Genomic DNA, 132624 nt, shown 5'->3' on the forward strand with positions numbered 1-132624 from the left:
TTGCATCAATTTGAAATTTCGGGTCCATTTATTACTGCCCTGAAAAGTCTATATTCATGCCCCTCAGCTTCGGTCAAGCTTCCTTATGCCACATCTCAACCCTTTCAAATACACAACGGCACTCGTCAGGGATGCCCTTTGTCCCCCCTTCTCTTTGTCATGTGTATTGAACCATTGGCTGCTGCTATTCGCAATGACCCTAATATACATGGAGTAATGGTACGAGATAAGGAGTTTAAGCTATCTCTATATGCGGATGATGTCCTATTGATCTTGTCCCAACCACATATCACCCTCCCGAATTTGCATTCCTTGTTACTACAATTTGGAAGGTTGTCAGGGTATAAGGTCAATCAGAACAAAACGGAACCTCTGCCTCTTAACATTCCACAGGTGCGGGTCTCCTCCTTACAGGGAAACTACAACTATAAATGGAAAAACATATCCTTGACATACCTTGGGATACAATTAACATCTAAGTATAAGCTTTTGTATCAGCAGAACTATCCTAGTTTATTTACTGAGATAAAAAGGCTCCTGCTCAATTGGACCAAGCTCCCATTGTCTCTGTTTGGAAGAATCTCTGCAGTCAAAATGTCTGTTCTGCCAAAGCTACTTTACCTGTTTGAGACCCTTCCGGTGTGTGTGCCATACAAAGAATTGAGCAACATTCAGTCTAGTATACTTCAATTTGTTTGGGCCCATAAGAGACATAGAATCAAGAAAACAACATTATTTGACAGTAAACTGAGAGGAGGCCTGGGGGTCCCTGATATTACTAAGTACTATTGGGCAGCACACTTACGTCACATCCCTGCATGGTCTAATCGCAGTGCCTTCTCTAGATGGATGGAAATAGAGAAGTTATGGCTTTCCCCAATACACCCTAACTCCTACCTTTGGGGCACCTCATCTAATAAGCCTGACCCAAATACTCTGGGCCCTATAGCCTTCACTAAGAGGATATGGGACTGTTGTGTCAAAAAGTTTCCACTTAAATCTGAACACTCTCCATTGACTTCTTTTCTTTTTAATCCCAGAATGCCAGACGGTATGCAGGGTACAGCGACTAAAACGTGGTTTGACAGGAAACTCTTTTGCTTTGCTGACATAGTAACATAGTAGACGCACACTCCAGAGTCCTTCTCCCATACGCCACCATAGCTGCTAAATTTAATCTCCCAGGCAATTCCCAATATCGGTATTTACAAGTTAGACACCTGATGCACTCCCTTTTTACCTCATTAGGGTATGTGCGCACGTTGCTTTTTACCTGCTTTTTTGCTGCTTTTTCTTCTGCGCTGTTTAATGCCAAAATGGATGTGTTCTTCTATTCAAGCAAAGTCTATGGGAATTTGGGTTTCTTGTTCACACTATGTTGTTCAAAATGCTGCCTTTTTGTGGCAGAACTTTGGTCAAAAACTCAGCTTTGCAGTGCAAAACCCAAATGGCAAAAACAATTGACATGTTGCTTCTTTGAAAAGCTGAGTTTTTGACCAAAGTTCTGCCACAAAAAGGCAGCATTTTGAACAACATAGTGTGAACAAAAAACCCAAATTCCCATAGACTTTGCTTGAATAGAAGAACACATCCATTTTGGCATTAAACAGCGCAGAAGAAAAAGCAGGTAAAAAGCAACGTGCGCACATACCCTTAGAAGTCTCTGTCCCTACACTTTTTGAGAGATTGTGCAGAGCTGGGGCCTCTACTAAAGGCCTCATCTCCGATATATATATATCGTATTTTAATGGCTCCGTGCCCAGAAGACAAGCCAAAGCATACATATATGAGGAAATGGGAAGATTTCCTTGGTGAGTCCATTCCCTTGTGTATGTGGAGGCGGATCTGGGATACGGCCTCTAAGACATCTTCATGCTATGTCTATAAGGAAAATCAGTATAAATTACTTATGTATTGGTATCACACCCCATCACTACTACATAAACTAAACCCAGCTATACCTGACAATTGTTGGAGGTGTGGAGCCACAGGAGGAGACATACCGCACATATTCTGGGTATGCCCCATTATCCAGTGTTTCTGGAGGTTGGTGCAATCTCTTATTTATAAAGTAACTAACCTTCGGATTCCCCTGGATCCTAAATTCTATTTATTAAATATACCACTTGCTCAGCTGGGGAAAAGAGTGAAGCGGTTACTATTACACATGACCACAGCAGCTAGATGTCTAATTGCCCGTAACTGGAGGTTGGCCCATCCACCCTCACTTACAGATCTCCAATCTCGGATCCAAGATGTGAGAAGGATGGAGTATTTATCTGCCCTGTCAAATAACACAGTAGATCTTTTTGAGAGTGTTTGGTCACTTTGGGATACTTATTGGGCCAACAAAGAATAACAGTGAAGTACGGCCTTGATGGAAGCCTGATATGCTCACCCTCCCCAATCCATCCCCCCTCCCTTATGTTTCCCTGTCTAGTATTGTATTGTTCGTCTTGTCATATTCCCTGTTTTCAGTGTATTAGTGGATAATATGGATACTGATTTCTGGTTTACAGTTATTAACAAGCTTGTGAGACATATCCATGCATCCATGTACTTTTTTTTGTATCTGTTCTAAAAACTTAATAAAACATTCAGTTATATAAAAAAAAAAAATTCGCAAACCTACTGTGTTCCCCAAAAATAAGACATATTAAAGCATCACTGAAAACTCCTGCTATAAGACATCCCCTGAAAATACGACATTGCTGCGGTCAATAATGAAGTGTCATGCAGCGGTGAAAGAGTTAGACACTGCAGGACACTTCATTATAGGCAGCGGGCACCCCCAGAAGAGAGAAGACAGAAGACCCCGATCATACTCACCAGAAGCCGACCGGGAGCAGGTGAGCGCATCAAGGTCCTGCAGCAGCGGAACACACACACACACACCAGATCGCATCCACACACACACAACATCCAGTGATATCGCTTGCTTCTCGGCGGCGATATTGTGCGTGCAGTGACCTTCCAGGACCTGCCGGAGGATCACATGGCCGGAAGCATGTGGTATCTCCAGATGTTGTGATTGTGTGAGCACGTATGTGCGATATCGTCAGTGTGTAGGTGTATGCGATCAGATGTGTGAGTGTCAGCAGAGGAGCACGGCATGCAGCACAGCTGCTGGGACCGCCCACCGGAGGGCACAGGGAGAAGTGGGGTGTGTGTGAGTGTATGCGATCAGATGTGTGCGTGTATACTGTGTGTGACCGTAAGCGATCGGATCTGTGAGTGTCGGCAGGAGGCAGAGGAGCACGGTGTGCAGCACAGCTGCTGGGATCGTGGGGTGGGTGTGTGAGATCTGATGTCAGCCAGACGCAGGGGAGCACAGGGAGATCACAGTGAGAGTGAGTGAGTGTGTGTGATCTGATGTCAGCAAGTAGCAGGGGAGGCACGCAGCGTACCTGATGGGAGATCACAGAAGGATCTGGGAGCCATACAGACACCCTGGGCTGGTAAGTATGACGATCCTGGGATTTGGGGGGGGGGGGGTGTAAACTTACCCCCAACCATGTCTCCTCGAGAATAAAGACACCCTGAAAATAAGACTTTTTTTTACCTGAAAAAGAAGGGAATTTTGTTTACTTACCGTAAATTCCTTTTCTTCTAGCTCCAATTGGGAGACCCAGACAATTGGGTGTATAGCTACTGCCTCCGGAGGCCACACAAAGCATTACACTTAAAAGTGTAAACCCCTCCCCTCTGCTATACACCCTCCCGTGCATCACGGGCTCCTCAGTTTTGGTGCAAAAGCAGGAAGGAGGAAACTTATAAATTGGTCTAAGGTAAATTCAATCCGAAGGATGTTCGGAGAACAGAAACCATGACCAAGAACAATTCAATCTGAACAACATGTGTACACAAAAGAACAAACAGCCCGAAGGGAACAGGGGCGGGTGCTGGGTCTCCCAATTGGAGCTAGAAGAAAAGGAATTTACGGTAAGTAAACAAAATTCCCTTCTTCTTTGTCGCTCCATTGGGAGACCCAGACAATTGGGACGTCCAAAAGCAGTCCCTGGGTGGGTAAAAGAATACCTCGGTAAAAGAGCCGTAAAACGGCTCCTTCCTACAGGTGGGCAACCGCCGCCTGAAGGACTCGCCTACCTAAGCTGGCATCTGCCGAGCGTAGGTATGCACTAGATAGTGCTCCGTGAAGCGTGCAGACTCAACCAGGTAGTCGCCTGACACACCTGCTGAGCCGTAGCCTGGTGCAGCAACTCCCAGGACGCACCCACGGCTCTGGGAGAATGGGCCTTCAGCCTTGAAGGAACCGGAAGCCCAGCAGAACGGTAGGCTTCAAGAATTGGTTCCCTGATCCACCGAGCCAAGTTGACTTGGGAGCTTGCGACCCTTTACTCTGGCCAGCGACAAGAACAAGAGCGCATCCGAGCGGCGCAGGAGCGCCGTACATGAAATGTAGAGTCTGAGTGCTCTCACCAGATCTAACAAGTGCAAATCCTTTTCACGTTGGTGAACCGGATGAGAACAAAAGGAAGGTAAGAAGGTATCCTGATTGAGATGAACAGAGGATACCACCTTCGGGAGAAATTCCAGAACCGAGCGCAGAACCAGCTTGTCCTGGTGAAACACCAGGAAGGGGGACTTGCATGACAGCGCTGCTATGTCAGACACTCTGCGGAGTGACGTGACTGCACTAGGAAGACCACCTTCTGCGAAAGGCGTAAAAGAGAATATCCCTCATTGGCTCGAAGGGTGGTTTCAGATCCCAGGGTTCTAGCCGACGCTTGTAAGGAGGGACTATGTGGCAAACCCCCTGCAGGAACGTGCGTACCTGAGGGAGTTTGGCTAGACGCTTTTGAAAAAAAAACACAGAAAGCGCCGAAACTTGTCCCTTAAGGGAACCGAGAGACAACCCCCTTTTCCATTCCGGATTGAAGGAAGGACAGAAAGTGGGCAAGGCGAATGGCCAGAGAGTAAAACTCTGATCAGAGCACCAGGATAAGAAGATCTTCCACGTCCTGTGGTAGATCTTGGCGGACGTTGGCTTCCTGGCCTGTCTCATAGTGGCAATGACCTCTTGAGATAACCCTGAAGACGCTAGGATCCGGGACACAATGGCCACGCAGTCAGGTTGAGGGCCGCCGAAATCAGATGGAAAAAACAGCCCTTGAGACAGCAAGTCTGGCCGGTCTAGTAGTGTCCACGGTTGGCCTACCGTGAGATGCCACAGATCCGGGTACCACGACCTCCTCGGCCAGTCTGGAGCGACGAGGATGGCGCGGCTGTCGGATCTGATCCTGCGTAACACTCTGGGCAGCAGTGCCAGAGGAGGAATACGTGAGGCAGGGAAACTGCGACCAACCCTGCACTAATGCGTCTGCCGCCAGAGCTCTGTGATCTTGAGAACGTGCCATGAATGCCGTGACTTTGTTGTTGTGCCGGGACACCAATAGGTCGACGTCCGGCTTCCCCCAGCGGCAACAAATCTCTTGAAACACGTCCGGTCGAAGAGACCATTCCCCTGCGTCCATGCCCTGGCGACTGAGAAATTCTGCTTCCCAGTTTTCTACGCTCGGGATGTGAACTGCGGAGATGGTGGAGGCTGTGGATTCCACCCACAGCAGAATCCGCCGGACCTGCTGGAAGGCTTGCCGACTGCTTGTGCCGCTTTGGTGGTTGATGTATGCCACCGCCTTGGCGTTGTCCGACTAAATTCGGATCTGCCTGCCTTCCAGCCATGGCTGGAACGCCTTTAGGGCTAGAACACTGCCCTTATCTCCAGAACATTGATCTGGAGGGAAGACTCTGCTGAGTCCATGTACCCTGAGCCCTGTGGCGGAGGAAGACTCCCTGACAGACTCGCGTCCGCCGTGACCACAGGCCAGGATGTGGGCAGGAAGGACTTTTTCCTTTGACAAGAGTGGGAAGAAGCCACCACTGAAGGGAGGCCATGGCTGCCCGAGAAGGAGCAACGTCCTTGTCGAGGGACGTCGATTTGCTGTCCCATTTGCGGAGAAAGTCCATTAAAGTGGGCGCAGATGAATCAGCGCAAACGGAGCTGCCTCTATTGCTGCCACCATCTTCTCTAGGAAGTACATGAGGCGCCTCAAAGGGTGTGACTGGGCTCGAAGGAACGATTGCACCCCTGTCTGTAGTGAACGCTGTTTGTCCAGCGGAAGCTTCACTATCGCTGAGAGAGTATGGAACTCCATGCCGAGATATGTCAGTGATTGGGCCGGTGTCAATTTTGACTTTAGGAAAAATTGATGAACCACCCGAATCTCTGGAGAGTCTCTAGAGCCATGTTCAGGCTGTGCTGGCATGCCACCCGAGAGGGGGCCTTGACCAGCAGATTGCCCGAGAGAGTAGGACCGCTACTACAGTTGTCATGACCTTGGTGAAGGCCCGTATGGCTGTCACCAGGCCGAAAGTTAGTGCCACGAACTGAAGGTGTTCGTTCCCTATGTCGAAGCGCAGGAAGTGCTGATATCCTGATACAATCGGCACGTGGAGATAAGCATCCCTGATGTCGATTGATGCCAGGAAGCCTCCTTGGGTCATCAAAGGCGATGGCAAGCGGAGAGATTCCATCCGGAACCGTCAGGTTCTCTGTCCGTTGAGCAGTGTGAAGTCCAGAACGGGGCGGGGTGATCCGTCCTATCTGGTACCACGAACAAGCTGGAGTAAAAAGCCGCGACTACGTTCTTGAAGGGGAATGAGGATCGCAACTCCTCCTGCCTTCGGAGTGTTCACCGCCTGGAAACGTGCATCGGCTCGCTCGGGGAACGGAGATGCTGTGAAGCAACGAGTCGGAGTACGGGAACTGAGCTCTATCCTGTGACCGTAAGACAGAATGTCTCCTACATCGGTCTTGGACATGTGGGGACCACTCCCCTGACCTGGACCGCCATGCAGAAAAGGTTCTCTGTGCCCGGCGGAGGATGAAAATACCCTCGCCTGAGACGTCAAAGACGCTAATTGCGGAGCCCAGGATGACCGCATTGATCTGAGACAGAGCAGCTGAGATAGCCTGGAGTGCCCACCCCTGCAAAGGCCGGGGCAACGGACGCGCCTATGGCTTCATAGATGGATCTCGTTAGGAGTGCTATCTGTCTGTCCGTGGCATTTTTGAGCGTGGACCCGCCAGCCACTGCTACTACTGATCTAGCCGCCAGTCCAGAGACTGGAGGGCACCTTATGACACTGAGCCGAAACGTTAACAACGTCAGAGAGGAAGGGGCAACGTGTTATAAGGCGTTCAGTAAAACGCTTGTCCGGGAAGGTGTGCTTCTGGACAGTATCTGTGCATTAGCTGGACTGGGACTGCGGTTCGTGCTGGAGTTTACCACGTAATAACTAGAGGCCACCCCTGGAACACGCTTCGTCGCAGACCGATAGAGGCCTGGGGCGATCCCGCAGTGCCCGGGCCTGTGTAAGGGGCCGGTCTGGACTGCAAACTCCTAGTCTCTTAGCCGACCATTTGTCCATAGCCTGAGACATGGATAGTGAAAATGACCCAGAGAGTTTCTCAGCAAAGCTGTAACTCTGTCCCTGCCGCCTGGACAGGGAACGCCGGCGAAGTTTTCATCATGCAAACTCTGTCGCTGTCATCTGTGCAGTGCCCGTAATATAGGCGCACAAGAGGTTAAACTAAGCCAGTGTCTTGGCACCCTTACTCTTTAAGAGCAGACAACAGCCTGTCGTCCGCAGAGTAATCAGTGAGGGTATACAGCCAAAAACAAATAATGCTGCCGAACACACACACACACACACACACACACACACACACACACACACACAGCGCGGCATCAAGGGGGGACAACACCCTAGGAAGACCACCTTTGAAAAACTGGTGCCCCCCAGTGCTCAGTGAGGGGGAAGGAGGATAGCAACGTATGCTCCAGCCCTCCCTACGTTATGATGCAGGGCTCTGTCTGCGGGAATCCGGTGGTCTATAGTGATCAGTGAGGGGGGGCGGAGGACAGCGAGGTGTGCTCCAGCCCTCACTGTCGGCAACATACCGACCATCCCGCCCTTCTCCCTGACTGGCAGGCTCAGGGGCGGGAGTTTAACGCACTAGGCCGCAAAAACCGGGGACTAAAGTAAAAACCGCGGCCGGCAAACAGGCACGGTCGGCGCGGTAGTCCCGGACAAAAAATGCACACCGCAGTCGCAGCTGCGTCTGAGGCCAAGGTGCTTCATGCACCGTGCCAACGGGGACACAGAGTACCTGTAGCTGCAGGGTGTCCCTGACGATACTCCGTCTCCTGTCCGGCAGGGGCTGCGGATGTGGGTTGTAGCCATCAGATTCTCTGCCCCGGGTCTCCCTCAGCTGCAGCCAGAAGTTGCTGAAAAAACATGGCTGACGGCGTTCTCTGAGGAGGAGGGAGGCGTGGGCGTAGTCACAAAAAAGTGCGGGAATCTGGTGCCTCAGCGTGGTTAGTGAGGGGGGCGGAGGACAGCTCAATGTACTACAGCCCTCACTGTCGGCGTCATACCGACCGTCCCGCCCTTTTCCCTGACTGGCAGGTCTGGGGGCGAGAGACTCCCATACTAGGCCGACCTCAGTGCTGACTTCTCGTACAGCGTCCCGCCCTTCCCCTGACTGACAGGCCTGTGGGCGGGAAAAGAGTGAGACTAGGCCGCAAAAGCCGGGGACTAAAGTTATAAGCGCGGCCGGCGTATAAGCCCGGTCGGCACGGTAGTCCCCAGCGCACTAACAGTCCCAGCCGCGCCGCAGTGTAAAAATGGCAGCGGCGGTCAGCGCGGTAGTCCCCATAAACTAACACACCCAGCCACGCTGTAGTGTGTGATGGCACAAGCGCGGTCAGCGCTGCGGTCCCCGGCGCACTAACACACCCAGCAATGCTGGAGTGTTTCTGTGCACGGTCCCCACGGGGACACAGAGTACCTTAAAGTAGCAGGGCCTTGTCCCTGACGATACTCGGCTCCTTATCCAGCAGAGTCCCCAGGAGCTGTGGATGGAGCACGGTCTCAGTGCCTGGAGACAGATTAGGATCCCACTTCACCCAGAGCCCTAAAGGGGATGGGGAAGAAAAACAGCATGTGGGCTCCAGCCTCCGTACCCGCAATGGATACCTCAACCTTAACAACACCGCCGACAAGAGTGGGGTGAGAAGGGAGCATGCTGGGGGCCCTGTTATGGGCCCTCTTTTCTTCCATCCGACATAGTCAGCAGCTGCTGCTGACTAAGCTGTGGAGCTATGCGTGCATGTGTGCCTCCTTCGCACAAAGCTTAAAAACTGAGGAGCCCGTGATGCACGGGAGGGTGTATAGCAGAGGGGAGGGGTTTACACTTTTAAGTGTAATGCTTTGTGTGGCCTCCGGAGGCAGTAGCTATACACCCAATTGTCTGGGTCTCCCAATGGAGCGACAAAGAAAAAGCACTAAGACAGTCTTATTTTCGGGGAAACAGGGTAGTAAGTTGGGTCAAACACTATACATGTAATGCAACTGTTATACAGATTCAGCCATCCACCCAATATTGCTGGAGCTAAACTCTACTCCATGCAGGTATGTGCTTAAAACCCCCCCCAAAAAAACAAAAAAAAAAACAAAACCACAAAACAAATATAAATGTTTTATTTAGAATTAATGCAAGAACTTTTAGATCACAAAAACACAAACCTCCACAGACATAGCGCTAATCTGGAGTGCACATTTATTCAACATCAAACATGCAAAAAATAATTCAGTAAAGATCTGGACTCGAAAAATTAAACATCTCTCCTTCACCTCGAACCCCCCCCCCCCCGCCCTCCTCCACATCCCTTCATCTGCTTCCCCCAGGGTCCAGTAACTACACCACTAGAAAAAAGATGGACAATAATTCACAAATCCTCTTACGCTAAAGAAAAAAAAAAAAAAAAAAAATAGCTCTAAAAAGTTGCAGGACATTGCAGGTTTCTAATCTTCGTCAGAAGAATCTCTTTCAAATGTGTAAGCCATGAAGCACGCGTCTGGTCTCTTAGGGACAAGGGGATGTCCAGGTCTCACAATCTCAAAGCCCAAAAAGCTGAAGGTTCGAAGGAGCACAGCTGAAATGAAAGCAAAGCCACGGTTAAATGTTAAAGTCTAATGCTGTGGGCAGGTTTTCACAATATGGACTGACTGTAGAGCAGCCTATATGCTACTTTGTCTGATCTCACATTACATAGTTGTGGATATGGGTGCAGAAATTCAGATTAAAAGATGGGTGGGAAAGTTTCTACAACCCAAACTGCAGCACGTTAATTCACCCCAACAGACCATATGCCATAACCAGAAATGCACAAAACAGAAAAATGTATTCAACCTTTTTTTTTTTGCACCATTTGAAAAGTGCAACAAATGTTCATAGTTAGGATTTAACCCCTGGAGCATGTCTAACTTTGGAGGGGGCTCAGAATTAAAGGGAACCTGTCAGGTCAAAAAAGCATTAGGAGCCTGTGTGAGCCATTAACCCCTTCCTACCCATCCCTTGTAATATTGTGTAATATTAAAGTAAGAAAGAATAAGTAAAACATTTTATGTAAATGAGCAGTGTCTGTAGCCCCATGGTCGTTTGCATGCTTTCCATGGTATCACGTCCCTGTGGGCGTGATACCATGGATTTACATCAGCGACCTCATGTCTGCTCCTTCAGTCTTGCTTACCATTCTCGCTGCAGTCTCATCCTGGTGTTTGCTGGTCGGCTTCTGACGCGCACTGCGCATGCTCAGAAGACTCCTGCGGTTCCTGCCATGCGCAGCACGCATCAGAAGCCAAGAAACAAACACCAGGATGAGGCAGCGGCGAGAATGGCAAGCATGCACACAAGATTCTGAAGCTGCAGATGTGATGTCGCTCATGTAACGCCATAGTATCACGCCCACAGGGGCGTAATACCATAGAAAGCATGCAAAAGCCCAGAGGGTGATGAGACGCCTATGAGGCTAGAGACCCTGCTCATTTACATAGGGAATATGAAAGTAATAAAATGTATTTTATTACTTTTGTATTACAAGAAAGTCCACTCCATACAGGGCAGATGTCAGCTATATTACATAGCGCCTGTTCGATGCAAATGTCAGCTATCAGCACCCCCAACAATCGCTGCTGATAACCTCTTAAATGCCACTATCCATTACTGACATCAATTTATGCACTACGATCCAGCAGATCCTTTCCTGCAATGTAATCGCAAGGAGCAGATGTGATGCTATGATAGCCAGGGCCTGGCGTGCATTTCATATAATTGCTTTTGTGACATCCAACCTGCAACTGGGCACCATAGAAGACAGCGATTCTAATTGAGATACCGCAATACCATAGTATTGCTGCACAAAGTAAAGATAAGACGATCACAGGTTCAAGTCCTATAAAAGGGGGGGGAAAAAATAAATAAATATATAAACATTTTTGCTTGTGTCACCATTTTTTGAGACCCATAACACTGTATGAGGGTTCATTTTTTTGCATCAGTCACTGGCTTTTTTTTTTTTTTTTTTTTACAGATAGCATTTTGGGGTATATGCAACGTTGAGAAGGCCAAACAAGGAAACTCGAAGCCCCTAAATTCTGGCACTATCCATCGGACTAATTTTATATTTTGACCGATTGGACGTTTATAAACGCAGCAATAGGTGAATTTTTAAAAAATTCCTCTTATTTGAGCAAAAGGGAGGGCGATTTGAACTTATACCATTGGGTGGTAAAAGAATAATTCCATTCTTACCGCTAAATTGTTTTAGCCCCACGCTTGAGTTATTATGGCTAATAGGGAAAAATAGAATTTAAAAAAAAAAAAAAAAAAATTTAGACCCCAGTTTGTTGTGCAATTTCTCTTGAGTGCACCACTACCCTACATGTAAATCAGGAACTACTTTTCAGGAACAGTGGAAAGCTCAGAAGGGAAGGAGTGCCATACTATAAGTGCCCATTTGGCTGGAATGGTGTGTGGGTGCCATGTCACACCGACAGAGCCCCTGAGGTGTCAGAACAGCAGAAGCCTCTCCCCCCCTCCCCATCAGCGAGACCATTTTACAAACTACACCTCAGAAATCAACTAGGGGTGCAGTGATCATATCGACACCACAGGTGGGTCACCGAAATTTATACCATTGGGCAGCAAGGAAAAATTTGAATTTTTTTTTTTTTTTTTTTTAAGTCATAAAAATTGTTTTAGCTACAGATTTTACATTCTGACATGGGAAAATAGATAACAATAGCACCAAAATGTGTCAATTTCTGCTGAGCCTGGCAATACTCCATCTGTGCCTGTACAGCACTGCTTACCCACATGGCAAAACTTGTGATGGAGTTAAGGAGTGTCATTTCACCCTTGGAGCATAGATTTTACTTTAATAGTTTGCATACTCCATATACAAAGTCCCCAATTGCCCGAAGAGGGAAATCCCCCAATTTGGAAGTGACACCAGTCCGTGATTTTACCCACTTTTGACTCCATGGGAGTTTTCCAGAAATAAGCTTCAATAAAGATTACTGAGTGAAAATTGCAAATATGCCATTGTAGGGCACGTACATTATGCCCAGCTTGTGGAGACACCTACCCCGTAATTTACCAGTAACATGGAAGCCCCCTATATCTCCATACAGCGACACAAGTAAAAGGCGTTTTTGGAACGAGTTGAAGCTTTTGAGAAAATTTTTGATCACATTTACCCAGTGCTCTTTGATTTGATTTTGAATGGCTATATTCTGACAGATATAGCCTTTTAATTTTTTGGCTGACGGACCTGTATGGTGGCTTGTGTTTTTGCGAGACGAGATCATCAATTACATTTTAGCTCTATCACATTTTACTATAGTTTTTCCTCCCAGGGGTTTGATTTAAAAAACAAAGAAAACAATTGGCCACTTTTTTTTATGGTGTTCACTGAAAGGGTTAACTAAAGTGATGTATAGATGGGGTCGTCCAAATGAGTTACTTTTTTGCTATTGCATAAATGTGTGTGTGTATAATCTCCAATCGTTCAGGAGGTCAATTAACCTCTGCTGTCATGGCTACTACAGGCCCTAATATTCGCATAGCGGGGGTCCAGATCGGGTGACAGGGCACCTCCTCATACTTCTATATGCCATTGATTGCAGCATTTAGAGGGTGAAACCAGCCAGGGGAGGTGCAGGCACCGGCCGTGACAGCTGGAGTATGGCTATCATTTAAACTGAGCTCTTGGCAGCCATCACATCTCCTGTGGCCGCACGATCGTCAGTACCAGTCCATCCAATGTCAGCAACAATATTAATACCTCCATCAAGCACGACAATACACACCAACATGCACAGCAGTGTCACAGTGCGGACACAGCCCACAATACTGAATTAGAAGCTCGGCTATTCCAAACACTCTGCATCAAGTTTATGGTATTATTTGTATTGTGTTATTCCATAAGGCTGCTTTCACACTAGGTTTTCTTAACATGCGAACGGTTTATTAACGCAAAAACGGATCCAGTGCAAATGCGTTTTCATTTCAATGCATTTGCAATGGACTCGCGTCAACATGCGTTATAGTGAGGATCCAGCGACTTGCAGTTTCTAACTTTTCAAAAACACTACTTGTAGCGTTTTGAGCTGCGTCCAAATACTGCAAATTGCTGGATCCTGACTAAACAGCATGCAAACGCATGTGAACGCTGGCATGCTGATGGACAGGATCCTGCTTGCTCTACTGAGCATGCCCAGAAACCAGCCTCTCTCCCCCCCGCCTGAGAGCTGCAGAGGCTCATAACCAAAGTAAACATCGGGTAACTTGCTTGGATACCCGATGTTTACCTTGGTTACGTGTGCAGGGAGCCCGGCTCCTAGCAGCTGCAGACGCTCATAACCAAGGTAAATATCGGGTATACAAGCAAGTTATACCGATGTTTACGAGCCTCCGCAGCTGTCAGATGCCGGCTCCCAGTCTGTCACGTTCAGTTCCCCTAACTCCCGATCACATGACTCGAATGCCTGCCCATAAACCTCAAGTGACAGGATCCTGCAAAGAAGGGAATTTTGTTTACTTACCGTAAATTCCTTTTCTTCTAGCTCCAATTGGGAGACCCAGACAATTGGGGTGTATAGCTATTGCCTCTGGAGGCCACACAAAGTATTACACTTAAAAGTGTAAGGCCCCTCCCCTTCTGGCTATACACCCCCAGTGGGATCACTGGCTCACCAGTTTTAGTGCCAAAGCAAGAAGGAGGAAAGCCAATAACTGGTTTAAAGACCAATTCAATCCGAGGAAACATCGGAGAACTGAACCATACCACATGAACAACATGTGTACCCGAAAAAACAGAAAAACCCCGAGAAAACAGGGCGGGTGCTGGGTCTCCCAATTGGAGCTAGAAGAAAAGGAATTTACGGTAAGTAAACAAAATTCCCTTCTTCTTTGTCGCTCCATTGGGAGACCCAGACAATTGGGATGTCCAAAAGCAATCCCTGGGTGGGTAAAAGAATACCTCATGATAGGGCCGTCAAACGGCCCTCTCCTACAGGTGGCCAACCGCCGCCTGAATGACTTATCTACCTAGGCTGGCGTCTGCCGAAGCGTAGGTATGCATCTGATAATGCTTGGTAAAAGTAAGTAGACTCGACCAGGTGGGTGCCTGACACACCTGCTGAGCCGTAGCCTGGTGCCGAAATGCCCAGGATGCACCCACGGCTCTGGTAGAATGGGCCTTCGGCCTTGAGAGAACCAGAAGCCCAGTAGAACTGTAGGTTTCAAGAATTGGTTCCTCGAGCCCCCGAGCAAGGGTGGATCTGTAAGCTTGCGACTGTTTACGCCGACCAGCGACAAGGACAAAGAGTGCATCCGGGTGGCGCAGGAGCGCCATGCGGGAAGTAGAACCTGAGTGCTCTCACCAGAACCAACAGATGCAAATCTTTCTGAAATTGATGGACTGGACGAGGACACAAAGAAGGTGAGGTGATATCCTGATTGATATGAAAATGGGATACCACCTTAGGGAGAAATTCCGGAACCGGACGCAGAACTACCCTGTCCTGGTGAAGGACCAGGAAGGGAGTTTGTATGAGAGCGTTGCTAGCTCGGAAACTCTCCTAAGAGACGAGACCGTTACTAGAAGGCCACTTCCCGTGAAAAACGGGAAGGGAGACATCCTTCAAAGGCTCGAAAGGCGGCATCTGGAGAGCAATTAGAACCTTGTTCAGATCTCAGGGCTCTAACGGCCGCTTGTACGGAGTGCTGAGAAGACAAACTCCCCGTAGGAACGTGCGTACCTGAGGAAGTCGTCGTTTCTGAAAAAATACAGATAGCGCTGAGACTTGTCCCTAAAGGGAACTGAGCGACAACCCATTTTCCTACCTAGATTGCAGGAAGGAAGGAAACATAGACGATGCAACCGGCCAGGGAGAAACACCCTGCGCCGAGCACCGAGATAAGAACATCTTCCACGTCCTGTGGTCAATCTTGGCGGACGTTGGTATGCTAGCCTGTCTCATGGTGGCAACCACGTCCTGAGGTAATCCTGACGACACTAGGTTCCAGGACTCAATGCTACACCATCCGGTTGAGGGCCGTAGAATTCAAATGGAAGAATGGCCCTTGAGATAGCCAGTCTGATTGGTCTGGTAGTGCCCCCGGTTAGCCTACCGTGAGGCACCACAGAACCGAGTACCACAACATCCTCGGCCAATTTGTAGCGACGAGGATGGCGCGGCCGCAGTCGGTCTTGATCTAGCGCAGTACTCTGGGTAACAATGCCAGAGGTGGCACCTAAGGTAGCTGGAACTGCGACCAATGCTGAACTAAGGCGTTTGCCGCCAGAGCTCGATGATTGTGAAACCGTGCCATGAAGCTGGCACATTGTTGTTGTGCCGTGACGCCATTAGATCGACGTCCGGCCTCTGTCAGCGGCGCCAGATCTCCTGAAACCCGTCCGGGTGAGGAGACCATACTCTTTCGGCCACACCTCAGCGACTTAGGAAGTCAGCTTCCTAGTTTCCACACTTGGGATGTGAATTGTGGATATGGTGGATGCCGTGTCTTCCACCCACATCAGAACCTGCCGGACTTCCTGGAAGGCTTGCCGGTTGCGCGTTCTTCCTAGGTGGTTGATGTATGCCACCGCTGTGGAGCTGTCCGACTGAAGTCGGATATGCTTGCTTTCCAATCGCTGTTGGAAGGATTGTAGGGCAAGATACACTGCTCTGTGTTCAAGAACATTGATCTGAAGAGTGGACTCTTGCTGAGTCCACGTACCCTGAGCGCTGTAGTGGAGAAAAACTGCTCCCCACCCTGATAGACTCGCGTCTGTCGTAACTATCGCCCAGGACGGGGATAGGAAGGACCTTCTTTTTGACCAAGAGGTGAGAAGAAGCCACCACCGTAGAGATTCCTTGGCCGCCTGAGAAAGAACGACGACTCTGTTGAGGGACGTCGACTCCTCGTCCCATTGGCGGAGAATGTCCCATTGTAGTGGACGCAGTAAAACTGCGCGAAAGGAACTGCCTCCATTGCTACCATCTTACGTAGGAAGTGCATGAGGCGTCTCAATGTGTGCGACTGGTTCTTAAAGAAGAGCTTGCAGCCCGTAGTGAATGCTGTTTGTCTAGCGGCAGCTTCACTATCGCTGAGAGAGTAAGAAACTCTATGCCTAGATATGTTATCGATAGGGTCGGGGTCGGATCTGACTTTAAAAAGTTGATGATCCACCCAAAACTCTAGAGAGTCTCCAGCGCAACGTTCGGGCAGTGTTGGCATGTTTCCTAAGAGAGTGCCTTGACAAGTAGATCGTCTAAATACGGGACCACAGAGTGACCCTGAGAGTGCAGGCTGTGACTACTGCTGCCCTGACCTTGGCGAAGACCAGTTGACTGTCGCTAGCCGGAAGGTAGAGCTACGAACAGAGGGTGTTCGTCTCCTATAACGAAGCGTAGAAACGCTAGTGCTCTGGATCAATCGGCACGTGTGGATAAGCATCCTTGATGCCTAATGATGCTAGGAAATATCCTTGGGACCTTGAGGCGATGACATGGCGGAGGGATTCCATCCGGAACCGCCTGGTGTCCACGAGCTTGCTGAGCATTTTTAGATCCAGAACGGGACGGAACGGCCCGTTGTTATAGGTACCGCAAAGAATTTGGGGTAAAAACCGTGACCTTGTTCCTGAAGAGGAACGGGGGTCATCACTCTTTCTGCCTATAGAGTGCACCCTGTTTGCAGAAGAGCAGCGGCCCGGCCGGGAGGTGGAGAAATTCTGAAGAATCGAGTTGGAGGACGAGAAGTGAGCTCTATCCTGTACCCGTGAGACAGAATGTCTCACACTCAATGGTCATTGACCTATGGCAGCTAAATATCGCCAAGGCGGGAGAGCCTGCTACCGACCGAGGCCGCAAGTCATGAGGAAGCCGCCTTGGAAGCGGGTTTTCAGACTGTCGCTTTTTTGGGCGAGACTGAGCCCGCTAAGAATCTTAGCTCCTCTGATCCTTTTGAGTCCACATTGGACGAGGAAAAATGGGACCTGCCCGAGCCTCGAAAAGGCCGAAAACCCCGACTGCCTCTTGCTCTGTTGGGGTTTGTTGTGTCCGGGCTGAGGAAAGGATGAATCCTTACCCCTGGACTGTTTGATGGTTACATCCAACGCTCACCAAACAGTCGGTCAGCAGAAAAAGGCAACTGGTTAGGCAACCTTTTTTGGAAGCAGAATCTGCCTTCCATTCACTTAACGAGCAGACCAGGCTCTGCTTTAAAAACACGGAGTAGCGGAGGCTACCGCCGCACGGTTCGCAGAGTCCAGGCAACCTGAATCGCGTAAGAAACAAATGCAGACATTTGAGAGGTTAAGGATGCCACCTGCGGCACAGATGTACGTGTAACCGTGTCAATCTGTGTAAGACAAGCTGAAATAGCTTGGAGTGCCCCAAGGGAGAGAATGCCGGAGCCAACGGTGCGCCGACAGCCTCATAGATGGCTTTCGACCAGAGATCCATCTGTCTGTCAGTGGCATCTTTGAGTTTGCAGTTCCATCTCCCACTGCAACTATGGATCTAGCTACAAGCCTGGAGATTGGAGGATGCCGCTCGGGACATTGGGTCCAGTCCTTGACCAAGTCAGGGGACAGGGATAACGTGTATCCTAAGCCGTTTGGAGAAGCGCATATCTGGATAAGCGTGGTGTTCCTGGACTGCCTCTCTGAAGGCAGAGTGGTCCAGAAAAATACGTGAAGCTGACTCCTCCACTGGAGGAGCTGTGAGAAATAACCCACATTCTATAGATGGACGCTATAAGATTATTTACTACGGCGTCACAATCAGGTGTATCCAGATTGAGAGCGGTCTCAGGATCAGAATCCTGAGCCGCTACTTCCGCCTCATTACACAGCGAGTCCTTCTGTTAGGACCCTGATGAAACCGAGGCCGCTCATAGCGAGCCCACTTAGGCTGTCTGGGACTGACGTCCGTGCAGAGCCGTGACTCTGGGATGCGTGTGACATTCCCGGAGCTGTTAGTTATTCACACTGAGGGGGGCCATGGATCAATGATTCAACAGTGCCCATATTGTGAGAGACATGTCCGGACTGCTAGGCTTCTAGTATCATAGCCATAGTCTCAGAAAAACTGTCAGTAAATACTGCAGACACCGTCCTCATCCCCTGGCCATTAGTGCATACAGTGGGAGTCTATGTAACCTGCCGGCCGTATAGCCGTACATGCTGTACCAGCTGTATAGAAAAACATGTGGTTCTGCACCTTTGTTTTACACAGAGAATATGCTGATAACTCCTCCGCATAATCCAGGAGGGTATATACAACGTGCGACCAAACAGTGCAATGTATATAGTACAAGCATATCTATAAGTGCACTTCTGCACTAGTGGGGTTAGCACCACAGGTGCTGCTTAACGCCTGTTACAGCGATTGTGTGACTATCAGAATGCCAGGGTCTTCCACACTTGTCTCTGTATCGTACAGAAACTGACACTAATGGCTGCCGGTGTCCTTGTAGAGAAGGAAGCCGTGGGCGTGCCTGAGAAAGTGCGGGAATCCGGATTCACAGTGCACACAGTGAGAGGGGTGGAGTATGCAAAACATACTCCAGCTCTCAGCTCTGCTCTATGCAGCGTCACGCCCCTACCCTGACTGTCAGGGCTGTGGGCGGTAACGAAGGGAGACTAGGCCCAGAAGCCGGGGACTCGAGTTAACAGCGCGGCCGCCGTAAAAGCGCGGGCCGCGCTGAAGTCCCCAGCGCACCACAAGTGCCAGCCGCGCCGCAGTTCCAGCGGCCGGCGCGACCGATTCATAGAAGTGGCCAGCGTCCCGCCCCTCTCCTGACTGGCAGGTCTGGGGGCGGGAACGAACGGAAGCAGGCCGCAAAAGCCGGGGACTCTAGTTATCAGCGCGGCCGCCGTAAAAGCGCGGGCCGCGCTGAAGTCCCCGGCGCACCACAAGTGCCAGCCGCGCCGCTGCCAGCGGCCGGCGCGACCGATTCCTGGAAGTGGCCAGCGTCCCGCCCCTCTCCTGACTGGCAGGTCTGGGGGCGGGAACGAACGGAAGCAGGCCGCAAAAGCCGGGGACTCTAGTTATCAGCGCGGCCGCCGTAAAAGCGCAGGCCGCGCTGAAGTCCCCGGCGCACTACAAGTGCCAGCCGCGCCGCAGTCCCAGCGGCCGGCGCGACCAATTCCAATAAGTGAGCCTGCTTCAGCAAAGCTGAATGAGGCCATGGCACAGGCGCCGCAGCGCTGATGTCCCCCGGCGCACTACAACACCCAGCATGCTGCGGTGTGAGCGCCAAATGCACGGGGACACAGAGTACCTTGAGGAAGCAGGGCCATGTCCCTGATGTACTCCGCTCCATCCAGCATCTTCTCCAGGGGCTGTAGATGGAGCACGGTCTCAGTGCCTGGAGACCGGTAAATCCCACTTCACCCAGAGCCCTGTAAAAAGGGATGGGGAAGGAATCAGCATGTGGGCTCCTGCCGCCGTACCCGCAATGGGTACCTCAACCTTACAAACACCTCCGACATACAGTGGGGTGAGAAGGGAGCATGCTGGGGACACTATATGTGTCCTCTTTTCTTCCATCCGACATAGTCAGCAGCTGCTGCTGACTAAAAAGTGGAGCTATGCGTGGATGTGTTGCCTCCTTCGCACAAAGCACAAAACTGGTGAGCCAGTGATCCCACTGGGGGTGTATAGCCAGAAGGGGAGGGGCCTTACACTTTTAAGTGTAATACTTTGTGTGGCCTCCAGAGGCAATAGCTATACACCCCAATTGTCTGGGTCTCCCAATGGAGCGACAAAGAAATAACACTTGCGTTTACAAAGAAAAACGCATGCAAACACAGGATCCTCTTTTACAGCAAAAAATAAATGTTCATGACGCATGTCAAGAAAACGTAGTCTGAAAGCAGCCTAAGTTAGTATTTTGCATTAGTATTTATAAACCCAAAATGTGGAGTGCAAGAGACACTTCTGCATTTTAGTTTACAAATACGTAATACTGTGCTGTGAAACGTAGTCCCGGGCTAATTATCCAAGTCATTTCTAAAGATCTCATTTGTGCCAGGCACACAAATAGTTTTAAATAGTTGTGTCAAATAAAGATATTTGTGGGTAAAATGTATAGAAGAGATTTAGAATATATTCTCCCATACGCTTATCAGATTGAAGATTTCATGGCCATATTTGAAGTTAGGATGGCTATATTTTCTGTACATGTGCAGTTTAATGTCCAGTTCATATGGGTCCGATTTGCTGCCAGACGTTTATGATGTTTAATGTCTTGTTTTTATGGTCAGGTAAATTAGCCTTATTAAAGAGTAATCCTAACCAGCTGCAGACATTGGGATTTCCATTAGTACTATTAGCATATGTGAGGCTTGTCAACAATACATCGCCATATGACTGCACTATGCACTGAAAAGGGAAATCAAAACAAATGCATGTTATCAAGAAACCTCACCTCTATCATCTCTGTTCTTGTGGAAACAGATGAAGACATGATCTACTTGGAGTTGCTCTTCTGCAAATTCCAATAGAACAGCAAAGCTACAAAGTGAAGAAAAAAAAAAAAGTCCGTTACATTTTTCTTCATTGCAAATGCCTATTAAATGACTATTTTTTTTTTCATAATAAGTTGTTAATTTCCCCATCACTTCCTCACTACTGCTTTATCCACTGTGTGATGCTTCGTTTGAGAATCCCAGGGAATGTGGGACACTAAAGAGTTGTCGGGGAGGGGGCAGAAGTGACAACTGATGAAAGTTTAGAGCAGGGACTAGCTCAGCCCCTGAAATGTGTCTGGAATGATGCTTCATTTCAAAGAGGTGGCAACCTCACACTGCTCCCTGGTGGCACCTCAATGGAGAACCATCTGAGCAGGTCCAGATGCGCAAAATGAAGACTTTTTTTTTTAGAATAAACACCCCATGCAAAACTACTAATTTTGGAATTTATTTTTTTTGGGCCATGTCACCACACTAGGAAAAAAAATTTCCACGCCTTCCAGTACAACATATGATACGACGGATATGCAATTCAAAAGTACACCTAGTTAAAAAAAATAAAAAAAACTGCAAAAATGGAAAAAGTCACCCACTGACGTAAAGCTGTCCAGAGTCATGCAGCATTGGAGAGTGTACACTTGGGGTCATCAGCAGAGCAACATGCCTCTGGTCTAAACAGTTAACCTTACGCTATGTGCCCACAGGAGCTTGTACCTGCGGATATATCCGCAGGTACAGGATGCAGGTTTACCGCAGCTGCCCGCCAGCATCCGCAGACATTTTTAGCTGCGGTAGTACAGCGGAATTGCTGCGGTAAACCTGTGGACATTCATGCGATTTACCTGCGGACGTCCCGGCCTCTCTCCATAGTGGAGAGCCGGGATTTCCGCAGGAATAATTGACATGCAGTTATGTACGGCTGCGGGACATCCGCAGCGTGGACACAGACACTCCCCATGCCCCATAGGATAACATGGGGAGTGTCTGTACTTGCTGAAACCTGCTGATTTATCTGGACAATCCAGATAAATCCGCAGGTTTGGAAGCAAGCTCTCGTGTGCACAGAGCCTTACAGTTACCCAGAGAGGAGGATGAAGAAGGGTGTACTGTACTTGAAGAAACTGATATATAGATATAGATATAAATAAATATATAAAAGATGCCATGCACATGAAGGGGAGACTTTGCATACCCTCATCTGAACCTGGCTTAGTTTGCCTTTGCAATATCAACAGCTTACTGTAAAGCCGAGTCCTGTGACTGAGCTATTGGACAATAGTCTATTGTTTCAAGGGCTATGTTCACACAATTCGACTGTAGGGTTTCATTGTGCCCCATGACAGAGCCATGTGGCAATTCCACAGGAGATTTACTGCAAACTCTAGGCAAGTACATGGGCAGCACCAAGAAACTCATGTTCCTTACCTCTAACAGCAGAAATACCTGTAAGGACATTGCCAAGCTGCAGCCAGAATGAACCCATACATCTCACTGCACTTCAACTGCTATTGTTTTGATACATGTATCATTTAACTGAATTGCCATATAAAAACTGGAATTCAGAGCCATTTTAAGCCATTTATATAAGTGATCGGTTTTTGGGACCTGAAACAAATAAGACAGACTGCACTGTAGCCCCCCACCCCTTCAAATAGACACTTTTTGGACCATTTCAATTACTTTGGGAGTAACAGGGAGCATAGGCGCAGCTCGTGAGAAATCTTGAAGGCATACACAGGACAAACGTACCTATCTTTGCTCCCATCAGGGAGTGTGCCAGTTGGGATTTCTACATATAGGTTATTATTGTTTAACACTGCTCTCCAGTCCACTTGCTTTCCATCCGATAGCTTAGATTGGACGTTAAGAATTCTAGTCCTGTTACTGGACACAAGATCTTCTGTAATGATCAGCCTATTATCCTAAAGAAAAGCACAAACAAGTGAAATCAGAAGCTACTAGTAGCCATGTGTGACGTTTACTGCTTTATCAGACCAATATTTGAGAAATATGGAATACTTACAGAATAAAATAAATTAGCTGAAAGATTGTGATCCCTCTGACTATTCCCTCGCCCACCTGGGATCTTCAGGGGTGGGTGAGGGACATCAGGAACACCACCGAGGCCCGGGACCCAGGTTACTACAGCAATTGAAAGAAACCCTGGAGCTAAAGAAAAAAAAAAAAAAAAAAAAAAAAAGAACGTTAGAACTGTTACCGCAGAATTTTATAGTCTTACTATTGCTATAAGAATGGACGCCTATTAAAAGGGACTCTTGTCTTGGTAAGGTAGTAAAGTTAAAAAAATAAAAAACAAATTAAAAAGTACATATTGCTTAATACCGGCAACGCCGCAGTTGAAAAGTATCTCAGTTTGAGATGAGAGATTTAATGCTATATAGTTTAAGGGGTTGTCCACTCCTCTGCCTGTACATGCCATGCACCATCAGCCCTGGGGCTCGTGTAAGGTCACATGGGCCCTGCAGCCAATCAGCAGCTGCTTCACTCTCACTTTCTAAGGACAAAACCAATATCTGGAGGAAGTCAGAGCAACATACTTGTCGTTTCGTCCAAAGAAGTGTGAATGAAGCAGCCTCCTATTGGCTGCAGGGCTCATGTGCCATTAAACACAAGAACCCCAGGAAAGCCATTATCGACTTTGCTGGAATGGCATCTGCCCTGGAGGAGGGTACAGGCTATTATCTGAGACGAGTGTCATGCGAGCACTCGCACTAATCCCCATGTGGCCTGAGCCCTATACTAGGTGTCACACCTTTAACCACCTGTTGCTTAGATTAGATGCATGCTGCAGGGGATACAGCACGGGGCCATACCTGCTGCAGGGGATACAGCACGGGGCCATACCTGCTGCAGGGGATACAGCACGGGGCCATACCTGCTGCAGGGGATACAGCACGGGGCCATACCTGCTGCAGGGGATACAGCACGGGGCCATACCTGCTGCAGGGGATACAGCACGGGGCCATACCTGCTGCAGGGGATACAGCACGGGGCCATACCTGCTGCAGGGGATACAGCACGGGGCCATACCTGCTGCAGGGGATACAGCACGGGGCCATACCTGCTGCAGGGGATACAGCACGGGGCCATACCTGCTGCAGGGGATACAGCACGGGGCCATACCTGCTGCAGGGGATACAGCACGGGGCTATACCTGCTGCAGGGGATACAGCACGGGGCCATACCTGCTGATCGCCATCAGATGAAGCCCTGGCTCCTCCCTATGCACCATCTCACCCTACAGCTCACGTCATCTCAGATGGCCATGGGGATTACAGAAAGCCTTCTGCAGACCACACCTCCATGCTGCAGATCAGGTGTACAGCAGCCCGCTTCCCGAAAGATGCACAGACCGTTCGTGACTGCGCAGCAGCTACCAGTGCTGGCCACTAGAGGGACAAAAGTGCACACTCATCCCAGGCCTCAGCCACTGTGGAAAATCACCAGCACACTGCGGAACGCCTACACTGCGGCGGGAGAGCAGGGTGCAAAGGGCCAGGACATTAACCCTTCACCAGTCAGGATCAGGAGGCCAGCACGGGCATACCGTTAACCCTTCACCAGTCCAAGATCAGGAGGTCTGAAGTCATACCATTAACCCTTCACCAGTCCAAGATCAGGAGGCCAGCACGGGCATACCATTAACCCTTCACCAGTCCAAGATCAGGAGGTCTGCAGTCATACCATTAACCCTTCACCAGTCAAAGATCAGGTGGGGGAGGGCTCAGCACAGGTAGCCATAACATTAACCCTTCACTACAAAGTCAAAATCAAGGCAATCCTTCGACAGTCAAGATCAGATGGCCAAAGGCCAGCACAGGTAGCCATTATATTAACTCTTCACTACAAAATCAGGGTGCCAGGGACCAGCACAGGCACCAATACCATTAGCCCTTCACCAGTCAAGGCCATTACATCCTCATCATGGCGAAGTCCATTGTTTACTAAGGTCAGAATCCAGTCAATAAAGAGGCAGTACAGTAATCGCTGCCCATCCATCACACTGGGCCAGCCTGCACACAGGCTCTATAGAATATATGCCCATCCATACACAGTATACAGGGTGGTGGCACACCTGCGGTGACGTCAGGGGTGCCATATAGAGGAGGGGCACGTACGTCACGCAGGCACTAGGACCCCTCACTACAGCGCCGGTCAGAGGCCGCCTACCTTTCACTAGTATTACTGGGAATACTCAGGAGAGGCATGCTGACGATGCTTTTATTTCCTTCCTTTTCTCTGGCAAAGCAATGGCTATTGAGTATCCGCTGGAGGGAGGATTTCACCATCCGGCCTCTCTGGTCACGGAACCAGAAAAATCCCGGCCTTCTGCCTCTTCAGTCGGAGTCTCTCAAAATGGCGAATAGCCGCTTAGAATAACAGCTTTTAGTGCTCGGCTCTGGCCCCGCCCACACCCTGTCAGCAGCGTCATCCAATGCCTGCGCTCGCTCACTCCGCCGCCTCGGGTCGCGCGCTCCAAGACTCCGCAGTACATTGGTGGGCGAGTGCAGGAGAAACGTCACGTGATCCTTCTCCGCGCCCTCTCTCTGGCCCGGCAACAGCGCGCTCACGTGTTATCGGGTTAGTGACGTCACTGGCGAGAGCGCGCACCGATACGGAATTACACCCACGAGTGGATTAACTCCGGAAGTGGGAAAGTCCAGACTACACGATTAGCAGCAACACTTCAGGACCAGGTCAAAAAGTAAGTGTCTGGGCACTTGAGTTATACAGAGCGTCCCTTACAGGTGACTGCATTACTCCTACATGAGGTTATGCCTGTGTGGAACAATAAGTGACGCAACTGTTGCTATGGAGCTTAGTCACGTGGTGAGATGACGTTGGCGGAAAAGACAACGCGTACGCTCAGTGAAGGTCGTGTAGAGTGGGGCTAGGCCTGGCAGTGATGACGCGCTGGTCACGTGACGCGCCCGCAGGCGGCTCCGCCCTCGTCAGTGTGGACTAGTGATGGGCAGTCCGGCTCTTTTTGATGAGCCGGCTCATTCGGCTCGGCTCACCAAAAAGAATCGGCTCTTTCGGCTCAAAAAACGGCTCTTTTTTTTAAAAAAAACCTCTGCTGCACCTTGTGATGATACAGAACCTCCCCTGTACATTGGGAACCTCATTCTACACCCTTGTATGTATCTAGTGAAGCAGTAAAAACAGTTTTTAGCATTATTGTTTCCGTTTCCTCAGATTGTCAGCTCTTCTGGACAGGGCCCTCGCTCCTCTTTTATGTGGTGTTTTTTGTACATGTCCTTTCTACATTAGTCAGTGCTCTGATATGTGTCGCTCCTACAAAAGATTATAATTCCTGAAAATAAAGGCGAGTTGCAATTACTGTGCTGCCTGTCACTATATGTGTAACACACACACACTGTACATACTGAACACAAAGGACATACATACATACACACATTGTACACACACACTGTACATACTGAACACAAAGGACACACATACATACACACATTGTACACACACACTGTACATACTGAACACAAAGGACACACATTGTACACACACTGTACATACTGAACACAAAGGACACACATACATACACACATTGTACACACACTGGACATACTGAACACAAAGGACACACATACATACACACATTGTACACAAACACTGTACATACTGAACACAAAGGACACACATACATACACACATTGTACACACACACTGTACATACTGAACACAAAGGACATACATACATACACACATTGTACACACACTGGACATACTGAACACAAAGGACACACATACATACACACATTGTACACAAACACTGTACATACTGAACACAAAGGACACACATACATACACACATTGTACACACACACTGTACATACTGAACACAAAGGACATACATACATACACACATTGTACACACACACTGTACATACTGAACACAAAGGACACACATTGTACACACACTGTACATACTGAACACAAAGGACACACATACATACACACATTGTACACACACACTGTACATACTGAACACAAAGGACACACATACACACATTGTACACACACACTGTACATACTGGACACACATACATACACACATTGTACACACACACTGTACATACTGAACACAAAGGACACACATACACACATTGTACACACACACTGTACATACTGGACACACATACATACACACATTGTACACACACACTGTACATACTGAACACAAAGGACACACATACACACATTGTACACACACACTGTACATACTGGACACACATACATACACACATTGTACACACACACTGTACATACTGAACACAAAGGACACACATACACACATTGTACACACACACTGTACATACTGGACACACATACATACACACATTGTACACACACTGTACATACTGAACACAAAGGACACACACTGTACATACTGAACACAAAGGACACACATACATACACACATTGTACACACACACTGTACATACTGAACACAAAGGACACACATACACACATTGTACACACATACTGTACATACTGGACACACATACATACACACATTGTACACACACTGTACATACTGAACACAAAGGACACACATACATACACACATTGTACACACACTGGACATACTGAACACAAAGGACACACATACATACACACATTGTACACACACACTGTACATACTGAACACAAAGGACACATACATACACACATTGTACACACATACTGTACATACTGAACACAAAGGACACACATACATACACACATTGTACACACACACTGTACATACTGAACACAAAGGACACACATACATACACACATTGTACACACACACTGTACATACTGAACACAAAGGACACACATACATACACACATTGTACACACACACTGTACATACTGGACACACATACATACACACATACACACATTGTACACATACTGTACATACTGAACACAAAGGACACACATACATACACACATTGTACACACACTGTACATACTGGACACACATACATACACACATTGTACACACACTGTACATACTGAACACAAAGGACACACATACACACATTGTACACACACTGGACATACTGAACACAAAGGACACACATACATACACACATTGTACACACACTGTACATACTGAACACAAAGGACACACATTGTACACACACACTGTACATACTGGACACACATACATACACACATTGTACACACACTGTACATACTGAACACAAAGGACACACATACACACATTGTACACACACACTGTACATACTGGATACTGAACACAAAGGACACACATACATACACACATTGTACACACATTGTACACACATACTGTACATACTGAACACAAAGGACACACATACATACACACATTGTACACACACTGGACATACTGAACACAAAGGACACACATACATACACACATTGTACACACACACTGTACATACTGAACACAAAGGACACATACATACACACATTGTACACACATACTGTACATACTGAACACAAAGGACACACATACATACACACATTGTACACACACACTGTACATACTGAACACAAAGGACACACATACATACACACATTGTACACACACACTGTACATACTGAACACAAAGGACACACATACATACACACATTGTACACACACACTGTACATACTGGACACACATACATACACACATACACACATTGTACACATACTGTACATACTGAACACAAAGGACACACATACATACACACATTGTACACACACTGTACATACTGGACACACATACATACACACATTGTACACACACTGTACATACTGAACACAAAGGACACACATACATACACACATTGTACACACACTGGACATACTGAACACAAAGGACACACATACATACACACATTGTACACACACTGTACATACTGAACACAAAGGACACACATTGTACACACACACTGTACATACTGGACACACATACATACACACATTGTACACACACTGTACATACTGAACACAAAGGACACACATACACACATTGTACACACACACTGTACATACTGGACACACATACATACACACATTGTACACACACTGTACATACTGAACACAAAGGACACACATACATACACACATTGTACACACATTGTACACACATACTGTACATACTGAACACAAAGGACACACATACATACACACATTGTACACACACTACATACTGAACACAAAGGACACACATACATACACACATTGTACACACATACTGTACATACTGAACACAAAGGACACACATACATACACACATTGTACACACACACTGTACATACTGAACACAAAGGACACACATACATACACACATTGTACACAAACACTGTACATACTGAACACAAAGGACACACATACACACATTGTACACACACACTGTACATACTGAACACAAAGGACATACATACATACTGTACATACTGAACACAAAGGACACACATACATACACACATTGTACACACACACTGTACATACTGAACACAAAGGACATACATACATACACACATGTACACACACACTGTACATACTGAACACAAAGGACACACATACATACACACATTGTACACAAACACTGTACATACTGAACACAAAGGACACACATACATACACACATTGTACACACACACTGTACATACTGAACACAAAGGACACACATACATACACACATTGTACACAAACACTGTACATACTGAACACAAAGGACACACATACATACACACATTGTACACAAACACTGTACATACTGAACACAAAGGACACACATACATACACACATTGTACACACATACTGTACATACTGAACACAAAGGACACATACATACACACATTGTACACAAACACTGTACATACTGAACACAAAGGACACACATACATACACACATTGTACACATACTGTACATACTGAACACAAAGGACACACACACATACACACATTGTACACACATACTGTACGCACACCAAAATATGGAAGCATAGGATACTGAATAGCAAAATCAGTTTATTTCAACACAACCTGGAACAGAAATGTTTAAATGCTAACATAGCATGGGTCCAACCTCTGCTGGTGGTGCACAGCACTACAAATCCCAGCAAGTGGAACACAATATGGCAATGCAACACTAGTTACATACCGACTTTTTTAACAGTTAAGTGACAATAAATGTCATTGAGGTAGTATTGCACATAAAACAAATGTATAGAGGTTGTGTGCAGATGTCAGATCTATTTACATCTAAAAATACCAGGATTTGTTAACAGAAATAGAAAAAAGGGACTGAACACAGTATACAGCCCCGGCTCACAGTATACAGCCCCGGCTCACAGTATACAGCCCCGGCTCATAGTATACAGCCCCGGCTCACAGTATACAGCCCCGGCTCACAGTATATACAGTACCAAACAGCACCAGCTCACAGTATACAGCACCAGCTCACAGTATACAGCACCAGCTCACAGTAAGTATACAGTACCAAACAGCACCAGCTCACAGTATACAGCACCAGCTCACAGTATACAGCACCAGCTCACAGTAAGTATACAGTACCAAACAGCACCAGCTCACAGTATACAGCACCAGCTCACAGTATACAGCACCAGCTCACAGTAAGTATACAGTACCAAACAGCACCAGCTCACAGTATACAGCACCAGCTCACAGTATACAGCACCAGCTCACAGTATACAGCCCCGCTGTGGAGGGGCAGCCCGGCCGCCGTACCCCAGGTCATTACCTCCTGCCTCCGGCACTGAAAGGAAGAACCACTATGTGTGTATAGCTTTAAGTGTCAGCTCCTGCCCAGAGCTTGTGTTTACTTTACTCTTCTCCTTATCTCCTGCTTCCCCCTGAAGCAGTGAAAAAAAAAAAAAAAAGCGGCTCTTTATGGCTCGTTCACTTTGCTGATTCGGCTCATATCGTTCACTTCAAAGAGCCGGCTCAAAGAATCGGCTCGTTCGCGAACGACACATCACTAGTGTGGACTGTGTTGTGCGATTACTCGCGCATTTAGCGCACGGTCCTCTGCATCTTCTTACTGCCGTCCGCCATCTGACGCTGGCCATTACTGGGCGCAGAGCTGTGCCCACAACCGGGGCAGCGGTGTGACCCCCTGACGTGTGGCGGGATGCTCTGCACCCTCCCCCGGTCCAGGGACGTTACCAGGGCCGGACTGGGACTAAAATTCAGCCCTGGCATTTGGGGGTGCACATGCCCAGTTTTCGTGTGGTGAATGTGCAATATCTTTGTGCACTTGTAGATTGTGTGACACGACCATATAACATGTAGTCATGGCTGCGTCCAGTATTACAGCTCAGTCCTATTTATTGCTCTTAGTAGCAAGACCTGGTGAAGCCGCTATTTTCCTACAGAGCTGGGACGATGCTGAGGTTGGTTTCTTATTCGTCAGTTTCTTATTCAGCAATTTAGTTCTTTCAGTTTTTTATGCATTTAACAACAAAAATAACACATCACAATAATAAAATACAATGCACTGATGTGCCCTAATATAAATACACAAAATCAGCTGCGAAAATTATAAAACTGGCAAAAAGATGGGCATCAAAGTATGTTAGTGAAAGGGTTAAATGGCTTTGGGCCACTGATCTAACACCACAATTGCCTATCTAGTGATGCCTCTAATCAAACTCAAGTGACTTCAGCCTGGCCCAAAGGGGCTCTGATCATCAAAACTGGCATCAAAGTGGGCACACAGCCAAGTTTCAAAGATTTGAATAGGTAACTGGTGTTTCTGAGGGGTTAAATGGCTTTGGGCCACTGAACTCACACCACATTTACAGACCTAGTGATGCCACACATCAAATTCAGATCACTCCAGCCTGGCCCAAACAGGTTCTGGGCATCAAAACTGTCATCAAAGTGGGCAAATGGCCAGTTTTCACAGATTTGAATAAGTAACTGGTGTTTTTGAGGGGTTAAATGGCTTTGGGCCACTGATCTCACACCACATTTACATACCTAGTGATGACACACATCAAATTCAGATTACTCCAGCCTGGCCCAAACAGGTTCTGGGCATCAGAACTGGCATCAAAGTGGGCAAAACCCCAGTTTTCACAGATTTGAATAAGTAACTTGTGTATTTAAGTGGTTAAATGGCTTTGGGCCTCTGATCTCACACTACATTTACATACCTATTGATGTCGCACATCAAATTCAGATCACTCCAGCCTGGCCCAAACAGGTTCTGGGCATCAGAACTGGCATCAAATTGGGCAAGTGGCCAGTTTTTACAAATTTGAATAAGTAACTGGTGTTTTTGAGGGGTTAAATGGCTTTGGGCCACTGATCTCACACCACATTTACATACCTAGTGATGCCCCACATCAAATTCAGATCACTTCATCCTGGCCCAAACAGGTTCTGGGCATCAAAACTGGCATCAAAGTGGGCAAAACCCCAGTTTTCACAGATTTGAATAAGTAACTGATGTTTTTGAGGGGTTAAATGGCTTTGGGCCACTGATCTCACACCACAATTACATACCAAGTGATGCCGCACATAGAATTCAGATCACTCCAGCCTGGCCCAAACAGGTTCTGGGCATCAGAACTGGCATCAAAGTGGGCAAAACCCCAGTTTTCACAGATTTGAATAAGTAACTGATGTTTTTGAGGGGTTAAATGGCTTTGGGCCACTGATCTCACACCACAATTACATACCTAGTGATGCCACACATCAAATTCAGATCACGCCAGCCTGGCCCAAACAGGGGTTTTGCCCACTTTGATGCCAGTTCTGATGCCCAGAACCTGTTTGGTCCAGGCTGGAGTGATCTGAATTCTATGTGCGGCATCACTTGGTATGTAATTGTGGTGTGAGATCAGTGGCCCAAAGCCATTTAACCCTTCAAAAACACCAGTTACTTATTCAATTCTGTGAAAAGTGGGTTTTGCCCACTTTGATGCCATTTCTGATGCCCAGAACCTGTTTGGTCCAGGCTGGAGTGATCTGAATTTTATGTGCGGCATCACTAGGTATGTAAATGTTGTGTGAGATCAGTGGCCCAAAGCCATTTAACCCCTCAAAAACATCAGTTACTTATTCAAATCTGTAAAAACTGGCCACTTGCCCAATTTGATGCCAGTTCTGATGCCCAGAACCTGTTTGGGCCAGGCTGGAGTGATCTGAATTTGATGTGTGGCATCACTAGGTATGTAAATGTTGTGTGAAATTAGTGGCCCAAAGCCATTTAACCCCTCAAAAACACCAGTTACTTATTCAAATCTGTGAAAATTGGCTGTGTGCCCACTTTGATGCCAGTTTTGATGCCCAGAACCCCTTTGGGCCAGGCTGGAGTCACTTGAGTTTGATTAGGGGCATCACTAGATATGCAATTGTGGTGTTAGATCAGTGGCCCAAAGCCATTTAACCCTTTCACTAACATACTTTGGTGCCCACTTTGATGCCCATTTTTTTGCCAGTTTTATAATTTTCGCAGCTGATTTTGAGTGTATTTATATTAGGGCACATCAGTGCATTGTATTTTATTATTGTGATGTGTTATTTTTGTTGATAAATGCATAAAAAACTGAAAAAAACTAAATTGCCGAATAAGAAACTGACGAATAAGAAACCAACCTCAGCCCCCAATAAGAAACTGGACGAATAAGAAACCAACTTCAGCATCGTAGAGCTGGGTCCCTTACTGAAAGAAGAGGATGCTGAGCTCTACATATAATGCTAAGGCCTCATCATATAACTGATATCAGACCCCCCTCAGCTAATATTGATGACCTTTTCTACAGATAGGTGATCAGGGAAGCTGTTGTTGTCACTGGTGATAATTTTGGACACATACAACTTAGGGAATGTGCAATGACATTTTTGGGGGCTGATCCCACCATGGAAACTACTATGAAAAATACAATGAGTGCCATCTGCATCTATTACTGTGCGCAGGTTCAGGCTTTTGAGCATCTTTTAACCACTACAGGTTTCTAAAACCACCAAGTGGTTAAAAGAAGTGACCGCTCCATTCTTCTGGTGTTTTCCACCCAGCAGACGCTGTGTACTTTACAATGCAGATCAATGGAAAGGTTCGGAAGATGCCCGGGTGTCTTTCATTGCGTTTTACCATCACTTTTTCTTAAAAAGCACAGTAAAAAAAAAAGTGACAAAAACAATAGGAAAACACTAAAAAAAGCCAAAGATGGTCAAGACCATAGAAAAAATACCCAAGAAACAACTGTAAAACTACACAGAAGATGGGTCCGGAAAAAAACGCCACGGTTTTCAACATCTACTTAAAAAACTTGCTGGTGTTGCTTGAGTTTAAAACACCTTGTGTGCACATAACCTTAGGTTTTCCAGTTTTTGAAAACCCATTTCCTGCATTGTTTATTTGTTTAATCCACTCTCCCCAGGTCTGCTATTGTCTGCAGCGCTGGTGTCACATCACAATGACAGCGCTGCAACCAATCATGGAGCTCAGCAAGTAACTGATTTGGCTACAGCAAGTAACTGATTGGCTACAGCGTTGCTGATGTGATGTCAGAGATGCAGACACTTATAGACTCCAAGCGCAACAGTACTTTGTATTTTTTATAACAAAAAGGACGCATCAGACATCAAGAGGATGTGAGCAGTCAGCGTCATGTAAGAACTACTCACATGAATACATCACTAGAACCAAATATTTGAGGAGGATTTGGAGACATTCTGCTTAAAATATGTGAAAACGTGTTAATTTTACACTTGCAAAATTCTCATAATGTCAGAACAAAGTTTTGATTATTTTTAAGCTTTATTTGACATAGCCTTGAAACGTGTTTTGGATTTTCATGTTCAGAATCACCATCAGTACATGTATGCCGCACCAGAACCTTCAGCAGCACATGAATGCAGCACCAGAGCCACCATCAGCACATGAATACAGCACCAGTGCCACAATCAGTATAGTTAAAAGAAAAAAGTTTTGGTACCGTGTTAGCCAGTCAAACAATCAGTATATGAATGCCACACCAGAACCATCATCAGCACATTAATACAGCACCAGAACCACCACCAGAACATGAAGGCAGTGCCAGAATCACCCTCAGCACATGAATGCAGCACCAGAGCCACCACTAGAACATGAATGAGTTGTTCCCGTCCCTTTTGTCTCCACATAGTACAGACACCATGATGAGATTTCATGCCCACAGCTAGTCTCTGAAGACCTCCCTCTTTGTTCTTCAGCAGCACTTATCCACACAGCACCTTTAAAAATAAAAGTATCAGTATACTGCCCCAAAAATATAAATATCTCCCATGCTGTGCTACTAAATAAAGACTTGCTGTGCTTCCTTCACAAAATATCTCCCTCCACACACACACACTGCCCCTCTCCGAAATATTATACCCCCACACACACTGCCCCTCTCCAAATATTATACCCCTCTACACACACACACTGCCCCTTTCCAAAATATTATAACCCCCCCCCACAAACACATACTGCCCCTCTCCAAAATATTATACCCCCCACAAACACACACAATGCCCCTCTCCAAAATATTATACCCTCACACACACTGCCCCTCTCCAAATATTTTACCCCCTACGCACACACACACACACACTGCCCCTCTCCAAAATATTATACACACACACACACACTGGCCATCTCTAAATTATTATACCCCCCATATATACACACACTGCCCTTTTCCAAAATATACCCCCCATATATACACACACACACTGCCGTTATGTAAAATACCCCCCCCCCCCTCACACACACTGCCCCTCTGGATAAAGTACTCCCCTTCCCCCCGCCTCTCGCAAAGCTGTGTCCCTTTCACAAATGTTCCCCCGTTATGTGCCCTAATCCCCTCCTCACTCACCCATAGTGAGTACACATTCCATCTACGGCTCCTCCACGGAGCTCTTACAACTGTCCAACGTGTCTCAGCAGCGCCCGCAGCAGTGTGATGATGTCAGCAAGGTGCTGATCTCATCACGTTGTTGCACGCTGGAGCCCCAGGCCGGTGCTGTCACTGATCAAATGTATTTGCGACTGAGAGACGCAAACACATTTGAGCAGGAAGGAGGGAGCTGCGGTCAGCGGCGCTTTCCTCAGCAGCACGCTGGGCAAGGGATCTCACTAAACAGCAAGGCCGGGGGGTCACAGCACAGCGCGCTGCCTCCTGCTGCTTTCAGTGATGCTACTGCGCGCAAGGCAAATTAATGTTGCCCAACGTGCAGACTGCTGAAGAGAGTGGCAGTGACTATAGAGTGAGCAGCCCACTACAGGGACCAGCCCACTACAGGGACCAGCCCTTCTGGCATTTGCCAGTATTGCCCTATGGCCAGTCCGGCCCTAGACGTTACACATGCTCAGTTCTGGAGCGACCGGGTGCTGCACATCCCCCTCCTAGTGATGTGAGTGGGAGGCGGATGTATATGGCCGCTATCAGAAGACGGGGAAGCTCCAGAACTGAGCATGCCCAGAAGAGCTGCTCGGCGGTGCCGGGTCCTGGCTGATCACACCGTCCACATGACCTATCCTAATGGTAGGCCATCAATGGAAAAGTACTAGACGAACTCTTTATGGAGGCAGCACATTGAGTGGACAGATGTAAAGATTTGAAAGATCGTTTTGAAGGTGCTAAAATTTTGCCAATTAAATGTTTGTATCTAGGCTATTCCTGGAGGACTGAGACACCTGTGCAAATGACTATACAACATCTAAATATAGCTACTCCTACTGGTGTTGACTACTTCCAGTTTTTCCACAAGATATAATCCTGGAAATTGTGCTAAAATCCAACTCAGCTAGGTGGTGCTGGCAGAACGGTCCAGCTTGATGAGTCACTCTTGGTCAATGCTAAATATTTGTATAGAGAAGGGTGAGTCAATGCTAATATTTCCATGGTATAAGCAGTCACAGTCGCTAACTCCGGCCCGCTGGCGCCCTCTAACTCCGGCCCGCTGGCGCCCTCTAACTCCGGCCCGCTGGCGCCCTCTAACTCCGGCCCGCTGGCGCCCTCTAACTCCGGCCCGCTGGCGCCCTCTAACTCCGGCCCGCTGGCGCCCTCTAACTCCGGCCCGCTGGCGCCCTCTAACTCCGGCCCGCTGGCGCCCTCTAACTCCGGCCCGCTGGCGCCCTCTAACTCCGGCCCGCTGGCGCCCTCTAACTCCGACCCGCTGGCGCCCTCTAACTCCGGCCCGCTGGCGCCCTCTAACTCCGGCCCGCTGGCGCCCTCTAACTCCGGCCCGCTGGCGCCCTCTAACTCTGGCCCGCTGGCGCCCTCTAACTCTGGCCCGCTGGCGCCCTCTAACTCTGGCCCGCTGGCGTCCTCTAACTCTGGCCCGCTGGCGCCCTCTAACTCTGGCCCGCTGGCGCCCTCTAACTCTGGCCCGCTGGCGCCCTCTAACTCTGGCCCGCTGGCGCCCTCTAACTCCGGCCCGCTGGCGCCCTCTAACTCCGGCCACTGGTGCCTTTCAAGGCTATGTCCTCATGTGTGTTTTTTTTCCTGCGTTTTTGTTGCATTTTAAAGTGCACCATGTCAATGACAAAATGCATGCGTTGTGCTTCCCCAGCAAAGTCTATGAAAAGTCAGAAATTCCATCTGCACGTTGCTTTTTGTAGACAGCGTTTTGTCAAATATTTGTCAAATTCATTGCTAAATAAAAGCAGCATGTCACTTCTTCATTGTGTTTTGGTTGCATTTTCCTCCCATTGAAATGAATGACGTGTGTCAAAACGCAACCAAAATGCTTAGCTGTGCGCTTGCACTGCATTTTGGATGCGTTCTTGTCAACAAAAACGCAGGTCTCTTGGTCTCTCTCTATCGGTCTCTCTCTGTCGGTCGGTCTCTCCCTTTTTCATACTCGCCGATCACCGGTGCGGCACTGAACAGCAGTCACACTGCTCCGGCGGCCTCTCCTGTAGCAGACGTCTGCTGCAGCTAATCGGTAAGATCAGCTGTTCTCCAGTCCTGTTGTGACTGCGAGATCTGAAGAAGCGAGGGCGCATGCGCTGCCCTCTCAGGTAATGCGGCCTTCAGAAACATGGCGCCGAAGATAAGTGCTATGCGCAGGTGCCAACTCCGACACCATGTTACTGAATAGAAACATTTGCATAGAGCCAGAGAGAGGGTGTAACAGGCGGCGGGGGGCGTGGGAATCATGTGCATAACCCGCCCGGATATTATCTGCAGAGGTGGAACTGCTGCATGCACGCCCTCCCGCAATGCTCTGCAGCATGCACGCTCGCCTGCAATGTTCTGCTACATGCACGCCCACCCGCAATGCCCTGCTGCATGCATGCCCGCAATGCTGTGCCGCATGCACGCAATTCTCTGCAGCAAGAACACCCGCCCGCAATGCTCTGCTGCATGCATGCCCAAACACAATGCTCCACCACCTGCACACCCGCAATGTTGTGCCGCCTGCACGCCCACCCACATTGCTCTGTCGCATGCACGCACGCATTGCTCTGCCACATGCACGCCCCTGTGTATACCGCGTGCCTCAGTATACAGTAATGTGCTCTGCTGAGCTGAGGCCCGAGGTAAGCACACAAGAGCAGGAGGAGTGGCGGAGGGGGAGTGGTGGCAGTGGGTAGAGTAGCAGTGGCGGGGAGACCGGGGGGAAGGGTAGCGGCGGCGGTGGTCCAGCGCCGGTACTCTCACATCCCGGGTGACAGGGGAAAGTGAAGCACACAGCATACGCTGTGAGCTCCACAAAGATGGCGGTGATCTCCTCCCTCGGCTGTGATCTGGACAGTCCAGGGGGCATGTCCAGCTCACAGCAGGGAGATCTCAGTGTTACGTTTAGGGGTTGGATGGCGACTATGAGACCCAATGCCCTGGGCGCTGCCATAAAGGAGGTGAGTAACTATCGTTACAAACACCAAATCTATGACGGCAGCCCTCAGTGCTTCAGTAAAACTAGAAATAAATAAAAACTAAATAAACAATGAATTTAATTTTGTATTAAAAATACTGCTTGCCCTGACTCCAGATGGGTGCTATCCATGGCATAGTCAGATGGTGGCAATGTAGCCCATTGTAACTGGAGGGAGCATGGTAATAGAAGTGATTGCTGTCTGTCTCCTGTGTTGTGCTTTGGGGTCGTCCTGCAGCAGTTTCAGTCTAGTCCGCAATGTTCTGCAGTGAGATGGCTATATAGAGAGCTCTTACCCAGACCAGCTTCACTCTCACTTCTTTGTGGCATCGGTATCTTCCACTTATATAAGTTTAATGCTGAATTCTATGATTGGCCAAAATTGCTGAGCCAGGATTCGCCTTTATCTCCATCTCATGACTGATGCAATTTCTAATGTCCAAGCAAACAATAGATAGAAAATTGTTACTTACACATAAAGAGCTGAGAGAAAGAAGCCAGTGAATTCAAATTTGGATCAAGGCTGATGGTTTGCAATTGAGGGTCCATCTTCTGAGCTCCTCCCGCGTGTGGGTCACACTGGTCAGCAACATTACCTCTTTGATTCTTTGCCAGTATGGCCAAGCATGTCGGGTCTTGACGCCTTAATACATATACATTTGTATACATATAAAATAGACACTTGTTTCTTCTAACTGGGATAGTGACATTCTGTAGCCAGAGGGCCAAGAGGATAGACATTCTTCAAAGAAGGGAGCTCAGGACACACTGTGCTATTTAAACCACTTTCTCACAAGTTCATATAAGCTCACACCCAGATTTGTCATGGTATATATTTGATGGGCATCAGCGCCATCAAAATCCATTTACTACAGCAAGTCTTCAAGGTCCTGAAACAGCAAAACAGTGCAGACAATCACAGTACCACCACCATATTTTACTATTGATATGATGTTCCTTTAACGCTTGCCAGTGTTGAAGTGACGAGCTGGAGTGTACTCACTGAACCAAAGGGGGTAACGGGGCTTACCCTGACCTGTGAGAAGGGGTGTAACTAAGCACCCACTGGGCATACACCAAAGCCTCTGATGGTGAGGATGGACTTGGCTGCCGGTAGATGCCAAGTGGCACTCCCAGGGCAGTGTCTGTTACTTTGGCAGCTGACCAACAGTGCATGGTTAGGCACTGGAACAGACTGGTACAAATTCTAGTAACAGCAGGTACAGGCAGAATGACTGATGTAGACAGTAATGGAGGGCACGGCAGGCACAGGTAGTGGGCACAGATACGGGTAGCGGGTACTGGATAACTCAGAACCTGACAAGCAGTTAGCAGACAGGCAGAGTGCTGGCCAACTGCGTTGGTAAATATGTCAACAGTCCGGATGACTGTTGCTCGGAAAGCTTCTTCCTGGTCCCTGAATGGCAGACCGTTGACCAAACCTGCTGTTGGTCCCAGGGGTCCCTCACCACCCTAGATAGGTTCTGTACCTACGTGCTGAGCAAGATAGCTGACCCTAGGTATCCCTAGTGCTGGACCATTAATAGGGAACGGGTGGGATGAGCTCTTTGTCAGCCCCCACTAAATAGTAAAAGAAGACCCAAGGAGGACACACGGTGAGAAAATGCATGAACTACTTATCCACAGATGACTCAGGCAGAAGTTCATCAAAGCTTCAGCAACGATACTACAGATGAGAGCAAACCCGTTGACCACCGAGCCGGAGATGTAGCGGTGTGTAAAGCAGGGGGGCGATCCACCCTTCCTGCAATATGGGCTCTTGTGAAGTTAACCCTGGGGCCTCAGCTGCCGTTCTGGGATGATATATATGTTTTTCAGGTGCCTCTGTGGGTGGTCGCAAGGAACAGGTAGGCAACGACCGCCCCTCAGCCGTCCCCCCTCCTGCAATTCCACCCCACGGTAGCAGGACTTGGGTGGGGGGGGGTCCTATGTTTTTATAGGTACTTCCAGTACCCTGCGGCTCCCTGCACACCTGTCTCTCCCTTGGTGACTGTGGTGGAGAGACATGTGTTTGCCTGTGGGCCTCTGTTATGTGGGTCGGGGTAGCGCTGCCTTTCCCTCCCTCCCTGCGCCTCACCTCATCCAGCGCCTCCGCATCCTGCCGGTCCTCCATGCTGCCCCTTCTCTGTGCGAGGTCCGGCTGCTGCTGTGCCTCGGTCGGCGGTTGGGACTTTCCTCCAGGCTCTCCCCCGTGCGCTCCGACCTGTGCATGAACAGGCACCTCCGTGTAAGCGGCCGCTCCGTCACGTGGGGGGCCGCCATCCTGAGCTGCTGCCTCCCTTCCTTCCTCCAGCCGCGTGGGTGACCGTCGGAGGGCCGCTCCGTCACTGCCAGTCAGTGGTGGCGGGGATGCGGTCTACCTTAGGGGAGTCTGGTGGATGGACGCGCTGACCTCCGGCTCCTCCATGTGCCTGCCGCGTGGTGAGTCTCCTCCATGCATCTCCGACAGGGGATTATGGAGCTCACGGCGGGGGGGATTGGGGCGGGTAAGCAGGGTAACGATGTCCCCCTTGATAGTAGGGGGCTGTGAGGAAGCCCTGGACCTGGTTTTGCGGGTCGATTTACCCATAATGAAGGTGGATGCCGGTGGATTTGTTAGGGTGAAGCAGGAGCTCCAGGAAAAGCAGCCTCACACCTCCATAGCTAGCCACGCCCCCTGTTATTTACAATTTTATGACCACTTATAAAATGTGTTCAAAGTGCTGCCCATTGTGTTGGATTGTCAATGCAACCCTCTTCTCCCACTCTTCACACACTGATATCAACACCACAGAAGAAATTCTAGCACAGGCTTCCAGTATCTGTTGTGTCACATGCTGCACATCTTGTATCTTCACAGCATAGACAATTTCCTTCAGATGACCCCAAAGATAAAAGTCTAAGGGGGTCAGATCGGGAGATCTTAGTGGCCATTCAACTGGCCCACGATGACCAATCCACTTTCCAGGACACTGTTCATGTAGGAATGCACAGACCTGACATCCATAATGTGATGGTGCACCACCACATTTTATACACAGTATATATATATGTGTGTGTGTGTGTTGTGAGACTGTGACCGGGGTTATCTATGACGGCCGGTATGTCTCGCCCCGGTTGTGCTCACTCCATGATAGAAAGTAGATCCACTCCAGGGTTAATGCTGTTTCCCTACAGGCTGAAGGAAGGGTTAAATGGAAACGGGAACAAGGGCAGGTGTGCCGGGTGTGAGGGAGTGAACACAACTCCCTGAGTTCTCTGCTGGAGAGGCACATGTATATTGTTGTAGATTTTTGTTTGGACATTAAACCGTGTGCTGTGAACCTTAATGCCTGGATCTCGTGTCTTCTGCTGCGCAGCCGACCACGCTACCTCACATATGGTGGAGAATCGGCGGGCATGCCAGCCCGGTGAGGTGTAGCATCCATCCCTGGTGACCCGGTAGCACATGTCCTGGATTCGAGCGGCTATACTACAGCCCAAACCCGGTGACGCCATGGAGGACATACTAAAGCAGCAGCAACAGATCAATGCACACCTGCTCCAGGCGTTGGAACGTCAGCAGCAATCCTTGCAAGTGCAGGACAAAAGGCACCAAGAACAGCTGGTTCAGGCCAATGCACGTCAGCAGCAAGCCTTGCAATAGCAGGAACAAAGACATCAAGAACAGATGGTTCTCCTGGCCAAGTCGATCCGTGCTGGACCGGCAGCAACAACCCCGGGACCGGGTGACGACGGCAGCGTCCGGAAAGCGGTGAGACAAGCGTTGCAAAAGATGACCCCGGGGGATGATGTGGAAGCGTTCCTGGCGGTGTTTGAGCGGGTGGCCGAGCGGGAAAAGCTGCCGACCCCCCAGTGGGCTGAGGTATTGTCGCCCTATCTGATGGGGGAACCCCAAAAAGCGTACCTGGACCTCTGTACCGAGGACGCCATTGACTATGCGACCCTGAAAGCCGAAATACTGGCTCGGTTGGGGGTGAATACCTACAGTTAGGTCCAGAAATATTTGGACAGTGACACAATTTTCGCGAGTTGGGCTCTGCATGCCACCACATTGGATTTGAAATGAAACCTCTACAACAGAATTCAAGTGCAGATTGTAACGTTTAATTTGAAGGTTTGAACAAAAATATCTGATAGAAATTGTAGGAATTGTACACATTTCTTTACAAACACTCCACATTTTGGGAGGTCAAAAGTAATTGGACAAATAAACCAAACCCAAACAAAATATTTTTATTTTCAATACTTTGTTGCGAATCCTTTGGAGGCAATCACTGCCATAAGTCTGGAACCCATGGACATCACCAAACGCTGGGTTTCCTCCTTCTTAATGCTTTGCCAGGCCTTTACAGCCGCAGCCTTCAGGTCTTGCTTGTTTGTGGGTCTTTCCGTCTTAAGTCTGGATTTGAGCAAGTGAAATGCATGCTCAATTGGGTTAAGATCTGGTGATTGACTTGGCCATTGCAGAATGTTCCACTTTTTTGCACTCATGAACTCCTGGGTAGCTTTGGCTGTATGCTTGGGGTCATTGTCCATCTGTACTATGAAGCGCCGTCCGATCAACTTTGCGGCATTTGGCTGAATCTGGGCTGAAAGTATATCCCGGTACACTTCAAAATTCATCCGGCTACTCTTATCTGCTGTTATGTCATCAATAAACACAAGTGACCCAGTGCCATTGAAAGCCATGCATGCCCATGCCATCACGTTGCATCCACCATGTTTTACAGAGGATGTGGTGTGCCTTGGATCATGTGCCGTTCCCTTTCTTCTCCAAACTTTTTTCTTCCCATCATTCTGGTACAGGTTGATCTTTGTCTCATCTGTCCATAGAATACTTTTCCAGAACTGAGCTGGCTTCATGAGGTGTTTTTCTGCAAATTTAACTCTGGCCTGTCTATTTTTGGAATTGATGAATGGTTTGCATCTAGATGTGAACCCTTTGTATTTACTTTCATGGAGTCTTCTCTTTACTGTTGACTTAGAGACAGATACACCTACTTCACTGAGAGTGTTCTGGCCTTCAGTTGATGTTATGAACGGGTTCTTCTTCACCAAAGAAAGTATGCGGCGATCATCCACCACTGTTGTCATCCGTGGACGCCCAGGCCTTTTTGAGTTCCCAAGCTCACCAGTCAATTCCTTTTTTCTCAGAATGTACCTGACTGTTGATTTTGCTACTCCAAGCATGTCTGCTATCTCTCTGATGGTTTTTTTCTTTTTTTTCAGCCTCAGGATGTTCTGCTTCACCTCAATTGAGAGTTCCTTAGACCGCATGTTGTCTGGTCACAGCAACAGCTTCCAAATGAAAAACCACACACCTGTAATCAACCCCAGACCTTTTAACTACTTCATTGATTACAGGTTAACGAGGGAGACGCCTTCAGAGTTAATTGCAGCCCTTAGAGTCCCTTGTCCAATTACTTTTGGTCCCTTGAAAAAGAGGAGGCTATGCATTACAGAGCTATGATTCCTAAACCCTTTCTCCGATTTGGATGTGAAAACTCTCATATTGCAGCTGGGAGTGTGCACTTTCAGCCCATATTATATATATAATTGTATTTCTGAACATGTTTTTGTAAACAGCTAAAATAACAAAACTTGTGTCACTGTCCAAATATTTCTGGACCTAACTGTATGTACGGGCTCAGCGGGTAAATCAGTGGTTCTATGAGGAAGCCAAACCCGTACGCTCCCAGGCCTATGACTTGTTGCATCTTGTAAAAAAATGGTTGCAGCCTGACACTCTGAGCCCGGCGCAAATGGTGGAAAGGGTAGTAGTTGATCGTTTTGTGCGCACTTTACCCGTCATCGTTCAACGGTGGGTAGGACAGGGTGACCCGAGTACCCTCGACCAATTAGTGTCCCTGGTAGAGCGGCATGTGGCTACGCAGGACTTGATATGGGACACTGAGACTTTGCGTACCGCCCGTCGGTCCGGCCCCTCCAAGCCTAGGGCCAAGGACCCACCGCTGACAACGGTGCAGGAGTCCCCTACCGTCCCGTCTGAGCCCGCGCCCGCCGTTCCTGAGGTCCGGAAGGTTCTGTACCCTAAACGACAACCCGTCAAGGGGGTTTCCTTCCCTGTTAGATGTTGGCGGTGCCAGCGGGTGGGACATATGGAAGCCCAGTGTCCACTCACCACGGAGCCCATGGATTGTGGGGTTACCCGGCAGGGTTCAATGTATGCTCAGGTGGTGTGTACCGCTGACCTGGTCTCCCCAGAGACGGAGCCCCACTTATGCCAAATACAGGTGAATGGATGTCCGGTTACAGGATTTTTGGATTCCGGAAGCTTAGTGACCCTTGTGCGATCCACCTTGAGGGCTAAAGTAAAGGCCACAGGACGTACCGTGGGGGTGGTTTGCATACATGGGGACCACCGAGACTATCCCACGGGGATTGTCACCATCACAGCACCTTGCGGTCAGGTGCAACATGAGGTGGGACTTCTTAACACTCTTCCTTATGACGTGATCCTAGGAAGGGATCTGCCCTATTTTTGGACTTTATGGAAGGGACTCCCTAAGTCCCCTCAGATATTGGTCAGTCCGGGACCTGAGCCCTACAATCCTGAATCCGGGACGCCTGCCGTAGGGGTCACCATGATAGAATGTGAACCCGATAGGTCACCCCTAGAGGTATTGGCAGGAGAGGCTGAGATGGTCGAGCCCATCCCGGAGTTGGAGGCGTCCCCGGTTACTTTTGGGACAGCCCAACTCCAGGACCCTACGTTAATACATGCCCGGAGTCGGGTGACAGTAGTTGACGGGGTGGCACAGCTGCCCGGTGCCCAGGTAAGGTACCCCCATTTCGCTCTTAAGGGGTACCTGGCCACCTAGGGGTCAAGAAAACGCAGGAGCGAATATTGCAAAGGTTCTACTGGCCCGGGGTCTTTGGGGAGGTAATACGGTTCTGCGAAACCTGCCCGGAGTGTCAGCTTACCGCACCCCTGACCCATTTTCGCAGTCCGTTGGTACCGTTACCCATTATAGAAGTCCCTTTTGAACGGATAGGGATGGATCTGGTGGGGCCCCTCGTAAAGTCTGCTCGAGGGCACCAACACATCCTAGTGATCGTTGACTATGCCACCCGGTATCCCGAGGCGATACCTCTCAGACATACTGCAGCAAAGCTTATAGCTCGGCAGTTGTTTGCTGTGTTCTGCCGGGTGGGGTTGCCCAAGGAGATCCTTACGGATCAGGGAACCCCATTCATGTCTAAAGTGACCAAAGAGCTATGCCGGCTACTCCAGATCAAGCAGTTGCGTACGTCTGTGTATCATCCTCAAACGGACGGTTTAGTCGAGCGTTTCAATAAAACCCTGAAAACCATGCTAAAAAGGGTGATTTCAAAAGACGGGAAAGACTGGGATATGATGCTTCCCTATTTGATGTTTGCCATCCTTGAGGTGCCACAGGCATCCACGGGGTTTTCGCCTTTTGAGTTGTTATACGGGCGACATCCCCGGGGATTGTTGGACCTGGCAAAGGAAACATGGGAGCAGGAGCCCACCCTCCATAAAAGTGTGATTGAACACATTTTGGGTATGCAGAACCGCATAAGCGCGGTCATGCCAATTGTGAAGGAGCATTTACAGGAGGCTCAGGCCGCGCAAAGCGGCCGCTACAATAGACAAGCCACCGTGCGGACCTTTAAACCCGGGGATCGGGTGTTGGTATTAATCCCCACGGCGGAGAGTAAATTCCTGGCTCAGTGGCAAGGCCCCTACGAGATAAAGGAAAGAGTCGGGGTGGTCAACTATAAAGTATTGCAGCCCGGTAGGCGGAAACCTGAACAAATATACCATGTCAACCTATTAAAACCTTGGCAGGAACGGGAAAGCCTGATGGCTGTTTTTTCCCCATCTCCCTCCTCTTCGGGTCGTTCACATCCGGCTCCAGCGACCTCCGGAGAGGACGAACCGGAAGTAAGGATTGGAGAAGCCCTCACCAAGACTCAGAGGCGAGAGGCCAGACGGTTGGTTCAGCAGAACCCCGATGTCTTCTCCGAGCTGCCCGGTAGGACCAGTCTGATACGACATGATATTGTCACCGAGCCCCACCTGAAGGTACGCCTGAAGTCATACCGGGTACCGGAGGCTCGACGACAAGCCATATCGGAGGAAGTAAAGACAATGTTACGCCTGGGGGTCATCGAAAAATCCCGGAGTGAATGGGCTAGTCCGATTGTCCTAATACCAAAACCCGATGGCTCCTTAAGGTTCTGCAATGACTTTAGGAGATTGAACGAAATATCCAAGTTCGATCTCTACCCCATGCCCCGGGTGGATGAGCTGATTGATAGGCTGGGACAGGCGCGATATTTTACCACGCTCGACCTGACCAAGGGGTACTGGCAGGTGCCACTGACGGAGTCTGCCAAGGAGAAAACCGCTTTTGTTACGCCGGAGGAGGGTCTCTTCCACTATGTTGTCTTGCCTTTTGGGTTACATGGCGCTCCGGCCACGTTCCAGAGGTTGATGGACTTAGTGCTGGAACCCCACCAGGCGTATGCATCAGCGTACCTTGATGACATCATTATTTACAGCTCCGATTGGCAGACCCACTTGGAACAGGTACAAGCGGTGGTGGACGCGCTTCGAACAGCCGGATTGACAGCCAATCCCAAGAAATGTGCGTTGGGACTCACGGAAGCCCGCTACTTGGGCTACGTGATAGGCCAAGGAGTGATTAAGCCCCAAATTAACAAGGTTGAGGCGATCCAGAAGTGGCCTAGACCCCTGACCACGAAGCAGGTTAGGGCCTTCCTGGGTATCGTGGGGTACTACAGGAGGTTTGTAAAGGATTTTGCGGGACTATCGGCCCCCTTGACGGACCTTCTCAAAGGCAAGAAGTCCGTCATGGTGCGCTGGACTCCGCAGGCCGAGGACTCCTTCCGGGCACTGAAGGGGGTCCTGTGCGGACAGCCCGTTCTTGTACACCCTGATTTCCGGAAGGAGTTCATAGTACAGACTGACGCCTCAGAGGTCGGCCTGGGGGCAGTGCTGTCTCAGGTGGTTCAGGGGGAGGAACACCCCGTCACCTTCTTAAGTAGGAAGCTCACCCCTCCCGAGCGGAATTATAGCGTAGTGGAGAAGGAGTGCCTGGCGATCAAGTGGGCCTTGGAGTCCCTACGCTATTACCTGCTGGGACGGCAGTTTCGCTTGGTGACGGATCACTCTCCACTGGTCTGGATGAGGTCCGCCAAGGAACGGAATGCCCGGGTTACCCGGTGGTTCCTTTCTCTGCAGAACTTCCGGTTTACGGTTGAACATAGGGCCGGTAGGTTGCAGGGTAACTCCGATGCCTTGTCCCGCGGCCTGTGTTTGATGGCGGGAGTTCAACCCCGCTCGCTTGAACTGAGGGGGGGGTATGTGAGACTGTGACCGGGGTTATCTATGACGGCCGGTATGTCTCGCCCCGGTTGTGCTCACTCCATGATAGAAAGTAGATCCACTCCAGGGTTAATGCTGTTTCCCTACAGGCTGAAGGAAGGGTTAAATGGAAACAGGAACAAGGGCAGGTGTGCCGGGTGTGAGGGAGTGAACACAACTCCCTGAGTTCTCTGCTGGAGAGGCACATGTATATTGTTGTGGATTTTTGTTTGGACATTAAACCGTGTGCTGTGAACCTTAATGCCTGGATCCCGTGTCTTCTGCTGCGCAGCCGACCACGCTACCTCACAGTGTATATATATAGATAGATAGATAGATAGAGATATATATATATATATATATATCTCTATGTGTATATATATATAGATATATATTTATATATATACAAATATACCGCTCACAAAAATTTAGGGATATTAGACTTTCAGATGAAAATTATGGAAAACAAAACATTCACACTACAGTGATGTTTTATTATGAAAATTGGGCATTTATGTGGCAGCATGCAATGGTGACTTATGCGGGCTTCACACGGTATGATCTATCGTGCGATTGCACGAGCAATCGTACCCGCCCCCGTCGTTTGTGTGTCACGGGCAATTAGTTGCCCGTGGCACACAAAGTCGTTAAACCACCGTCACACGTACTTACCTGCTGAGCGACCTCGCTGTGGGCGGCGAACATCCACTTCCTGGAGTGGGAGGGACGTTCGGCGTCACAGCGACGTCACACAGCAGCTGGCCAATAGAAGCGGAGGGGCGGAGATAAGCGGGCTGTAAACATCCCGCCCACCTCCTTCCTTCCGCATAGCCGGCGACGCAGGTAAGCTGTGTTCATCGTCCCCGGGGTGTCACACAGAGCGATGTGTGCTACCCCGGGTACAATGAACAACCGGCGCAAAGTAGAATAAACGATTTTTTAAAAATGAGTGACCTGTACACAATTCGTGATTTGTAACTGATTTGCTATCGTTTACAGACGCTCATAGGTGTCACACGGGACGACGTCGCAAGCGATGCCGGATGTGCGTCACGAAAACCGTGACCCCAACGACATATCGCACGATAGATCGTCTCGTGTGACGCCTGCATTACTCCTCCTAATTTCAAACAATTTAAAGAAAAAACACCAACAAGAGTGGCGTGTATACTCCGCAAAAAAAGGTCAATATCTTAATAACATATCATGTGTCCTGGAGCATCAATTACAGCTTGACAACGACGTCTCCTGCTATTCACAAGTGGAGTTATTGTCTGCTGAGACATGGCATGCCAATCTTCTTGAACGGTGGCCCTCAGGTCATTGCGGTTCTAAGGTACAGAGTTAGAAGTCTCTACACATAAGTTTTTTAAGAGATTTAGATCTGGAAAAAGTGCAAGCCACTCCATTTGAGGTACTGTAGTCTCCAGTAGCCATTCCTTAATGATGCGACATTGATGAGCTGGAGGATTGTCATCCATGAAGATGAAGTTAGCCCTGTATTGTTCATGCAGAGGCAAAATGACTGGATAAATGATGTCTAAAAGGGGCTTTACACGCTACGATATCGTTAATGTTTTATCGTCGGGGTCACGTTGGTAGTGACGCACATCCGGCGTCATAAACAATATCGCAGCGTGTGACACTTACCAGCTACCTTAAGCGACCTCAAAAATGGTGAAAATCGTTCACTATGGAGAGGTCGTCCCAAAACCAAAAATCGGTAATGGTTGATTATCGATGTGGTTCGTCGCTCCTGCGGCAGCACACATCGCTGTGTGTGACACCGCAGGAGCGAGGAACGTCTCCTTACCTGCCGCCGGCCACAATGCGGAAGGAAGGATGTGGGCGGGATGTTACGTCCCGCTCATCTCTGCCCCTCCTCTTTGATTGGCCGGCCGCTTAGTGACGTCGCTGTGATGCCGAACGTCCCTCCCCCTTGAGGGAGGGATTGTTCGGCAGTCACAGCGGCGCCGCCGACCAGGTAAGTGCGTGTGACGCTGCCGTATTGATAATGTTCGCTGCAGCAGCGATCACACGAAATCGCATGCATGTCGGGGGTGGGTGCTTTTGCGTACGATATCGCTAGCAATTGCTAGCCATATCGTAGCGTGTAAAGCCCGCTTAAGGGGAAAACATTTCTCCTTGCAGAGACTGAGAAACCAATCTGGCTGTCAGTGGTGAGGAGTCTTAAAGCTGCAATGCTCCTTTGGGTAATATTCAAATTGTCTCTTCAGGGAGGAAGGAGACGAACTCTAGTGCAGTGCCACCTACACCTGTACCCGATGAAGAGACAATTGAAAGAGACAATTTGGATAAATGATGTTATTCAAGTAGAGCGACTTGTCACTGTACCATTCACAAATTGTAGGGTAGTTTTGTATTGACTAGACATCTGTCCACACTGAAACGCGACCATCACCAAAGGCTCGTTTGGTGGCAATGGCTGATGCATAACACTCTCCTTAATGTCTCCATCATCTTTGGTGGCTATCATTTCTACTCAGCATGAATCAACTTTCATCCGTAAAGAGTACTGAGGTCCACTAGTTCCTCGTCAAACAAGACGATATGCCTGTGCCTGGTGATGTGGTCATGTACCCTTGCAGGTTTAGTACACAGACTACGCTGATATAAACTGTTTTGAATGGTCGGACGTGACACTTACGTGTCTCTCACTTCCCCTAAATGCGCATGGAGTTGTGTGACATTCATCATTCAGTTCTGAAGGGTATTGTTTACATTGAAGGGGTCATTATTGGTGGATGTGGCCTAACGACTTTCACCTTCACGACCTTCTGTGACTCCTCCAGTCTCTCTGTATCTCTGTTGCAACTTGCTGACGACACTCTGTGACACTCTAAGCTCAGTTGTCACTTATAACTGAGAACATAATTGTTACGGTTACCGAGGAGCGGCGATCGTCCGGGGGTGGACCACTGAACCGTGCACCGGACTCCCCTAAAGGAGCAACCACAAGTAAACCCCTATACAGGGACTGTGTGGCGCTCCAACAGAAGGCCTAAATGCACGGCAGCCAGGAACCAGTATATGGACCAGTATAGTCTCAATGTCCAGAGCAGGAGTTCAACCATACAAACAAACACACGATGTGAGTGCAGTGTGCTAGTACACACTTGGTAGAAAGGTATTCGAAGATGGTATAGATGGGCCTGAGGTGAATGTGATAGATAAATTATATAAGAATTGGATACTAGGGGATATATCTTTCCCTCCTCTTGGTCCTACCTCACAATGGGGCTTTAAGCACCCTAGGTGTGTGGTGCCCCCATCCCACGATGGCTCACCCTCACTGCTCCTATCTACCTTCTGATAAATCCACCACCAATCTCCAAAAAGTGTAAGATGCAAAAAATCAGCACATAAATGTCAGACACATCACGAGATATATTGTATTACTTGGGAGATTCGCAGTACAGATGCAACTTATATCAATCGGTTATAATAATAATGCCCAAAATAGGACTTTACCATATTCTTCAGGGTCAGTGCCGAACAGCACCCCCTCTTATTTCATATGCTGAATAATTACAGTCCCAATATTATCTATATGTTACCTCAATGAGGTTCTCTAATAAAAAAAAGTACCCTGCAGAGTATATAGATAGCTTGCAGTAATAGTATTGGTAAATTAGTATATAGTTGGTAGTCCTCATGGGCTACATCAGATATCAGTAATAAGGTGCCAAGATTCTCCCAGTCATCATGACAAGAAATTACAAATAGTGACTGGTATTGTGTAGATATATGTTTCCTTAACCTTATGCGTTTCCCCCCACTGATTCTTGGAGTTCATCAGGGGATCAGAATATGGTAACTGGGAGCAGAGTCGTATCCCAGTTACCTCAAGATGCCACCTATAGGGAGGAAAGAGGAGAAATCATGAGCCTCTTAACTCCTCCTATAGCCAAAAAACAACATACAACATTAAGTGCCGATTTCTACGATGTCTCACCTACAAGAGGTTCTATGCTCGGTCTCAATGTCCCATCGGGCCTGGGTTCGGGAGGTTGATACCTCATTCCTAATAGTGCTGCCACCCGCGTTTGGACTTTGGTTTCAAAATGATTTAAAGGATGTGGAGGGCGTACTTCCACTGGGAACGCCCATAATAGCCAGGTCGGGTCTCGTGAAGGACACCAGTATCGCACTTCCCCTGGATCCGCCCTTCACAGCTAGGGCGGATCACATGATCCTACGAATCGGGAAATAGGAGGCTGGAACGCAAACTGTGTTCCAGCGTCCATGCAGTAATGTGTCTGCATACCTCGAGTCAGGAAGTGGGAGGCACCATGCGTTCCAGCGTCCATACAGTGAACTGTCCGCATTCACCGGTAATATGCCCATAGCGACAGATGCGGGTGCGTCCTCAAAAATGTGACCACAGAAACACCGGCATAAAAAAACGGACCAAGGCAGCACAGTCGGCCACTATTAAAGTGCACGTTTAATATGAATATCCACCTCTATAATAAGTCATGTGCCATTAAATCCTCCCCTTTACCACAGGGGAGCATACATAGATGAAACTTTGAAATGTGTATACCCACCAGTATAACCTCGTACATTGCATGACTCTAGGAAAGGGAGCCAGGGGGGGGCGGGAATTGATTAACGGCCTTATTTATGTTCAAAATAAACCAAGGGGAGAGAAAGGGAATAAGGCATGAATCTACTCTCCATGGGTGGTTCATACTTAGGGACCCCAAATGAGCTATAAATAATTACCAAGATGTATAAAAATCCCATTATGGGGGAATAGCCACTTCCATACTCTGAGAGATCACCCCTCGGCGCAATTCTGGGCCACTCACAGCGTCAGTGCATTAGGTGATCTTTTTGTCCCGGGAACCACAACCTTCAAGTCCTTTGAACAAGTCCAGATTGAATATAAAGTTCCAAGATCACAGTTTTTTAGATACCTGCAGATTCGCACAGCGATTCAATCCCACATACAGAAAATTGGAGTGAGGAAATTGATATCATCACTTCCTATGATAGGTATTCTAAAATCACAAGGACCTCGAGGCCTCATCTCAGCTATATATACTTACCTGTTGTCGGTGGGGGTGGAGTCGGACCCCTTGCCAGCCCAGGATAGATGGAAATCTCTAATTCCCTCTCTTCTACAGGGAGAAGAATGGGAAGAGATATTGGAATCTCCGACTGCGGTATCCCCATCAGTTAATAATAAGTTGATTCAATGCTACATTGTCCACCAGGCATACCTTACTCCAACTCGATTATTTAGTATGGGCCGTTCTCGTACATCGGAGTGCCCGAGGGGGGCAAATTTCATACATATGATTTGGAGCTGTCCCAATATATCTTCGTACTGGCGGGGAGTGACATCTCTGCTGACATCGATTGTGTCGATTCCTGTTTTGTGTGACCCTTTGATATGCCTGTTTGGGGTAATGGAGGAAGAGTTCTGGGATCATTACATGACAATATTCCTCAGAGAGGCATTGTTTCTGGCTAGGAAATTAATAGCTCTGAGGTGGATGGGAGATTCGAATCCAACTGTGCTGTCCTGGGTTAAACTAGTCAATGCAACCATAGTCTATGAGCGGGTGGTATATTATAATAGGGGGTGCCCGGGAAAATTTAACAAAATCTGGGGTTTGTGGAATTCTTCTCCAGACACACTTGCGGAGGTTTGAGGGAGATTATGCGGATAATCCCGTTAGATGTTGGGATATGAAACACTGTCCAATGGTATATTGAGGTATGATAATGCAATGTGGCTGTTGTTGTTGTTCGTTCTTTCTTCCTTTTTCTATTCCTCTTTCTATCTTGTTTTCAAAATATGGTCATGCTGATAGTTACAGCTGTTCTTATGCTCAATATAAAATTAGATATATATGCAAATGATAAGAAGTATGGATAATAACATTGTTCTATCTTAACTGCTAAAGATATTATGGACTTTATATGACTGTTCATTGTTATATTCAAATATTACTATCTATATACTGAGCTATTTTTATATTGTACCATGTTTGAAATTGTTAATAAAACGAAGTTAAAAAAAAATGTATAAAAATCCGTGAGACATAAAAATATAAAGCTTGAAAAACCCAGCAACAATTTATAACAATCTTCAGGAATTGTTAAAAGATACCGTTACAATCCCTAATATGCATAAATAAATCCACCAATGGGAAAAATGGCCAAAGGATTGCCATAGTAAGGGCTGAAAAGTGTATCCATCAATATTTTGTCAGTTAAATTACGGATGAGGGTGAAGAGAGGAGTCAGTTTTCAGATAAAGCTATGGAAGCTAAGCTGCTCGTTCAGTCTAGTTGGACTAAGGGGTGCTTCACACATAGCGAGATCGCTGCTGAGATCGCTGCTGAGTCACGTTTTTTGTGACCTCATTAGCGATCTCGCTGTGTGTGACACTGAGCAGCGATCTGGCCCCTGCTGTGAGATCGCTGCTCGTTACACACAGCCCTGGTTCGTTTTTTTATTGTTGCTCTCCCGCTGTGACGCACAGATCGCTGTGTGTGACAGCGAGAGAGCGACGAAATGAAGGGAGCAGGAAGCAGGAGCCAGCGTCTGGCAGCTGCGGTAAGCTGTAACCAGGGTAAACATCGGGTAACCAAGGTGGTTACCCGATATTTACCTTCGTTGCCAACCTCCGCCGCTCTCATGCTGCCAGTGCCTGCTCCCTGCATTCTGCACATGTGGCTGCAGTACACATCGGGTAATTAACCCAATGTGTACTGTAGCTAGGAGAGCAGGGAGCCAGCGCTAAGCGGTGTGTGCGGCTCCCTGCTGTCTGCACATGTAGCTGCAGTACACATCGGGTTAATTAACCCGATGTGTACTGTAGCTAGGAGAGCAGGGAGCCAGCGCTAAGCAGTGTGCTCGGCTCCCTGCTCTCTGCACATGTAGCGACGTTATGATCGCTGCTGCGCCGCTGTGTTTGACAGCTAAGCAGCGATCATAACAGCGACTTACAAGGTCGCTGTTGCGTCACAGAAAATGGTGACGTAACAGCGACGTCGCTGTCGCTATGTGTGAACCCAGCTTAACTGAGTTCAATAAAAAAAGTCCACCTTGCCTCCCTTTGGAGAATCTTCCTATTCCAGTTCCCACGTCTGACAGAATTAGGTACGACCTCAATCGCTTGGAAGGATATAGATCTTATATCCCCTTAATGTACTTGTATGACATGTCGTGCTAGGGGAGTGTCCCGCTTGTGTCTTATGTGACCCAAATGTTAATGATACGCACTCTGAACTGTCTCTTTGTTTTTCCTACATAATTCAATGGGCAGTTACGAGTGCAGAGATACACAATTCCTTCAGTCTTACAGGTAGTGAAGTCTTTAATTTGAAACCTCCTACCAGTGTGTACACTAATAAACTCCTTACAAAAGCTACAAGATCCACAGCGGAACGTTCCCATCGGTTTTCTATCCAACCAGGTGCCTTTATTTTTGAGTGGAACAAAGTGACTGTGTGTGACATAGTCTTTTACAGATTTTCCTCTTCTATATGTCACACTAGGATGTGGAGATATAAAAATCTTTAATAGCAGGGTCAGCCAGCAATATCCCCCCAAATGTTTTTTTAAGATGGAATAAATTCAGTCATTTTGATCATCAAAAGTGCCTATCAGGCGGGTAACTGGGGTGGATTCGTTTCTAGGTCTAGGTATTAGTAAATCATCACGATTGCTGTAATTTGCATATTTAAAGGCGGGTTCAATGACGTTAGATGGATACCCCCTCTCTTGAAAGCTCTTTTTGAGGGTCTGTGCTTGTTGAATTTGTTAGGGACGAACAGTTCCTCCTGAGACGCAAAAATTGTGCCTTAATCCCTTTCTCTCCCATCTTGGTTTATTTTGAACATAAATAAGGCCGTTAATCAATTCCCGCCCCCCCTTGCCCCCTTTCCTAGAGTCATGCAATGTACGAGTTTATACTGGTGGGTATACACATTTCAAAGTTTCATCTATGTATGCTCCCCTGTGGTAAAGGGGAGGAATTAATGGCGTATGACTTATTATAGAGGTGGATATTCATATTAAACGTGCACTTTAATAGTGGCCGGCTGTGCTGCCTTGGTCCGTTTTTGTTATGCCGGTATTTCTGTTGTCAGATTTTTGAGGACGCACCCGCATCTGTCGCTGTCGGCATAATACCGGTGAATGCGGACAGTTCACTGCATGGACGCTGGAATGCAGTTTGCGTTCCAGCCTCCTATTTCCCGACTCGTGACATGTGATCCGCCCTAGCTGTGAGGGGCGGATCCAAGGGAAGTGTGATACTGGTGTCCTTCACGAGACCTGACCTGGCTATTATGGGCGTTCCCAGCGGAAGTACGCCCTCCACATAAGAGGGGGTGCTTTTCGGCACTGACCCTGAGGAATCTGGTAAAGTCCTATTTTGGGCATTATTATTATAACCGATTGATATAAGTTGCATCTGTACTGCGAATCTCCCAAGTAATACAATATATCTCGTGATGTGTCTGACATTTATGTGCTGATTTTTTGCACCTTGCACTTTTTGGAGATTGGTGTTAGATTTATCATAAGGTAGATAGGAGCAGTGAGGGTGAGCCGTCGTGGAATGGGGGCACCACACACCTAGGGTGCTTAAAGCCCCATTGCACGGCCGGCGTCAGCACCCGGCAAACCCGGTCAAATGCTGGGGCCCTGAGCTGCCGGGGGGGCCCACTTACGGTGGCAGGAGTGGCGCACCGCTACTCAGGGGGCCCGGTGCCCACGCTGTCACCGCCCCACCTCCCCCCGCCAAGGATCGTGCTTTCAATTGTATCGGCATCGCAGTTGCCAATACAATTGAGATCAATGATGAGAGAGTGAGCGGTGCGCTCCCTCTCTTATCATTCTCCCCGCTCTGACTGTCGGCGCTCTGACTGTCGGCGCACTGACAGCTCTGCAGCGTAGCGCAGTGACACCAATACTGTGCGCCTGCTGAGAGGTCAGAGCGACAGCAATGGACGCGCCGAGGAGACCGGAGCAGCGGGGGAACGAGGAGAAGGGAGTATTAATCACTGTATGCTACATGAGGGTGCCTACTGCTATCTGGCTCTGCACTGTGCTGTATATAGGCTCTCCTATATATAGGCTATATACTATATGAGGGTGCCTACTGCTATCTGGCTCTGCACTGTGCTATATACAGGCTGTGCTATATGCAGGCTATATACTATATGAGGGTGTCTACTGCTATCTGGCTCTGCACTGTGCTATATACAGGCTGTGCTATATACAGGCTATATACTATATGAGGGTGCCTACTGCTATCTGGCTCTGCACTGTGCTGTATACAGGCTCTCCTATATACAGGCTATATACTATATGAGGGTGCCTACTGCTATCTGGCTCTTCACTGTGCTGTATACAGGCTGTCCTATTTACAGGCTATATACTATATGAGGGTGCCTACTGCTATCTGGCTCTGCACTGTGCTATATACACTGTGCTATATACTGGCTGTCCTATATACAGGCTGTATACTACATGACGGTGCCTAATGCTATCTGGCTCTGCACTGTGCTATCTGGGTCTGCACTGTACTATATAGGGGATGTGTAGTACATGAGGACTCCTAATGCTATCTGGGTCTGCACTGTGCTATATAGGTGCTGTGTACTACATGAGGGTGCCTAATGCCATCTGACTCTGCAGTGTACTATATAGGGGCTCTGCACTACATGAGGGTGCTTAATGCTATCTGGCTCTGCGCTGTGGTATATAGGGGCTGTATACTACATGAGGGTGCCTAATACTATCTGTGTCTGTATTGTGCTATATGTGGGCTGTATACTACATGAGGGTGCCTATTGCTATCTGGGTCTGCATTGTCCTATATGTGGGCTGTATACTACATGAAGGTGCCTAATGCTATATGTGTCTGCATTGTGCTATATAGGGGCTGTATACTACATGAGGATGCCTAATGCTATCTGGGTCTGCATTGTGCTATATGCGGGCTGTATACTACATGAAGGTGCCTAATGCTATATGGGTCTGCATTGTGCTATATGGGGGCTACTTAATGTTATATGGGGGCTGCATAGTGCATATGGGGACTACATAATACTTTATGGAGGACAATGGGGGCTTCATAACACTATATGGAGGAATATGGGGGCTGAGTTGTATGTCCCCTCCACCCAGGTGCTGTATACCCCCCACCCCAGAGCTGTATACCCCCAGAGCTGCATGTCACCCTCCACCTCACAGCTGTTTGTCCCCCCACCTCAGAGTCACTGCCCTCCTCTAGAGCTGTATGCCCCCCATTGCTGTATACCCCTTTCCTCAATAATATGTATTTCCCCCAGTAATGTGTATGTCCCCAGCCTCTCTTGTGATGTACATACAGCAGTGTTAGTGTGCTCCATGTGCGGCTATGTCTGTTAGACAAGCCGGGAGGTGAATGAGGCTGTTGCCGGCTTCCCAATATTAGAAATATATATACAGTATAAATATATAATAATAATGTGTGTGTGCATGTATGATGTGTTTCTATGTATGTCAGTGTATGTGACTGTGTATAGATTTATGTCTATTTATATGTGTTTTTGTGAATTTCTCTTTAAATGAGTATGTGTACGTATGCCTGTATGTGTATGTATCTGTGCATGTCTATGTGTGGATGGGGCCCACTGAGACTCTTTCACCCAGGGCCCACAAAAACCTGGAGCCGGTCCTGCCCCATTGTGAGGTAGGACCAAGAGGAGGGAAAGATATATCCCCTAGTATCCAATTCTTCTATAATTTGTCTATCACATTCACCTCAGGCCCATCTATACCATCTTCCAATACCTTTCTACCAAGTGTGTACTAGCACACTGCACGCACATTATGTGTTTGTTTGTATGGTTGAAATATCTGTTTTTAATCAATTATGAATAAAGATTAATTTTAATGGGTATTATTTGCTAATGGTCTAAATTAATTGAAGTACCCCGGATATATTTTTGGTCGACCAGTGCAGGAGTGAACAGATGTGGCAGCACAGAGATGACGGCTCAGATGTGGTGGCGTTGAAAAGACAGCATAGACGTGACGGCACTGTGATGATCGCTCAGACATGGCGTCACTCTGGTGAGGGCACAGATGTGACGGCACAGTGGTGATTGCTCAGACGTGGCAGCACAGTCATGATCGCTCAGACGTGGGGGCACTCTGGTAATAATGGAGAGCAGGCTCTGGTACGAGTCAGAGGTTAGGAATACAAGACTGGTACAAGGACACAACAGCAGGGCTAGATACTGTAACATACGGGGACCTGAGAACTAGCAACACAGTAACCGGCAACGTTGCTCAGGCACATCCTGTGGGGGGGGGGGGCGGTTTTAAATAACTTTGGTGATAGGTGACCTCTGGGATCACTTCCAGGTAATGGGACGTCGGCCCTTAAAAAAAGGGGTGTGGCTGCGCAAGCACCCTACGGGTACTTACAGAAGGCCGGCATGTGGCCAGAAAGCAGGAGGAGGATGCGGCAGACCCCGGGGAAGGAGAGGAGGCTGTGGAGCCACCGAGCTGGTCAGAGGGAGAATGCCCCTGCTGGAGCCTGGGAGCAGGGACATGTGGGAATGCCGCGCTGGGACTGGGCAGGTGAGAATCTCCTAAGGAGGAAAGGGCATCAATATTCTCCGCAGGTTCCCAAGACCCCTCCTCAGGACCAAACACCTTCGAGACTACCAGATAGTAGGTTTTACCTCTGACCTCCTTCACCGCAAGGATGGCTTTTACCTCATGAGGTTCCTCATCACTGACCGGAGGAGGGAAGATACCAGGGTGAAACCGACGCAGGACGACAGGCTTGAGGATGGATACATGGAAGGAGTTTGGGATGTGTAGAGTGGGTGGCAATTTCAGCTTATATGATACTTCGTTGATCCGCTGGAGCACCTCAAAGGGACCAATAAAGCGGGGACCCAACTTCTATGACGGCATCTTCAGGCGGACATACCTAGAAGAGAGCCAAACCTTGTCTCTGGGTAGTTTAGAAATTCTTCTGTTATCAATGCCATCAGTATGTTTTGCAATAATAAGGTTACGAAGGTCTTGAGATAGCTCACTAGTATTACTCATCATGAGATTTTTGTTGTGTGGCACCTTGGTAATGAGATACCTTTTTTATAGGCCAGTTGAACCAGCTGGTATTATTTTTGCTACATGCTGGTGTCATGACTTTCCATGGCTTTTTGCACCTCTCTTTCTTCATGTGTTCAATACTTTTTCCCTCTGTCATTTCTCATTATTACACATCACAAAATGTATGGATATCTGTGGTTTCAATTCTTTGCCTGTGTGGATTGGATCGGTTGTTACCGACATCTGGTGAAAAATGCATGTCAATAGCACCTTTAGGAATATATTTAATTAGAAACTTGGTGACATGTTCTCCAACTGTATACAGTGTGTCCACCGTTATCCTGTCCACCGCCATTAACTTGAGAACGGCGGCAGCTATAGGCATAGAAGTGGTGTCTAGGTATAGTAAAGTAGCCATGCGCTACGCAATGAAATCACCTATAGCGCCACCTGGTGGAAAACAACGGAGTGTTTGTATATACAATATTTGTCTGGGGAGATTACATGGCTGTGTGCCTGATTTTGTACATCTCTACAATGGATGTTGCTAAATCAGCTAAACTCAGTAGATTTGGATTGGTGTTCATATAACCATTTAGTTTATTTGTATCAAATAAAAAGGTATTTTAAAAAATAATGTGGAAAAATATGGCATTTTCATCACACTTGTAAGTATAATTAATAGTCTAAAGATTGTAAGAATTCTTTTTTCTCTTTCGCAGTCAGCACCAGCTATAGCACCGTATGAAAATGACATCCACAAGGCTCGTATTTCTCCATGATTGGTTGTCATTTTACACCGGCTAAGGTTTGCACCTGTCTATGTATATTTAGCCGTTCGCTGGCTGCCAGTGGGGTGTGGACATGTAGTGTGGATCTGAAGTCTTAAGGTAAGAGTCACCTTTTCCTTCATATTCTTCCCAAATATCTCATTTTAAAACTAAGTATATGAAATCAATGTTGAGAACCTTTTAAGGTAGCAGAAGATGAGCTGTGGATCAGTCAAGGAGTCTGGTGGAGCCGTGTGACCGATATTGGGGCTATATTTAGTAAGGTTGCCGGCTGAAGCTGCCAGTCACTTGAGTTAACAAACTCCTTAAAATGCAGCAGACTCTTCCCAGAAAAGTAGTCATTTTTCTACAAATATCAGGAGTGAAAGAAAGGGCTGGTCCTCCAATGTCATAAACTCATTTCCTTTCCATATCCTCTCATCTAAAACCCTTGTATACAGTAAAGTACAGTTTCTCTATGGTGAGTATACATTAAATATTAGTACGTCTGTATTGTAGAATTTGTCAGCCAGACTATTACTCATTGTCAAAAGTAAAATATCTTTTTTCTTCTCTGTTGTTCCTATTTTGCCCTTTTAGGCTGCTTTCACACCTCCGGTTTTAGCAGAGTCGGCCGATCCGGCTCTAAAACCTGTGCAACGGATGCGGCGACAATACCGCATCCTTTGCATAAGTTTTTGACATGCGGCCCGTCCGGTTTTTGCCACTTGCGGCAGGCTACTGAGCATGCGCAGTGGAAAAAAAACGCATGCGGCGTCCATAGGCATGCACTGCAAATCGCGCCGAATGCGGCGCGATGCGGTTTTTTTTTTGCCGGACAAAAAACGTGCCAGGCAACGTTCCATCCGGCCGCCGCATCGGCTAAATCTGCCGCATGCAGCAAAAACCGGAAGGAAAGCAAGCCCATGCGGCACAATACGGCACTAATGTAAGTCTATGCAAAAAAAAACGCAACCGGCGGCAAAAAAAAACGGTTGCGGTTTTTCTGCAAAGCGCCAGATTGTGCCGCACAGGAAAAACCTGAGGTGTGAAAGCAGCCTAAGGGGGATAATAGATTGAGTGCATGTTTTTTAAATCAGATATTCTTTATTAAACAAGGTTTTTCTCTTTTAACACACAAATTTAATCACAAAAGACAGAAGAGTGCATGTTAAACCGGACAGATTGCCATAGTTAGGGTAGATTCACACAGTGGGGTCATGTCATGATTGTTTTGGTGGGGGTTTGCAATTTTCTCAAATGTGCTGCAAAAACTGCTCCATGACCATATAGCGTGAATATATTTTTATCAGTCAAGTCTAGACATCTACGTTTTTCTATATTCTATTAAATCCACCTTTATTTCCATACTGTTGTTATTAATGGGAACCTGTCACCAGATTTGGGGCCTATAAGCTGCGACCACCACCACCGGGTTCTTATATACACATTCTAACATGCTGTATATAAGAGCCCAGGCTGCTGTGTAGATCGTAAAAATCACTTTATAATAGTCACCTAGGGGGGCGCTCCGGTACAGATTGGTCAGATGGGTGTCTCCGTTCTCCGGTGCCGGCGCCTCCTCTTTCGGCCATCTTTGTCGTCCTTCTTCTGAAACCAGGGTGCATGATGCATCCCACGTTATCCACACTAGCTGACATTGAGCTCTTGAGCAGGCGCACTTTGATCTGCCCTGAGCAGGGCAGATAAAAGTATTGTAGCGCGCCTGCGTGTGACCAGCGAGTATGTATGACGTAGACGCATCATACACACAGGCTTCAGAGGAAGGACGAAGATGGCCAAAAGAGGAGGCTCCGGCACCGGAGGACGAAGTCACCCATTTGAGCCACATCCACCGCAGCGACCGGTTTAGGTGAGTATTATGAAGTGCTTTTTACATTCTACACAGCAGCCTTAGCTCTTATATACAGCAAGTTAGAATGCTGTATATAAGAGCCCGGTGGTGGTGGCCGCAGTTTATAAGCCCAAATCTGGTGACAGGGTCCCTTTAACAATCTTATATATTATACATGGCAGATCATATATGGCAGGTCTGTGGGAATTTTTGCCCATTCTTTCAGAAGTGTATTTGTTATATCAAACACTGATGTCACATGAGAGGGCCTGGTACATTATCTCTGCTCTAGTTCATCCCAATGGTGTATGATGGGGTTGAGATCAGAGCTATATTTGGGTAGTCATTTTCATCCAAACCATGATCTGCTTTGTGCAATGGGGCACTTTCATGCTGGAAGAGAATATTTCAGTAAATGTTTCCCATATCGTTGGGAGCATATAATCGTCCAAAATGTAATTGTTTGCTGCTGTATTAACATTTCCCTTCCCTAAAACTATAGGACCTATGCTGAAACCCCCCATAGCTTTATGCCCCCACAAAAAACCTTTACCACAGTTACCATAATGCAATCAGTCAAGTAACTTTCTCCTGACATTTGTGAAACCCAGAATGGTCCATCAGACTGGCAGTTAGAGAAGCGTGATTTCTCACTACACAGAATACATTTCCACTGTTCCAGAGTCCAGTGGTGACGTGCCTCCATCTGACACTTGGCATTATGCTTCTTGATGTAAGGATTGCTGCTTAGCTATGGAAAACCATGCCACACAAATCCCAAGACCAGTTTATGTGCTGATTATGCCAGAACTGGTTGGAAACGCTGCAGATATAATAATAGAATATTAAATTTTATTTATATAGTGCCAACATATTCTGCAGCACTGTACAATTAGACGGGGACATGTACAGATATTAAAAACTAAAGCTATACAAAGTAACACATAGTTCAATAGTTACAGGAGGGATTTGCAAGCTTACAATATATAAGGACAAGGGGGAGACACAATAGGTAGCACGTGCTTGTTATGTACGGTCCTGCCTTCATTATAGGGGTTTTCATAAAAATCTGCATGATCCGCTCATCAGTCAGTATCAGTGCAATTACCATGTGCTATTGGGTGCATCGGGGATGTGGAAGTAGATGAATAGGAGATTATGAGTAAGGCTGCTTTCACACTACATTTTTTTAACATGCATCATGAATGTTTTTTTTGCTGCAAAAGCGGATCCTGCTTTTACAGCAAAAACACGCATGCAAACACATGTGTTACTTTGCAGGATCCTGTCACTTTAAGTTTATGGGCGGGCATTGGAGTCATATGATTGGGAGTGAGGGGAACTGAACGTGAAAGACTGGGAGCCGGCATCTGACAGCTGTGGAGGCTCGAAACCAAGGTAAACATCGGGTAACTTGCTTGGATAACCGATATTTACATTGGTTACGAGCGTCTAGAGCTGCTAGGAGCCGGCTGCCTGCTCCCTGCACAGGTAACCAAGATAAACATCGGGTAACTAAGACCACGGTTACCCTATATTTACATTGGTTACGAGCGTCTGCAGCTGCTAGGAGCAGGGCTGCTGCTCCCTGCACACATAACCAAGATAAACATCGGGTAACTAAGACCGCGGTTACCCGATGTTTACCTTGGTTACGAGCGTCCTCCGCTCTCAGGCGGGGGAGAGTGGATAGAGAGGGAGGGGGAGGGAGGGAGGTGGAGAGGGAGGGGGAGAGGGGGAGGGAGGGAGGTGGAGGGAGGTGGAGAGAGAGAGACTGATCACCCGAGGCTGGTTTCTGTGCATGCTCAGTAGAGCAAGCAGGATCCTGTCTATCAGCATGCCACCGTTCACATGCGTTTGCGTGCAGTATAGTCAGGATCCAGCAATTTGCAGTATTTGGACGCAGCTCAAAAACGCTACAAGTAGCATTTTTGAAAAAAGTTAAAAAACTGCAAGTCGCTGGATCCTCACTATAACGCACGCAAACGCAAGTGAACGCATGTTGACGCGAGTCCATTGCAAATGCATTGAAATGAAAACGCATTTGCACTGGATCCATTTTTGCGTTAAAAAAAACGTTCATGACGGATGTTAAAAAAACGTAGTGTGAAAGCAGTCTAAAGGGAACCTGTCAGGTGTAATATGCAGCCAGGAGCACGAGCAGTTCTGGGTGTATATTTCTAATCCCTGCATAACCATCCCTCTATACACAAGCATAGATAAAGATATCTATAGAAAAAGTATTTCTACAGATCTTTTATCTTATGCTAATGAGCACGAGGACTAGTCTCAAGGGCGTTATATCCCCCGACTAGTCCGCCCTTTTAGCATGTTAGCACACCAACGGGGCGTGCTAATATGCTATTCAATTCAGTATCACCAGCGGTGATGCACGTACCTGTGTTCGCTGTGACCGCTCTTCTGAATGCCGAGCACTTCCAGTCATGCACAGTAGACCTCTCTGAAGCCGGGACGCGTACATCCGGTTTCATATTTCGCATTATTGGAAGTGCCTGACATTCAGAAGCGTGGTCAAGGCAAACACAGGTACGTGCATCACTGCTGGTGATGCTGAATTGAATAGCATGTTAGTACACCCCTGTGGGCAGACTAACATGCTAAGAGGGCGGCTAGTTGCGAGATATAATGCCCTTTGGACTAGTCCCTGCGGTCATTAACATAAGATAAAAGATTTGTAGAAATACTTTTTCTAAAGATCTCTTTATCTATGCCAGTGTATACAGGGACGGTTAGGCAGGGATTAGCAGTATGCACACAGAACTGCTCGTGCTGCTGGCTGCATATTACACCTGACAGGTTCCCTTTAACATTTAGAAGGAGGAAACAGGGGAGAGTTATGTTAGTGAGTTGATGTGATAGGCCTGTCTAAAGAGATTTGTTTTTAAAGCGTGCTTAAAAACACGAGGATTGGATATTAGTCACATAGTTTGGGGTAGTGCATTTCAGAATACTGGTACAGCATAGAGAAGTCTTGGAGACAGGAGTGGGAGGTTCGAAATATGGAGAATGTTATTCTAAGATCAGTTGCAGAACGGAGAGGCGGGTAGGATGATAGACAGAGATGAGGGATGAGATATATGGTGGTGCAGAACTGTGGAGAGCTTTGTGGGTGAGAGTGATACGTTTATATTGTACTCTGTAGCAGATGGGCAGCCAGTGCAAGGACTGGCTCAAGGTGGAGGCATCGGTGAAGCGGCTGGACAGAAATACAACCCTGGCTGCCGCATTCATTATGGTTTGGAGAGGAAAAAGTTTGGTTAGATGGAGCCCGATCAATACAGAATTACAATAGTCTAGATGAGAATAAATAAGGGCGGCAGTAAAGTGATTTTGCATTTTCAATGGTGAGAAAAGGTCGCATTCTGGAGAATTTTTTAAGATTCAAGTTAGAAGAGCGAGTTAGTGATTGGATATAGGGAATAAAGGAAAGTTCTGTATCAAATGTGACCCCCAAGACAGCAAAAATGCAGCTTCGGAGTTATGGTTGTTTCACCAAAGGTAATTGAAATATCAGGCATAGGTGGGTTAGTAGAGGGAGTAAACACGAGAAATTCAGTTTTGGAGAGATTATGGTTTAGATAGAGGGAGGATATGGTTTAGATAGAGGGAGGACATGGTGTTAGAGACAGCAGACAGACAATCACTACTACTTTGTATTAAGGAGTCATGTCAGGAGAAGAGATGTATGGGTGTTATCAGCATAGAGATGGTACTGGAAACCAAATCTGCTGATAGTTTGTCCAATGGGGGCAGTATATAGAGAGAAGGGGGACTAGGACTGAGCCCTGAGAAACCCCGACAGAAAGAGGAAGATAAGCTGGCAAAAGATACAGTGAAGGAGTGGTCAGAGAGGTAGGAGAACCAAGAGAGAACAATGTCCTTGAGCCCGATAGAGCGAAGCTTGGTGAGGAGGAGCTGGTGATCCACAGTGTCAAATGCAGCAGAGTGATCCAGAAGAATCAGCAGGGAGTAGTGACCATTAGATTTAGCTGTTAGCAGATAATAATAATAATAATTTTATTCATTTATATAGCGCTATTAATTCCATAGCACTTTACATACATTGTCAACACTGTCCCCATTGGGGCTCACAATCTATAGTCCCTATCTGTATGTCTTTGGAGTGTGGGAGGAAACCGGAGACCCCGGAGGAAACCCACGCAAACACGGGGAGAACATACAAACTCCTTGCAGATGGTGTCCTTGGTGGGATTAGAACCCAGGACTTCAGTGCTGCAAGACTGCAGTGCTAACCACTGAGCCACCGTGCCGCCCAGATCATTAGAGACTTTAGTAATGGCAGTTTTAGTAAAGAGCGGAAACCAAATTGTAAAGGGTCAAGAAGAGAGTTATCTGAGAGAGAGCAGATTAGACGAGACCAAGCGTTCCAGAAGTTTAAAGATTAAGGTAAGATTACAGACAAGTATGTAGTTAGCAGCGCAGTTTTGGTCGAGGGATGTTTTTTTTTAAGTAAAGTGGTTATGGCTGCTTGTTTGAAAGAAGAGGGAAAGATACCGGAGCCAAGAAAGGTTAAATATTTTAGTTAGGCTACTTTCACACATCAGTTTTTTCCATCAGGCACAATCCGAAAAAAAAATGGATAAAACTGATTTGGCGCCGGATCCGTTTTATCCCCATTGGTTTGTATTAGCGCCGGATTGTGCCGGATCCGGCGCAATATGGCGTGATTTACAATGGAAGCCTATGGACGCCGGTTTCGGCGTAATGCAGCAAAAAAAACGTATGCGGCCGCCAGATCCGTTTTTGTAAACTGAGCATGCTCCAATTTATTGAAAAAAACGAATCCAGCAAAAATCGGATGAAACTGATGCAAAAACGGATGCGCCGGATCCGTTTTTTGACAGATCAGGTATACCGGATCCATAAAAAAAAGGATCAGGCGCATCCGTTTTTGCATATTCTGCGCCGGATCCGTTGCATCAGGCACACGCCGGATTGTGCCTGATGCCAAAAAACTGATGTGTGAAAGTAGCCTTAGGTAGGTAGTGACAGTTGGGGAGAGGGACTGGAAGAGATATGACAGAATATGGTCCCTAATACAGGTTGTGGGGCAAGAGGAAGCAAGGAGCCGGATAACTTCTGCTGTGACAGGCTCGAAGATGGAAAGTGAGCTTGCGGAATGGAAGGGAAGGGGGGTCCAGGCTCCGAGGGGATTGTGTAAAAATATCTTGTTCGATGTGTTTGTAGGAAATTAGTGGCCACATCATCAGAGCTGATGTTGGTGACTGTGACTTGACATTAGGGCTCAGGAGGGAGTTGAAGGTTTCGAAGAGTCATTTTGGATTGTTGGCTAGTGATGTGATATGTGTGGTAAGATGGAGAGCAGAGTTATAGGTTTTGAGTATCAATTAAAATACTTATGCTCCAAGAACAACAAAAGTATTATAAGAGTGATACCTTTATTGGCTAACCCAAAAAATTATATTGGCAATGTTTCATAGCTCAAAGGCTCCTTCTTCTGGGAAAATTACAAATATATTACTGAGACAAAATCGCAACATTTAATTGAATGTTACAATAGGACCTGGGAAAGATGATGCCTCCTAAAGATAAGACAAGGAAATCAAATTAAGGTTTTTGTTACAAATGCAAATGAACTGGAAGTGGTCTTTTCAGATCATTTCTGAAGGATTCTTGTGGAAGTGCGAAGTGCCACAATATTGCTTGTATTGTACATCGTAAGGTTGTGAGCATGAACTTATAGTTTATGAAGTCTTTTGCTGAAAGTGTTTTTCTCTGCAGACGCTCAGCGCGCCTTCAGCATGGCTGGAGAAAACATGTTTGCAGCATGTGCCAGGGCTGTCGCTTCCTGTGTTGGGTCTTTCTGCGTGTAGCAGGTGCTGCTTCATCCACGGCGCTCTGCGATGTACTGTAATGTGATAATGCAGAGTCTGGACAGGAGAGGGAGAAGATGGGAGCTAAAGATCACTGTATATTGTTCATAAGCTGCGGGGTATTGATGGCCTTTAGATTTGTTTGATAAGTGGGGGTGTCCTCAGTGTGGAGACGGTTTGATGTACATTATTGATTTTTGTTTCTGAAGAAGGGGTTATACAGCTCCGAAACGCGTAGAAAAATAAAATCCAATATCTTAATCCCCATTGATCTTCAGTGATCTTCTTCTGGCAGCATGGATTAACCCTTTTCTTCCATCTCCTCCAATGTTATCTTCCTGGGTTCTTCAGCAGCCTTCCTCAACACGTGGTTATAGTGGTTTTATCTATAACACAACCGCAGCAGGTTAGTGCACCTAATTAAATTCTTTCTGGTACCACCGGATAAGAGACCATTTGCGCCCCCCTTCTGTGTCATTTCAGCATCACGACATATGGAGACGGTTCTTGACAGAGAAGAAAAGAAGGTTGTGGTCAGAGAGCGGGAGAGGGGATATGATAAAGTCATGCAATGAACAGAGTAGGGAGATCAACACTGACACTGTGCTCTTAACTTTACATTGTGCCGCTTTGTGGCTGAATTACTGTGGGTTTTAAACACTTCCACTTTTCAATAGCACCACTCATAGTTGATTATGGAACATTTTGGAGGAAAGACATTTCATAAATGACTTGTTCCAGTGGTGGCATCTGATTACAGTACTTGGCCAAATGCAATGAGCTCTTTAGAACAAAAGAAATGTTTGATGACAGATTGCATACATTTTCTACACGTGTGGCAATGGGACGGACTGAATAGCCCCGCTACCCATATTGTGAATGTTTTACTACTACTGATATATCTGCTGATGCATGTCACCATGCTGCTGATATAGCTGACTTTACAGCTAAGCCACGCTTACATGTTAGCAATGTTTCAAACAGCAGGAGAAAAGCAGGTTTTGAATACCGCGCCAAACCACAGGAGTCCAGGTGAAGATAGTAAAACTCTTTTCTTTATTTTCACAGGTCTACGCGTTTCAAGGACATATCCGTCCTCTTCCTCAGGACAAATGTGCAGAGAATACTTGATATAGTACTCTCTGCACATTTGTCCTGAGGAAGAGGACGGATATGTCCTTGAAACGCGTAGACCTGTGAAAATAAAGAAAAGAGTTTTACGATCTTGACCTGGACTCCTGTAGTTTGGCGCGGTATTCAAAACCTGCTTTTCTCCTGCTGTTTGAAACTACTCCTTGCTGCGGGACCGCTGCCTTCCACGTTATTTACGTGCTTTCAAAGGGGTTGTGACTGACACAACCCTACCAGGTGAGTGTTCCTTCTGACATTCACCACCATTTGTCATACCGGGTAAGACCCTATTGCACCTTATCTTTCCACAGCTTTTTCATGTTAGCAATGTGGCAGACATAACATACTGGTATTGAGTTCTGGATTGTCTAAAGGCCGCTTTACAAGCTGCGATATCGGTACTGATGTCGCTAGCGAGCGTACCCGCCCCCATCGGTTGTGCGACACGGGCAAATCTCTGCCCGTGGCGCACAACATCGCTAGGAACAGTCACACGGAATTACCTGCCTGGCGGCGTCGCTCTGGCCGGCAATCCGCCTCCTTTCTAAGGGGGGGGGGGGCGGTTCGTTCGGCGTCACAGTGACGTCACTAAGCGTCTGCCCAATCAAAGCGGAGGGTCGGAGATGAGCGGGACGTAACATCCCGCCCACCTCCTTCCGCATTGCGGCCGGGACGCAGGTAAGGTGAGGTTCCTCGTTCCTGCGGTGTCACACGTAGCGATGTGTGCTGCCGCTGGAACGAGGAACAACATCGTTACTGCAGCAGCAATGATATTTGAGATTAGGGGGGGATGTCACCGATTTTGAACGTTTTTGCAACGATTCAAAATCGCTAATAGCTGTCACACGCAACGACATCGCTAACTCGGCCGGATGTGAGTCACAAAATCCGTGACCCCCAACGAGATCGCTTGAGCGATGTCGCAGCGTGTAAAGCGGCCTTTAGACTATTTTCACACGTTACGTTTTTGATACGTATTTTGCATGGTTTTTTTTTCATTCTTTTTATACAAATCCATGATAATAAAAATCTGCTTTTTACAGTACCAGCAAAGCCCGAGATTCCAGAAATCTCATGCACACACAGACACACACTTGCTTTTTTTTCCTGACTGAAATGGAAAACTGCTGCGTTTTTGAAAGAAGCAGCATGTCAGTTCTTTCAGCATATTTGCTGCTTTTTTCACCATTGAAAGCAATGAGAGTGAAAAAACGCAGCTGCGTTTTGCTACTTTTTTGGTCAATAAAGCTAACTTTATTTAAACATGTAGACATATTTCACACCGAAACCACAGCAAAAAAAATGCTGCAAAAATGCCTCAAAAAACAAAGCCAAAAAGCAGTAATTTTTTTTACTGCCAAGAGATCAGGTGTGAACGTATCCTTACAGTCTTCCTTAAAAGCAGTGAGAGTCTGCATGCTGCAGAGGTTAAATCATCATTCCTTGCATGTTACGGTCCTAACTTGGCGTTCCTGGCACTAAATCATTTGCCTTTATACCCCTGATGAAGCCAGGATACATGACGTAACGCGTAGAGCAGGGGTCTCAAACTCAGCTGGGTGTATGGGCCGCATATAGAAAAAAAAAATTCAGGGGCCACATTCTTTGCAGGACAAAGTGACATTTTTAATGAATCCATGTTTTTTTTTCTAAAAACCTTTGGATCACTTTTTTGAACATTTTTTGCTTGTTTATTATGACAAACCTGCACTTTTTTGTTTAGTTAAGTTTATATATAAAAAAGCATATTTAATGGCAAAAAAATAAATAAATTCATGCTTTATTTTGAATTTTATCACCTTCTTGTAATATTGTTTTAAATTTAGCAGCATCATATAGTAATCTTAGCCAACATCTTGTAGTAATGTTTCCATCTGTGTGCCCTGTAGTAATGTTCCCCATCCTTGTGGTATTGTGCCCAGTAGTATTGTGCCCATCCTTGTGCCCTGTAGTATTGTACCCAGTAGTATTGTGCTCATCCTTGTGGTATTGTGCCCAGTAGTATTATGCCCATCTTTGTAGCATTGTGCCCATCCTTGTAGTATTGTGCCCTGTAGTTCTGTGCTCATCCTTGTGGTATTGTGCTCATCCCTGTAGTATTGTGTCCATCCTTGTGGTATTGTGTCCAGTAGTATTGTGTCCATCCTTGTGCCCTGTAGTATAGTACCCAGTAGTATTGTGCTCATCCTTGTAATATTGTGCCCAGTAGTATTGTGCCCATCCCTGTAGTATTGTGCCCATCCTTGTAGTATTGTGCCCATCCTTAGTATTGTGCCCATCCTTAGTATTGTGCCCATCCTTGTAATATTGTGCCCAGTAGTATTGTGCCCATCCTTGTTGTATTGTGCCCATCCTTGTAGCATTGTGCCCAGTAGTATTGTGCCCATCCTTATGGTATTGTGTCCATCTTTGTAGTATTGTGCCCATTGGTATTGAGCCCATCCTTGTGCCCTGCAGTATTGTGCCCATCCTTGTGTCCTGTAGTATTGTGCCCTGCAGTATTGTGCCCATCCTTGTGTCCTGTAGTATTGTGCCCATCCTTGTGTCCTGTAGTATTGTGCCCTGCAGTATTGTGCCCACTTTGTGTCCTGTACTATTGTGCCCTGTAGTATTGTGCCCATCCTTTAGTAATACGTAAAAGAAAAAAATTCTCCTCACCTTTCCTCCGTTCCCTGCGTCCCCACAAATCAGTGTTTGCAGCGTTTTGAATGGAGCATGTTTCAGCTGCGTCCAAAACACTGCATTGTACAGTACAAGCATAGTGGACGGGATTTCTAAAAATACCGTGCCCACTGTGCTTGTGCAGCCTGCAGTGAAAACTGACCTGTGGTGCGGCTTGCAGAGGCCGCAGCATGTGAATTTATGCTACGGAGTCACATGCCCTCCGTAGGAAGAACACAGTGAGGAGACCACAGCGCTCCAATCCCTGATCGCGGGCACGAGCGCTGCAGCCTCCTGTGAAGAAGACTTGCAGCCCCGCAAGTCAGGACCAGCCACATCCAGGATGCAGCGGGTCCTGATCGTGACCACGTACCTGCTTTTTGTGGCCCATGACAATCGCAGCTCTATGCTGGGGGCCGGCACCGGCAGGACTTTACTACAATTGAATCATTTGCAGTGCCGCGCAGAGGATCTGTCTGCACTATACCAATGGCTACCGCCGGCCAATCAGATGCAAGAAGGTGACGTCATACATAGACGTCACTTCCTTGCATCTGATTGGCAGGCAGCAGCCATTGGTATAGTGCAGACAGATCCTCAATTGTAATAAAGTCCTGCCGGCCCCCGGGCATAGAGCTGCGATTGGTACGGGGTCTGCGTGCCCACGGGCCGCGTGTTTGAGACCTCTGCTCTACACAATGATAATGAGAGCATATCTCGCTTCTTCTAGCCTGGAGTTCTGCATTTGGACCTGCTGCCTTGGACCTTTATTCACACACCAGGATTTACTTTAAGATGTAAAACCAATGACTATCTATTGCAACAATATTTCACCATAACCTTGTGGTTAGAGATCTGCAAAAGCTGATTTTCAGCAAAACAACTTGAGTCAGCAGTATGTCCACCCAAAATAAAAATTACTTCTCTTTTTAATTTTCACTTAGTTTGTTGTTACAACTCCTATCACAATAGTAGACTGTTATATTTTTTTTAACTATTCATCAGTCATAATAAAGGCAAATGTAGTCTTCTGTTGTATGCATAGTATATGGTGTCTGAATATATTCCTTTAGATAAATTGCTACAATCCTTTTTTCCTTTTTTCCATTCTTAGAAATCCATATGACATTTTAGCAGCATTTTCAAGTTCACTTAGTTACATTTTATTATTGCCATCCTTGTTGCTGATTAAACATAAGAAATTTCCTGAGCACTAATTAGTAAACTATTTTTGCCCTCGCAGCAAAGCTCATACATGAGGTCATGTGATCGCCCACTCGCACAAGTAATACATTGTATTGTGACACACATCACATAGTGTTGCAACAAACTTTTTGTCTCAGACCAGGCTACCCCTTTAACCACTTCATAACATCCACTGTACATGTATGTCGCAGCACAAAGTGTGTTCCCACAAACCGCCATACAGGTCTGGCATGGCACGATGATCTCACTAGCAGAGCCAACAAAATCCTCAGCAGATGTCAGCTATATGGCTGAGCACACACGGCGAGTAAAAAAGAGCGAGTGAATTGTGATAAAAAAAATCCCACCCGGACCCATGTTACTCTCATGAAAGATATTTTTTTTTTCTCATCCCTAATTGGACCAATAAAACGATCGCCGCATGCTGCGGGTGGAGTCCGATTCGTTTTCACCCCCAGGCTGTGTGACAGCGTCTGAATGCAACCAATCACAGGCATTGTCTTCGGGTCAGTATCATGGTGTAAAATAAATAAGCTATTTGGCATAGGGTCCCCCCGTATTATGATCCCCAGCACAGATAAAACTCAAGTCTACAGGCTGCAGCCCCCAGCTGTGCGCTTATCTTCGCTGTGTATCAAAACGTATGCGGCTTTTTTTTTAAAATAAAGAAATATTTTAAAAAAAAAGCAGCATGCGGTTCCCCCAATTTTGATACCCAGCCATGATAAAGCCTGACAGCACGTCCTTTTTTTTAAAAATATTTTTTTTAAATAATTAAAAAGAAAAGCCTCATGCTGTTCTTATTTTGATAAGTGCACGGCTGGGGCTGCAGCCTGTAGCCGTATGCTTTATCTGTGCTGGGTAGCATAAAATTGGGGGGACCCTACACCAAATGTTTTATTTATTTATTTTTACTGTGCAATATAGACCCGCAGACAGCGCCTGTGATTGGAAGCGCCAGACTTTACCGAACACAGACTTTACAGAAAAATCCAAGTTTAGAATTCGAGTGCTTTACGTATGCTGACCCCTCAAATGATCATTGCTGTCCTCAGGTACGCTCGGTCCTCAGCCCAGTGCGAGCCGCTTGCAGTGTTTGAACGGCTCGCACTGTGGGTAACAACAGAGTTATCAGATGTAGTGTGTACAAAAAAAAAGAAAAAACCCTGCCCTCCCTCGCCTGGAAGTGTTCTGTTCATGTTAGTGGAGAGCTGAATTGCCCAATCAGTGAATTCCAATGAAGTTCAGGTCAAGTCTGGATCCCCAACAGAACTTTATCTAAACTCCGGCTGATTTGTTATAAGCAAAGTACTTGGCAGAATACAGGTTACCAGCCACAATCAAGTATTGCTGTTTATTTCCAGTGCACTAAGCTATCAATATCTTAACTTTAAGCCAGCTTTACACCTTACGATTATGCATACGATATCGTATGCGATTGTACCCGCCCCCATCGTATGTGCGGCACGTTCAATTTGTTGAACGTGTCGCACAAACGATTATTTCCTGTCACACGTACTTACCCTTCCATACGACCTCGATGTGGGCGGCGAACATCCACTTCTTGGAGTGGGAGGGACGTTCGGCGTCACAACAACGTCACGTGGCAGCCGGCCAATAGAAGCGGAGGGGCGGAGATGAGCGGGACGTAAACATCAAGCCCACCTCCTTCCTTCCGCATTGCCGGCTGGAGCCGCGGGACGCTGGTAAGCTGCTGTTCATCGTTCCCGGGGTGTCATACACTGCGATGTGTGCTGCCTCGGAAACATTAAACAACCTCACGTTCAATTTTTAGCAATTGAACGACGTGCATGCGATGAATGGTTTGACGTTCAATCGCAATCGCACGTAGCTGTCACACGTTACAATATAACTTACGATGCCGGATGTGCGTCACTTACGACGTGACCGCGCCGACACATCGTAAGATATATTGTAGCGTGTAAAGCCCGCTTTAGAAAACCTCTTTAAAAACTTAGCACAATATTCAAATATGCAATATTTCTATTCTGTTTCTGACGTGTAGATGATTTTCACCATGGATTTCACCTTTCGTATGTAATGTGGATTTTGCTGCAAAACCTGCATCAGAAAACCTATTGCTTATCCCAATAATCCCAATTTTGCTGATCCCAATTTTTATGCCCATCTTAATTTAAAGGCATAAAATGTGTCCAATTTATTTTCTTGCTGTCAGTACGCCACAAAACCAACCTGATTTTGACGTAAATTATAGTAAGTCTCTCTCCACTCAGCTCCATTTTTATTTTAGACAACAATGTTATATTCTCCTAATTCAGATTCCCTAACGTTATACCATCACAATATACTAATTGAGTCACTGCAAACTTTTTCTAGGATTCGTGCTCGATCCTAAGTCACATGAGGTTTTTAGGTTCTCTTTTTTTTGTTTTTTTTTTTACAACAAGCAGCTATTTTTTGGATTACACCACAGGAAGTTAAAAGCTCTTATGTTTGCAAAATAACTGATTTTAACCACTACCAACCCAAGCTGTATATCGATGTATGCAAATGTACAGTGTGTGAAAAACAAATTCAGTCTTTATACACCTATTAGGTAATTTTAGTACAGGGCCGGTGTCAGCACCCGTTGCACCGGGGCACAGGACAGCCGGGGGGCCCACTCGCAGTCAGCCGGGGCGGTGATGTATTCTGCGGCCCCCGGGTTGAGTTCCCGGGACCGTAGTGCTCAGGCTGGCAGCTGCACTTTGCTGGCTGCCAGCCCTTTAAGTGCTGGGGCAGTGAAGTTCTTTTGTGGGCGGAGCTAGCGTGCAGTATGCTCCAGTTCCACAGATGAAGAAGAGCCGCAGCGCTGCCAGCTTCCTCCCAACAATGCGCATGCCCTCCCGACCTGTATGGTTCCCCCACCCCACCTAAGCTGTAGGATCTCCCTCCTGAGCTGCATGGACCCCCCCCATCCCCTGGGGCATAACCCACAGGCGTGCTCTAATGATGAGCACAGGTCTTATAGGGTTAAATTTTATCATTATGAAGTGTCTGCTACTGCGGCCGCCATCGTCTCAGGGGCCAGTAGTGTGGTCCTATCACACAGATTTCACTTATTGATAGCAGTCAACCCCTCACTGACTCCCCCACTAATCATGAGCTGGGACCCTGCCATAGATGGAGCAGAGCCCAGCACTATCCTCTACTACATGTTCTGCCTCAGCTCCATTCATTCTCTATGGGCCTGTAGAATGTAGCAAAGCCCAGCGCTCACCTCTTCTACATGTTCTGTCTCTTCTCCATTCGCTCTCTATGGGCCTGTAGGATGAAGCAGAGCCCAGCGCTGACCTCTCGTACATGTTCTGCTTCTGCTCCATTCATTCTGAATGGGCCTGTAGGATGTAGCAGAGCCCAGCGCTGACCTCCCCTACATGTTCTGCCTCTTCTCCATTCTTTCTCTATGGGTTTGTAGGATGGAGCAGAGCCCAGCGCTGACCTCTCCTACATGTTCTACCTCTGCTCCATTCATTCTCTATGGGCCTGTAGGATGTAGCAAAGCCCAGCGCTCACCTCTCGTACATGTTCTGCTTCTGCTCCATTCATTCTCTATGGGCCTGTAGGACGTAGCAAAGCCCAGTGCTCACCTCTCCTACATGTTCTGCCTCTGCTCCATTCTTTCTCTATGGGCCTGTAGGATGGAGCAGAGCCCAGCGCTGACCTCTCCTACATGTTCTGCCTCTGCTCAATTCACCAGAGCCTAGCACCTAGAGCTGTATGTTCCCCCACCCTCAAGCTGTATGGGCCACCCCCCTGATCTGTATGTACCGCACCCCAGAGCTGTAGGTACCCCCCCTGAGCTGTATCCTGCCCACCCTAGTAATGCATATGTTCTCCAGAGCTGTATGCCACCCCAGTAACATCTATACCCCTCAGTAATGTGTATGCCCCTCAGTAACATGTATGCTCCCCCAGTAATGTCTATGCCCCAGCCCCTCCTGTGAAATTTATCCTATTGCCCCCAGCCTCTCCTGTGATGTATATACTGTAATCCTCAGCCCCTTCTGGGATGTATATACTGTACCCCTGAGACCCTCCTGGGATATATATACTGTAGCCCCCAGCCCCTCCTGTGATATACTGTAGACCCAGCCTCATCCTGTGATGTATATACTGTAGCCCCAAGCCCCTCCTGTGATATATATATATATACACTGTAGACCCAGCCTCATCCTGTGATGTATATACTGTAGCCCCCAGCCCCTCCTGTGATGTATATACTGTAGCCCCAAGCCCCTCCTGGGATGTATGTACTGTACCCCCAGGCCTTCCTGTGAGGTATATACTGTAGCCCTCAGCCCCTCCTGGGATGTATATACTGTAGCCCTCAGCCCCTCCTGGGATGTATATACTGTAGCCCCCAGCCCCTCCTGGGATGTATATACTGTAGCCCCCAGCTCCTCATGGTATGTATATACTGTAGCTCTCCGCCCCTCCTGGGATTTATAAACTGTAGCCCCCAGCCCCTCCTGTGATGTATACACAGCAGTGTCAGTGTGCACTGTGCCTGGCCATGTCTCTTAGTGATGGTGACGGTCATCACACTGCAGCCTGCACAGCCATATGCCCATCAGTAGCTGGACAGAGACAAGCGGGGAGGTGAGTAGGCTGCTGTCGACTTCCTTATTTTAAAAATATCTGTAATGTGTCTGTATATGCTTGTATGATCTATGTCTATGTATGTCAGTGTATACAGTATTACTGTGTATATATTTGTCTATTTATATGAGTAAAGAAAAACAAAAGTTTTTAAAGTGCAAACAGGTACAAAAGTTTATTACTGACACAAGGTGGACATCCATAGTTATTAAAAACATGTTAAAATACCAGGGTCAAGCCCCCCATAATGTTAATAGTGATCCATAATGTGACGTATTAGATCAATGTTTAACACCAAGATTTGGAGTCCCAATATATATAGAGAGACCCCTATTGGGGTATATACATGTCAACCGTAACGTCCCAAAAATCCCATTTAAACAACATCAAAGGTGAATGCAGCGATTATACTGTATATCTACCATGCACATTGGCGGATTAAATGGGGAGGCCAAGTCAATGAAAAGACCTCAGGAAAAACGCCCAGTGCAAAATACAATGATTTGGAGTCTCAATATATAAAGGGCCACCTATTGGTATATGTATATGTTAACCATAACGTCCCAGGATCCCATTGCACAACATTAATGACAAGTGCAGAGTTCATACAGTATATCTACCAACATTGGTGCATTAAGTGGGGAGGCCAGATCAGTGGAGAGCCCTCAGGAAGATCGCCCAACGTACGTTTCAATTTCTTTGGTGAAAATCTTCATCAGGGGAGAGGCATCTTGCTACCATGTCCCATGGCGCCGGGTTTAAATAACAACCAGTGCGGGCTAACCCGGAAGTCTCGAAGTGGCGCTCACGTCGGCATACCGGCCAAGTCCCGCGAGATGCCAGCCGTCACGTCATAATCGCGCATGCGCGGGAGCGAGGACGCGTCGCCATGGCTCCCATGCAGGCGCGAGACGTCCAGACAGCGGTAGCTATGCCAAGGACGAGTCCCGGAACCGGCTCGTTCGCGCAGAGACCACCGGGTATTGCAAGATAGTAAATGCAGTGCAGAATCCCATTATGTATAAAGATGGTAAGCTGGATACACTCTTATGGCATCATCTACGAAGTTTATACTATTCATTGCCATAAATTCCAATCTTTGGTTCTGTGTGGATCCGTCTATATGTTTTCTTATAGACTCCATTATGAGCCTAATTTTTATTGCCTATAGAAAAAAATAAAATAGGACAAATGAATAAGTAAATAGACCCAGCATCATAGGAGATTCAGAGTGATCAAATAGAATTAAAAATAATAATAGATAAATAAAATATAGGATGCAGGTTAGGAGGAAAAGACAGAACCACAATTTCATAATAGAGACCAAATTAAAATGATCACAAACTGTGTGTATATATATGGACCTATGACTTCTCCAGCCGACAAAAATATATTGACCCCTAAACAGGATTATAAAAATGGAGCATAACTGACCGATTCATTGAGTCCTTTGGGGATCATCGTGTCCAGAGTCACAATCAATTTGGTCTCAAACTGTGCCAAGCGCTTTTTAAGGTCACCACCCCTGATCCCCCCTTCTATAACATCAATAACTCTTACTTTCAATTTGGAGGGGTCATAGGAGTGGTGAGATCTAAAGTGCCTGGGCAATGTTTTCAGTAAAGTGGGATCTTTCTCCATTTTGGCCGCAGCAATGTCCCTCATGTGCTCCCTGACCCTAATGTGGAGCTCACGGGAAGTAAGCCCCACATAGGTCAGGGGGCACGTACATGTGGCAAAATACACCATGTGTGTTGTACCACACGTGATGTATTGCTTAATATGAAAACTCTTTTGTCAATCGGACGAATGGAAGGTGTTACTCCGAAGGACATTGCTGCAGGCCAAGCAGTGTCCACAGGGAAAACATCCCTGCAAAGGCCCACGAGAACCTATTTATATGTATTTTTGTGAATTTGTCTTCAAATATGTACTGTATGTGTATGTATCTGTTTGTGTGTATCTGTGTGTGCATGGGGCCCACTGAGACTCTTTTGCCCGGGACCACAAAACCCTGGAGCCGGCCCTGTTTGAATAGTCTATTGATTAAAGCCAAATGAAAACCGATCATTGGTGAAATCTGTGCTGCTGCACAGGGGTCCAGGAGCTAAGGGGCTCTTTTCCCACCTCCAAAGAAGATAGAGTTGTGCATTATGATGAGCTAATGGACTGCAAAGGGCTCATATATTGTCTCTGTATACAGTGCTTCATTTGTATATGTCTGCCAGTGAAGAAAAAACAATAATTTCTCAAAACAGGTCTCTGCAGCTCTTTCCTGCTAGTGCTGTTTGTGTGCCCAACAGTATCTGGACTTCCTATTCTGACAGGTGATTCAGGTGACTGCTGCAGCTCTGTTGGATGAGGCCCAAGCCTACAGCTTACATGAATCAATCACTCTGTAATATCAATTATCAAAACATATGCTCTAAGTTGATTAAATTGCAGAGTTTAGTATCATCTGTATATATTTGAATTTTATTATGTATGCCTTTTACATGATCAATAACAAATATGCTATAAAGAGATGAGGACCCAATACTGACCCCCCCCGTGGAACCCCATTGTTAACTGTAAAGGGGGCTTTACACGCAACGACATCGCTAACGAGATGTCGTTGGGGTCACGGAATTCGTGACGTACATCCGGCCTCGTTAGCGACATTGTTGCTTGTGAAACGTACGAACGACCGCTAACGATCAAAATTACTCACCTAATTGTTGATCATTGACACGTAGTTCTAATCCCAAATATCGTTGCTGTTGCAGGACGCAGGTTGTTCGCCGTTCCTGAGGCAGCAAACATCGCTATGTGTGACACCGCAGGAACGAGGCAACGAGGTGGGCATCACTTTATTTCGGCTGCTCTCCGCCCCTCCGCTTCTATTGGACGGCTGCCGTGTGACGTCGCTGTGACGCCGCACGAACCGCCCCCTTAGAAAGGAGGCGGTTCGCCGACCACAGCGACGTCGCTAGGCAGGTAAGTACGTGGGACGGGTCCTAGTGATGTTGTGTGCCACGGGCAGCGATTTGCCACCCTCTGTTTCCTATCACTGAGCCAGTTAACCCAATTCCACATATTTTTTCCTAGTCCTATTGTTCTCACGTTATGTACCAACCTTTTAAAGGGGTGGTTCACCCATATTTTTTTATTTTCTAGATCAATATTATGTTGAGAAACAATGTTTCTCTCAAATACCTTGTGTTGGCAATAGTGCCTGTTCGAGGCGTTATTGCGGACCACTGTTCCCCATGCCTGACCCCCGGGGCTCTGTGACCTCGGGGATCCAGTGATGTCACGTCAAGTTCCTGGTAACCTGACATCACCTCGGCCGGCTTCAGTGTCCGTGAGTGATTGGCTGTGGGCGGTGTGTTTCACCGCTCAGCACAGCCCAGCGTCACAGCCCATCAGCTCTCTCCTCCCTCACATCAGAGCGCTGCAAGCAGGAGACACGCTGGGCTTTGACGAGTGATGAAACACCTCCCACAGCTCAGTGAGTCAGGAAGACTCCGGCCGGCCGCGGTGATGTCAGGTTAACAGGAACTTGACGTGACATCACCGGATCCCCAAGGTCACGGAGCCCCGGAGGTCAGGCATAGGGAACAGCGGTCCGCAATAGCGCCTCTCACAGACACTACTGCCAACATAAGGTATTTGACAGAAACATTGTTTCTCAATATAATATCGTTCTAGAAAATAAAAAATATGGGTGAACCACCCCTTTATTGTGCCACTGAATCAAATACCTTTGAAATGATGAGATAGATAACATCTGCATCCTAACCCTGGTCCAGCTTGGAACTTTCCCTCTCATAAAAGCTGAAAAGATTAGTTTGACAGGACTGGTCCCTCATAATCCCATATTAATATTAGGTCAAGAGGCTATTATTAGGCTATTATTAGTAAGGTACTCCAGGATATCATCTCTTAGAAAACCCTCCAATGTTTTGTCAACTATAGGCCCAAGGTTTCCGGCCTCAGTTTTTGAGCCCATTTTGAATATTGACACCACATTTCCTATGTGGTGCAGACTTTGTTATTATGGAATCATTAAATATTAGAAATAATGTTCTGTATATCACATTAATTCCTCCAGTGCTTGGAGTTGATTGCTATCTGGACCTGGTGACTTGTATAGTTTAGAGATTTTGAGGCGTCACTATAATTCCTCCTACAGTAGAAAAAGCGACTGTTAATAGATCGGCCTTCCTCTCACCTCCAGCACACATCGTTTCCTCATAATTCGTAATGACCATATTTTTTGCTTCTACATTTTTTTTTCCTATTTTCCTACTCGTGTCTGATGCTCTGGTGCATCTTATAGTCTGAAAAATACAGTACAACATTTTTCATTTTCACATCCAAATGTTATAAAGTTCTGTGAAGCACTTTTGGGTTCAAAATACTCAACACACCCCTAGATAAATTCCTGGAGTGGTCTTATTTCCATAATGGGGTCACTTGTGAGGTTCTGCTGTTTTGGTACGTTTGATTGTTTGGTATGGTTTGGGTGAGGCAAGATAGATCCTGTAAGCGCACAGTACGAGTGGGCAAGCGGTACACGAGCATCGGTGCAGCAGCCACATGAAGCACGTGGAACATGGACATGTAGAATTCAAACTAAAAGTTTAATCCAGTCCTGGAAATCACAGACCGATAGCAAAGTTGCTGAAGACCTTGGACTGATAGCAGAATTACTGAACACCTCGGGCAGATAGCAGAGTTACTGAATACCTCGGGCAGACTGAAGACTGCAGACTGTTAGCAAGGCTACTTGAGATCGCTGGCAGACAGGTAGCCGAGTCCTTGGAGACTGGTGACAGGTAGCAGAGTTACTAAAAACTGCAGATAGCAGTATTACTTAAAGGTCCAGTCACACTAAGCAACTTACCAGCGATCCCAACAACGATAGGGATCGCTGGTAAGTTGCTAGGAGGTTGCTGGTGAGCTGTCACACTGCGACGCTCCAGCGATCCCACCAGCAACCTGACCTGGCAGGGATCGCTGGAGCGTGGCTACACGAGTTGCTGGTGAGCTCACCAGCAACCAGTGACCAGCCCCCAGCGCCGCGTGGAAGATGCTGCGCTTGGTAACTAAGGTAAATATCGGGTAACCAACCCGATATTTACCTTGGTTACCACTGCACGGAGCTACACGTGCAGAGAGCAGGGAGCAGCGCACACTGAGCGCTGCTCCCTGCTCTCCTAGTACAGCACACATCGGGTTAATTACCCGATGTATGCTGCAGCTAAATGTGCACAGAGCAGGGAGCAGCGCACACCGCTTAGCGCTGGCTCCCTGCTCTCCTAGTTACAGCACACATGGGGTTAATTACCCGATGTGTGCTGCAGCTACATGTGCACAGAGCAGGGAGCAGCGCACACTGCTTAGCGCTGGCTCCTTGCTCTCCTAGTTGCAGGACACATCAGGTTAATTAACCCGATGTGTCCTGCAGCTAGCTATGTGTGGACAGAGCAGGAGCCGGCAGCACAGGCAGTGAGAGAGGCTGGTATCGAAGGTAAATATCGGGTAACCAAGGACAGGGCTTCTTGGTTACCCGATGTTTACATTGGTTACCAGCCTCTGCAGAAGCCGGCTCCTGCTCTCTGCACATTTAGTTGTTGCTGTCTCGCTGTCACACACAGCGATCTGTGCTTCACAGCAGGACAGCAACAACTAAAAAATGGCCCAGGACATTCAGCAACAACCAACGACCTCACAGCAGGGGCCAGGTTGTTGCTGGATGTCACACACAGCAACATCGCTAGCAACGTCACAAAAGTTGTTCGTTAGCAGCGATGTTGCTAGCGATGTTGCTTAGTGTGACGGGGCCTTAAGACCTCAGGCGGATTGCTGAGTTACTGAAGACCTTGGACAGCAGGTGGCATCATAGAGACGCATACAGGCAGCTGACAACACTCCGGAATAACAAGAAAGTCTTAATACCATAGAAGCCGCATACAGCCAGGAAGACATTCTGAAATCACAGGCAAATAATTAGGTTTTTTTTTTTAAATCAGATCTTTTTTTATTAAATCATTAGGGATCAATACAGAGAGTATTTCACTTTTCATATAACTGATAACAATAAACAGATAAACACATATGATTTATAAATCAGGTTCTTTCTCTGCATATATGTAAATATAATAATAGAGTTCTCAAATCATAATTATATTATATAACTTGAGCCTACAAACCTCGTGGCTCTACAAATAAACAAAACTTAAATTATGCAATAATGCCTCAGACTAACAGGAACACCTCCTCCATCAGCCGTGTCGCTCCACATCATATTGCTATACTCTCCTGCTCCTCCCTCTCCGCGCAGTCATCCATGAAACCATTCCAGTCCTCTCTCACCTCTTCATTCAAAGTCCATTTCGCCACAGAAAAAACTAGTTTTAATTCCCTTCCTCACACATGCCATCACTGCAGGCACAACAGTAACCGGTCCAGCATTGCATCCCGAACCAGTGCACTAGAGGGTAGGCCCGGCAACTCCATCCATGGCCGCCAAATGTTGTAAAACTTTTTCAATGTTTTTCTTTTTAAATAAACTCCCCTTTCCAATCTTATGACGTTATTTAATTTGTTTTTGAGCTCTGGTAATGTTGGTGGTAGAGGGTCTAACCAGTGATATGCAAGTAGCTTTCTTGCTTGGTACAAGATACGTGCTATTCCCAGGGCTGTTGGAGAATCCGGATCCACTTCTCCTTCCCATAGGCTCAACAGGCACAGGCGGGGCGACGGTTGTATTGTGATATGATATATTTGACCTATAAGTCCCAGGGTTTGGTTCCAGAAATCACCAATGTGTCCACACTCCCACATAACATGCATCAAATGGGCATCATCCTGTCCACACCTAACACACTGTGTGTTTGGTCTGAGTCCCATCTTAAATAGTAGACTGGGAGTTTTATATACCCTGTGGATGAGATATATTTGAGACAGCTTTTGGCACTCCGATACCGCCAGTTTAGGAACTTGTTCCAATATATCAGACCACTGGCCTTCCGTCAGGGGACCGACGTCTCGTTCCCATTTGCTTTTAACAAGCAATGGATGTGTTTCCAGATGGGCAGGTAGTAATTTTTTATATAGTTCCGAAATAAGACCCTTAGAGGACTCAGATGTAAGCAGCCTATGTAATGTTTGATTATGTGTCACTGTGACCGGGTTTGTCCTCCCCTGTCTTTCCAGTGCGTGTCTCAGCTGCAAATACTGATAAAAGAAGACATGCGGAAGGTGAAACTCCGTTCTCAATTGTTCAAAGCTTTTAAGAGTATTATTTTGTAGTACTTGTGACACTAAATGGATCCCTTTATCCTCCCATCCTCTGAACCCTACTAATTTTTTAATTTCTGGCAAGTCGGGGTTCTGCCACAGTGGCCAGAGCTCTGTAGGTCCGCTTATCCCCAAAAGAGACTTACCCCTGTCCCACACCCGGAATATCATAGCCAGTGTGGGATATCGTGCCCCATTTATCTGTCTTTGTCCCACATCCAACCGGCAACCTGGGTACTTCCATACTGATCCCTCTCTCACTATATCACCACTGGTATCATACCCTCCTTCTTTGCCCCAACCCCTCAGATGTTGCATCTGGGAGGCTATATAGTATATATATGGGTTTGGTACCGCCAGTCCTTCCCTCCTCCTTTCCCCGCTGTAGCACTTCCAGTCGAATCCTAGCTTGCTTTTTCTTCCAAATAAGTTCCCGGAATATTGTATTAATTTTTACAAAAAATTCTCTACATATCCACACTGGAGAATTATGTATAAGGTATAGTAATTGTGGCATCATTACCATTTAAATTAAATTGGATCTGCCGACATTTGATAGCGGCAAACGGCACCAGGTATGCACTTTTGCTCTGAATCGCTGTAACAGGGGTTCCAGATTTAGGGCCTGGAAATCCTTCGGGATTGGGCTGACAATTACTCCCAGATATTTAAACTCCCGGACCACAGGAACTGGAATCTGTAAGTCCGAAAAGTCCCCCGGAAGGGGGTCCAACGGCATTAAAGCCGACTTGGACCAGTTGATTAGTAGACCAGACCTCTGTCCAAATTCCCGAATGATATTCATTGCCGGCAAAATCGAGGAACGTACCCTGTCTAAATATAAGAGTAGATCGTCTGCGTATAATGATATCTTTTGTTCCACGGCTCCACACCGAAATCCCTCTACCTCCCTGGATTTCCGTATTGCCACTGCCAACGGCTCCACTGCAGTTGCGAATAGCAAGGGTGAAAGCGGGCACCCCTGTCTAGTACCTCTTCCAAGAGGAAAAGACTCGGAGACCCTGCCATTAACCCTAACCTTTGCCACCGGTGAGTCATATAGCAGTTTTACCCAATTTATGAATCTATGTCCAAAGCCCATTTTCCGAAGTACAGCCCACATATATTCCCATTCAAGGCTATCGAACGCCTTAGCGGCGTCTAATGACAAAATTGCCCTTTCCCCCGGTACCTCAGAACTATGTTGAATTCCCAAATATAATTTCCTGAGATTCATAGATGTGGCTCTGCATGGAATGAAGCCCGTCTGATCACTCTGCACTATAGATGAGATGACTCGGGACGTCCTATTGGCGAGCACCTTGGCCAGCAATTTAATGTCTGTTTGTAGGAGAGAGATTGGGCGATACGAATCCGGGATCTCTGGATCTTTTCCAGGTTTTAATATTAAGACTATTAAGGCTTCCCTCATAGAGGGCGGGAGGACCCTCTGCCTTTCAGCCTCTTCAAATACCTTAAGTAGTTTGGGTAGCAGTAAGGGTGCATATGCTTTATAAAACTCTCCAGGCAGGCCATCCGTTCCCGGAGCTTTTTCATTTTGTGTCTGGCCAAGCGCTTCCTCCAGTTCTTCCAATGAGATGTCCCGGTCCAGCAATTCCCTGTTTACATCACTCAGTGAAGGAAGAGAGAGAGCATCCAAATACTGCTCAATCTCAGTCTCCGTGAGGTCACAGTCTGATGTGTATAGCCGCATATAATACCTCTTTATTTCTCTTATTATATCCTCGCTTTCTGTTACAAAGTCACCTGATTCCGTCTTTAACCTATTTATATAAGAAGATCCTTCCTGTGCTCTAATGACTGTGGCCAGTAGGTGCCCCACGCCCTCCCCTGCCATAAAATAATTTTGTTTAAGGAAATAGCGTTTATTTTCTGCCACCGACATGAGATTTTCTTTGAGTGACATCTGTGCCTTCTCTAGAGTGTTTTTAGTTTCTACTGTTGGGTTGAGCACCACCGCAGCCTCCGCATCAGATACCTCCTGAATCAGACTCTGGGTGTAACATTTGGTTTGATTTTTGCGTATGCATATTTCTCTAATATATATGCCCCTTACCACAGCTTTCATAGAGTCCCAAACTATGTGTGGCGGTGCAGAGCACTCATTAACATGGAAGTATTCTAGAATGTTATCATGTAAAGATCCCCCAATAAGCTGGATCCAGAAGGGATTAAGTTTCCAGATAGGCCTGGGCAGAGTGACGGGGTTTCCCCATGCAAGCGTAACATGTAATGGTGAGTGATCAGATACGCTTCTAGGTAGGTAGGCCACCTTTTGTGTATATGAGGCCATAAGTGCGTTTCCAATAGCCAGGTCTATCCGTGACATGGTGTGGTGGGAGCTAGAGTAACAGGAGAATTGTTTGGTTGTGGGGTGTTGGGCACGCCAAAGATCTACAAAACCCAGCTCCGTTAGCATTCTAGCAAATGAAGTCAGGGCGGCGTTCTCCGATATGTTTCCCGAGTGTAATTTATCTAGATAGGGATGTAAGTAATTATTAAAATCCCCTATCAAAAGCGTCGGCACAGATGGAAGGGAATCTAAAATAGACAATATCCTTTTTACCGGTTCGACTGAATATGGTGGAGGGATATATATCGCAACCAGAATAAATTGTATACCATACAGCGTGCAAAGCAAACATACAAATCTGCCCCCCGGGTCAATCACTGATTTGGTACATGAGAACGGGATGGATTTGTGCACCAACACACTCACACCCCGTGCATGGGTCGAGTATGTGGAATGATATTCATGCGCGATCCATCCCTTCCTCAGCCAATGAACATTATCCCTGACCATGTGGGTCTCGGAGAGACATAAAATAGCCGGTAAAAGTTTCTGTAGGTGAGTAAATATAGCACATCTTTTGTTCGCATCTCCGAGCCCTCTAACATTCCACGCTACAATATTTAAAGATGTCGCCATAAGCGTAGACTAAGATATGATCCGGACGGATACTTCATACCTGGAGGAGAGAGGCGTTCTCCACCGATTCTCAAAAACATTAGGTTGAGCGACACGACTGAGGCACACCACACTTCCCAAACAGATTGCATCATACAACAATAAACAAGAAAAACAAGGAGAGAGATAGGGCTCCGCACACCAGTGCGCAGTGTCCCTGCCCTCAAAATCAAGTGTATCTTACACATTTCTCCCAAATAGAGAGAATCAGGGCTAAAAACACGCCCCAAGTCCATGCAGGGAGGGGGTCCACAACTCGCTAGTGCAGCGGGTGTCCACAATGAACCGGCCGTCTCCCAACCTGGATCCTTGATGAATTTAACTGTAATGAGCTCACCAGCATAGCGTCCCAAACAAAAACAACGCCTGGCGGCAGAAAGGGAAATCTCAGGTATTCTTCCTCCTCAGGGATCTCTCATTGATATCCAGCCAAGACAATGCCGCCCCAGCCGTATCAAAAAAATGAGTCTCTCCGTTCGCAGCAATCCGCAGCTTAGCAGGGTACATCATGGAGTATGGCACTTGCAGGTTGCGCAGTCTTTTTTTATCTCAATAAATTGCACTCTTTTACGTTGCACTTCCATGGAGAAATCAGGAAATATTGATATCTTCCTCCCATCAATTGCAAGTTCTTTGATATCTCTGGCTCTGCGCAGGATAGTGTCCCTATCTTTATAGTGCAGTAGTTTAATCAGAATAGGACGTGGGGGTGCTCCCGGCTGTGGGGCACGCGCAGGGACCCTGTGCGCCCTTTCAATGGTGAAGAAAGGGGACAGTATGTCTTTTCCCATGGTGTCTTTAAGCCATTTTTCAAAGAAATTCAGTGGGTCATTGCCCTCCATCCTCTCTGGGACCCCCACCAGTCGCAAATTACTTCTGCGGGAGCGATTTTCTAAATCATCCACCTTGTTTAGCAGTGTGGAGATATTTTGCGTGGCCTTTCCCAGCTCTCGTGACATTGGGGGCAATTTATCCTCTGTTGTACTCACTCTTTCCTCCAACTCCCCCATTCTGACAGTCACCCCTTGCAGCTCACGTTTAATACAGGCCATATCTGAGGTGACAGTTCCCATCTGGCTGCTTAGAGTGGCCAATGTGGTATTGCAAGAGTTAATTGCTGCCAGAATGTCTCTCAGTATGGCCTCAGTGAAAACAGGTGTTGTTTGCTCTACATCTCCCCCTCCTCCCTCTGCCAGCACAGGCCTGTGTGTCTGCATACCTTGTGCTGCTGAACATGCAGGGCCCAGGGTACTCACAGTCTCACTGTCGGGTATGTTTTCTCCCTGCTCCAGGGCCCGTTCAGCGCTGCCATCGGGTGCCTCGTTGCAGGTAGGCTCTGTGCCAGGGGCCACTCTGGCAAACCGCTCCAACCTGCTTGCTACTCCCACTGCTCCAGCTCGGGATGGTGTGGATGCCGGCGGCGCCATATTGGATTCTTCAGAGGCACGCTCCTGCGCGTCTCTGTCCCTTTTATTGCTACTGCGGGTCGGCATATCCTGGCTGTGCTCGCTTCCCTGGGTGTTATAAGTTGTGTTGCAGCCCTCCAGGGTCGGTAGTGCCTGTCAGCAAGGCCGGTGTGCAGGATAATTCAGGATCCAGGCAGGAGATCACCCACGCTGCTTCCTCTCTACATGAGGTCCAGGCCACACCCCGCAAATAATTAGTTTTTAGCACTGCAGTCTTTAAGTGCTGGGGTCCTGAGGTCAAATCCCACCAAGGACAACATCTGCAAAGAGTTTTCATGTTTTACCGTGTTTTTTACGTGGGTTTCCACCAGGTGCTCCGGTTTCCTCCCACATTCCAAAGACATACTGATAGCGAATTGAGTGTGAGAGCCAATGGGTACAGTGGTGATCACATCTGTAAAGTACTGTGGAATTAATGACGCTATATAAATGAATACAATCAATAAATAAAAAAACGCCAAAGAAACTAGAAAGGTTGAATAACTTGGAAACCACACACAACCCAGGAAGACATCCTGGAATCTGCAGCCAGGTTACGATACTGGAAATTGCAGGCAAGTAGGTGAGCAAGGTTTCTTGAAACTGCAGAAAAGTAACTCATGGATGGGAAACTACAGACAGCCAGGCGCAGAAGTGTACTGTATCTAGGCTTTCTGGCACCAGGGGCAAGAATTCTGTTTGGCACTTCTTCTCGCGGTATGGGTAGTCATCATGTGATCGCTGATTTATATATTGTTTGCACACTTAGGGGTACTTTGCACACTACGATATTGCAGGTGCGATGTCGGTGGGGTCAAATCGAAAATGACGCACATCCGGCGTCGCTGTCGATATCGTAGTGTGTAAAGCCTTTTACATACGATTAACGAGCGCAAAAGCGCCGTTATCGCATGATCAGTGTAAGGGTCCGACATTTCCATAATGCCGCTGCTGCGACGGTCCGATGTTGTTCCTCGTTCCAGCAGGCAGCACACATCGCTGTGTATGAAGCCGCTGGAGCGAGGAACATCTCCTACCTGCGTCCCGGCCGGCTATGCGGAAGGAAGGAGGTGGGCGGGATGTTTACGTCCCGCTCATCTCCGCTTCTATTGGCTGCCTGCCGTGTGATGTCGCTATGACGCCGCACGACCCGCCCCCTTAGTAAGGAGGCGGTTCGCCGGCCAGAGCGACGTCGCAGGGCAGGTGAGTGCACGTGAAGCTGGTGTAGCGATAATGTTCGCTACGGCAGCAATCACAAGATATCGTACCTGTGACGGGGGCGGGGAATATCGCTGCAGCGTCGGTAACACATTGTTACCGATGTCGCAGAGTGCAAAGTACCCTTTGGTCATGTGCAGATGAGCTGTTCTTCCTGACTCTCATTATTCAATGAAAAACAGAGAAGTAGAAAGAAGCGAATTGTCACATGACCAAATATGAAAATTGCCTACGAGTGGAGCAGTCATGTAATGACTGTTGGAACCAGAATGAAGAGCTGAATCCTGACAGTGAGCATAGTACATGCTGTTAGGATTGGGCTTCAGGGATTAATTTTATAGTTAAAGGGCTTGTCCAGGTTTATGATGAAAATCTGCAGTCACTCTAGGTGACTGCCGACTTCTGAATTCTCATAATGCATGCTCTGCACACTTAAGATTTTCCCATGCCAGTGGCGAGAGTGGACGGTCATGTGAGCACAAGTATGCGGAGTACTGCACATCCGCCTCATTGATTTGAATAGAAGCAGATGTGCAGTACTCAGCCGCATCCAGAAGATGGAGCAGATCACACCGAAGCCCTGAGCCTGTGGCCCAGATAGGGTTCCGCCACGTGCAGCCGGCGTCCTGCGCCTACCGGCGTCCACCTGCATAGATTGCCCTCGCGGCTCAGTGACAGAACACGCCGCTGAGGGGTGCTGACAAGAGATCTCTGAGTCCAGAAGCTGGTGCTGGGGACGAGTCGCTGGGAAGCATTCCCCTGTGCTGGGGGTCAGCTGAGTGGAGGGCGAAGGTGGAGGAAGGGTTCAGGCTGAAGGGGATCTCTCTTCTAACTTGCAAGTGGGCACCAGGAGACAAAGGGGGTTACCTCGCTCCCCAACCTTCACACACAGCAGGGAACCCTGTCAGAACTGGACTTCCATCAAGTGGCGGGCTAGCTGGAAGCAGGGAAATCTCCCACATACCAGCCCCATACACCTGCACGGGCACTGAGGCTACAGAAGCGGCCCTTGGAGGAAGATGACATAGAGAGAGGCTACATAGTCATATTGCCAACTTTAAGACTCTCTTCTCTCGCCCCTCTCCACCTCTTTGAGGGAATATAATGTTCTAAAACCGGAGCCATCTAGGGGGAGCGGAGTGGCCTAACCCAAACTATACATTCTCTCAAGCATACAAACACTTATGTCCGACTTTACCATGGTCAAAATCGGCAACGCACGGGCCAGTTCTTTGCCCAGACCAGCCAAATCTACTACCCAGGCGGATCTAGATAAATTTCTCAAAAAGCACCTTCATCCAGCTGACGCTAAAACAGGCAGCCCTCAAAGTACGTCTACTAATGACATACAGGATATGGAAGATGATGAAAGTGACACTGAAGGAGCGGATAATAGCAAGAGTCTCCCCATCTCAAGATCCTTTATAAAACGAATCCTTAAAAATGCGTTGGAGCCGGTGGCAAAGGAGCTTTCAGATATCAAGCAAGAAATTGGTCAAATTGGACACAGGGTGGAATCCCTCGAGGCGGCCCAAGCTACAATAACCTCTTCCTCCAATTCTGTTATCTCCTGTCTACGTCAACAAGAGGACAATATCAATCAAATACATGCCATTCTGGAGGACCATGAAAATAGAGAAAGGCGAAACAACCTCAGATTAAAGGGCCTTCCAGAATCGGTAGCGAATGAGGCTTTGATCCCGACCCTACAGGGCATATTTGCTGATTTGATAGATACGGACCCTGCTCCAACACTGGAACTGATAAGAGCACATAGATCGCTGAGACCCAGACCTAAACAAGGGGAACCACCGAGGGATGTTATATGCCGCTTCCTGGATTATCGAATTAAAGAACTTACTCTCAAAAAAGCCAGAGAAGCGGATTCCATAAGTCATGAAGGCTCTAACATTATGATTTTTCAGGACCTCGCTTCTACCACCCTGACCAAAAGAAGGCTACTACAACCCTTCACAACGGTGCTACGCCAACGCCAGTTTCCGTACCGCTGGTTATATCCGTTTGGCATTGCCATAACTGCCAATGGAAAACATTACCAAGCCAAAACCTCGGGGGAGATAAGAAGGATTTGCGAAGATTTGGGGATCATTCTGGAGAAATACCCGGAGTTGGAAATTCACCGCTCGGCGGCTACACTGCAACTGCTTCCTGATCCAGCCCCATGGCATAGCCTTACCCCGAAGACCCACAGAGCCCGGCGCAAAGCGGCGAAGAAACTGCAGATGTACTCTGAGGGCGAACCTCCTTGAAGGGGTTTCCTGATTAGGTCTTCTGATATATCTAACTGTTATGCTAACCTAAAATGTGAAGTTATTACAGGGGTTTTGCACTTATTGCTCCCTCTTAAGGCACTCTCGTTTTTGTTTGAACTTCAACTAGTTGAAAATGTTGATACTAATATCTTGTTCTTCTTTAAATCTTTTTCTACCCCCCAATCTATCTGTCTTCTTCACTCTTTCATTGGTCATAGGTCCGATCCATCCATCCCGACGAGATAAGAACAGATTGTCATCCCGTTTGCACCAAAATGGCGTCACATCATAAGGTATTTACGGTAATAAGCCTTAATGCACACGGTCTGAACTCCCCTGTACAAAGGTCACAGACCTTGCATAGTCTAAAACAGAAACGTGCGGACATGTTATTCTTCCAGGAAACACATTTTCGTGAAGGCAAAATCCCAAGCTTTACCAAAGCACACTACAACACTTGGTTTCATGCTCCATCCACACGCAAAGGTTCTAGAGGAGTTTCCATAGCGCTCGCTAAGGATATACCCTTTCTTGCTAAAGATATCGCTACTGACCCTGAGGGTCGATATATTTTCGTCAAGGGTATGTTGGCGGGTTCTATGGTGACCCTAGGGAATGTATATGCCCCAAATGTCAAACAGATTAGATGGTTGATGTCCACGCTCAAAAAATTCCGCAATTTTTCAGAAGGCATTCCTATATTATGCGGTGACTTTAATGTGGCTATGGAGCCTAAATTAGACTCTACTGCAAGGAAAAGCCACCTTTCTTTAAGAGATCTATCTCGGATTAAATGCTCTCTTCAATCCCTCTCTCTAATAGACATTTGGCGCTACCAACATCCCACAGCAAAAGATTTCACATTCTTCTCGAATCCTCATAAATCGTACCACAGACTAGACTACATTTTTTTACCTAGACACCTATTACCCAATGTAAACGATTCAGAGATCCAATCTACACCCTATTCTGACCATGCTTATGTTGCAGCGAGTTTCTCACTCTTGAGGCCGTACTGGCTACATCGTACGTGGAGATTGAATGAGTCCATTCTCTCCTCGGAAGACAACAAGAAACGCATATCTGAATGTCTCCGTAATTACTTTGCAGAGAACAAGGCACCAGATATTGCGGCCCCGTTGTTGTGGGAAGCGCATAAGACGGTCATTAGGGGAGAATTAATTTCCATTTCCTCATATCTCAACAGGCAGAGGAATTCGTTCTTGCAGACTCTGCATGCTGAGATAGCGACGTTGGAGGCTCAGCATAAGAAATCTCTTGCCCAACAGACATTAGAGCAGTTGACGGCGAAGCGCATTGAACTGAGAGATATACTCAATAAACAGTCGGCTAAGTTCTATCTCAGTTGGAGGAATCGTCTGTTTCTGCATGGGGACAAGGCCTCTAAACTTATGATGTCCATGATTAAAAAAAGACAGGCTCGTACGTTCATACATGCAATTAAAACCCCACAGGGCCACCGCACGCAAGATTATTCTCAAATATCGGAAGAATTCCTTCGTTTTTATAAAAATTTATACCAAATTCGACCGGATGAGTCGGCAGTGGAGAGAGATAAGAGGAAATGTGATATACGAAACTACTTAACTAAATTAAATCTTCCAAAACTCTCTAAAACACAACAGGCGTCCTTAGAAAAACCGTTCTCCCGGGCGGAGGTTCAGTCCATCCTGTCCAAGAGCCCCGTGGGAAAGGCTCCAGGTCCAGATGGCCTTCCCATTACCTATTATAAGAAATTCTTTGACGTTTTGGGGGATCATCTCTTAGCTTCATGCAACGCTCTTCTACTTGGCGTCCCTATACCCAAGCAAGCACTAGAGGCACATATATCATTAATACATAAAGAGGGGAAGGATCCAGAGTGCTGTGGAAACTATAGGCCCATCTCACTTTTGAATGTGGACCTAAAGATCTATGCTAGTTTAATCGCCAACCGGGTGGCAGATATTCTCCCAGATCTCGTCTCCCCAGAACAATCAGGTTTTGTCAGGGGGCGAGAGGGGAAGGATAACGCACTAAGAATACTGAACTTGATGCAATACGCCAGGATTCATAAGCTGCCTCTGGTGCTGCTGGGAACGGATGCCGAGAAGGCGTTTGACAGGGTGGACTGGACATTCTTGCGGGGAACGTTGGAGGCCTTCCATTTTCCACCAGACATCATAAGCGCAATACTACAGATGTACACATCGCCCACGGCCAGGATTAAAATAAATAATACCCTTACCGACCCTTTTGACATTAAGAATGGTACAAGGCAGGGTTGCCCCTTGTCACCCTTACTCTTTGTCCTAGTCATGGAGCCTTTGCTAGCCTCCATTCAACAGGACCGGGACATTGAGGGGTTCAATTTACAAGGAATTCACCACAAGTCCGCCGCCTTTGCTGACGATTTGCTGGTGGTAATGTCCAAGCCGGAGAGGGGTTTCCCTGCCTTTATGAAAATATTAGAGGAGTATGGCCGAAGGTCTAACTTCAAAATTAACTTATCAAAATCAGAAGCACTAAGCATTAACCTCGCCAGCAAAGTCACTAAATCTCTTCAAAATTCGTTTCCCTTTAGGTGGCCAAATAGTCATATAACATATCTAGGCATTAAGTTGGGGAAATCCTTCAAATCTCTATTTGATCTTAATTACAAGCCCCTTCTCCCTACACTTTCTGCGCATATAGCCTCATGGAAAGCTCCCTTCCTCTCGTGGATAGGTCGGAAAAATTTAATTAAAAGTATTATACTTCCTAAGTTTATTTACCTTTTTCAAATGCTACCCATACCAATTCCCATATCTTTTCTATCCAAGTGTAACTCTTTAATATCCAACTATATCTGGCACAAACATAAACCGAGAATCAACTTTCAAACACTGAGTTTACCAAGGGACAAAGGGGGCATGGGATTACCCAATATAGCACTTTATTATCAGGCCGCAGTCCTCTCTAGAACGATAGACTGGATTAGACGCCCAACGACTAAATTATGGATTTCTGTGGAAGAATACCTAGCCCCCACATCTTTACGAGCAATGCTACTTTCCCCTGCTTATCAGAGAGACAAAAGATCCTCCATAAATGAGCTTACGAGAACTCTCCTGCACAAATGGAAGGAAAACAGTGAGATATTGGCCCCGCATCTTTCCCCTCTAATCCAAGTTTCCGATATCTTAGATGCCGATGTAAACCAGGCGGCGTCCACGAAATCCCCTTTCCTGACCAAGGTGAATGTTCCGTTGGCTGATCTTCTGGTGGACGGCTCTTTGATATCTGAACGGGAAATGGGCATGAACCCAGGCCTCTCTAAGCTCACGTTTCTTCATCATACAAAGTTAAAACATGTGATTCAGCCATTATTACCTCATACCCAACTCGACAGACCTTTAACTGCATTCGAATCTCTTTGCATGCAAACTCGGGCTCCCAGGAAAATTCTCTCTAGCCTATACCATACCCTGCTTACAAAAAAACTGGTGGTAAAGAGAGCATATATACTGAGATGGGAAAGGGACCTGAGCTCTACATTTACTGATTTACAAACAAACCAAATTTATAAAGCCTCACACGGTCCGTCGTGCTGTGTGAGAGTTCAAGAGAATTCATTTAAAGTGATAACGAGGTGGTACATTGTTCCCACCTCGTCCAGTGCATGGAGCTCCTCCAACTCAGATCAATGTTGGCGCTGCGTGAGGGACAGGGGTACTTATCTACACATGTGGTGGACTTGTCCGATTATCAGGACCTTCTGGAAGATAGCATCACAGTTAATATTTGAACTCACAGGCAAACGGGGGGCCCTGGAACCGAGACAGATGCTCCTGAACTTCCCAATGTGGCCTAAAGATAAAGCCGCTTCAAAAATGGCGTCATTTATAGGCTCAGCTTGCAAGCTTCTCATAGCCCAACTGTGGCGCACAACGAAAACCCCTACTCTCGCGCAGCTCTTGACGAAGATCGACCAATTATATCACGTCGAAGAACTCTCAGCCCTCTCGCGTCAAAATATGCTCTCTTTCCTCCAGGTCTGGGAGGGCTGGCAGGTCTATAAGTCTAGACCTCAATTTTCAATAGTGACCTCGCAGAAGGCAGCATAGGGGTATATGAGCCACCCCTCACCCTCTCCCACTGAAATGAGTGACAGATGTCTAATAATTCTTATCGCGGAGTGATCGGATCTAGGACCAAAATCATCTCCTTTCTTCTCTCCGTTCTTTCTCTCCCCCCTTTCCTATTGTCTCTTGACCCTCTAACTCTAATTATGGAGCTCAATTTCAGGCGATAAAATTCGCATAACTAGAACCTAGCTCCCTTTGTACCTTATGTTTCTTTGAATTTGTTGTTAAAAATGTTGCAGCTAAGTACAGAAACCAGGCTACTAAAGTAAGTCGGACTTCCCCAGTTCCAGATGGTTCAATCTATTTCAGGAGTAATTCGAGTCGTAGAGTTAAAACGGGAAGCATCCGACGTGAATGTTATTGTATTAGTGAAGACTGTGATTTCTGATGTATGTGAATTATTATCATCTTTTGCTTCAATAAACAAAACATTAAAACAAACAGAAGATGGAGCAGATCCGAAATTGAGCACTCAATCTGTCTGCTGCTGCCGCCGGTGCCTAGAACAGTGATTGGCAGGGGGGCCGGACCCCTTCAGATCAAACATTGATGACTTATCTTTAGCATAAGTCATCAGTGTTAAAGTAGTGGACAATCTTTTTAATATAGTCATGTATAGCATAATTTTAAAAGTTATGAATTGTTACTTGTCTACAGGATCAGAACTAATCACAGCACAGGTATACAATCACCAGAACCATCAGAGAACCAGAAATACATAACTCGAACCCCCATCAGAACAGAAACACAACATCACAACCACTAGCAGTGCAGAAATTCCTCACTAGAACCACCAGCAGTGCAGAAAAGCCTCACCAGAACCACCAGCAGTGCAGAAATGCCTCACCAGAACCACCAGCAGTGCAGAAATTCCTCACCAGAACCACCAGCAGTGCAGAAATTCCTCACCAGAACCACCAGCAGTGCAGAAATTCCTCACCAGAACCACCAGCAGTGCAGAAATTCCTCACCAGAACCACCAGCAGTGCAGAAATTCCTCACAAAAACCACCAGCAGTGCAGAACTTCCTCACCAGAACCACCAGCAGTACAGAAATACATCCATATAACCCCATCAGTACAGAAACACAGCATTAAAACACTCATCAGTACAGAAATACATTTCCAGAACCACCATCAGTATATCGTACATTAATTGTATTGTTAGGTCAGACCCATATACATTTGTATTGCATGAACCTACAACCTCCTGTACATCCTTATCAATGGTAACTAGAGACTGGGAGTTGTTCATCATCAGACTGTGGTCATAAAGGTACCACAGTACTGATGAGAATTAGTAAGTATCACAAATAATTCATTTACCTTCAGGTACCTTGTAGATGAAGTTGTCTCTGATCCAAGTCATCTCATTCTTTTTTTCATCTCGTCCAGACACTATGATGACTTTTCACATCCACGTCTCGTTTCGGCAAACTTCCATTTTCTCAGGTCTTCTGAAGCACATCCCAACACGATACCCTTAAAAATAGCAGAATGATTATAATACTCCTATATAAAATTATCTGCCCTAAGCTGTGCCCCTGAATAAATAATTGCATCTCACTGTGTTCTCTGCATAAACTATGATGCACACACTGTCTCTCTAATGGTACATGCCCTCCTCACTGCCCTCTCCTTTCCATACTAAGCAACCTCTTCACACTGACCTCCCTCATCACACACCCCTCCTCGCTATGGCCTCACACTACCCCCCCCATGGGCCCACTCTCCATACCCCCCACTACCCAGTCTCTATTTTGTGCCTCCTCACATTTCTTTCATCCCATACTGTCTCCTCACTACCTCTGCACTCATTCCCCCTCACTCCCCATACTTTGTCCACATGCATTTCTTCCTCACTCCCAAGTCTGCCATCTTGCTTCCCATATTGTGTACTTAAAATTCCCCCCTTGATCAGATATAGTTTTGAAATTCTCCATACTGTGCCCTCAAAATTTCTTTCCCCCCATTTGCTCTCCATACTCTGTTCGTATACACCCCCCCTTCCCATGCTATGTCTGTATACATTCCTCTTTCACCCTCTCTCCCCGTACATACATCCTCCTTCCCCACCCTCTCTGTCCATACTGTGGCCACAAATACATTCCTCCCCTCCACCTGTACTGGGGCCATTTACTGTATATATCCCCATCCTCACTGCTCATACTGTGGCTGCATTAATATTCCTCCCCCTCCTCCCATACTGTGGCTGCATTTATATTCCCCCCCATACTGTGGCTGCATTTATATTCCTCCCATACTGTGGCTGCATTTATATTCCCCCCCCCCATACTATGGATGCATTTATATTCCCCCCTCCCCCTCATACTGTGGCTGCATTTATATTATCTCCATACTGTGGCTGCATTTATATTCCCCCCTCCCCCCATACTGTGGCTGCATTTATATTCCTCCCCCCCATACTGTGGCCATATTTATATTCCTCCCCCCCTCCCCCCACACTGTGGCCACATTTATATTCCTCCCTCTCTCCCCATACTGTGACTGCATTTATATTCCTCCCCCATACTGTGGCCGCATTTATTTCCCCCCCTCCCCCTATACTGTGGCTGCATTTATATTCCCCCCCTCCCCATTCTGTGGCTGCATTTATATTCCCTCCCCCCATACTGTGGCTGCATTTATATTCCCCCCTCCCCACATACTGTGGCTGCATTTATATCCCCCCCTTCCCCCATACTGTGGCTGCATTTATATTCTCCCCATACCGTGGCTGCATTTATATTATATATTATTTATATTCTTCCCCCCCATACTGTGGCCATATTTATATTCCTCCCCCCTCCCCCCACACTGTGGCCACATTTATATTCCTCCCTCTCTCCCCATACTGTGACTGCATTTATATTCCTCCCCCATACTGTGGCCGCATTAATATTCCTCCCCCTCCTTCTATACTGTTGGCGCATTTATATTCCTTTCCTCTCCCCATTCTGTGGCCACATTTATATTCATCCCCTCACCCTCCCCCATACTGTGGCAGCATTTATATTCCTCTCCCTCCCCCCATACGATGGCCAGATTAATATTCCTCCCCCTCCTTCCTTACTGTGGCTGCATTTATTTTCCTCCCCTCCCCACATACTGTGGCCGCATTTATATTCCTCCCCTCACCCTCCCCCATACTATGGCAGCATTTATATTCCTCTCCTCACCCTCCCCCATACTATGTCCATAGACGCTTCCTCTTCACCCTCTGTTGTTACTCTTCAGTGTTTTCAGCTCACACTGGAACACTCACTCACCACCACCATCGCTGTTTGCCGTGATGACATCAGCAATGCGATCAGCTGACCTGATTACACTGCTGATGTCGCACTGACCCAAAAGTGGTGACAGTCACAGGGTTCAATTGTACTGGTGCCTGAAAGACACAAGTACAATTGATCTCAGGGACCCGTGCGCTGCACTTTCTCTAAATCCGCCTCCCACTACGGAGGGTGCCAAGACACAGCCGCCGAGGAGACTCTCAGAGCGCAGCGTCAGGTGGCCCGACGACGCCCCCCTGGAACTGCGCCTGGGGCACATGCCCTGCCAGCCCCTACTAAATATGCCTCTGGGTAGGAGACATCCTGATGACTTTGGACTGGAACTGTGCACAGACAACTGAAAGAGTTACAAGGAAGTCTTAGAGCAAATACAAAGGCTCAGGTGTGTGCTCAAGCAGTGTTTTTTTTTTTTTTGTTTGTTTTTTTTATCACATATGAAATTTTGACACATTCTGGAGAAATTGCACAATACATTTTAGAGTACATTTTCTCCTATTACCCCTTGTGCAAAGGAAAAGTTTGCCACTAAGCCAATATTTTAGTGGAAAATACTGTATGTAATTTTTCATTATTTCATTCTATATAATTCTATTATAATTTATAATATTGTATATAATTATTAGAGATGAGTGGACCCGTGGAAGTTCGTGTCCACTGGGTTAGGCTGGTTTCAGACGTACTTGTTTCAGGTACGTGTGACATCCGTTTTTAACACGGATGCCACACGGACCCATGTTATTATATGCTGTTACTCACACGTCTGTGTTTTCACACGGACCGTGTGACCCCTCATGACCCCGCACGCACACACGCAGACATGTCCGTTTTTTCTCCGGCAGCACGGGTGTCACATGGCTCGCACACTGATGTGATCCGTGTGACATCAGTTTGACACGTACCAGAGAAAACCGGGTCTTTTTAATAAAAATATTTTCTATATTTACCTCTCTCCAGCGATGCTCTCTTTAGCTCTGCTGCCTCCCGCTCCTGACCCCTGCTCATTATACTCACTGAATATTCAGTGCCCTGTGGAGCTGGAAGCCGGAGCAGCGCTGGGGACGTCAGTGCTAGGGACCGCATCGCTGAGTGAGTATACAGCAGAGCAGAGTGTGTGTGTGTGTGTGTGTGTGTTCAGTGTATACATGCATGTGCGCTATGTGTGTGTATGTGCTCGGTGTATCCATATGTGTCTGCTATGTGTGTATACATATGTGTCTGTGTATATGTGCTCAGTGTATACGTGTGTGTGTGTGTAGTGAGAACCTGGAAGCCGGAGCATCGCGGGGACAGCATCGGGGACTCATCACAGTTCCCAATGAACGCTGATGAACCTGTAAGCTGTAGCGCAGGTGTCGTCAGGATGTCATCAGAGTTCATTGGGAACTCTAATGACCTCCTGGATGTCACTGTGCTTGCAGAATACTCACCTGTCTCCGCGGTGCTGTCCTCGGCGGTGCTGTACAAAGCACTGTCCCCGTGATGCTCCGGCTTCCAGGTCCTAAGTGCATTGAATAATCAATGAATATAATGAGCGGCGGTCAGGAGCTGGAGGCAGCAGAGCCCAAGAAAGCAGGTAAATATGGAAAATCTTTTTATTTCACAGACCCGTGTTTTCTCCGGTACTTGTCACACATATTCAAACACTGATGTCACACGCGTGACACACGTGTGACACATATGACCATAACCATGCGTGTACCTGATTAAACATGGACGTCTGAACTTGGCCTTAAGGTGGATGTAGCGCCAGCGTCCTTGTACGGTCCTGCCTTTCCCCTCCAGCAGGAATGCCGACTCACTCACTGCTGCAACCGGACCACACACCTCCTCGCGGCTCTCCATGTGTTTGCCTTCTGCTCCAGGCACCTGTGCACAGTTCCCCATGGAGCATGCTTAGGGCACTCACACACTCTCCCTCTTAAAGAACCGGCACACAATTACGCAGAGTGCTTCTCAGCCTATGTCTGAGAGGCACAAGGCACTTAAGGCATCCTTCAAATAAGGGAAGTGCCTTGCACCATGTTCAGTTAGTTAGTCTCTGTCTACCTATCTAGTCATCAGGTCTTGTTTATCCTGTACCCATTACCCACACCTGTGTCAACTACTTGTACCTTTAACTGCCTTACCATACATGTCAGTATCTGCCTTCCAGTCTGCAACAGCTGTCTCATCTGCACTAGAGACTCTGCCTCTCTGTATCAAAGCCTGTCCCTGCCCTGGGGGCCAGCTGCCACAGTTCCCCCTATGGTCCAGTGGGTTTAGTCCTGCTCACCTTCCCAGCGAGCGTTACACTGGACTAGTGATAAAGTTTATTTTGGGACCCTGAACTTGATCCTGGAACCCAAACCCCTTTGGAAGTCACTGATTGGGCAGTTCGACTCTCTCTGTGGAGATACAGTCAGTGATAAACAGAGCATTTCCAGGAATTGGAGGGCGGGGTTTTTTATTTTTATGTTTTGCACACTCTACATCCGATATGTTAGTGTTACCCCCAGTGAGAGCCATTCGAACAATACAAGTGGCTCGAACTTGGCCGAGCACTAAAGGGTGCTTTACACACTGCGACATCGCTAACAATATATCGTCGGGGTCACATCGTTATTGATGCACATCCGGCGCTGTTAGCGACATCGCAGCGTGTGACACCAAGGAGCAACGATCGCAAAAGCGTCAAAAATTGTTTATCGTTGACACGTCGCTCCTTTTCATAATATCGTTGGTGGTGAATGCCGCTGGTTGTTCATCATTCCTGCGGCATCACACATCGCTATGTGTGACACCGCAGGAACAACGAACATCTCCTTACCTGCGTCCACCGGCAATGAGGAAGGAAGGAGGTGGGCGGCATGTTCCGGCCACTCATCTCCGCCCCTCCTCTGCTATTGGGCGACGACCTCTTAGTGACGCCGCAGTGACTTTGCTATGATGCCGAACGCACCTCCCCCTTGAAGGAGGGATTGTTTGGCGGTCACAGCGACGTCACTGAAAAGGTATGTGCGTGCGACGCTGCCGTAGCAATAATGTTCGCTACGGCAGCGATCACCAAATGTCGCACGAACAACAGGGGCGAATGCTATCGCGCACGACATCGCTAGCTATTGCTAGCGATGTTGCAGCGTGTAAAGCACCCTTAAGCGTACCCGAGCACAGCGATGCTCAATTGAGTAGTTTGTATACGTATAGCACCCGATCTCTGATTTTTTGTAAAGTCTTTGTTTAGTACAAACCCCGAACTTTACAGTTCGAGGTCACTCATTTGTTATAATTATTATTATAGTACAAGGCAATGATATAGTAGTGCAATGAAAATACTGCATCAAACATTTTTATCTAGTAGAAAAAATGGTACTTACCCCTACCTAAGTTGTTCCCAATGCAATAATGTAATAAAGGGCAAATCTTTCCAACATCAACGTACAAGCCAATCTTATAAGATTAATGGTTTCTTTACATGTGAGTCGACAAATGTGATCATAAAGTGTCCGTGTAGGCTCCTATATGTTGGGGAGACCATGCAGCATATAGGAGTTTGCATTAATAAACACAAGTCTACCTTGATGGACCAATTTGTTATAACTCATGCCACATAACTTTAAAGAGAAAAGTTACTCCATATCTCAGCTGAAATATTGGGTCATACAGCAAATTGCACAACCAAGAAGGGCTGCTAGTATTTAAAAAAAAAATGCTTTTGCGCAGGGAGGCATTCTGGATATATCAATTACAAACTATGCATCCTTACAATGTGCAATACAGGGTAATATTGTGGTACCGTGTTAGCCAGAAAAATCAATTGAAATACTATGTCCCAAGAATGACAAAAGTATTTTAGGAGTGATACCTTTATAGGCTAACCAGAAAAATTATATTAGCAAGCTTTCAGAACACAAAGGCTCCCATCCCGACCACCTCCTTCCTTCCGCATTGCCGGTGGAGGCAGGTAAGGAGATGTTCGTCGCTCCTGCGGTGTCACACAGGAACGACGAACAACATCGCTAATAAGCAGAAAACGATTTTTGTTTAAGGACGACCTCTCCGCGGCAAACGATTTTGACCACTTTTGCGATCGTTTTAGGTCGCCCATAAGTGTTACACACTGCGATATCGTTAATGACGCCGGATGTGCGTCACAAACACCGTGACTCCGACGATAATTCATTAACGATATCGTAGCGTGTAAAGACCGCTTTAGTTCATTTTCAGGCCCAGTTCTTCTGCGCTACGGAGCATGACACTGAACTTAGCTCATTTTCAGTGTTTCTATGCCACTGCTCATGACACTGGACTTAGTTATTTTTCTAATCTCTAATAAAAGCTTACCACGCATGACAAAAAACTTTGTTTATTTTCTTAGCTCTGCATTTAATATGCAAAACATTATACTTAATTAATTTACCTCCAGGGAGAGGCTGTCACAAATAACATAATTAGTTTTAGATTAAATCACTTCTAAACATCTTCATTTGGTTATCAAAGAGCAGAACTCTACCTTGCAGATACTGAGTGTGATTAGTTAGTTAGCATATACTGTTTACCATTATATAAGGCTTACTTGCTGGACCATGACACATCTACAGTATATTATATTATCTCTTAACCACTTCTATACAGTATAAGCTATTGAGGTAATTCTCATATATTATTGCATCAATTCACCTATTCCCATCTGTTTATGAAATCAACACACTTTACTTCATAACCTACCATAAATAAATTAAATAGTATATGACAGAACAATAGTTTATCTCCTTAATATTTATTTTTAATAGGCAATGTCTCATTAGATAAAGGCTGCTAAGGTAGAACCCTCATTCAATCCCACTGGGTTTGTTGCCTTCAGTTCGAAAATCCATTTTGCCTCTTGTTTCAGAAGGGCTTTATCCAGATCTCCTCCTCTCACTCCAAGGCTAACTTGCTTACCGTAATCCCCCAGAATCTAAAGGCCCAGTCAACGACTTACCAGCGATCCCGACAACGATATGACCTGATAAGGATCGCTGTTAAGTCGTTGGCAGGTCCCTGGTGAGATGTCACACAGTCAGATCTTACCAACGACGCAGTAACGATGAGCGACCTGTATAACGATCAAACACAGGCGTGAAAACACAGTGGTAGGCATCAAACACAGTGATGAGTCCTGCCCAGCAGGAGATCGCCTTTAAAGCAGATGGTCCGGACCATTCCGCAACGACTAGCGATCTCACAGCAGGGGCCTGATTGCTGGTAGGTGTCACACATAACGAGATCGCTGGCGAGATCGTTACTGCGTCACAGAAATTGTGACTCGGCAACGATCTCGTTCGCGATCTCGTTGTGTGTGACGGGGCCTTACTATTCAGTTGGTCTTGGTGATGTATGATTCTCATATGCCTTGATAGTGGGGTATCTATCTTCGTGTATATGGAACTTATGTGCTTAGATATCCTCCTCCTAAATTCTTGAATAGTTTTGTCCACATAAATCCTGGGGCAGCAGCACATCGCGACATAGACTATTTCCTTACTTCTGCAGTCGATATTACAATCAATCTATAACTAACACCATCTGTCGAATTTTTGAAATCCGTTGCCTTAACCAGGTACTGACAAAATGAACAAGAACCGCACGGATTAGAACCCATTTTTTGGGGGCTATCTTTACATTTTTCTTTTCTTTGCTGTTCCTGCACTAAGTGTTTTTAAGTGTGTGTTCAGTGCACTATATGTAATCATTTAATAATTGAATTAATAAAAGTTACGTTTTATTTATAGGACTTTAGTTTAGGGGTTTAGTTGCCTTTGGCAAATAGTAATTAGGACCAGGGGCAGGGACCTTAGATTCATAGCACCACTCCAGCACTGGATTGGTGCTTTAATTTACATAATGGAATATTTTAGAAATTAAATAGACAAACCCCTCATCAAAGAGTATTACACTCTTCAATAAATAATTATAGCATTGATAAGAAATATTACCTTTGTTTCACCGTCAGGTTCAACAATGAAAAAGAAGCCAGAGCCCAAAAGTGTCGGAGCTGTGAGAGAAGAGGAATTTTATCCCTGGAATGGAATTACTCTTAATAGATGTCTAGTTCTTGCAGCTGTTGCCGCCCTTCTGAGTATGGGTTTTCAGGTGCTTCAAGGTAAGGATAACTGGTACTTGTGATTATTGCCTCCCTGAAACTATTAGATTATTACAGTTATATGTGTGTAGAATTCGCACAACATCACTAACACCCGTCACACGGACTTACCTTCCCTGCTTCCTTTGGCCGGCGATCCGCCTCCTTTCTAAGGGGACAGTTCGTGCGGCGTCACAGCGACGTCACACGGCAGCCGTCCAATAGCAGAGGAGGGGCGGAGATGAGCGGCCGGAACATGCCGCCCACCTCCTTCCTTCCTCATTGCCGGTGGACGCAGGTAAGGAGATGTTCGTTGTTCCTGCGGTGTCACACATAGCGATGTGTGCTGCCACAGGAACGACGAACAACATCGTACCTGCAGCAGCAACGATATTTGGAAAAGGAGTGACTTGTCAACGAGCAACGATTTTTCAAGTTTTTGTGCTCGTTGATCGTCGCTCCTTGGTGTCACATGCTGCGATGTCGCTAACGGCGCCGGATGTGCGTCACTAATGATGTGACCCCGACGATATATCGTTAGCGATGTCGCAGCGTGTAAAGCACCCTTTTGTCCCCTTCAGTTATATTGGTAAGGATGGTTGACCTTAGGGAGATCAACATCCAGCACCGCAGAGCACCATCACGTGTTTCTCAACGCAGTGATTCTAGAGCAATGCCCCCTGGGAAATATGCAAAAGAAGGAAGCCGCGGAGACACCATCACATGTTTCTCAACGCTGGCAGGTAACTAGCCAGGTCTTTCACCGGGAAGGAACAACTACGGGAAGGGCAGTCTCCAGTCAAGGAAACCACCTATGCCAAAACATGGTATCCATCCACAGACAGCTGTTTCGGGGTATTTGCCCCTCATCAGTGTGGCGTAGGAAACTGGCTAGAGTGAGCAATGCCTAGTAGAAGACTACATAGGTAAGGATGGTTGACCTTAGGGAGATAAACATCCAGCACCGCGGAGCACCATCACGTGTTTCTCAACGCAGTGATTCTAGAGCAATGCCCCCTGGGAAATATGCAAAGCTGTCTGTGAATGGATACCATGTTTTGGCATAGGTGGTTTCCTTGACTGGAGACTGCCCTTCCCGTGGTTGCTCCTTCCATGAAAGACCTGGCTAGTTAACTGCCAGCGTTGAGAAACATGTGTTGGTGTCTCCGCGGTTTCCTTGTTTTGTAAAATATATATTGACTGAAAACTGTTCGTATCCTCACATCCTCATGTGTTTGTTATCTTCAGCAAGGCCCTATTAACACTTGCGAATTTTGTCAGTAATTGTAACAGAAAACCATGACTGGGTCCAAACCATGGAGAAGGTACAGATTGTGTGGCTTACAAATTCTGATTAAGAAATACTGACCAAATTACCCAAATATGATAGTGGAATGAGGGGAATCTTTGGCAAGCATAAGGAGCTTATTAACTCCTTCTCGTCTTTGGAAGTACTGGTACTTCCAATGTCAAGGCCCCATTTATAGTGCAGACTCTAGAGGTGAGCTCACATCATACCTGGCAAATGTGTGCTACACAGCCAGTATCTGCCTGTAACAGCAGCAATCAAAACTAAGCTCTAGTTGTTACTGTTAACAACTTAAATGCCATTATCAATTTCTGACATGTAAGTTGCACAGTCCGCCATGGTGGTGTTCCATGCACCTATCACCCACCACAACTCTCCAAGATGCCATGATAGGATGCCGGTACATTGCAATGATAGTATCTACCATCATAAAAAAGCACACATGAGAAAAAAGGAGGGCAGTGCCCAACCAAGTAATGTACAACTATAAATAATTTATTAAATGAAATTTTACAGACCAAACAAGAAGAAACATCTATTTACAAACATGAGTACTCAGGACAACAGACAAAAATAGTCATTGTAAGGCAATACCCCCAGGACTTTGAGCCAATATAACTGAGTAAGAGACACAGCAACATCTATAACTGGTTACCTGCAAAAAGAGCCTTAGGCTATGTGCCCACGTAGCGTATTTTCATGCAGTTACGCTGCGTTCTGCACCGCAGCGTAACTGCATGTGTCCTGCGTCCCCAGCACAATCTATGAAGATTGTGCCTAATCCATGCCCACGTGGCGTATTAGAACACAGCGATTCGGCTGCTGCCAAAGCGCTGCGTTCTAAAAAACAACATGTCACTTCTTTCATGCGCTTTGTAAGCAGGTCCCGATCTGTCTATGGGAGGGACTGCATCCAGAGCGCATGAAATCGGCTTTTCATTACGGGCTGTTTCTGCAGCGATGTGAAGCGCACGTATGCTGTTCAAATCGCTGCAGAAATTTCTGCAGGGACAGAACGCTATGTGCGCACTAGGCCCTTTTACCCGCGGATTACCCGCGGTTTTGCTGCAGAAATTTCTTGAGAAATGTTTGTAATCTTCCTGCAGACATTTCCCAGCAAAACCTATGGGGAAAAAAAAATAGCTGTGCGCACACTGCGTTTTTTTCTGAAGAAAATTCTTTGTGAAGATTTTCTTGAGAAAATTTCTTGAGAAAATGTGCATGTCACTTCTTTTCCGCAGGTACCCTGCGGAATACCCCGGTATTTCACTCCATTCACTGTAATGTAATCGCGAAACTCCGGGGGTATACCGCAGGTAGCAAATGATGTGCGGTATACCCCCGGTATAGCCGCGATTTACCTGCGGTAATATTCATCGCTGCCTGCGGTTTTGCAGGGAGTGATGTCATTATGACAGAAGAGGAAGCGGAGCAGAGTAAACACACATGTCACACTCCCTGGACGCCGCACAGAAGCACTTCCGTGTGACGTCCGGCGGGTGCCCGTACAGTCTGTGTCCCGCTCCAGCCCTGCGGCTACACGCCCTGCAGTGTGTCAGTGTCTGCCCGCAGTATCAGCAGCTTGTCACCCTGCAGCGCAGGCAGACACTGACACACAGCAGTGCGTGCAGCCGCGGGGATGACGGGCGCTGCTGTCAGGAGGTGAGATGAGATCATTACCTGCTGTGACGATCTCCTGCCTCCTGACGTCACCGCGGTCACTGCTGTCTATGCCCGTCTCGCGAGCGGCCCGAGACTTTCACTAGCGGTGACGTCACGGGCTCTCGTGATACTGCTGACAACGCGGCGGGCATAGAAGGCAGTGACAGCGCTGATGGCAGGACTGCAGGAGATCATCACTGCAGGTAATGATCTCATCTAACCTCCTGACAGGAGCGCTCGTCATCCTCTGCAGTGACCTGGGCTGACCTATTGATGTTAGCTCAGGTCACTGCATTACTCTCCCAGCCAATGGGGAACCTTCTGTTCTTCACTTACTGGGACAGTGACTATGGTATGGATCGTCGCGGGACCCCCCCCCTTATTGGATTACGCCGGATGTGGAATTGATTGTTCTTTTCAATAAATTGGTGAAAGAGGGAATGTGGGGAGTGGTTTTTTTTCAAACAAAACTTTTTTTGTTGTCTATTTTTTATTTATTACTGACTGGGTTGGTGATGTCGGGTATCTGATAGACGTGTGACATCACGAACCCCAGGGCTTGATGCCAGGTGACATTACACATCTGGCGTCAACCCCATATATTACCCCGTTTGCCACCGCACCAGGGCAACGGATGAGTTTGGGAGAAGCGCCAGGATTGGCACGTCTAATAGATGCGCCACTTCTGGGGCGGCTACGGCATGCTATTTTTAGGCTGGGGAGTGTCCAATAACAGTGGACCTCCCTAGTCTGAGAATATGAGACCACAGCTGTCCGCTTTACCTTGGCTGGTGATCCAATTTGGGGGAGACCCCACGTTTTTTGTTTTAAATTATTTATTTAATGTAAAATAACAGCATGGGGTGCCCTCTGTGTTGGATTACCAGCCAAGGTGAAGCTGCCAGCTGTGGTCTGCAGGCTGCAGCCATCTGCTTTACCCTAGCTGGCTACAAAAGATGGGGGGACCTCACGTGTTTTTTTTTTTTAAATTATTTATTTATTTTATGGCTAAATACAAGGCTAGGCACCCTTTAGTCAACTGAGCCACTTAACTGGCAGACACAATGCCCTCCTAGACATAAAGGTAGGAAATATGCTATTAAAGAATAATTGGTAGAAAGAACAGAAAAAAAGATGTAAGGACCAATAATCATGTCCTGCTAATTCAATATTAAATTACAGAAAGTACAAAGTAAAAAATAGGAGCACTCAAGACTAATCAGACAAAGTCAAACAGACAATAAGGAACAATGCCATGTAGTAACACTCACCAAAAAGGCTCTGATATAACATATGGAAAATCCTGGAGAAGAGGGAAAAGCTGCCCGTCCGGGTCTGCGGTCTATGTGATCTGACAGCCCAATGCCCAAGTTTAAATAGACCGCTTAATTGGCGTATATCATGTTACGGAACGTCACTTCCGGTCCACAAACCGGAAGTGACGATCCTGACTGGCAATATGTAGAACCAAATGGTTGGAAAACACGGACTTGCGCAGACTGCCCATGCCACTTCACATCCAACAAACTGGACAAAAAGTGGTGCGCCAGCATATAGGATATAGTAGAACAAAAAGATAATTACAATAGATCGCTTGATTAGCGCTTAACATATCGCGGAACGTCACTTCCGGTCCGCAAACCGGAAGTGACGATCCTGGCTGGCAAACTGTAAACCAAATGGTTGGCAAACGCGGACTTGCGCAGACAGTCCACCCCACTTTAAATTCAATCAACTAAACGAAGAACACGGTCATACGGAACGGATGGGAAATTTATAAAGGATAGACCACATGAATCAACAATGACTAATAGGCCGCTTAATTAGCGTATATCATGTTACGGAACGTCACTCCCGGTCCACAAACCGGAAGTGACGATCCTGGCTGGCAAACTGTAAACCAAGTGGTTGGCAAACGCGGACTTGCGCAGACAGTCCACCCCACTTTACATTCAATCAACTAGACGAAGAACACGGTCAAACGGAACGGATGGGAAATTTATAAAGGATAGACCACATGAATTAACAATGACTAATAGTGCCCCCTTATCATGTAATTACTATGATATAAAGGTGATAAGAATAAAGGAACACCACTGTCCGTTGAAACAACGGAGAGTGGTGTACCAACCCATTAAGGATATAGTGAATAAAAAGTATTATTTATAATGTTGTATAAAAAAGTCAACTTACTTCAAAATACAAGGACAAACCAATAAAGGGGAGCAAAAGGTAATAAAAAGAGAGGACTAAGGGAATGGTGTGTATGTTTGGAATCAATATATACTCATATTTAAGTACTAATCATATATAGTATAGTATAGTATAGTATAGTAACAAAAATCATCTAAAAGAAATATAGAAAATCAAACCGATTACAAAAATCCTGGTTATCACTGAAGATGGTCGGTCTTACACCAACCCGTAGTCCTCTTGAAATTCTTTGAACACGTACATATTCTGCAATAGTGGCACAGTGCAATTCCAAATTTTGTAGTTTTCTAGATTCCTTCTGAAAATCGCGGGTTCGAAGCTCTGAAGTCGGAATATGCAAAAAGTCACTCTGCACTGTGGTGCGGCTCATAATATCTGCCATTTCATCAGCAGTATAAGAGAACGCCGCATTGGCCATTTTTTAGAAAAAAGGGTGCACACACTAAGGGTTTAACTATGTGTATGTAGAAATGTGGCACTCCTTGTTCGCTGGTGCTTGGATAGGGTCCCACCCCGATACAAAATATCAAAAAAATCCACATTCAAAGCAATGAAATGAAATTGTTTTGAATTTTTATTTATTCGTTTATGGAAAGCTATTTTGTGTAAATATTAGTTGATGTTTTGGTCTTCCGACCTTCATCAGATTACACTACAATAAAGAAATACATAAAGAATTTTTAGATGTACAGAAATATAATGGCATAATACAATCATAGTATCAGAAAAGGCAGAAATTTCACCAAACAATAATACATTGACCATAAGAAATCACATACTAACCAAATAATGACACAAAAAGGAAAAATCGAAATAAATAATCTGTCAACTGAGCCACTTAACTGGCAGACACAATGCCCTCCTAGACATAAAGGTAGAAAATATGCTATTAAAGAATAATTGGTAGAAAGAACAGAAAAAAAGATGTAAGGACCAATAATCATGTCCTGCTAATTCAATATTAAATTACAGAAAGTACAAAGTAAAAAATAGGAGCACTCAAGACTAATCAGACAAAATCAAACAGACAATAAGGAACAATGCCATGTAGTAACACTCACCAAAAAGGCTCTGATATAACATATGGAAAATCCTGGAGAAGAGGGAAAAGCTGCCCGTCCGGGTCTGCTGTCTATGTGATCTGACAGCCCAATGCCCAAGTTTAAATAGACCGCTTAATTGGCGTATATCATGTTACGGAACGTCACTTACGGTCCACAAACCGGAAGTGACGATCCTGACTGGCAATATGTAGAACCAAATGGTTGGAAAACACGGACTTGCGCAGACTGCCCATGCCACTTCACATCCAACAAACTGGACAAAAAGTGGTGCGCCAGCATATAGGATATAGTAGAACAAAAAGATAATTACAATAGATCGCTTGATTAGCGCTTAACCGTGTTCTTCGTTTAGTTGATTGAATGTAAAGTGGGGTGGACTGTCTGCGCAAGTCCGCGTTTGCCAACCATTTGGTTTACAGTTTGCCAGCCAGGATAGTCACTTCCGGTTTGCGGACCGGAAGTGACGTTCCGCGATATGTTAAGCGCTAATCAAGTGATCTATTGTAATTATCTTTTTGTTCTACTATATCCTATATGCTGGCGCACCACTTTTTGTCCAGTTTGTTGGATGTGAAGTGGCATGGGCAGTCTGTGCAAGTCCGTGTTTTCCAACCATTTGGTTCTACATATTGCCAGTCGGGATCGTCACTTCTGGTTTGTGGACCGGAAGTGACGTTCCGTAACATGATATACGCCAATTAAGCGGTCTATTTAAACTTGGGCATTGGGCTGTCAGATCACATAGACCGCAGACCCGGACGGGCAGCTTTTCCCTCTTCTCCAGGATTTTCCATATGTTATATCAGAGCCTTTTTGGTGAGTGTTACTACATGGCATTGTTCCTTATTGTCTGTTTGACTTTGTCTGATTAGTCTTGAGTGCTCCTATTTTTTACTTTGTACTTTCTGTAATTTAATATTGAATTAGCAGGACATGATTATTGGTCCTTACATCTTTTTTTCTGTTCTTTCTACCAATTATTCTTTAATAGCATATTTCCTACCTTTATGTCTAGGAGGGCATTGTGTCTGCCAGTTAAGTGGCTCAGTTGACAGATTATTTATTTCGATTTTCCCTTTTTGTGTCATTATTTGGTTAGTATGTGATTTCTTATGGTCAATGTATTATTGTTTGGTGAAATTTCTGCCTTTTCTGATACTATGATTGTATTATGCCATTATATTTCTGTACATCTAAAAATTCTTTATGTATTTCTTTATTGTAGTGTAATCTGATGAAGGTCGGAAGACCGAAACGTCAACTAATATTTACACAAAATAGCTTTCCATAAACGAATGAATAAAAATTCAAAACAATTTCATTTCATTGCTTTGAGTGCTGGATTTTTTTGATATTTTCTATCGGGGTGGGACCCTATCCAAGCACCAGCGAACAAGGAGTGCCACATTTCTACATACACATAGGCACCCTTTAGTGCCACATGAAAGTCACTAAAGGGTGCCAGCTTAGAAAATGCAGGGGTTTTGGACATTATATAGGTCTTTCTCATCTATCTATCTATCTATTCATCTATCCATCTTTCCCTCTATCCATTATCTGTCTGTCTATCGATTATCTATCTATTTTCTATATTATTTATTGCAGTTACAGTATAAAAAAACCGCAGGGACCAACCTGCGGAAAAACCGCAGCAAAACCGCGGTAAAACAGCGGCAAATCCGCGGCAAAAATGCATGCGTTTTTCCCGCGGATTTGGTGCGTTTTTTTACCGCAGCTGCGGTAATCTTAAACTCCCAGAAGTTTCTCAAGAAATTTTGTTGAGAAAAATCACTTTTCTAGTGCGCACATAGCCTAACAGTGCAGGAGTAACATGCTAATAGATGAAAGGTGTGTGTGAAAAGGCATAGATTAATACAGTAAATATAAATACCTAGCAGACATGGGTAAGGGTAGTAGTTTGGGGGGATAAGCCATAAGACTGGAGTTTTTAACCATTTTCCAATACATTGTATGTTAAAAAAATCAATAATTCAAAACTAGAACTCATCCCCAAAAATAAACAAATCCACATATGCTAAGTGAATGGAAAAATTAAAAGGTTAGGCAGGAAGGAAGCATTAAAAGTGCAAAAACAAAAACTGGCCTTGGCGGGAAGGGGTTAAAGATGATAAGTCCATTTCAAGTTAATAACCACATTGTGCCTTACCGTAAAAAAGGTTACTTTAAAACAAATTACTTTTTATTTTTCTAGCATGTTCTGTGGATATTTTCCAATGAAGTGTATTGCTAAATGTATTTTTACAGTAACACAAATAAAATCCGGTACATCTACCATCTCTATGTTGTCAGGAGAATTAAACAATTGCACCATATAATTAATGGGCAGCTTTGTATAGTTTAGATCTGATGGAAGTAGCCGATACAGAAGCAGGAGAAAGCTGAGTTACAATTCTGTCTCCTGTAAAGCAGAATTACTTAAGACTCATGATTTCCTTTCAGATGCTGTCGATGATGACTTAGCAGATGTAGAAGCTGAAGCCTGGATTCCAACAGATCAAACTGATGAGCTGGTAAGAACCTAGCTAGGTTTAATCCGTCCAGGATTTTAAAGGGAACCTGTCCATTCTGTGGACAGTATGGTATAGAGAGAAAGAGAAGCTGAGTAGAATGAAATTGAAGTTTGTTGGATTCAGTATAACTTGCATTTATTCATTGAAATCCCTGGTGTTCGTATACATATGAGTCAAGTAGGCGGTCCTACTCAGTGACTGACAGGTGTTAGCATTCACGGTCAAGTGGGGAAGTCTTTCAATTACTGAATAAAACCGGCCACTTGACTAATATGCTTACAAACACTAGGAATTTCAATGAATAAAATGTGTTTTACTGAAACTTTCACAACAGTAAAAAAAGTACCGTATTTTTCGTTCTATAAGACACATCGGATTATAAGTCATATATGGGGTCCGTTTATAATCTGGTCGTGTTTTACCAGGGAGGGGGGCCTGCAGAGGAGCGGTGGTCACAGGAGGCATGGGTGGTACTGGAGTACTGCAAGTAGTATAGAGGGGGGCCCAGATACTCACTGCGGGTGCTGCTCTGTGCGGGGGCCGGTGTTGCTCTGCTCTGTGCGGGGCCAGAGACGCGGGTGCTGCTCTGTGCAGGGCCGGTGTCGCTCTGCTCTGTGCGGTGCCAGCGACGCCGCTCTGCTCTGTGCGGGGACGGTGTCGCTCTGCTCTGTGCTGACGACGATGCTCTGCTCTGTGCGGGGACGGTGTCGCTCTCCTCTGTGCTGACGACGATGCTCTGCTATGTGCGGGGCCGGTGTCTTCTCTGTGCGGTGCCGGTGACGCCGCTCTGCGTGGGGCCGGTGTCGTTCTCCTCTGTGCGGTGCCGGCGACGCCGCTCTGCTCTGTGCGGGGCCGGTGTCGTTCTGCTCTGTACAGGCCCGGCAACGCCGCTCTGCTCTGTGTTCTCTGCAAGTAGTATAGAGGGGGGCCCAGATACTCACTGCGGGTGCTGCTCTGTGCGGGGGCCGGTGTTGCTCTGCTCTGTGCGGGGCCAGAGACGCGGGTGCTGCTCTGTGCAGGGCCGGTGTCGTTCTGCTCTGTACGGGCCCGGCAACGCCGCTCTGCTCTGTGTTCTCTGTCCTGTGAAGGAGCAGCCGAGCAGAACGGAGCAGCTGTGCACAGAGCAGCTGAGCAGGATGGAGCAGCCGTGCACAGAGCAACCGAGCAGGACGGAGCAGCCGTGCACAGAGCAACCGAGCAGGACGGAGCAGCCGTGCACAGAGCAACCGAGCAGGACGGAGCAGCCGTGCACAGAGCAACCAAGCAGGACGGAGCAGCCGTGCACAGAGCAGGACGGAGCAGCCGTGCACAGAGCAACCGAGCAGGATGGAGCAGCCGTGCACAGAGCAACCGAGCAGAATGGAGCAGCCGTGCACAGAGCAATTGAGCAGGACGGAGCAGCCGTGCACAGAGCAATTAAGCAGGACGGAGCAGCCGTGCACAGAGCAACCGAGCAGTACGGATCAGTCGTGCACAGAGCAATTGAGCAGGACGGTGCAGCCGTGCACAGAGCAGCCGAGAAGGATGGAGCAGCCGTGCACAGAGCAGAACGGAGTGGCTCCAAACAGAACAGAGCGGCACGGCCCAATCCAGAACAGCGTCGCACAGACCAGCAGCGCTGTCAGCACAGTGCACTGCTCAGAGCATCTCCCTGCCTCCTTTGACCCCTCTGCACAACCCCCCGGTAAGCTACATTCGGATTTTAAGACGCACCCCTCATTTTCCTCCCAAAGTTTTGGGAGGAAAAGTGCGTCTTATAATCCGAAAAATACGGTATATTAATATGATCAGCTCATCATGCTCTATAACATCCGATCTGCAAATCAGATACTATTTTCAGCATAACAGGCTCCATTTAAAGTCACACACTTTCAGTTTTTCAGTGTTTTCTGAGCTAAATAAGAGGTCTCTAAAGTGCCAGTACTTAAGCAGAGATGAGTATGATTATTAACACTTTTTCAGCTTTCTTGTCAGGCAGTCAGTGTGGAGGAGGAGCAGTACAGTAGAGCTGACAGTATTGTTAGAGAAGAACTGCTAGAAGTGTTTGAAATGAGACAAAACTAAGCTTAGTTGTACTCCCCCCTCTACCACACTGAATGCTTTCAAAGGAAAAGTGAAGTGTGTGTAATCACACTCCCCTCTGTTCTTCTCTCAGCACTTTGAAATTGAACATGGCTCTGCAGTGAGTCCATTAACTTTACGTTATTATGTGTCTCACACAGGAGAAACCCTATTCTAAGCTATAGTGAGTGTGTGTTCTTTTTTCTCTTGTATATTGCCGCCTTCTCCCGCAAGGCTATAACCTAAATTTTACAAACGAATATCTTCGCAATGGATAGGAGAAATTAAAAAATATTTAAGCACAGACGGAAAACAACAGCACTCAGTTCCAGGGAATAAAATCTTCTTTTAATGCAACATATTAAAATTCACCTGGGGGGAAAGGAGGAGAAAGTGCAGACAAGTGCAGATTCGGTCAGACAACAGACTATTTCGCGCGACTGTGCTTCTACAGATCTGACTCAGACCTGTAGAAGCGCAGTCACGTGAAATGGTTCATCATCTGACCGAATCTGCACTTTCTCCTCCCCTTCCCCCACTCCTGCCTTTCCTCCATTGAGAGGTGAATTTAAATATGTTGCAATAAAAGAAGATTTTATTCACTGGAAATGCCGTGGATTTCCTTCTGTGCTGAAGTACCTTGTTTCCCCGGACCGGGGGGCACTTTTTGCTGAGCACCACTGTGATTCTGACTGGTTTTGTGCTGGATCCCCTGCTTGTGGCCTGCTGTCCACATGTGAATAGTGCCAGGTGAGCATTTTTCTTTTTTCATGAAATTAAAAAGTATGTTTTACTTAGCTCTCCAGCCATCATGCCATGAATTAGCCAGTTTACCGTGCTCAAACTAGTGAAAAATCAACTTTTATTAATTCAATTGCAGATTCATTTAGGGTGGTGGTGTGATTGGAAAGCAGGTATATATTATTTCATAATCCACAATTATTACACATTATACAAATTGTCAAGAAATCTTGAAAAACATGCTGTAAGGTCAATCAAACAGTAAGTAGCAAATGGGTGGATACCAATATATAATCATGACTTTCTAACCATTTTTTGTATAATAATTAAATAAACCACTATAACAGGTATAACATACCACTCAACCAGTGTCTATACGATTATCAGCATAAATCAAAAAGAAAAAAAAAGAGTTTAAATATAATACCCAGCAAGCCTCATATCAACGTATAAGACCTCTTGACACTCACTGCACCATACCCTGATATTCGTTTCGCATATGGCTTCATCAGGGGGTCATATATTGATGGTGATTTCTTTAGGAGGCCTCAACGTTTCTAAAATCCTTATCTATTTATGTTCTGTATAAGTATTATTCTATGCCCTTGGCTGGAGGAGGCAACATTCACATTTTGCTAATTTAGTTTTACATTTATTTAGCACCCATCCATATTGGGCAATATTGCATACATTACTAAATTAGCCCTCTAGACTTTATACAGGATAAACTGCTTTCAAAACAACTACACTGGTATGTAAGCATGAACACTTTTTAATATATGTTCTGACTAAATTATTTTTTATTGATTGATACGTATTTTACCATTTCGTTTTGTCAGGCAGAACCATGGTTTTTTGAATCTTGGTTTGGTTCATCTGAACCAGAGTTGCCTGAAGATGAGCAACCAGAATCTCCTGATATTGAAGAATCAGATGTTCCAATTTTAGAAGAAACTGAAACACCTGCAGCTGATGATCAGGAACTAACAAGTGAAGAAGAGGATGAAATAATAAATATTGAAGAAGATGTGGTAACAGAAGAACCACCAACCTCTGAGAAAACAGAGTCAAAAAAAGAAACTCAAAAAACAACTGTACAATGGGGGTTAAAGAGTAAAAGCAAATATATGGAAGCCAAAGTTGGCAAGATACGAATAGCATCTGACGATGGTCCTCAGAAAAGGGATATATTCCCATTTCATAAGAAACCTAAAGAACCAATCAAGTCTTTTGGAGATACTGAAGGAAAGTCTTACAAAGAAAAAAGTTATCTGAAAAAATATGATGAAAAGAAACATGACTACTCAAAGAAACAGGATTTTATAGGAAAGCAATACAGAAAAGAAAATGAAGAGCAACATAAATACTTCAAACAAGACAAGGGACGCAAAGAGAATAAGGAGAGCAAGGGCTATAAGCAGTATCACCAGGAAAAGGACTACAAGAGGAAGCATGATTCTCGGCATTTTGGTTAATCCTCCTTAAGATATTAACAACTTTCCTCTGTAGCTGAAGGGCAGTACTTTGGGTTCATGTGTGTAGATTTACCCAGTGACAAGAATGCAGTGATGACAAGGGAAGAACAGAGCCTCTATGGTCTATCAATATCACCAGTGACCCAAACCCCTTCCTGGTCATTCAGTTGAGTAGATTCAGAACCTAGATAACAAAGACAGGTTCAGACGGGTGTATTTCACGGTCTGTATATACACACAAGGCAACGACTGACTGCAAGTCTCTTGACCCAACCTTAGCGACACAAGGCTGAAAATTTGGGATCAGAGACCTGCAATCAATCTGGGCATTGTAGTCTTTTCATAGACAGTGAAATACGCTCAGCTAAACCCTGCCAAATACTAAAAGTATGATTGTAGTCATTTTTATACAGATTTTTTTTATTTTAAAATGATACTTTGTTGGGCTGGACAGAACACTACGTTCTAAGAGATATTACATTCTCTAATAAAAATGTAAACCATTTACTCGTATTTCATTTAAATAAAACCTATCTAATGTTTATTAGAAAACATTTTAAGCGGTTTGTGCTTTTGAAAAAATAGCCTAAAAGCAGGGCGTGATAAAGTATAAGATAAGCATTACCTAATAAAAGGACTGCTGGGCCTTGTGTACTTTGCTGGGTTGCGCGGCTTTGTGCACTTTGCTGCAGCGATGATGTGCTGTACACATGTGACCACGCGCCTCAGCAGTCTTCATTAGCACATGTAGGCAGCACCGCTGAGGTCACTGATTGGATTCCATCATGTGTATGCTCATCATCACAGCTGCAAAGGATACAAAGAGTGTGGGGACCACCTGAGTGATAAAGGAGTAATGGTTATTTGCTATTTTAACACTGCTGTTAGGCGGGCTTTGCATACTACGACATCGCAGGTGCGATGTCGGTGGGGTCAAATTGAAAATGACGCACTTCCGGCATTGCATGTGACATCGTAGTGTGTAAAGGCTCGATGATACGATTAACGAGCGCAAAAGCGTCGTAATCGTATCATCGGTGCAGCGTCGGCGTAATCCATGAGTGAGTCCATGTGAAGCTGCCGTAGCGATAATGTTCTCTACGGCAGCTATCACAAGGAAATCGCTGCTGCGACGGGGGCGGGTACTATCGCGCTCGGCATCGCAGCATCGGCCTGCGATGTCGCAGCGTGCAAAGTACCCCTAAGACTTATTTTTTTTATTCAAAACAACCCCTCTAATATTTTGTATTCATATATTTATTTTTATGTAATTATTTATTTTTATATTTATTTATCACTGCCTTATTGGAAACTAGAGAGATCAGGAATTAGGAGGAATGGTCATGTCACTGGTAGAACATACGTTTTTCTTTTACTAAAAGGCATGACATTCTGGGATTTGAGAATATTAACTAATTTTAGTGTCTGCCACTTGTGTTGTCTTGTTTTGTAGTAGTCTCACAAGTTCCAAAGGCCACGTGTAAAATATATGAATTTTCATTGACATGGTCCATAGTTACATGAATCCAAATTGAAAGCGTAACTGTGGTTTTAATTTTTATTTCATAAATAAACAGTGCACCTAAAAGTAAACAACTTTGTAATATGTCTTAGATGAAATCTGTTTTTTTTTTCTCTGCTAAAATTGACCAGTCATTATCAAACTTCTCAACTCTGAGGTGAAATCTGTATTCGGTGATGACTTTCCCACTTCTGAGTTGTCAGTTGTTACTGATGAGATTCTGTGTAGAAAGAAAAAATGGGGAGGGGTGGAGCTCTAATTCTAGCTCCTCCCTCTGCCTCTAGCTCCTCCTTTCTCCTGCCATCATAGCATCAAATCAGTAACACCTGCCATCTCCTATCTCCGTAATGGGAAAGTCTTCACTGAATATAGATGTTATCTCAGAATTGAGAATTTTGATCAGGGCCAGCTCTAGGTTTTCGTGGGCCCCGATCAAAAGAGTCTTAGAGGGCCCCTTTAACACATATCACTATTCATGATTTTAATATAGAGGTTGCGTGTGTGTATATATATATATATATATATATATATATACACACACACACAGCTCTTACAAAAATGAAGAGACCACTGAAAAATTGTCAGTTTTTCTGATTTTTCTCTTTATAGTTATATTTTTGAGTAAAATGTAAATTGTTCTTTTATTCTATAAACTGCTGACAACATGTCTCCACATTTCCAAGCAGTAAATTTTGTATTTAATTTCTGAAAATGAGAAATGGTCAAAATAACAAAAAAAAATTCATTGCTTTCACACCTCAAATAATGGAAAGAAAACGAATTCATAATAAATTTAGAAACAACAATACTAAGAATGTTTTAACTCTGGAAGAATTCAGAAATCAATATTTTGTGGAATAACCATGATTTTTAATCACCGCTGTCATGCGTCTTGGCATGCTTTCCACCAGTCTTTCATACAGCTTGTGGGTGACCTTATGCCACTCCTGCTGCAAAAAATGACGCAGTTCTTCTTTGTTTGATGGCTTGTGACTATCCATCTTCCTCTTGATTACATTCCAGAGGTTTTCAATGTGGTTCAGGTCTGGAGATTGGGCTGGCCATGACAGGGTTTTGATGTGGTGGTCCTTTAATCACACATTGATTGATCTAGCTGTGTGACACGGCGTATTGTCCTGCTGGAAAAACTAGTCTTCAGAGTTGGGGAACATTGCCTGAGCAGAAAGAAGGAAGCAACTGTTTTTCCAGGGTAACCTTGTATGTGGCTTTATTCATATGTCCTTTTCAAAGTTTAATTTGCCCAATTCCAGCCTTGCTGAAGCATCCCCAGATCCAGGGACGTAACTACCGCGGTCACAGCGGTTTCCATTGCGACCGGGCCCAGGCGGTTTGGGGCCCGCGGCCGCCCTGCAGATCAGCAGTCAGCTCCTTTCTGTAAGAGGAGCTGCGCTGTTCTGCCGCATACCACGCGGCGTGGGGCCCGCTATATGACCTGGTCACCGCCGCTGAAACCGGGCCCCCCTGCCTGGTGGCAGCGGTGGCGTCACTGCGCTCCTGTCACCGCACTCCCGTCGCCGCACGCTGCTTTGATATTACATAGAGCGACGCCGGCGTCGCTCTATGCACATCAGTCTTCCCCCGTGCCTGCGTGGTGATGTCACTCCTGTGCGACTGCTGTGTGTGGTGAGAGCACAGAGCACAGGAGGACGCCGACCGGAGCCACAGGGGAACGAGGACAGAAGTGACGACAAGCAGCAATGAAACAAGTAGAGGACAGAGGTGAGGTGGAAGGAGAAGATATGTGAGTATTTGTTTGTTTTTTTTTTTAATAAATCAGTGAGTGCACGGGGAGGCTGGCTGCAAGACACATGGGGTCCTTGGGGGGCCTAGCTGCATCACATATGAAGTCCTTGGGGGGTCCTGGCTGCAGGACACATGGAGTCCTTGGGAGGGGCCTGGCTGCATGACACATGGAGGCCCTGAAGTGCCTGGCTGCATGACACATGGAGGCCCTGGGGGGGCTGGCTGCATGACACATGGAGGCCGTGGGAGAGCTGGCTGCATGACACATGGAGGCCCTGGGGGGGGATGCTGGCTGCATGACACATGGAGGCCCTGGGGGATAAGCTGTCTGCATGACACATGGAGGCCCTGGGGGGGCGCTTGCAGCATGACATATGGAGCCCTTAGGGGGGGGGGGGGCTGGCTGCATGACACATGGAGGCCCTGGTGGGCTTGCTGCATGACACATGGAGGCCCTGGGGGGCTAGCTGCATGCACTTGGAGGCCCTGGGGGGTAAGCTGGCTGCATGACACATGGAGGCCCTGGGGGGGACTGGCTGCATGACACATGACGTCCTTGCGGGGGCCTGGCTGCATGACACATGGAGGCCGTGGGAGAGCTGGCTGCATAACACATGGCGGCCCCGGGGGGGGAGGGGCTGGTTGCATGACACATGGAGGCCTGGAGGGGCTGGCTCCATGTCACATGGAGGCTTGGAGGGGCTGACTGCATGACACATGGAGGCCCTGGGGGGCTGGCTGCATGACACATGGAGGCCCTGGGGGGCTGGCTGCATGACACATGGAGGCCCTGGGGGGGCTAGCTGCATGACACATGGAGGCCCTGGGGGCTGGCTGCATGACACATGGAGGCCCTGGGGGGGGAAGCTGGCTGCATGACACATGGATGCCCTGGGGGGGGGCTTGCTGCATGACACATGGAGTCCCGGGGGGGGAAGGGCTGGCTGCATGACACATGGAGGCCCTGGGGGGGGGGGGGTATAGCTGCATGATACATGGAGGCCCTGGGGGGGGCTGGCTGCATGACACATGGAGGCCCTGGGGGGCTGGCTGCATGATACATGGAGGTCTATGGGGCTGCATTATACATGGAGGTCTATGGGGCTGCATAATAAACATGAAGGACACCTTATACATGGACTATATGGGTGCATTATACATGGAGGAGTATGGGGCTGCATAATAAAATAAAATATGCAGGTTTATGGGGTTGCATTGTAATACATATAGGACTATAGGGGCTACATTATAATATATGGAGGACTATGGAGGCTACTTTATACATGGAGGACTATGGGGGTGCATTATAAAACATGGAGGACTGTGGTGCAGTATAATATATGGAGAACTATGGGGTGAATTATAATACATGGAGGACTATGGGAAATGCATTGTAATACATGAAAGACTATGGAGGTGCATTCTAATATATGAAGTATTATGTGGAACCCTTTATACTATATGGAAGGTTATGTGGGGGCCATTATAGTATTTGGAGACCTATATACCGTACGAGGGGGGACTAAGATACAAGCATGGGATGGGAATCTTTTGTGCTGAGGGAAAAAGGCTCTTTCCCTCAGCACCCAGCTTTCCCATGCTCTGCTGTACATCTAGCAGCACCCAGCTTTTCCATGCTCTGATATGGGAAAGCTGGGTGCTGAGGGAATGATGTATAGCAGAGCATGGGGAAGCTGGGTGCCAAGGGCAAGATGGATATCAGAACATGGGAAAGCTGTATGCTGAGGTTAAGAGCCAAGTGTCAGCATCATTATCTTGTACCCCGAGTGTCAGTGTCATTATCCCGTACCCTAAGGGGTACTTTGCACACTACAACATCACAAGCCGATTGTAGCGATGCCGAGCGCGATAGTCTCCGCCCCTGTCGCACATGCAATCTCTTGTGATAGCTGCCGTAGCGAACATTATTGCTATGACAGCTTCACATGCCCGTACCTGCCCTGCGACGTCGCTCTGGACGGTGAACCGCCTCCTTTCTAAGGGGGCGGGTCGTGGGGCGTCACAGCGACGTCACACGGCAGCCGCCCAATAGAAGCAGAGGCGCAGAGATGAGCGGGATGTAAACATCCCGCTCACCTCCTTCCTTCCTCATTGCAGGCGGGACGCAGGTAGGAGATGTTCCTCGCTCCTGCGGCTTCATACACAGCAATGTGTGCTGCCGCAGGAACGAGAAACAACATCGTACATGTCGCTGCAGCGACATTATGGAAATGCCCGACACTACACCGATCATACAATTTCGACACTTTTGCGCTCGTTAATCGTAGTATAAACGATTCACATACTCCGATATCGACAGTGACGCCGGATGTGCGTCACTTTCAATTTGACCCCACCGACATCGCAGCTGCGATGTCGTAGTGTGCAAAGTACCCCTAAGTGGCAGTGTACGTGGAGGGGGGGCCCCGGTCCAAATTTTACACCAGGGCCCATCAAACTCTAGTTACGCCACTGCCCAGATCGTCACCAATCCTCCACTACATTTCACAGTGGGTGCAAGACACTGTGGCTTGTACACCTCTCCAGGTCTCCGTCTAATCATTAGACGACCAGGTGTTGGGCAAAGCTGAAAATTAGACTCATCAGAGAAGATTACCTTACTCTAGAAATTGGGCAGGAATTGGGCAGATTAAACTTTGCAAAGGACGTATGAATCAAGCCACATATCTTGGAAAACAGTTGCTTCCTTCTGCTCAGGCAATGTTCCCCAACTCTGAGGACTGTTTTTTCCACCAGGACAATGTGCCATGTCACACAGCTAGGTCAATCAATGTGTGGATGAAGGACCACCATATCAAAACCCTGTCATGGCCAGCCCAATCTCCAGACCTGAACCACATTGAAAGCCTCTGCAGTTTGAAAAACTGGTGGAACGCATGCTAAGACACATGAAAGCTGTGATTATTCCACAAAATATTAATTTCTGAACCCTTTCTGAGTTAAAACATTATTAGTATTGTTGTTTCTAAATGATTATGAACTTGTTTTCTTTGCATTATTTGAGGTGTGAAAGCAATGCATTTTTTTTATTATTATTTTGACCATTTCTCAGCTTCAGAAAATACAGTTAGGTCCAGAAATATTTGGACAGTGACACAAGTTTTGTTATTTTAGCTGTTTACAAAAACATGTTCAGAAATACAATTATATATATAATATGGGCTGAAAGTGCACACTCCCAGCTGCAATATGAGAGTTTTCACATCCAAATCGGAGAAAGGGTTTAGGAATCATAGCTCTGTAATGCATAGCCTCCTCTTTTTCAAGGGACCAAAAGTAATTGGACAAGGGACTCTAAGGGCTGCAATTAACTCTGAAGGCGTCTCCCTCGTTAACCTGTAATCAATGAAGTAGTTAAAAGGTCTGGGGTTGATTACAGGTGTGTGGTTTTGCATTTGGAAGCTGTTGCTGTGACCAGACAACATGCGGTCTAAGGAACTCTCAATTGAGGTGAAGCAGAACATCCTGAGGCTGAAAAAAAAGAAAAAATCCATCAGAGAGATAGCAGACATGCTTGCAGTAGCAAAATCAACAGTCGGGTACATTTTGAGAAAAAAGGAATTAACTGGTGAGCTTGGGAACTCAAAAAGGCCTAGGCGTCCACGGATGACAACAGTGGTGGATGATCGCCGCATACTTTCTTTGGTGAAGAAGAACCCGTTCACAACATCAACTGAAGTCCAGAACACTCTCAGTGAAGTAGGTGTATCTGTCTCTAAGTCAACAGTAAAGAGAAGACTCCATGAAAGTAAATACAAAGGGTTCACATCTAGATGCAAACCATTCATCAATTCCAAAAATAGACAGGCCAGAGTTAAATTTGCTGAAAAACACCTCATGAAGCCAGCTCAGTTCTGGAAAAGTATTCTATGGACAGATGAGACAAAGATCAACCTGTACCAGAATGATGGGAAGAAAAAAGTTTGGAGAAGAAAGGGAACGGCACATGATCCAAGGCACACCACATCCTCTGTAAAACATGGTGGACTCAACGTGATGGCATGGGCATGCATGGCTTTCAATGGCACTGGGTCACTTGTGTTTATTGATGACATAGGCTAAGTTCACACATCCTGTGTTTTCAATCCGTCAGGTCCGTCAGCAACGGATCAGTCATTTTCAAGATGTCAACTGATGCAACGGATGTGTTTTTTACAGGATTCCTTTCACAGGAATCCTGTGAAAAAACTGATCCGTTGCGTCCGTTAGATCCGCTCTGCGTCCGTTTTTTTGACGGATCAGTCATGATCCGTTTGTGTTTGGGACAGCCCAGTGGGTGTGCCAAACATTCTGGGCATGCTCAGTAGAGCATGACGGAATCCAGTGCTGGATTCCGTTGTAAGACGGATTACAACGGAATCCAGCACCATAGACATACATTACAAGCTTGACGGATGGCGACAGATTCCTGCGGGGCGCGTTACTTTTGACGGCCCGAAAAACATTACATTCTGCGTTGCTCCCCGCCCGGCGGTCAGTTAAAAACGACGGACCGCGACGCAGCGGATGCAACGCAAGGTCATCAGTCGCAATCCGTCACTAATAGAAGTCTATGGGGAAATACTGGATTCCTGCAAAATATTTTGCAGGATACCGTAATTCCCCAAGGCGACGGATTGTGACTGATGCAAAACACAGGATGTGTGAACTTAGCCATAACAGCAGACAAGAGTAGCCGGATGAATTCTGAAGTGTACCGGGATATACTTTCAGCCCAGATTCAGCCAAATGCCGCAAAGTTGATCAGACGGCGCTTCATAGTACAGATGGACAATGACCCCAAGCATACAGCCAAAGCTACCCAGGAGTTCATGAGTGCAAAAAAGTGGAACATTCTGCAATGGCCAAGTCAATCACCAGATCTTAACCCAATTGAGCATGCATTTCACTTGCTCAAATCCAGACTTAAGACGGAAAGACCCACAAACAAGCAAGACCTGAAGGCTGCGACTGTAAAGGCCTGGCAAAGCATTAAGAAGGAGGAAACCCAGCGTTTGGTGATGTCCATGGGTTCCAGACTTAAGGCAGTGATTGCCTCCAAAGGATTCGCAACAAAATATTGAAAATAAAAATATTTTGTTTGGGTTTGGTTTATTTGTCCAATTACTTTTGACCTCCTAAAATGTGGAGTGTTTGTAAAGAAATGTGTACAATTCCTACAATTTCTATCAGATATTTTTGTTCAAACCTTCAAATTAAACGTTACAATCTGCACTTGAATTCTGTTGTAGAGGTTTCATTTCAAATCCAATGTGGTGGCATGCAGAGCCCAACTCGCGAAAATTGTGTCACTGTCCAAATATTTCTGGACCTAACTGTAAGTGCAAAATGTATTGCTTGGAAATTTCGGAGACATGTTGTCAGTAGTTTATACAATAAAGAAACAATTTACATTTCACTCAAAATGTACTTATAAAGAGTAAAATCAGAAAAACTGACAATTTTGCAGTGGTCTCTTCATTTTTGCCAGAGCTGTATGTATGTATGTATGTATGTATGTATATATATATATATATATATATATATATTGTGAGGTAGCGTGGTCGGCTGCGCGGCAGAAGACACGGGATCCAGGCACCAATGGTCACAGCACACGGTTTATTGCACAAACAAAGTCCAAAACAGCACACAACACGTGTTCCGGAATGTCCTCCTCCTGGACCAACAAGCCAGGTTCCAGAAATGGCTCACATGTGTTTCTTTGGCAGAAACTCAGGGAGTTGTGTTCACTCCCTCACACTAGGGGCCCACACCCAGGTTCCTGTTTCCTTTTAACCCTCCTTTCAGCCTGCAGGGAAACAGCATTAACCCTGGAGTGGAGTTGCTTTCTATACATGGAGGGAGCACAACCGGGGCGAGACGTACCGGCCGTCATAGACAACCCCGGTCACAGTCTCACAAACCCCCCCCCTCAGTTCAAGCGTGCGGGGTTGAACTCCCGCCATCAAACACGGGCCGCGGGACAAGGCATCGGCGTTGCCCTGCAACCTACCGGCCCGGTGTTCAACCGTAAACCGGAAGTTCTGTAGAGAAAGGAACCACCGGGTAACCCGGGCATTCCGTTCCTTGGCGGACCTCATCCAGACCAGCGGAGAGTGATCAGTCACCAAGCGAAACTGCCGTCCCAGCAGGTAATAGCGTAGGGACTCCAAGGCCCACTTGATCGCCAGGCACTCCTTCTCCACTACGCTATAATTCCGCTCGGGAGGGGTGAGCTTCCTATTTAAGAAGTTGACGGGGTGTTCCTCCCCCTGAACCACCTGAGACAGCACTGCCCCCAGGCCGACCTCAGAGGCGTCAGTCTGTACTATGAACTCCTTCCGGAAATCAGGGTTGACAAGAACGGGCTGTCCGCACAGGACCCCCTTCAGGGCCCGGAAGGAGTCCTCGGCCTGCGGAGTCCAGCGCACCATGACGGACTTCTTGCCTTTGAGAAGGTCTGTCAGGGGGGCCGATAGTCCCGCAAAATTTTTAACAAACCTCCTGTAGTACCCCACGATACCCAGGAAGGCCCTAACCTGCTTCGTGGTGAGGGGTCTAGGCCACTTCTGGATCGCCTCAACTTTGTTAATTTGGGGCTTAACCACTCCTTGGCCTATTACGTAGCCCAAGTAGCGGACTTCCGTGAGTCCCAACACACATTTCTTGGGATTGGCTGTCAATCCGGCTGTTCGGAGCGCGTTCACCACCGCTTGTACCTGTTCCAAGTGGGTCTGCCACTCGGAGCTGTAAATAATGATGTCATCCAGGTACGCTGATGTATACGCCTGGTGGGGTTCCAGCACCAAGTCCATCAACCTCTGGAACGTGGCCGGAGCCCCATGTAATCCGAAAGACAAGACCACATAGTGGAAGAGACCCTCCGGCGTAACAAAAGCGGTTTTCTCCTTGGCGGACTCCGTCAGTGGCACCTGCTAGTACCCCTTGGTCAGGTCGAGCGTGGTGAAATATCGCGCCTGTCCCAGCCTATCAATCAGCTCATCCACCCGGGGCATGGGGTAGAGATCGAACTTGGATATTTCGTTCAATCTCCTAAAGTCATTGCAGAACCTTAAGGAGCCATCGGGTTTTGGGATTAGGACAATGGGACTAGCCCATTCACTCCGGGATTTTTCGATGACCCCCAGGCGTAGCATTGTTTTCACTTCCTCTGATATGGCTTGTCTTCGAGCCTCCGGCACTCGGTATGGCCTCAGGCGTACCTTCAGGTGAGGCTCGGTGACAATGTCATGTCGTATCAGACTGCTCCTACCCGGCAGTTTGGAGAAGACATCGGGGTTCTGCTGAACCAGCCTTCTGGCCTCTCGCCTCTGTTGCTTGGTGAGGGCTTCTCCAATCCTTACTTCCGGTTCGTCCTCTCCGGAGGTCGCTGGAGCCGGGTTTGAACGAACCGAAGAGGAGAGAGACGGGGGAAAATCAACCATCAGGCTTTCCCGTTCCCGCCAAGGTTTTAACAGGTTAACATGGTATATTTGTTCAGGTTTCCGCCTACCGGGCTGTAATACCTTATAGTTGACCTCCCCGATTCTTTCTTTTATCTCGTAGGGGCCTTGCCACTGAGCCAGGAATTTACTCTCTGCCGTGGGGACCAACACCAACACCCGATCCCCGGGGTTAAAGGTCCGCACGGTGGCTTGTCTATTGTACCGGCCGCTCTGCGCGGCCTGAGCCTCCTGTAAATGTTCCTTCACAATTGGCATGACCGCGCTTATGCGGTTCTGCATTCCCAAGATGTGTTCAATCACACTTTTATGGGGGGTGGACTCCTGCTCCCATGTTTCCTTTGCCAGGTCCAACAATCCCCGGGGATGTCGCCCGTATAACAACTCAAAAGGCGAAAACCCCGTGGATGCCTGTGGCACCTCTCGGATAGCAAACATCAAATAGGGAAGCATCCTATCCCAGTCTTTCCCGTCTTTGGAAATCACCCTTTTGAGCATGGTTTTCAGGGTTTTATTGAATCGCTCCACTAAACCGTCCAGATCAAGACGTACGCAACTGCTTGATCTGGAGTAGCCGGCATAGCTCATTGGTCACTTTAGACATGAATGGGGTCCCCTGATCCGTAAGGATCTCTTTGGGCAACCCCACCCGGCAGAACACAGCAAACAACTCCCGAGCTATAAGCTTCGCTGCAGTATGTCTGAGAGGTATCGCCTCTGGATACCGGGTGGCATAGTCAACGATCACAAGGATGTGTTGGAGCCCTCGAGCGGACTTTATGAGGGGCCCCACCAGATCCATCCCTATCCGTTCAAAAGGGACTTCTATAATGGGTAATGGTACCAACGGACTGCGAAAGTGGGCCAGGGGTGTGGTGAGCTGACACTCCGGGCAGGTTTCGCAGAACCGTTTTACCTCCCCAAAGACCCCGGGCCAATAGAACCTTTGCAATATTCGCTCCTGCGTTTTCTTGGCCCCTAGGTGGCCACTCATCAGGTGTTTATGAGCCAAGTCGAGGACCCGCCGGCGATACGGCTGGGGCACCACCAACTGCTCTACCACCACGCCCCGTATTTCCACTACCTGGTAGAGCAAGTCCTGCTTAAGAGCGAAATGGGGGTACCTTACCTGAGCACCGGGCACCTGTGCCACCCCATCAACCACTGTCACCCGACTCGGGCATGTATTAACGTAGGATCCTGGAGTTGGGCTGTCCCAAACGTATCCGGGGACGCCTCCAACTCCGGGATTGGCTCGACCATCTCAGCCTCTCCTGCCAATACCTCTAGGGGTGACCTATCGGGTTCACCTTCTGTCCCTATCATGGGGACCCCTACGGCAGGCGTCCCGGATTCGGGATTGTCGGGCTCAGGCCCCGGACTGTCCATTACCTGAGGGGACTTAGAAGGCCCCTTCCATTGAGTCCAGAAATATGGCAGATCCCTTCCTAGGATCATGTCATAGGGAAGAGTGTTCATAAGTCCCACCTCGTGTTGCACCTGACCGCAGGGTGCTGTGATGGTGACAACCCCCGTGGGATAGTCTCGGCGGTCCCCATGTATGCAAACCACCCCCACTGTACGTCCTGTGGCCTTTATGTCAGCCATTAGGGTTGATCGCACAAGGGTCACTAAGCTTCCGGAGTCCAACAAGCCTGTAACCGGACATCCATTC

The 132624-nt window shown here is 46.8% G+C and overlaps 2 protein-coding genes across 4 annotated transcripts; one reads left to right on the plus strand and one right to left on the minus strand.

Moving 5' to 3' along the window:
• Window positions 1–9552: 9552 nt before the first annotated feature.
• On the minus strand, window positions 9553–25321 carry OAZ1 (ornithine decarboxylase antizyme 1). The gene is given in 6 exon segments (XM_075352585.1): window positions 9553–10022; window positions 20876–20961; window positions 22668–22840; window positions 22942–23028; window positions 23030–23087; window positions 25110–25321. Coding segments are annotated over 6 exon segments (654 nt in total). The 5' UTR covers window positions 25229–25321; the 3' UTR covers window positions 9553–9891.
• A 142-nt stretch (window positions 25322–25463) lies between these two features.
• On the plus strand, window positions 25464–120705 carry JSRP1 (junctional sarcoplasmic reticulum protein 1). Of its 3 annotated transcripts, XM_075352583.1 has the most exons (5): window positions 25464–25644; window positions 61013–61180; window positions 107015–107164; window positions 115853–115923; window positions 119565–120705. In XM_075352583.1, exons 3-5 carry the CDS (start codon window positions 107023–107025, stop codon window positions 120198–120200), a joined length of 849 nt encoding a protein of 282 aa, XP_075208698.1. In that variant the 5' UTR covers window positions 25464–25644; window positions 61013–61180; window positions 107015–107022; the 3' UTR covers window positions 120201–120705. The 3 variants fall into 3 exon arrangements, with proteins under 3 accessions (XP_075208698.1, XP_075208699.1, XP_075208697.1); XM_075352584.1 differs by lacking the exons at window positions 25464–25644; window positions 61013–61180 and adding an exon at window positions 61395–61541; XM_075352582.1 differs by lacking the exons at window positions 25464–25644; window positions 61013–61180 and adding an exon at window positions 81182–81249.
• The last annotated feature ends 11919 nt before the right edge of the window (window positions 120706–132624 follow it).

The sequence above is a fragment of the Anomaloglossus baeobatrachus genome, chromosome 1, assembly GCF_048569485.1.
Source record: "Anomaloglossus baeobatrachus isolate aAnoBae1 chromosome 1, aAnoBae1.hap1, whole genome shotgun sequence".
Classification (NCBI taxonomy): Eukaryota; Metazoa; Chordata; class Amphibia; order Anura; family Aromobatidae; genus Anomaloglossus; species Anomaloglossus baeobatrachus.

Excerpts from the sequence above, each read along its gene's own strand:
- JSRP1 (XM_075352582.1), top strand. The coding sequence starts at position 81,219 with ATGTGTGACACCGCAGGAACGAGGCAACGAG. Across the intron at positions 81,250-107,014 it reads CGCAGGAACGAGGCAACGAG|GTTCAACAATGAAAAAGAAG; the intron begins GTGGGCATCACT and ends TTTCACCGTCAG. Across the intron at positions 107,165-115,852 it reads GGGTTTTCAGGTGCTTCAAG|ATGCTGTCGATGATGACTTA; the intron begins GTAAGGATAACT and ends ATTTCCTTTCAG.